This window comes from Trachypithecus francoisi, unplaced genomic scaffold, assembly GCF_009764315.1.
Source record: "Trachypithecus francoisi isolate TF-2019V2 unplaced genomic scaffold, Tfra_2.0 Lachesis_group3, whole genome shotgun sequence".
NCBI lineage: Eukaryota > Metazoa > Chordata > Mammalia > Primates > Cercopithecidae > Trachypithecus > Trachypithecus francoisi.
This window is the reverse complement of record NW_022681468.1, coordinates 149,599,062-149,708,554: the sequence shown is the minus strand read 5'-3', so window position 1 is coordinate 149,708,554 and position 109,493 is coordinate 149,599,062. Positions and strand designations below refer to the sequence as shown.

At 46.4% G+C, this 109,493-nt stretch overlaps 2 protein-coding genes and 1 long non-coding RNA gene across 9 annotated transcripts; 2 read left to right on the top strand and 1 right to left on the bottom strand.

The window, feature by feature from the left end:
- Positions 1-27,454: 27,454 nt before the first annotated feature.
- On the top strand, positions 27,455-72,770 carry RAD51 (RAD51 recombinase). Of its 4 annotated transcripts, none has more exons than XM_033190539.1 (10): positions 27,455-27,541; positions 31,992-32,080; positions 35,595-35,732; positions 41,201-41,318; positions 45,263-45,354; positions 59,100-59,194; positions 69,438-69,551; positions 69,914-70,043; positions 70,268-70,389; positions 71,467-71,987. In XM_033190539.1, the coding sequence occupies exons 2-10, from the start codon at positions 31,994-31,996 to the stop codon at positions 71,588-71,590; spliced, it is 1,020 nt and encodes a 339-aa protein (XP_033046430.1). In that variant the 5' UTR covers positions 27,455-27,541; positions 31,992-31,993; the 3' UTR covers positions 71,591-71,987. The 4 variants fall into 4 exon arrangements, with proteins under 4 accessions (XP_033046430.1, XP_033046432.1, XP_033046429.1 ...); XM_033190538.1 differs by lacking the exon at positions 27,455-27,541 and adding an exon at positions 27,603-28,092 and having other exon boundaries at positions 71,467-72,770; XM_033190540.1 differs by lacking the exon at positions 27,455-27,541 and adding an exon at positions 28,119-28,269.
- A 3,583-nt stretch (positions 72,771-76,353) lies between these two features.
- Positions 76,354-98,214, bottom strand: RMDN3 (regulator of microtubule dynamics 3). Of its 4 annotated transcripts, none has more exons than XM_033190535.1 (13): positions 97,467-98,214; positions 96,969-97,162; positions 94,393-94,585; positions 93,835-93,978; positions 86,806-87,091; positions 85,566-85,668; positions 80,549-80,609; positions 78,949-79,024; positions 78,391-78,468; positions 78,054-78,152; positions 77,718-77,771; positions 77,554-77,634; positions 76,354-77,049 (listed from the first exon to the last, which is right to left on the bottom strand). In XM_033190535.1, exons 2-13 carry the CDS (start codon positions 97,153-97,155, stop codon positions 76,996-76,998), a joined length of 1,416 nt encoding a protein of 471 aa, XP_033046426.1. In that variant the 5' UTR covers positions 97,156-97,162; positions 97,467-98,214; the 3' UTR covers positions 76,354-76,995. The 4 variants fall into 4 exon arrangements, with proteins under 4 accessions (XP_033046426.1, XP_033046427.1, XP_033046425.1 ...); XM_033190536.1 differs by having other exon boundaries at positions 97,497-98,214; XM_033190534.1 differs by having other exon boundaries at positions 97,583-98,214.
- A 555-nt stretch (positions 98,215-98,769) lies between these two features.
- Positions 98,770-103,165, top strand: LOC117070858. Its single transcript, XR_004432074.1, has 3 exons — positions 98,770-99,108; positions 100,801-100,981; positions 102,595-103,165. It is a non-coding gene; the product is annotated as an uncharacterized LOC117070858 (long non-coding RNA).
- The last annotated feature ends 6,328 nt before the right edge of the window (positions 103,166-109,493 follow it).

Genomic DNA, 109,493 nt, shown 5'->3' with positions numbered 1-109,493 from the left:
TGGTCTCAATCTCCTGACCTTGTGATCTGCCCGCCTCGGCCTCTCAAAGTGCTGGGATTACAGGTGTGAGCCACCACGCCCCGCAATGTTTTCTTAATAAGTATAGTTTTTCTAGGAAAGTTAATTCATTTTTGTCTAGTACATACATGTAAATATATTAATGTTGTTTTTGTGCTTGTGATGTAGTAAGGAGATGTATATAGAAATTCATTGAGATATATAGATACTCACTTGCCTAGGCAGTTTCCGTCTTTCTGAAGAATGTTTTACAGCAAAATTTTCTATTTTATTTTATTAAATAATGACACGTCAAACAATGTCACATCCAAAACACTAGTTTTATCAATTTCTAGCAGTAATAATAGACTTGCTATAAGTATTGTTTTCTGATGCCATACCCTTGTCATACACATTAAATGGACCAATATGATGTATGAAGTAGACAAAAATTTACTCAAACTTCAGTCACATCCTAATTGTGATAATTTTTGTTTAATATTTAATTCTAAACCAAAATACATTTGCATTTTTAAACTAATTTGTCTCAAAATTTTGCTTTATGTTTTCAGATCAGGTTAAAGTCCTGTGGGTCCCCTGAATGTTATTGTCCCTCTTGATTGGTTTTTACTTCTGAGCGATACGTCAAAAGACACATAAGCTTCAAAAGTCAACACAAATCTCATTTGCCATAAAAATCAAGATATAGGCCGGGCGCGGTGGCTCAAGCCTGTAATCCCAGCACTTTGGGAGGCCGAGACGGGCGGATCACGAGGTCAGGAGATCGAGACCATCCTGGCTAACACGGTGAAACCCCGTCTCTACTAAAAAATACAAAAAACTAGCCGGGCGAGGTAGCGGGCGCCTGTAGTCCCAGCTATTCGGGAGGCTGAGGCAGGAGAATGGCGTAAACCCCGGAGGCGGAGTTTGCAGTGAGCTGAGATCCGGCCACTGCACTCCAGCCCGGGTGACAGAGCGAGACTCCGTCTCAAAAAAAAAAAAAAAAAAAAAAATCAAGATATAGATATTCTGTTCTGTAAACTCCTTGAAAAACATTTTAAAGTCATCAATATGATCTGCTTCCCATGAAACTTAAAGTTAGCTTTCTTATTGGAGTTGTTTTTCTTTTCTGTAAGTCTGAAAAGGAGAGATTTTGTTTTATGCATTTTAGTAACCTGCAACAACCAACTCTAAAAAAGAGTTGGCTTGTAATGATGGTCTCTGTTTTTTGGGGTTTGGAGTACATAATTGTAATATTTACTTAGTTATTTGCGTTTTTCTTTGTTCAAGGTATTGACTGGTTTCATAAATTTTTTGAAAGTTTTTCTTTCATTGGTTGGAAAGCAGATTACATTTTGTACTATTAAAATAAGTGTATTACTTTAAATCTTTTGTGAGTAGTGTTTCTTTATAAAGAGTATTTTAGCATTTATCCAGTAGACCTTTGAAGATATACCAAAGAAACCTTCCTCTGGAGACACCTACCTATTCAAAACAGATTAGGCCAAGTGCAATGGCTCACACCTGTAATACCAGCAGTTTGGGAGGCCAAGTTCAAGCAGGTTGCTTGAGGCCAGGAATTCAAATCCAGCCTACACAACATAGCAAGACCCTGTCTCTGAAAAAATTTTTTTCTTGGCTGGGTACAGTGGCTCATGCCTGTAATGCCAACCCTTTGGGAGGCTGAGGTGGGCAGATCACCTGAGGTCGAAAGTTTGAGACTAACCTGACCGACATGGAGAAACCCTGTCTCTACTAAAATACAAAATTAGCCTGTCGTCGTGGCGCATGCCTGTAATGCCAGCTACTTGGGAGGCTGAGGCAGGAGAATCGCTTCGATATGGGAGACAGGTTGCAGGGAACAGATTGCACCATTGCACTCCAATCTGGGCAACAAGAGCGAAACTCCATCTAAAAAAAAAAAAATTACTGTTTTTGAGATGTCATCTCCCTATGTTTCCCAAGCTGGTCTCGGACTCCTGTGCTCAAGAGATCCTCCCATCTCAGCTTCCCAAATTGCTGGGATTACAGGTGGTGTCAGTCACTGCACCCAGTTTGCTATTCTTTTTCTAACTTCTTGTGATGGTAAGTACCTAGCTCATTTTCATTTTTTTTTTTTTTGAGACAAAGTCTTGCTGTGTCACCCAGGCTGGAGTGCAGTGGCTGATCTCGGCTCACCAAAACCTTCACCTCCCAGGTTCAAGCGATTCTCTTTCCTCAGCCTCCCAAGTAGCTAGGATTACAGGTGTGCACCACCACACCCAGCTAATTTGTGTATTTTTGGTAGAGATGGTTTCACCATTTTGGCCAGGCTGGTCTCGAACTCCTGACCTCAGTTGATCCATCCACCTCAGCCTCTCAGAGAACTGGGATTACAGACATGAGCCACTGTGCCCAGCCTATTTTCATTCTTTTAACAAGTACTTAAGATGATACTTTTCTTTTCTTTTTTTAGGTAATCCATCTGCCTCAGCATCCCAAAGTGCTGGGATTACAGGCGTGAGCCACTGTGCCCGGCCCAATATATTTGATTCTAAGTAATGTTTTTTATCACTCATTCTTCTCCTAATCTGTTTTTTTGTTTGTTTTTTAATATTTATGTTGTTTTTGTTTTTGTTTTTGTTTTGAGAGACCAAGTCTCACTATGTTGCCCAGGCTGGTCTCAAACTCCTGAGCTCAAATGATCCTCTCGCCTCAACCTCCAAAAGGGCTGGAATTACAGGCCTGAGTCATTGTGCCCAGTCTTAAATATGTATGTCTTTTTTGGTCAATAAGAAAATGAGATTATTACTGTTTCTTAGAACATGACTTCATAACAGAGCTCAGCCCCAAAGATCCAGATCAGACTTGAAGAACAAGAGTTTGAAGGTGATTGCTCCACAAATAAAAATACTTGTGGGGCAAGAGATTGATTCCTGGCACTAATATGTTTACTTCTAAAATTTTTTCTTTTTTTTTTTTTTCTAGACAGGGTCTCTGTCACTCAGGCTGAAGTGCAGTATCACGATCATGGCTTTCTGCAGCCTTGACCTCCGTGGGCTCAGGCGATCCTACCACATCAGCTTCTTGAATAGCTGGGACTACAGATGCACACTACCACCCCCAGCTAATTTTTGTGGAGATGTGATTTCCACATGTTGCCCAAGATGGTCTCAAACTCCTGGGCTCAAGTAACCCACCCACACTGGCTTCCTAAAGTGCTGGGATTACAGGTGTGAGCCACCACACCTGGCCTAAAATTTTCTTCAGTTCTAAAGTTTGTGAAAAGAAACAGTAAGGCTGGGCCGGTGTCTCACACCTGTAATCCCAGCACTTTGGGAGGCCAAAGCGGGCGGATCATGAGGTCAGGAGATCGAGATCATGCTGGCTAACATGGTGAAACCCCATCTCTACTAAAAATACAAAAATTCAGCTGGGTGTGGTGGTGCTTGCCTGTAGTCTCAGCTACTTGGGAGGCTGAGGCAGGAGAATTGCTTGAACCTGGGAGGCGGAGGTTGCAGTGAGCCGAGATGGCACCACTGCACTCCAGCTAGGGTGACAGAGTGAGACTCTGTCTCCAAAAAAAAGAAAAGAAAAGGAACATAAATAACAAATCAGACTGAGCCTTGTAGGACCTATAGCTGAGAATAATTACTTAGCTGAAGAAGGTCTTTAGACTGAATGACAGAATAAATCCTAAGTGGCAAAAATACACATTTCACTCCTTTAAAAATATTTCACCAGAAATATTTAGGGAAAAAAATAATGATGTAAGAGATTTTAATCCCCAGGATATGGCTGGGCGCAGTGGCTCACGCCTGTAATCCCAGCACTTTGGGAAGCCAAAGTGGGCGGATCATGAGGTCAGGTGTTCGAGACCAGCCTGACCAACATGGTAAAACCCCATCTCTACTAAAAATACAAAAATTAGCCAGGCGTGGTGGCACATGCCTCCGTCCCAGCTGCTCAGGAGGCTGAGGCAGGAGAATCTCTTGAACTCGGGAGGCAGAGGTTGCAGTGAGCTGAGATCCCTCAGGTTTGCCACCACAGTTGTCTATGGGTAAATACATAGATTTCACAATGCATAAGCAGATTCTGTCTAAAATCTTTTCCTAGGTCAGACTTTCACTGGAGCTCTGTAAGGTATTCAGACTTGCACTAACCAAACACAAGAGACTTCTACATGGCAGCTCTTATATAGTGTAACATAAACACATTTTATTAATTATTATTAATGAAACCTTAACACATTTATTCATATACTTTATTGTAAACACAACTGACAGTCACATTATCAGAACAGCATTATTGCAGGAATCAATGTTATGAGAAAGCAACTGCTATGATTTGAATGTTTTGTCCCCTCCAAAACGCTTAACACTTAATCTCCAATGTGCCAATATTGAAATGTGGGGCCGTTAAGAGGTGATTCAGTCACGAGGGCTGTGCCCTCATGAATGGATTCATGTGTTACTATAGGAGTCAGACTGGTGGCTATTTTAGAAGAGGAAGAGAGGCTGGCCAGGTGCAGTGCCTCACACCTGTAATCCCAGCACTTTGGGAGGCTGAGGTGGGCAGATCACGTGAGGTCAGGAGTTCAAGATCAGCTTGGACAACATGGTAAAACCCTGTCTCTACTAAAAATACAAAAATTAGCTGGATGTGGTGTCACCCGCCTGCAGTACCAGCTACTTGGGAGTCTGAGGGAGAAGATTCGCTTGATCCTGGGAGGTGGAGGTTGCAGTGAGCCGAGATCACATCACTGCACTCCAGCCTGAACAACAAGAGCAAGACTCCGTTTCAAAAAAAAAAAAGGGTGAGAGGGCCAGGTACGGTAGTTCACACCTGTAATCCCACCATTGTGAGAGGCCGAGGAACAAGTTGGGGGATCGCTTGAGCTCAGGAGTTTGAGACTAGCTTGGGCAACATGGCAAAACCCCATCTGCACAAAAAATACAAAAATTAGAAGGGTGTGGTGGTGCATGCCTGTGGTCCCAGCTTCTTGGGAGGCTGAAGTGGGAATATCACTTGAGCCCAGGAGGCAGAGGTTGCAGTGAGCCAAGATCATGCCACTGCACTCCAGCCTAGATGAGAGTGAAATCCTGTCCCCCACAAAAAGAAAAAAAGAAGAAGAGACTTGAGCTAACACTCTCAACCCCCTCAACCTGTGATGCCCTGTGCCAACAGGCATCCCCATCAGAGTAGAGTCCCTATCAGCAAGAAGGCCCTCATCAGATGTGTTTCATCAACCTTGGACTTCTCAGCCTCCAGAACTGTAAGAAATACATTTTTGTTTCTTTATAAATGACTGAGTTTTAGGTATTCTGTTACAAGCAACAGAAAATGGACTAAGATGGAAAATATTGTTGTCCATGGCTAAGTATAGAGATTTCATGATATATAAGCTGATTCTGTCTAAAACCTGTTTTTATGCTAAACTTAGTATCACATATAATTATTTTTAAAAATTTTTAATCACCTTATGTTATCATATACTAGATTTTATTCATTTTATCTAACTGTATTTTTGCGCTCATTCACCATCCACACTCGCCTCTATCCCCATTACCCTCCCAGTCACTGGTAACCAGCATTGTATTGTCTTTCTCCATGAGTTCAATTATTTAAATTTTATTTAATTAATTAATTTTTTAAAAAAATTTTTTGAGATGGAGGCTTGCTCTGTTGCCAGGCTGGAGTGCAGTGGCGTGATCTCGGCTCACTGCAACCTCCGCCTCCCAGGTTCAAGTGATTCTCCTGTCTCAGCCTCCCAAGTAGCTGAGACTACAGGTGCCTGTCACCACGCCCAGCTAACTTTTTGTACTTTTAGTGGAGATGGGGTTTCACCATGTTGGTCAGGTTGGTCTCGATTTCTTGACCTCGTGATCTGCCTGCCTCAGCCTCCCAAAGTACTAGGATTACAGGCATGAGCCACCACTCTGGGCCTCAATTATTTAAATTTTTAGCTCCCACAAATAAGTGAGAAATGTAAAGTTTGCCCTTCTGTGTCTGGCATATTTCATTTACTGTAATGACCTCCAGTTCCATCTATGTTATTGCAAATGACAGGATGTCATTCTTTCTTTTGGCCAAATAGTACTCCATTGTGTGTAGGTACCACATTTTCTTTATCCATTCGTCTGTTGATGGGCACTTAGGTTCCTTCCAAATCTTGTCTATTGTGAATAGTGCTGCAATAAACATGGAAGTGCCGATATTTCTTTGATATACTGATCTTTTTTCTCTTGGATATACCCCTAGCAGTGGAATTGCTCAATCATATGGTAGCTCTATTTTTCGTTTTTTTTTTTTTTTTGGAAACGGAGTCTCGCTCTGTCGCCCAGGCTGGAGTGCAGTGGCACGATCTCGGCTCACTGCAAACTCCGCCTCCTGGGTTCATGCCATTTTCCTGCCTCAGCCTCCGGAGTAGCTGGGACTACAAGCGCCCGCCACCACACTTGGCTAGTTTATTTTTTGTATTTTTAGTAGAGACGGGCTTTCACCGTTGTCTCCATCTCCTGACCTTGTAATCTGCCCGCCTCGGCCTCCTAAAGTGCTGGGATTATAGGCATGAGCCACTGCGCCCGGCCTATTTATTTTTTTTTGAGGTGGAGTCTTGGTCTGTCACCAGGCTGGAGTGCAGTAATGCGATCTGGGCTCACTGCAACCTCTGCCTCCCATGTTCAAGTGATTCTTCTGCTTCAGCCTCCCGAGTAGCTAGGACTAAGGGTGCGAACCACCACGCCCAGCTAATTTTTGTATTTTTAGTAGAGATAGGGTTTCACCATGTTGGCCAGGATGTTCTCGATCTCTTGACCTCGTGATCCGCCTGACTCGACCTCCCAAAGTGCTGGGATTACAGGTGTGAGCCACTGCGCCCGCCCTATTTTTAGTTTTTTTTTTTTTTTTTTGAGGCGGAGTCTCGCTCTGTCGCCCGGACTGGAGTGCAGTGGCCAGATCTCAGCTCACTGCAAGCTCCGCCTCCCGGGTTTACGCCATTCTCCTGCCTCAGCCTCCCGAGTAGCTGGGACTACAGGCGCCCGCCACCTCGCCCAGCTAGGTTTTTGTATTTTTAGTAGAGACGGGGTTTCACCGTGTTAGCCAGGATGGTCTTGATTTCCTGACCTCGTGATCCGCCCGTCTCGGCCTCCCAAAGTGCTGGGATTACAGGCTTGAGCCACCGCGCCCGGCCTATTTTTAGTTTTTTAAGGAACCTCTGAAGTGTTGTACATAGTAGTTATACAAACTTTCATTCCCACCAACATTGTACAAGGGTTCCCTTTTCTCCAGATCCTTGCCAGCATTCATTATTGCCTGTCTTTTAGATAAAAGCCATTTTAACTGAGGTGATACGATTCTCATTGCAGTTTTGATTTGCATTTCCCTGAGGATCAATGATGTTGAGTACTTTTTCATATACCTGTTTGCCATTTGTATGTCTTTTGAGAAATACCTGTTCAGATTTTTTGCCCATTTTTAATTGGATTATTAAATTTCTTATCTATTGAGTTGTTTCAGCTCCTTATATATATGGTGGTTATTATTATTATTTTTTTTGAGATGGAGTCTTGCTCTGTTGCCCAGGATTGAGTGCAGTGGCACAATCTCTGCTCACTGCAACCTCCACCTCCCAAGTTCAAGTGATTCTCCTGCCTCAGCCTCCCAGGTAGCTGGGACTACAGGCACGTGCCACCACACCCAGCTAATTGTTTGTATTTTTAGTAGAGACAGGGTTTCACGGTGTTAGCCAGGATAGTCTTTTTTTTTTTTTTTTTGAGATGGAGTCTCGCTCTGTCGCCCGGGCTGGAGTGCAGTGGCCGGATCTCAGCTCACTGCAAGCTCCGCCTCCCGGGTTTACGCCATTCTCCTGCCTCAGCCTCCCGAGTAGCTGGGACTACAGGCGCCCGCCACCTCGCCTGGCTAGTTTTTTGTATTTTTTAGTAGAGACGGGGTTTCACCGTGTTAGCCAGGATGGTCTCCATCTCCTGACCTCGTGATCCGTCGGTCTCGGCCTCCCAAAGTGCTGGGATTACAGGCTTGAGCCACCGCGCCCGGCCACCAGGATAGTCTTAATCTCCTGATCTTGTGATTGATCTGCCTTGGCTTCCCAAAGTACTGGGATTACAGGCGTAAGCCACCATGCTCAGCCTGGTTGTTGTTGTTATTGTTGTTGTTGTTGTTGTTATTATTGTTATTATTATTATTTGAGACAGATTCTTGCTCTGTTGCCCAGACTGGAGTGCAGTGGCATGATCTTGGCTAATTTTGTATTTGACCCAGCTAATTTTTGTATTTTTAGTAGAGATGGGGTTTCAACATGTTGGCCAGGATGGTCTTAATCTCCTGACCTCATGATCCACCCGCCTCAGCCTCTCAAATCGGCCTCCCTGGGATTACAGGCGTGAGCTACCGCGCCCGGCCATATCAGTGTTTTATAGTTTTCATTGCAGAGATTTTTCACTTCTTTGGTTAAGTTTATTCCTAGGTATTTTATTTTAATTGTAGCTGTGGTAAATGGGATTACTTTCTTGATTTCCTTTTCAGATGTTCACTGTTGGCATATAGAAATGCTGCTGCTTGGCTGGGCACAATGGCTTGTGCCTGTAATCCCAGCACTTTGGGAGACTGAGGTGGACGGATCACGAGGTCAGGAGTTCGAGACCAGCCTGACCAACATGGTGAAACCCTGTCTCTACTAAAAATGCAAAAACATTAGCCAGGCATGGTGGCACATGCCTGTAGTCCCAGCTACTCGGGAGGCTGAGGCGGCAGAATCACTTGAACCCAGGAGGCAGAGGTTGCAGTAAGCCAAGATTGCACAACTGCACTCCAGCCCAGGTGACAGAGCGAGACTCCGTCTCAAAAATAAATAAATAAATAAATAGATAAATAAATAAATAAATAAATTAGTTGGGTGTAGTGATGCATACCTGTAATCCCAGCTACTCGGGAGGCTGAGGCTGGAAAATCACTTGAACCCAGGAGGTGGAGGTTGCAGTGAGCCGAGATCACGCCACTGCACTCCAGCCTAGGCGACAGAGCAAGACTCTGCCTCAAAAAAAAGGAAAGAAATGCTGCTGCTTTTGTGTGTTGATTTTGTATCCTGCAACTTGACTGAATTTGTTTATCTTTACTGAATTTGAGTTTTTTGGTGGAGTCTTTAGGTTTTTCTAAATATAAAAGCCTATCATCTGCAAAAAGAATAATTTGACTTCTTCCTTTCAATTTTGGGTTCCCTTTATTTCTTTCTTTTGTCTAATTGCTATAGCTAGGACTTCTAGTACTATATTGAATGACAGTGCTGAAAGTGGGCATGCTTATCTTGTTCTAGATCTTAGAGAAAAGGTGTTATCAAAACACCAGGGGTTAGCCTGTAATCCCAGCACTTTGGGGAGCTGAGGTGGGTAGATGATTTGAGTAGCTGCGATTACAGGCATGTGCCACCACACCTGGATAATTTTTGTATTTTTAATAGAGATGGGGTTTCCGCATGTTGGCCAGGCTGGTCTCGAACTCCTGATCTCAGGTGATCCACCCACCTCAGCCTCCCAAAGTGCTGGGATTATAGGCATGAGTCACCATGTCCGGCAGTAGGATGAGTTTGGAAGTGTTCCCTACTGCTGTATTTTTTGGAATAGTTTGAGTAAGATTGGTATTAATTCTTCTTTAAATGTTTGGTAAAACTCAGCAGTGAAGCCATTGAGCCCCAGGCATTTCTTTGCTGGGAGAATTTTTATTATGGCTTTGATCTCATTACTTGTGATTGGTTTGTTCAGGTTTTAAGTTTCTTCATGATTCAATCTCGGTAAGTGGTATGTGCCTAGGAACGTATTGTTTCTTCCAGATTTTCCAATATATTGGCATATAGTTGTTCACAGAAGCCACTAACAATCCTTTGAATTTCTTCCATATCAGTTGTAATGTCTCCTTTTTCATCTCTGATTTTACTTACTTGGTTCGTCTCTCTTTTTTTCTTAGTCTGGCTAAAGGTTTGTCAGTTTTACCTTTTAAAAAAAACAACTTTTTGTTTTGTTGATTTTTGTATTGTTTTCTTCATTTCTTTTTTTTGAGACGGAGTCTTGCTCTGTGCCCCAGGCTGGAGTGCAGTGGTGCGATCTCGGCTCACTGCAAGCTCCGCACTTCCCTCCCCCCCCCCCCCCGTTCACGCCATTGTCCTGCCTCAGCCTCTCGAGAGCTGGGACTACAGGCGCCCGCCATCACGCCCGGCTAGTTTTTTGTATTTTTAGTAGAGATGGGGTTTCACCGTGTTAGCCAGGATGGTCTCGGTCTCCTGACCTCGTGATCCGCCCGCTTCGGCCTCCCAAAGTGCTGGGATTACAGGCTTGAGCCACCACGCCCGGCCTGTTTTCTTCATTTCAAATTAATTTATATCTGCTCTGATCCTTATTATTTATTTATTTATTTATTTATTTTTCCTAACTGTGGGTTCAGTTTGCTCTTACTTTTCCAGAGCTTTTTTTTTTTTTTTTTTTTTTTTGAGACAGAGTCTCACTCTTTTGCCCAGGTTGGAGTACAATGGCACAATCCCAGCTCACTGCAAACTCCACCTCCTGGGTTCAAGGGATTCTCCTGCCTCAGTCTCCCGAGTAGCTGGGATTACACACACACGCTACCATGCCCAGCTAATTTTTGTATTTTTAGTAGAGATGGGGTTTCACCATGTTAGCCAGGCTGGTCTTAATCCCCTGACCTCAGGTAATCCACCTGCCTTGGCCTCCCAAAATGCTGGGATTACAGGCCACCATGCCTGGGCATTACTTTTCCAGTTCTTTAAGATGTATCATCAGGTTATTTACTTGAAGTTTTTCTTATTTTTTGATGCAGGCACTTATAGCTTTAAATTTCCCTCTTAGTACTGCTTTCACTGTATCCCATAGGTTTTGGTATGTTGTGTTTCCATTATCATTCATTTCAATACATTTTTCAATTTCCTTCTTAATTTTTGCGTTGACCCACTGTCAGGAGCGTATTGTTTAATTTCAGTGTCTGTATATATTTTCCAAAATTCCTGTTGTTATTTATAGTTTTATTCCAATGTGGTCAGAGAAGATGCTTGATATTATTTCAATTTTTTGAATGTTTTAAGACTTGTTTTGTGTTCTAACATATGGTTTATCCTTCAGAATGATCTATGTGCTGAGGAGAAGAATGTATATTCTGCAGCCATTGGATGAAATGTTCTGTATCTGTTAGGTCCATTTTTTCTATAGTGCAGATTAAGTCCAGTGTTTCTTTGTTGATGTTCTGTCTGGGAGAAAAGGAGTCTAGGAGATCTGTCCAATGCTGAAAGTTGGGTGTTAAAGTGTCCAGCTATTATTGTATTCAAGTCTATCTCTCTCTTTTGCTCTAATAATATTTGCTTTTTTAAAATTTGGGTGCTTTAGTGTTCGGTGCATATATATTAATAATCATATCCTCTTGCTGAATTGGCAACTTTATCATTATATAATGACCTTCTTTATCTGTTCTTACAGTTTTTGTCTTGAAATCTATTTTGTCTGATATAAATGTAGTGACTCCTGTTCTCTTTTGGTTTCCATTAGCATGGAATATCTTTTTCCATCCTTTTATGTTAAGTCTATGTGCATCTTTATAAGTTAAATGTGTCTCTTGTGTGCAAGAGATCATTGGGTCTTGTTTTTTTATCCATTCAGCTACTCTGTGTCTTTTGATTGGAGTGTTTAGTCCATTTACATTCAATGTTATTGATAAGTAGGGACTTACTCTTACCTTTGTTTTCTGGTTGTTTTGCGATCTTCTCTTCCTTCTTTCCTACCTTCCTGTCTTCCTTTTAGTGAAGGTAATTTTCTCTGGTGGTATGCTTTAATTTCTTGCTTTTTATTTCTTGTGTATCAATTGTATGTTTTTCTATCTGAGGTTACTACGAGGCTTGCAAATACTGTCTTACAACCCATTATTTTAAATTAATGACAACACTGATTACATATATAAACACACACACAAAAAGAAAATGAAAAGTCTACACTCACTTTATTTCCCTGCTTTTTAACTTTTTGTTTCTCTTTGTCTTACTGTACTATCTATGTCTTGAAAAGTTGTAGTTAAGGCTGAGCGTGGTGGCTCACACCTGTAATCCCAGCATTTTGGGAGGCCAAGGTGGGTGGATCATGAGGTAATGAGTTCAAGACCAGCCTGGCCAAGATGGTGAAACCTCATCTCTATTAAAAATACAAAAATTAGTTGGGCATCATGGCGGGTGCCTGTAATCCCAGCTACTTGGGAGGCTGAGGCAGAGAATTGCTTGAACCTGGGAGGCAGAGGTTGCAGTGAGCAGAGATCCCACCACTACACTCCAGCCTGGGTGACAGAGACAGACTCTGTCTCAAAAGAAAGAAAAGTAAAGAAAAGAAAAGAGTTATTTTGTATTGGTTATTTAGTCTTTTTTTTTTTTCTTTTTGAGACAGAGTTTCACTCCTATTACCAAGGCTGGAGTGCAATGGTGCAATATCAGCTCACTACAACCTCTGCCTCCTGGGTTCAAGCGATTCTCTTGCCTCAGCTTCCTGAGTAGCTGGGATTACAGGAGCCCACCACCATGCCTAGTTGATTTGTTGTATTTTTAGTAGAGATGGGTTTTCCCATGTTGGCCTGGCTGGTCTCGAACTCCTGACCTCAGGTGATCCACCCGCCTCGGCCTCCCAAAGTGCTAGTATTACAGCCATGAGCCGCCCAGCCCGGGTCATTATTTAGTCTTTCTACTTAAGACAAGAGTAGTCTACATATCACCATTACAGTCTTGAAATCTATTTTGTCTGATATAAGTATAGTGACTCCTATTCTCTTTTGGTTTCCATTAGCATGGAATATCTTTTTCCATCCCTTTATGTTAAGTCTATGTGCATCTTTATAAGTTAAATGTGTCTCTTTGCTCTGTTAAATGTGTCTCTGTGCTTTTTGTGTGTGTGCTTACTATTACCAGTGAGTTCTGTACCTTCTGATGATTTCTTTTTCTTTTCTTTTTTTTTTTTTTTTTTGAGACAGAGTCTCACTCTGTTGCCCAGGCTGGAGTGCAGTGGTGCCATCTTGGCTCACTGCAACCTCCACTTCCTGGGTTCAGGAGATTCTCCTACCTCAACCTCCTGAGTATCTGGGATTACAGGCACCCACCACCACACCCAGCTAATTTTTGTATTTTTAGTAGAGATGTGGTTTCGCCACGTAGACCAGGCTGGTCTCAAACTCCTGATCTCAGGTAATCTGCCTGCCTTGGCCTCCCAAAGTGTTGGGATTACAGGTGTGAGCCACTGCACCTGGCCCAGATGATTTCTTTATACTTATCAACATTCTTTTCTTTCAGATTGAGGAGCTCCCTTTAGTATTTCTTGTAGGATAGGTCTGGTGTTGAGGAAATCCCTCAGCTTTTGTTTGTCTCAGAAGGTCCTTCTTTCTTTTCAATGGAAACTTTACAAGCAAGGAAAGAATGGGATGACAAGGAACACTTTAAATATGTCATGGCAGTCTCTCCTTGCCTGTAAGGTTTCCACAGAAAAGTCTGCCACCAGACATATTGGAGCTCCCTTGTATGGTATTTGTTTTTTTTTTTTTTCTCTTGCCACTTTTAGGGCCCTGTCTTTAACCTTGACCTTTGGGAGTTTGATTATTAGTAGTAGTCCTATTTGGGTTAAATTTGCTTGGTGTTCTATAACCTTCTTGTAGTTGAAGATTGATTTTTTTTTTTCTAGGTTTGGAAAGTTCTCTGATATTATCTCTTCCTTGGAGTAAGTTTTCTTTTTTATTCTTGTTTTCTTTCATATTTTTTTAGATGGCTAATTCTGAAAATTTTTCTATCTTTATCTCTTTCTCTACTTCCTCTTTCAGGCCAATAACTCTTAGATTTTCCTCCTTTTGAGGCTATTTTGTAGATCCTGTAGGTGTGCTTCATTTTTTATTCTTTTTTTGTCTTTTGTCTTGAATTTGAGTTTTCTCAAAAGAGCTATTTTGAATTTTCTGTCTAAAAGGTCAGAGATATCTCTGTTCCTCCAGGATTAGCCCTTGGTGCCTTATTTAGTTTGTTTGGTGAGGTCATGTTTTCCTGAATGGAAATGATGCTTGTAGATATTTGTCGGTATCTGGATATTGAAGAGTTAGGTATTTACTTGAATCTTCACAGTCTGGCTTTGAGACTTGGGCCCGAATCCCAATGATGCTGTGGTTTTTGCAGACTCAGAGGTACTGCCTTAGTAGTCTTGGCTAAGATCTGAAAAAATACTCTAGATTACCAGGGAGAGACTCTTGTTCTTCCCTTCTCCCAAACAAATGAAGTCTCTCTTTTTTTTTTTTTTTGAGACAGAGTCTTGCTCTGTCGCCCGGGCTGGAGTGCAGTGGCCAGATCTCAGCTCACTGCAAGCTCCACCTCCTGGGTTTACACCATTCTCCTGCCTCAGCCTCCAGAGTAGCTGGGACTACAGGCGCCCGCCACCTCGCCTGGCTAGTTTTTTGTATTTTTAGTAGAGATGGGGTTTCACCATGTTAGCCAGGATGGTCTCGATCTCCTGACCTCGTGATCTGCCCATCTCGGCCTCCCGAAGTGCTGGGTTTACAGGCTTGAGCCACCGCGCCCGGCCAAATGAAGTCTCTTTCGCTCTCTGTCCTGAGCCACCTGTAGGTGGCAGTGTGGTGATGCAAGCATCTGTGGCCTCACCACTGGGACTGCACTGGGTTAGACCTGAAGTCAGCACAGCGCTGATTTTTTTTTTTTTTGAGATGGAGTTTCACTCTGTCACCCAGGCTGGAGTGCAGTGGCACGATCTCAGTTCACTGCAACCTCTGTTTCATGGGTTCAGGCAATTCTCTGCCTCAGCCTCCTGAGTAGCTGAGATTACATGTATTTTTAGTAGAGATGAGATGTTGGCCAGGCTGATCTCGAACTCCTGACCTCAAATGATTCACCTGCTTTGGCTTCCCAAAGTGTTGGGATTACAGGCGTGAGCCACCACGCCCTGTCAACACTGGGTCTTGCCCAAGATTTTTGCCTTCAGGGCAGTGAGTTCCACCAGGTCCCAGGTGTGTCCAGAGATGTTGTCTGAGAGCCAGGAATGTTCTGTTCTACACAGTTCAGCTAGCCCACCTCTAAGCCCAGCCTAGCACTAGGAATTGCCTAGGAATTGTAGTCCTTATGTCCTAGACCGCCTCTCAGGTTTACTTGGGACCTCAGAGAAACTCAGTTCCAACCATTGGGATGAGCAATTCCCCTCTGGCTAGGGCTGGTCCAAATGTTTTTTTGCATGTGTGGGTGCTGGGCTCATGGCTTTATCTGCTGTGACAGGGCAGCACTGAGTTCAATGTAAAGTACCCCAGTCACTGTGCTTTCTCTCCCCAAAGTGCAGAGATTCTCTCTATGCCACATGGCTGCTGCCAGGGGATGGGGGAGGGGTGGCATTGCTGATTCAAGACTGCCCTCCTCAATGCCTTTTTAGTGATATGAAGTTAATACCATGTACTATGATCACTCCTCTGATTTTTTGGTTCTTGTTAGGGTGCTTTTCTGTGTGTCGATAATTATTAAAATGTGGTGTTCCAGTAGCAGGGACAAACTGTAGCCTTCTATTCTGCCATCTTGCTCTGCCTCTTCGCTAGTGAGTTTTGTACGTTCACATGATTTCTTGCTCATCAACATTCTTTTCTTTCAGAATAAATATCTTTTAGGATTTCTTTTTTTTTTTTTTTGAGACGGAGTCTCACTCTGCTGCCCAGGCTGGAGTGCAGTGGCCGGATCTCAGCTCACTGCAAGCTCCGCCTCCCGGGTTCACGCCATTCTCCTGCCTCAGCCTCCCGAGTAGCTGGGACTACAGGCGCCGGCACCTCGCCCGGCTAATTTTTTGTATTTTTTAGTAGAGACGGGGTTTCACCATGTTAGCCAGGATGGTCTCGATCTCCTGCCCTCGTGATCTGCCCGTCTCGGCCTCCCAAAGTGTTGGGATTACAGGCTTAAGCCACTGCGCCCGGCCTAGGATTTCTTATAAGATAGGTCTGGTATTGAAGAAATTCCTCAGCTTTTGCTTTTCTAGGAAAGTCTTTATTTCTCCTTCATGTTTGGATATACTATACTATCCTGGGATAAAAGTTTCTTTCTTCAACACTTTGAATATGTCATACCACTCTCCTTGCTTGTAAGGTTTCCACTGATAAGTCTGCTGCCAGAAGTATTAGAGCTCCTTGGTATGTTATTTGTTACTTTTCTCTTGCTGCTTTTAGGACTCTTTCTTTATCTCTGACCTTTGGGAGTTTCGTTATTAAATGACTTGAGGTAGTCTTATTTGGGTTAGATCTGCTTGATGTTCTATGACCTTCGTGTACTCAAACATCGATTATCTTTCTCTAAGTTTGAAAATTATCTGATATAATCCCTCTAAATAAACTTTCCACCCCTATTTATCTCTCTACCTCCCTTTTAAGGCTAATAACTCTTAGATTTCCCCTTTTGAGGCTATTTTCTAGACTCTGTAGGTGTGCTTCATTTTTACTTTTTTCTTTTGTCTCCTGTGACTGTTTGTTCATTCCTTCCTTTCTTCCTTCCTTCCCTCCCTCCTTCCTTTCTCTCTTTTTCCTTTCCTTTCTCTCTCTCTTTCTTCCCTTTCTTTCCTTTTCCTTTCTCTTTCTTTCCCTCTCTCTCTCTCTGCCTTTCTTTCTTTCATCTTTGTCTTTTTTTTTTTTTTTTTAAAGAGCCTCACTCTGTCACCCAAACTGGAGTGCAATGGAATAATTTCAGCTCACTGCAACCTCTGCCTCCTGGGTTCAAGGGATTCTTGTGCCTCATCCTCCTGAGTAGTTGGGAATACAGATATGCGCCACCATGCCTGGCTAATTTTTGTATTTGTAGTAGAAACGGGGTTTTGCCATGTTGGCCAGGTCGGTCTTGAACTCCCGACCTCGGGTGATCCGCCCACCTCAGCCTCCCAAAATGCTAGGATTATAGGCATGAACAACTGGCCTGACTATGTATTTTCTTTCTTTCTTTTTTTTTTTTTTGAGACGGAGTCTAGCTCTGTCGCCCGGGCTGGAGTGCAGTGGCCGGATCTCAGCTCACTGCAAGCTCCGCCTCCCGCGTTTACGCCATTCTCCTGCCTCAGCTTCCCAGGTAGCTGGAACTACAGGCGCCCGCCACCTCGCCCAGCTAGTTTTTTGTATTTTTTAGTAGAGCCGCGGTTTCACCGTGTTAGCCAGGATGGTCTTGATCTCCTGACCTCGTGATCCACCCGTCTCGGCCTCCCAAAGTGCTGGGATTACAGGCTTGAGCCACCGCGCCTGGCTGACTGTGTATTTTCAAATAGCCTGTCTTCAAACTCACTAATTCTTTCTTCTGTTTGATCAATTCTGCTGTTAACATACTCTGATGCATTCTTCAGTACATCAACTACATTTTTCAACTCCAGTATTTCTGCTTGCTTCTTTTAAATTATTTCAATGTATTTGTTAAATATATCTGATAGGATTCTGAATTCCTTCTCAGTGTTATCTTGAATTTTATTGAGCTTTCTCAAAAGAGCTATTTTGAATTCTCTTTCTAAAAAGTCATATACCTCTGTTTCTCCAGGATTAGTCCTTGGTGTGTTATTCAGTTTGTTCAGTGAGGTTATGTTTTCGTGGATGGAACTGATGTTTATGGATGTTTATCAGTGTTTGGGCATTGAAGGGTTAGATATTTATTGTAGTCTTCACAATCTGGGCTTGTTTGTATCTGTCCTTCTTGTATTTTAAAGGACTTGAGTGTTATGATCTAAGTCTTTGATCACTGTAGCTGTATCAAGGGGCACCCCAAGCTCAGTAATGCTGTGGCTCTTGCAGACTATTAGAGATACCAACTTGGTGGTCCTGGGTAAGATCTGGGAGAATTCCCTGGATTACCAGGCAGAGACTCTTGTTCTCTTCCCTCACTTTCCCCCAAACAAAGTCTCTGTCTCTCCGTGCTGAGTCACCTGGGTCAGGGAAAGGGGTGACACAATCAGTCCTGTGACCACCACCACTGAGACTGCACTGGGTCAGACCCGAAGCCAGTAGAGCATTGGGTTTCACCCAACGCCCATGGTGACCACTGCCTGGCTACTGCCTATATTCACTTAAGGCCCAAGGGTACTACAATCAGCAGGTGGTGAATCCAGCCAATCTTATGTCCTTCCCTTCAGGCCAGTGACTTCCCCTTGACCCTGGGTAGGTCCAAAGATGCCATCAAGGAGCCAGGGCCTCAAGTCAGAAATCTTAGGACTCTACCTGGTACTGCATTGTACTGCAGCTAAGCTGGCACCTACGTTGCAAGATGAGTTCTTCCCACTCTTCCCTCCTCTTTCCTCAAGCAGAAGAGTCTCTCCCCATGACCACTACTGCCTCAGTCCCGTGACAAGTACTGCCTGGCTACCATCAAAGTTCACTTAAGGCCCAAGGGCTCTTCAGTCAGGTTGTGGTGAATGCTGCCAGGCCTGGTTCTCTGCCTTTAGGGCAATGGATTCCCTTCTGGCCCAGAGTAGTTCCAGAAATGCTTTCCAGGGGCCGGGCACGGTGGCTCATGCCTGTAATCCCAGCACTTTGGGAGGCTGAGGCAGGCAGATCACGAGGTCAGGAGATCGAGATCATCTTGGCTAACACGGTGAAACCCCGTCTCCTACTAAAAATACAAAAAAATTAGCCAGGCGTGGTGCAGGGCGCCTGCAGTCCCAGCTACTTGGGAGGCTGAGGCAGGAGAATGGCGTGAACCCAGGAGGAGGAGCTTGCAGTGAGCCGAGATTGTGCCACTGCACTCTAGCCTGGGCAAGAGCGAGACTCTGTCTCAATAAAAAAAAAAAAAGAAAAAAAAAAAGAAATGCTTTCCAGGAGGCAAGGCCTGGAATTGGGGACCCTGGAAGCCTGCTTGTTGCTCTACCCAACTGTGACTGAGCTGGTACCCAAGCTGCGAGACAAAGTCCCCTTTATTCTTCCCTCTCCTTTCCTGAAGCAGAAGGAGTCTCTACCCATAGCCACCACAGTTGGGAATGTGCTGGGTTACACCTGAAGCCAGCATGGCTCTGAGTCTTACCCAAGGCCTGCCGTGAGTACTGCCTGACTATTCAGGTCCCAGTGACTCTTTCATAAGCAAGTGATGAATCCTGCCAGGACTGGGTCCTTCTCTGCAAGGCAGCAGGCTCCCTTCTAGCCCAGGATGTGTCTAGAAATGTCATCCAGGAGCAGGGGCCTGGAATGAGGCCCTAGGACTTTGCCTCGTGCCCGATTTCACGGTAGTTGAGCTGGTATCCAAGATGCAAGACAAAGTTTTCTTTACTCTTCCCTTTCATCTCCTCAATCAGGAGGAAGGAGTCTCTCCTAGAGCTGTGAGCTGCACTGCCGGGGGTTCTGGGATATAAGTACTCCCTTGGCCACCCCAGCTGGTATCTCACTAGGTTGTGTGCACCCCAAAGTCCACTGGCTCTGAGCCTAGCACAGCACCAGGACTTGCCCAGGAATTGCAGTCCCTGTGGCCTACACTGCCTTTCAAGTTTACCTAGGCCTCCAAAGCACTTTAGCTTGTGGGGCTTGCCAGAACTCAGGTTCCAACTGCTGGAATGGATAAGTCCCCTCTGGCTCGAGTTGGTCTAAATGCTCCCTCTGGGTTACTGGCTGATTTCTGCCCTGCGTTGCTTTCTGCTATGCCAGGGCAGCACTGAGTTCAAATGCAGAGTCTCACAATCATTGTATCTTCCTCCCCCAGAGCACAGATTCTCTCCTCACGCCAAGTGGCCACTACCAGGGGATGAAGAGGGATGATGTCGACAATTCAAGACTGTATTTCTTTACCTCTTCAGTGCCTGTTTCCTTAATATGATAATAAAACCAGGTACTGCAGTCACTCACCTGATTTTTGGTTCTTATGAAGGTGCTTTTTTAATGTAGCTGTTCAATTTTATATTTCTGTTGGAGGGATGATTGCTGGAGGCCTCTTATTTAGCCATCTTGCTCTGCCTCCTTGCAACACATAAAATTATTTAAACACTTTTGTGCAACTGTAAGTTCAAATGTTTGTAATTTTATTTATTTTATTTTGTTCTTTGAGATGAAGTCTCCCTCTGTTACCCAGGCTAGAGTGCAGTGGCGTGATCTCGGCTCACTGCAACCTTTACCTCCTGGGTTCAAGCAATTCTCCTGCCTCATCCTCTCAAGTAGCTGGGATTACAGGTGCCCGCCCCCATGCCTGGCTAGCTTTTGTACATTTATTAGAGATGGGGTTTTGCCATGTTGCCCAGGCTGGTCTCGAACTCCTTACCTCAAGTGATCCACCTGCCTTAGCCTCCCAAAGTGCTGGGATTACAGGCATGAGCCACTGTACCCAGCCCAAATGGTTGTAATTTTAAACATTACTTATAGAAATTCTAAAATCTGTCAAACAGATTTAAAAAGAAATTTGCAGCAGGGAGCAGTGACTCTCACCTGTAATCCCACCACTTTGGGAAGTTGAGGCAGGTGGATCACTTGAGCCCAGGAGTTCGAGATCAGTCTGGGAACACGGCAAAAACCCATCTCTACAAAAAATACAAGTTAGCTTGGCATGGTGGCATGTGCCTGTGGTCCCAGCTACTGGAGAGGCTGAGGCAGGAAGATCACCTGAGCCTGGGGAATTTGAAGCTGCAGTGAGCCGTGATGGCACCACTGCATTCCAGCCTGAGGAACAGAGTGAGGCTCTGTCTCAATAATAATAATAATAATAATATATATATATATTATATATATATAACTTGCAAGTATAAATTCTTAGAAGTAGTCACTTCTTGTCAACTGTAAGCATCATCAACTAGTGTGGTTTTCATGTCATCCCAAGATGCTTGTAGGGATCATGAGTGAACCAAATCCAGTTGCACTCCCAAGGAAACACTCATCAACATTTTATATAAATAGATTACTTGCTGGGACTCTGGTGTTAACATGTCTCATTCCCATCTTTTGCAGATGGGCAGGGTGAAAAAGAGCTCCCAGGGTACTAGGGTTAAAGCAGGACTTTCTATCCCAGGTTGGCTAGTTGGGCACAATCATTGTTTGGCACAATTGTTGTGTCCAAATTGGTCAGTGTGTCCAGTGATACGTCCAGAGTTGTTACCTTCTAGGTAATTAGTGAATCTGAGTTGATAATATGCCATGTTGTCTGGCTCATGTGGTTTGTTTATTGAGTCCCTTCAAGTTTTTCAGCTGCTCCTCTATATTTCTCCTGTATTTGGATAATAATTGGCTGTTTGGATTGGGAATGTGCCCAAGGCCAGCCCTTGCTGAGGCAGGGGTGAAGATTTCCACCATCTTCTGCTAGGATTGGATTCCCACTGCCCCAGCAATGTCTCTACTTTGAGGAAGGTGGTGAGTCAACAACTCTCTCTGCCTTTCCTTTTGGCCTTTTTTTTTTTTTTTTTTTTTTTTTTGAGACGGAGTCTCGCTCTGTTGCCCAGGCTAGAGTGCTGTGGCCGGATCTCAGCTCACTGCAAGCTCCGCCTCCCGGGTTCACGCCATTCTCCTGCCTCAGCCTCCCGAGTAGCTGGGACTACAGGCGCCCGCCACCTCGCCCGGCTAATTTTTTATATTTTTTAGTAGAGACGGGGTTTCACCGTGTTAGCCAGGATGGTCTCGATCTCCTGACCTCGTGATCCGCCCGTCTCGGCCTCCCAAAGTGCTGGGATTACAGGCTTGAGCCACCGCGCCCGGCCCCTTTTGGCCTTTTAAGGCCTTTGCAGAGTTGGGATTGTTACGAAGCAAGGCAGCTTCCCAGAGACAGCTAATCCTGTCACAAGTTTCTGGCATACTCTGTAGCAATGGACAGCCACTATTAACCTTTTTGAGCTTTATTTTCCTCATCTGTAAAACTAGAGTAGTACTACCTCATAAGTTGTGAGCATTAAATGAGCTCATGCATATAAAATGTCAGCACAAAGTAAGTACTCAATAAATAGTAGCTATTACCTTCCTAAAAACATATATATTTTATTTATTTATTTATTTTTTTGAGACGTAGTCCCGCTCTGTCGCCCAGGCTGGAGTGCAGTGACGTGATCTCAGCTCACTGCAAGCTCCGCCTCCCGGGTTCACGCCATTCTCCTGCCTCCGCCTCCCGAGTAGCTGGACTACAGGCGCATGCCATCATGCCCGGCTAATTTTTTTTGTACTTTTAGTAGCGAGCGACAGGGTTTCTCCGTGTTAGCCAGGATGGTCTCGATCTGCTGACCTTGTGATCCGCCCGCCTCGGCCTCCCAAAGTGCTGGGATTACAGGTGTGAGCCGCCGTGCCTGGCCTATATTTTATTTTTAATTGATAATAATTATATGTATTTATGCAATACAATGTAATTTTAATTGTTTACATTGTGAAATTGTTAAATCAAGCTAGTTAACAACTCTCACCTCACGTACTTACCATTTTTTGTGGTGAAAACATTTAAAATCTATCATGTATATATGTTTAACACAGGGGTATTTTTCCCAAGGTTCAGCTGGGCTTAGTTTTCCTGGGAAAACTGGATTACAATACTTATAAGTTTAATGGATGTGAAATTGATTGAATTTTAAGAAATCATAGCAAACTATATTCGGTTGAACCGTGGGGAAATATACTTGTAGAAAGATGATCATTTATTTACAATGCATGTCTGCTATTCAAGGACTCTCATTTTGTAAGCATACTAGGGGAGCTGGATTAGTAAGGAGCAGATTAGATCACTTGATACATCACTTTATATATACATACATATATACGTATGTGTGTGTATATCTATATATATACACTTTTTTTTTTTGAGACAAAATTTCACTATTTCACCCAGACTGGAGTGCAGTGGTGCAAGGTGCAATCATAGCTCACTGTAGCCTTGAACTCCTGGGCTCAAGCAATCCTCCCTCCTCAGCTTCCCAGATAGCTAGGACTACAAGCATGCATCACCACACCTGGCTAATTAAAAAAAAAAAATTTTTTTTTGGCCAGGTGTGGTGGCTCACGCCTGTAATTCCAGCACTTTGGGAGGCCGAGGTGGGCAGATCACGAGCTCTGGAGTTCGAGACCAGCCTGACCAACATGGTGAAAACCCGTCTCTACTAAAAATACAAAAAATGGGGCCGGGTGCGGTGGCTCAAGCCTCTAATCCCAGCACTTTGGGAGGCCGAGTCGGGTGGATCACGAGGTCAGGAGACTGAGACCATCCTGGCTAACCCGGTGAAACCCCGTCTCTACTAAAAAATATAAAAAACTAGCCGGGCGAGGTGGCGGGCACCTGTAGTCCCAGCTACTTGGGAGGCTGGGGCAGGAGAATGGCATAAACCTGGGAGGCAGAGCTTGCAGTGAGCTGAGATCCGGCCACTGCACTCCAGCCTGGGGGACAGAGCGAGACTCTGTCTCAAATAAATAAATAAATAAAATAAAAATAAAAATACAAAAAATGAGCCAGGTGTGGTGGCAGGCGCCTGTAGTCCCAGCTACTCGGGAGGCTGAGGCAAGAGTATCGCTTGAACCTGGGAGGTGGAGGTTGCAGTGAGCCCAGATCACACCACTGCACTTCAGCCTGGTGACAGAGCAAGACTCCGTCTCAAAAAAAAAAAAAAGCAATTTTTTTGTAGAGTTAGGGGTCTCACTATGTTGCCCAGACTAGTCTCTAACTCCTGGCCTCAAATAGTCCTCTCACCTCAGACTCTCAATGCAGTAGGATTGCAAGTGTGAGCCATCACACTCCAAAATTTTTCAATTAACGTTATTTATAAATATTCTCATAGATTGCCAATTTAGCTATTAGAGGGAAATCTAGTTTGCCTTATTTCCAAGTTCTCAGTGGGTTGTTTTGGAGGAAAGGAACAGAAACTACTCAAATCAGTTTTTTTTTTTTTTTTTTTTTTTTTTTGAGACGGAGTCTTGCTCTGCCACCCAGGCTGGAGTGCAGTGGCCGGATCTCAGCTCACTGCAAGCTCCGCCTCCGGGTTTACGCCATTCTCCTGCCTCAGCCTCCCGAGTAGCTGGGACTACAGGCGCCCGCCTCGTCGCCCGGCTAGTTTTTTGTATTTTTAAGTAGAGACGGGGTTTCACCGTATTAGCCAGGATGGTATCGATCTCCTGACCTCGTGATCTGCCCGTCTCGGCCTCCCAAAGTGCTGGGATTACAGGCTTGAGGCACCGCGCCCGGCCGGGTCAAATCAGTTTAATCAATAAAAATGGAAGGGAGATTTATTGGAATGTAGGGATATCTCATAACTCAAGAGCATTAATCCTTAAGAGTTCAATTTTTTTTTTTTTTTTTAAAGTCAAAAAGAACCCAAGGGCAGGAGGAGTAAGTACTGCTAGGCTTCTGAGAAACTGGAAAGGCAATCTGGAAAGGAGTCAGAATTCAAATGGTGCATTTATCTTTGACTCTCTCCTTAATATCTCAATTTCTTTCTTTCTTTTTTTCTTTTTGAGACAGTCTTGCTCTGTCGTCCAGGCTGGAGTGTAGTGGCATGATCTCAGCTCACTGCAACCCCTGCCTCCCGGGTTCAAGCGATTCTCCTGCCTCGGCCTCCTGAGTAGCTGGGATTACAGGCATGTGCCACCACACCCAGCTGATTTTTGTATTTTTAGTAGAGATAGGGTTTCACCATGTTGGCCAGGCTGGTCTGGAACTCCTCCTGACCTCAGGTGATCCACCCACCTTGGTCTCCCAGGGAGCTGGGATTACAGGCTTGAGCCATCGCGCCTGACATCAATTTCTTAATCTTTCTGCAGATGTGCATTCTCTGATTTGATATATCTATCTGTGTACTTTGCTCCATAAATTCCTGAGGTCAGATTTGAATATAAAACCCAAGTCCAATTTTCCAGGGGCAGGAAAATGATTGACTGATTTGGGGTCAGATGAACACTGCTGATACAACCAGTGGTCAGAAAGGTAAAAGTCATGTGACTACAGTAAGCTAGGACTAGGAGGGCTGTAGGTTTGCAGATGCTCTAAAGGTGTGGGAAGAACTGGAGGCAAAGGTGTGTAACTTTGATATGGAAGAAAGTTCACTATTATCACAGGTACTATCTATAATCACTAAGTTAGGTTGTTTCTACATCCAGAAAGCTGCCTGAGTCTGTTCTCTCTGTAATTCCTCTAATTCAGAGGACCCCAATGCCCCATCATAGACCTGTGGCCTGTTAGGAACTGGGCTGCACAGCAGGAGGTGAGCAGCTGGCAAGCAAGCATTACTGCCTGAGCTCTGCCTCCTGTCAGATCAGGGAGAGCATTAGATTCTCACAGGAACTCAAACCCTATTTTGAACTGCACCTGTGAGGAATCTAGATTGCACACTCCTTATGGGAATCTAACTGATGATCTTGAGGTACAACAGTTTCATTCCAAAACCATTCTCTGCCTCATGTCCACCCCCCGAGCCCTGTAGAAAACTGTCTTTGATAAAACAGGTCCCTGGTGCCAAAAAGGTAGAATTGGAATCTAATTTAAATCTTCATCTCTTGCCTGAAATATTGCAAGAACTTCCTTTTTGCTGTCTTCACTTTCACTCTCCTGAAATCTATTCTTCAATGCCACAAGATAATAGTGTGAGGATTGAATAAAACCTTTGTCAACTTTAAAGCACTCCACATATATAAAGTAGTAATAAGGCCGTTGCAATGGCTCACACCTGTAATTCCAACACTTTGGGAGGCCAAGGTGGGAGGATCACTTGAGGCCAGGAGTTCAAGGCCAACTTGAACAGAGCGAGATGCTGTCTCAAAAATAAAAAAAAGCCAGGCATGATGGTTCACACCTGTAATTCCAGCACTTTGGGAGGCCAAGGCAGGTGGATCGCCTGAGGTCAGGAGTTTGAGACCAGCCTGGCCAACATGGTGAAACCCCGTCTCTATTAGAAATACAAAAAATTAGCTGGGCATGGTGGCGAGTGCCTGTAATCCCAGTTACTTGCGAGGCTGAGGCATGGAGACTCGCTTGAATCTGGAGGTGGGGGTTGCAGTGAGCTGAGAATCGCATCCCTGCACTCCAGCCTGGGCAACAGAGTGAGACTCCATCTAAAAAAAAAAAAAAATAATAATAATAATAACAAATCAGTAATAGTGGAGGGGAATAGATCTAACCAAATGACTTGTCTTCTTAAAAACTTTCAGTGATTTATTCAGTACCTAGAGACCAAAGCTCCTTATATATGTATTTTTTGAGACGGAGTCTTGCTCTGTTGCCCAGGCTGGAGTGCAGTGGGGCTATCTCGGCTCACTGCAACCTCCACCTCCCAGGTTCAAGCAATTCTGTGCCTCAGCCTCCCAAGTAGCTGGGATTACTGGCATGCGTCACCACGCCCAGCTACTTTTTGTAGTTTTAGTAGAGATGGGGTTTTGCCATCTTGGCCAGGCTGGTCTTGAACTGACCACGTGATCCACCCACCGTGGCTTCCCAAAGTGCTGGGATTACAGGCTTGAGCCACCGCGCCTGGCCTCTCCTTACATGTTTTGTTGTTGTTGTTTGCTTTTTGGGACAAGGGCTCACTCTGTAGCCCAGGCTGGAGTGCAGTGTCCCATCATAGCTGACTGCAGCCTTGACGTCCTGAGCTCAAGCAATCCTCCCACCTCAGCTTCCGGGAGAGCTGAGACCACAGGCACAAGCCACCATGCCCAGTTTATTCTTTTTGGAGATACGGGGTCCCACTATGTTGCCCAGGCTGGCCTCCAACTCCTGAGCTCAAGCGATCCTCCCCCGCCTTGGCTTCCCAAAGTGCTGGGATTACAGGTGTAAGCCACTGTGCAGGCCTTATATGATCTTAAGCCTCTTCATATCCTGAACTAAATGTAACTTTCCAGTTTCGGCACTTGTTCTGGCACTTTTCCTCCCTCGCTAGATAATACTAATCTTTAATCATGTAGTTCGTTTCCATGCCAATACTACCCTATCTGCTTATAGTGTCTTCCACTTCGCCCAAGAAATCCTACTCGGCTAGCTTGTGTTGTTTTGAGACACCCTCGTTCTGTCGCCCACGCTGGAGTACAGTGGCGAGATCTCGGTTCCCTGCAACCTCCTCCTCCCGGGTTCAAGCGATTCTCCGCCCTACTCAGCCTTTAAAACTGGAATCACGGGTCAAAACTTTCTGGTAAACGACGAGATTTAGGTTTAGGTTATGAAATTCAATGCCCCCTTCCTCTGAAGTCCTGCAAATCTCCAGTAAAACACCACAGATTGACGAATATTCCAGCCATTTCCCTCTCCCCTCCGATAGCTCCATTTCCCACTTCTATCCATCTTCTCGAGCTTCCTCAGCAGCTCCACCTCCATGAGGCCTGGAAAGCACCTGATTCCAGGAATGTGAGTCGGAGGCTCAAAGCGACCAGCGCCAAAAGCTGACGTTCAGATACTGCTGAAACAAACCACAAGAGTGCTAAGGCTCCAGGTAATAGTCCAGCTGGGAAGACCGTGGGAACTCGCGGGCCCGCCGGCGGCGCATGCCGGAAGATGCAGTCCCGGGCCGACGCATTACCTCTTGGGAGTTGTAGTCTTCGATCTGGTAAACAGAAGACAGCAACTCGGATGTCTTCCCCCACCGTCCCCCGAAACCCCTCGCCCCACCCGCGAGGGACTAGGGTAAGAGTAGGGGCGTTGCCGTGGTTGGCCTCGAAAACTCCTAGGCTCAGACGATCCTCTCGCCTCGGTCTCCCGAGTTAGCTGGGACTACGCGCGTGAGCCACTGCGCTCGGCGTAAAGTCTAAATTAGTCCTTACGCAAAAAGGGAAGAGGGCAGTCCGTAACCTCGCGCAGGATCTAGCTCTCGAGCTCCAGTCCTGGGCTAGCGCGCAGGGCGGAAGCGGCAAGAAGGCAGATCCGGGAGGCGGAGATACGTTACGCCGACGCGGGCGTGACCCTGGGCGAGAGGGTTTGGCGCGAATTCTGAAAGCCGCCGGCGGAGCGCGCCCAGCGACCAGAGACCGAGCCTTGAGAGCGCGGCGCTTGCCGAGGCGTGCAGCTGGGAGCTGAAACTCGTCTGGGTTGTGCGCAGAAGGCTGGGGCAAGCGAGTAGACTTGAAGTAGGGCGTAAGCCAGGGGCGTTGGGGTCCGCGCGGGTCAGGCGCGTGTCACCCCCGCGGGGTGAAGTCCGAGCGCGCGGCCCGCTGGAAAGAGCAGCGCTGAGGGCCAAGGTGAGTGTGTGAGGCGCAGGCCGGGCCCTCTATAACCGCGGCTCGTTGTCGCCCACCTGAGTCCTGGCCTGTCCAATGCTCAGCGGCAGGTGGGGCCTCCGCGCGCAGTGTGAAACCCGGACGTGGCAGGGCGTGTCCGCGTCCGACCGACCCTCAGTTACTGGGGCGAAAACACAGGTGGACCCCAGTCTTTAGAACTAGGGGAGAAACATTAGAGCCTTCATAGCCAACACCCGTTTTATGAGTTTGAGCGAGGAGTCGGAGATCAGAGCGGTGTAGCCACAGCTGTTTAATATCACAGTCAGGGCTTCCGGATTCCTGGTCTGTCTTTCCGTTACACCGTGCTTAGAAAGTACCAACCTGCAATTGTCGAAACAGTATTTTCGTCATCTAATGCGGAAAACATTCGCATGATGCCTAGAGAATGATCTGAAGTGAGGCTTGGTTTTCTTAAACCTTTTTTTTTTTTGAGATGAAGTCTTGCTATCTTTAGCCCAGGCTGGAGTGTAGTGGCGCGATCTCGGCTCACTGCAACCTCCGCCTTCCGGGTTCAAGCGATTCTCCTACCTCAGCCTCCCGAGGAGCTGGGATTACAGGTTCCCGCCACCACGACCGGCTGATTTTTGTATTTTTAGTAGAGACAGGGTTTCACCATGCTGGTCAGGCTGGTTCGAACTCCTGACCTCAGGTTATCCACCTGCCTCTGCCTCCCAAAGTGTTGGGATTACAGGCGTGAGCCACCGCGCCTGGCCCCTGTTTTTTTTTTTTTTAAGCTTCTAAAGTGATATGTAATATACATGTAGAAAAATGCACATTCCCAACTGTATACAACTCCGTGAATTATTACAAAATATACTGGCTGGGTGTAGTGTCTCAAGTCTGTAGTCCCAGCACTTTAGGAGGTGGAGGCGGGAGGACGATTGAGCCCAAGAGTTCGAGAACAGCCTGGTCAAGATAGTGAGACCAGCATCTCTACAAATAGAAAAAGTTAGCCAGGCTTGATGGCGTGCACCTGTAGGCCCAGCTATTCAGGAGGCTGAGAAGGGAGGATCTAGCCTGGGAGGTATAAGCTACAGTGAGCCGTGATCAGGCCACTGCACTCCAACCTGGGCGGTAGAGCAAGACAAAATGAATGTACACCTACGTAATCACCACTTAATAGAATGGTCCCCAGAAGCCTTCTTTGTGTAGTATTTAATATTTTACCCTTTTTACAGTGGTAACTGGTATACTGGTTTCTAATGCGATTAACTAATGTTGCTTGTTTTTGAATTTTATATAAAAAAAGTCAGGAGTGTTGAGTGTTGTTTCACATGCTTGACAACACGATTTTCAGCCTTTTATATTAACTATTCTGGCCGGGCGCGGTGGCTTACGCCTGTAATCCCGGCACTTTGGGAGGCCGAGACGGGCGGATCACGAGGTCAGGAGATCGAGACCATCCTGGCTAACATGGTGAAACCCCGTCTCTACTAAAAATACAAAAAAAATTAGCCGGGTGTGGTGGTGGGCACCTGTAGTCCCAGCTACTGGGGAGGCTGAGGCAGGAGAATTGCAGTGAACCGAGATGCAGTGAGCCGGGAGGCGGAGTTTGCAGTGAGCCGAGATGGCGCCACTGCACTCCAGCCTGGGCGACAGAGCAAGACTCCGTCTCAAAAAAAAAAAAAAATTTTTTTTTTTTTTGCTATTCTGCTGGTTACACAGTAATGTCTCAATGTGATTTTAATTTTCCTAATTACTAATGAGGTTGAGCATTTGTTCATATGTTTTTCCCATTTGGATATCTTCTATGATGTACTTGTTCAAATCTCTTGTCTATTTTTCTACTTACTGATGTGAAGTTCTTTTTTTTTTTTTTGAGACGGAGTCTCACTCTGTTGCGCAGGGTGGAGTGCAGTGGCCGGATCTCAGCTCACTGCAAGCTCCGCCTCCCGGGTTTACACCATTCTCCTGCCTCACCTTCCCGAGTAGCTGGGACTGCTGGCGCCCGCCACCACGCCCAGCTAGTTTTTTGTATTTTTTAGTAGAGACAGGGTTTCACCGTGTTAGCCAGGATAGTCTCGATCTCCTGACCTCGTGATCCGCCCGTCTCGGCCTCCCAAAGTGCTGGGATTACAGGCTTGAGCCACCGCGCCCGGCCGAAGTTCTTTATATTCTGGTTATCAGCCCTCAGTTATGTTTGTGCTAAATATTTTCTTCTCTACTGTGGTTTGACTTGTCATTCTCTTAGTGGTGTCCTTTGATAAATAGAAGTGCTAAATTAGGCCGGGTGAAACCCCGTCTCTACTAAAAAAACACGGTGAAACCCCGTCTCCACTAAAAAAATACAAAAATCTAGCCGGGCGAGGTGGCGGGCGCCTGTAGTCCCAGCTACTCCGGAGGCTGAGGCAGGAAAATGGCGGGAACCCGGGAGGAGGAGCTTGCAGTGAGCTGAGATCCCGCCACTGCACTCCAGCCCCAGCGATAGAGGGAGACTCTGTCTCAAAAAAAAAAAAAAAAAAAAAAAAGAAGTGCTAAAATTATTTATTTTTTATTTATTTTATTTATTTATTTATTTTTCCTTTTGAGACAGAGAGTCACTCTTGTTGCCCAAGCTGGAGTGCAATGGCATGATCTTGGCTCACCGCAACCTGCACCTCCCGGGTTCAAGCATTTCTCCTGCCTCAGCCTCCTGAGTAGCTGGGATTACAGGCATGTGCCACCACGCCCGGCTAATTTTGTATTTTTCTTTAGTAGAGACAGGATTTCTCCATGCTGGTCAGGCTGGTCTCGAACTTCTGAACTCAGGTGATCTGCCCGTCTCAGCCTCCTAAAGTGCTGGGATTACAGGCCTGAGCCACAGTGCCTGGCCGAAGTGCTGAATTTAAATGTAGTTCAGTTTTCAGTCTTTTTCTTTTTGGCTAGTGCATTATGTATCCCGTTTCAAGAAATCTTTTTATATCCCAAGGTTGTGAAAATAATAAGTTTTACTTTGTTTTTGACAGATGATTGTACATATTTATGAGATACAAGTTGATATTTCAGTACATATATACATTGAATAATGAATGATCAAATCAGGGTATCAGCATATCTATCAATTCAGTTCAAACACTTGTCATTTCTCTTTCTGGTGAGAACATTCAAAATACTCTCTTCTGGCTGTTTTGAAGTACTCATTACATTAGTGTTTACTGTAGTCACCCTATTATGAAATAGAACCCTAGAACTTATTCCTCCTATCTAATTGAAACTTTGTGCCTGTTGATCAGCCTCTCTCCTTCCCGCCCCCTGCAACGGCTGCATTCTCCTCAGTCTCTGGTTACTACTCTTCTATTTGTTCCTTGTATGAGATGAACTTTTTTTTTTTTGAGACGCAGTCTCGCTCTGTCATGAAGCTGGAGTACAATGGCGTGATCTCAGCTCACTGCAATCTCTGCCTTCCAGGTTCAAGCCATTCTCCTGCCTCAGCCTCCTGAGTAGCTGGGATTACAGGCGTGTGCCACCACACCCTGCTAATATTTGTAGTTTTAGTAGAGACAGCGTTTCACATGTTGGCCGGGATGGTCTCGATCTCCTGACCTCGTGATCCACCCACCTAGGCCTCCTAAAGTGCTGGGATTATAGGCATGAGCCTCTGCACCCTGCCAATATCAACTTTTTTAGATTCTACATATGAGTGAGATCACGCAGTATTTGTTTGCAAACACATTTATAATGTATAATGCGGTATATAAAAATAAGTAAAACTTGGCCCCTACTCTGAAGGAATATAAAGCAGGAGAACAGAGAGACACAATAAGAGAATGGCCTTGGCTCTTCCTAAAGTCTTTTTGATATAACTAGCTAGATAGAAGATGGGGAGAGAGATGCACCTTATTTCTCTAGTGTTTATACTGATAGGCATTTGTATTTTTCAGTAATGGCAATGCAGATGCAGCTTGAAGCAAATGCAGATACTTCAGTGGAAGAAGAAAGCTTTGGCCCACAACCCATTTCACGGTTAGAGGTATGTGCTTAGTTGCTAATTTTGGAATTATATATACTAGATTCTTCTACCTAGTGGAAGGTATTATAACCTTTACATAAACTGTAGGTTTACTACCAAGGTCAAGACCCAAGATTTTTCAGAAGTGTTGTCAATAATCCTGTGGAAAGGCTGCAGATTGTTGCTAAATATGTCTGGCAGGGCCTCTTCCTTTGTCAACCATTCTCTTCCTACTTTATCATTTTTATTTCTGAGAGCTGGACTGTCAGAAACTGAGGCCTAGGATCCCATGGTGGAATGTCTGTGCTGTGCTTTTGTTTGTTTGTTTGTTTTGAGATGGGGGTTTCGCTCTTGTTGCCTAGGCTGGAGTACAGAGGCGCAATCTCAGCTCACCACAACCTCTGCCTCCCAGGTTCAAGCGATTCTCCTGCCTCAGCCTCCCAAGTAGCTGGAATTATAGGCATGCGCTACTATGCCCAGCTAATTTTATATATATATATATTTTTTGGAGACGGAGTCTTGCTCTGTCGCCCAGGCTGGAGTGCAGTGACTGGATCTCGGCTCACTGCAAGCTCCGCCTCCTGGGTTTACGCCATTCTCCTGCCTCAGCCTCCAGAGTAGCTGGGACTACAGGCGCCTGCCACCTCACCCGGCTAGTTTTTTTGTATTTTTTAGTAGAGACAGGGTTTCTCTATGTTGGTCAGGCTAGTCTCAAACTCCTGACCTCAGGTGATCCACCCGCCTTGGACTCTCAAAGTGCTGGGATTACAGGCATGAGCCACCGTGCCCAGCCTGTGCTGTTTTTTGTTTTGTTTTTAAGAAATGGGTCTTACTGTGTTGACCAGGTTGGTCTTGAACTCCTGGCCTCAAGCAATCCACCTGCCTCAGAGTCCCAAACTGCTAGGATTACAGTCATGAGCCACCACGCCCAGCCAAAGCATCCTGTGCTGTTTGCACTAAGTATGAAAGTGCCATTCTGGGAATTATAGTGGCCTGGACCAGTTATGCAAGGAAGACAGGGAAGCACCTTCTCTTTATTGCCCTAGCTTTGTGCTGTCAGCTGTCATTGGCAGAGAGAAGGCTGTGGTGGTATTATGGTATAAGAGATAAGCTCCAATTCAGGATTCTGCACAAGGACCTTAAGCACCAGAGCTGAGGCCTTACACTATTTCTGCCCATTGTGTAGAGACTGCCCTGTGAGTGCAGCTGATTGGGGCTGAGATAAGTAGGGGGAAAGCAGAGAAAGACTTGATTCTTCTGTCTCTTTTTTCAAATTTCCCATCTCCGACTAATCTTCAAGACTCTAGGAGCGCAAAAAGCTTATTTAAAAAAGACTCTAGAAGTTACTTAAATGGATTTGTGATAAACATTTTAAAGTTCAGAGTCATAACTTCTGGTGCCATGAGCATCCTTATACTCATACATGCATATTGCTTATTGCTTAAATATTAACAGCAGACATGGCTTATATGGCAAACTAATCTCTCCCCTCTTCTTCTTTTTTTTTTTTTTTTTTTTTTTTTTTTTTTTTTTGAGACGGAGTCTTGCTCTGTCGCCCGGGCTGGAGTGCAGTGGCCGGATCTCAGCTCACTGCAAGCTCCGCCTCCGGGTTTACGCCATTCTCTGCCTCAGCCTCCCGAGTAGCTGGACTACAGGCGCAGCCACCTCGCCCGGCTATCTCTCCCCTCTTCTAAATTCTCCCAACCCCTGAATACACTCACATTCACCTACTAACTCATGTTTTCCCAGAAGTCATGGTTTTGGTGGCTAATGAAACCAAAGCTGACTTGAATATAGGAAGAAAGGTGGATTTGGGTGGTTTAAGAAGAGATATAAAAGTCCCTGACAAAAAGTAGTTTTCCTCACTGTTAATGTCAGTTGTTAGAGCAGAGCTTTCTGGTCATTGTTCAACAAAAAAGGTATTGATAGGCCAAGATAGTGCTTTTTCATTCTGAGCAACCTTATCTGTTTACCCTATCAGAGTGTAAAAATATCATTTTTTATGTGCTTGATGTGGAAATTACTGAGCAACACTATCTTTTTTTTTTTTTTTTTTTTTTTGAGACGGAGTCTCGCTCTGTCGCCCAGGCTGGAGTGCAGTGGCCAGATCTCAGCTCACTGCAAGCTCCGCCTCCCGAGTTTACGCCATTCTCCTGCCTCAGCCTCCCGAGTAGCTGGGACTATAGGCGCCCACCACCTCGCCCGGCTAGGTTTTGTATTTTTTTAGTAGAGACGGGTTTCACCGTGTTAGCCAGGATGGTCTCGATCTCCTGACCTTGTGATCCGCCCTTCTCAGCCTCCCAAAGTGCTGGGATACAGGCTTGAGCCACCGCGCCCGGCTTTTTTTTTTTTTTTTTTTTTTTTTTGAGACGGAGTCTCGCTCTGTCGCCCAAGCTGGAGTGTAGTGGCCGGATCTCAGCTCACTGCAAGCTCCGCCTCCCGGGTTCACGCCATTCTCCTGCCTCAGCCTCCCGAGTAGCTGGGACTACAGGCGCCCGCCACGTCGCCCGGCTAGTTTTTTGTGCTTTTTAGTAGAGACGGGTTTCACCGTGTTAGCCAGGATGGTCTCGATCTCCTGACCTTGTGATCCGCCCGCCTCGGCCTCCCAAAGTGCTGGGATACAGGCTTGAGCCACCGCACCCGGCCACAACACTGTCTTTTTTTTTTTTTTTTTTTTTTTTTTTTTGAGACGGAGTCTTGCTGTGTCGCCCAGGCTGGAGTGCAGTGGCCGGATCTCAGCTCACTGCAAGCTCCGCCTCCCGGGTTCACGCTATTCTCCTGCCTCAGCCTCCGGAGTAGCTGGGACTACAGGCGCCCGCCACCTCGCCCGGCTAGTTTTTTGTATTTTTTAGTAGAGACGGGGTTTCACCGTGTTAGCCAGGATGGTCTCGATCTCCTGACCTCGTGATCCGCCCGTCTCGGCCTCCCAAAGTGCTAGGATTACAGGCTTGAGCCACCGCGCCCGGCCGACACTGTCTTAAAGTGATCTTGTAGGGCCCAAAGTCTCAGAGATCATTTAGGGTCACAAAAAAAAGGTTGGGAGTTACTTTTTAATTCCAATTGCTAATAAGAGTTCTTTTTAATATACATGGCATAGTGCTATTTTAAAATTATTGATTTTGATAATGAAAAGGTTGTTAATTTGTTATTAAGTACCTCATATATAGGGCTCATTTTTCAGCTTTTGCATATAATCCAGTAGGCTCTCTATATCCCTGGATTCTGCATCAGCAAATTCAACAAACTACATATCAAAAATTCAATCAACTACATATCAAAAAAAAAGTATACAGGAGGATGTACAGAGGTTATATGCAGGTAATATGCCATTTTATGTAAGAGACTTGAGCATTCTTGTATTTTGTTATCTGCTGGGGATCCTGGAACCAACTTCCCATCTCCCCACCCCAGGATTTCAAGGGACAGTTGTATTACAAGTCTTCAAGCACCTCTGTGAAGTATGTAGGACACATATCATCTGTGTTAGATTAGAGAACTAAAGCTTAAATTTATCCATGGTTTTCTTCATTTGCAGCAGTGTGGCATAAATGCCAACGATGTGAAGAAATTGGAAGAAGCTGGATTCCATACTGTGGAGGCTGTTGCCTATGCACCAAAGAAGGAGCTAATAAATATTAAGGGAATTAGTGAAGCCAAAGCTGATAAAATTCTGGTAAGTACTGCTTAGTTGACCTAGGGAGGCATTAGTGGGAATAGTACAAAAGATAATGTAGTGAAAGACTTCTTCCTTCCATCTCTCATTCTTCTGTCATCTCCTTCTCCTTTCCATGGGTGACTGTTACCTGTTTCTTTTTTTTTTTTTGGAGACAGGTTCTTGCTCTGTCACACAACCTGGAGTGCAGTGGTGCCATCTCAGCTCACTGCAGCCTTCGCCTCTTAAGCTCAAGCGATTCTTCCACCTCAGTCTCCCAAGTAGCTGGGACTACAGGCACATGCCACCATGCTGGGGTAGTCTCGAACTCCTGAGCTCAGGTGATTCACCTGCCTCAGCCTCCCAAAGTGCTGGGATTACAGGTGTGAGCTACTGTGCCTGGCCTATTTATTTTTCTAGCTTCATATAGTTCTTTAACATCCATACTTCCCCATGGTTACATTTTGTTTTATGAACGTATTCCTTCAGTATTTATATAGTTACACAGTTTTATTGCCTTTACCCTTGAAGTTTTATATAGTATAGAGCAGATTTTTTTTTTTTTTTTTGATACAGAGTCTTGCTCTATTGCCAGGCTGGAGTGCAATAGTGCAATCTCGGCTCACTGCAACCTCCGCCTCCCAGGTTCAAGTGATTCTCTTGCCTCAGCCTCCCCAGTAGCTGGGACTACAGATATGTGCCACCACGCCCAGCTTATTTTTGTATTTTTGGTAGAGACAGGGTTTCACCATGTTGGCCAGGATGTTCTTGATCTCCTGACCTTGTGATCCGCCCACCTAAGCCTCCTAAAGTTCTGAGATAACAGGTGTGAGCGACCTTCTCCTGCTGCAAATATTTATTTATAAAATTGTATTTTCACATATTGATTACTGTTAGCGTTAGATAAATTTATTGGATTACTCAAATAAATGAATATTTGTTGAAGTGGTTGCTTAATTGGAAATAAGAAAGAGTTCTGAGTCCTTAACAGTACTTTTGTTAAAAGATTGTCATATTGACTAAGCCAGTAGGGGTCCCTAAAGTCTTTCTTTTGTCGCTTTTTGGGCATCAGTTTTTGTGAATGAAGAAATGCTGACAGGATCTTTACTTTTTGCCTTGTGAGATCTTGATTTCAGAAATCAAGTCACTTCTCTGCTTCTATGAACACAAAAATGCAACCTAGAACACATGATTTGAGATGCAAAATGGTATAGACATATGTGTCTTAACTTTTCAATATTTTATGTTCTTAGTTTCTGGCCAGTAAAGATTATGATTGCATTGTTTTCCTTTTTTTTTTTTTTTTTGAGGCAGAGTCTCGCTGTGTCACCTAGGCTGGAGCACAGTGGTGCAATCTTGGCTTGGCTCACTGCAACCTCTGCCTCCCAGGTTCAAGTGATTCTCCTGCCTCAACCTCCCAAGTAGCTGGGATTACAGGCGCCCACCACCACACTTGGTTACTTTTTGTATTTTCAGTTGAGATGGGGTTTCACCATGTTGCCCAGGCTGGTCTCAAACTCCTGGCCTCAAGGAATCCACCTGCCTCAGCCTCCCAAAGTGCTGAAATTACAGGCACGAGCCACTGTGCCTACCTTTTTTTTTAAAAAAAAAAAGAGAGAGAGAGAGACAGACTCTCACTCTGTTGCCCAGGCTGGAGTGCAGTGGCATCATCATAGCTCACTGCAGCTTCAAACTCTTGGGCTCAAGGAATTCTGCTCAGCCTCTTGAGTAGCTGGGAGTACAGGCACGTGCCACTAACCTGGCCATTTCTACCAGTTTCGTCTTTGCTAATACCTTCTCTTTCTGTTTTTCACCAAAGGAAGTAGTCTATATTCCTTGAGCTCCCATGGTTCTTTTGTTAGTACTTCTTATTTTACCCATCACATCTACTTGTACTATAGTTATTTTGTATAGTGTATCTTCCTGGATAAATTATAAGCTCTGTGGAGGCAAGAATCTGCTCTTCTTTTTCTCCATATCCTTCAGAGTCCCTGGGACTGTGTTTCATACAGAGTAAGTGTCTAGTATATGTTTGTTGCACTGAATTGACAGTATATGAATTGGCCAGGCTGGTCTCAAAATCCTGGCGTTGGGTAATCCGCCCATCTCAGTCTCCCAAAGTGCTGGGATTACAGGCGTGAGCCAATGCACCTGGCCCTGCAATAAATTTTTAAATGAAATATTAAATATATAGAAAAGTTTAGAAAATAAACTTTCATTGATTTTTTTTCTTTTTTTTTTTTTTTTTTTGAGACGGAGTCTCGCTCTGTCGCCCAGGCTGGAGTGCAGTGGCCGGATCTCAGCTCACTGCAAGCTCCGCCTTTCCGGTTTACGCCATTCTCCTGCCTCAGCCTCCCGAGTAGCTGGGACTACAGGCGCCCGCCACCTCGCCCGGCTAGTTTTTTGTATATTTTAGTAGAGATGGGGTTTCACCATGTTAGCCAGGATGGTTTCGATCTCCTGACCTCGTGATCCGCCCGTCTCGGCTTCCCAAAGTGCTGGGATTACAGGCTTGAGCCACCGCACCCGGCCCATTGATTTTTTTCAACTATTTGTTGATTTTTTTTCCTTCATGAGAAATTTTAAAATTATAAAAATTTAATCTTTTTACTCTTCCTGGGTCTATTTAGATTTTCTTTCTTTTTTTTTCTTTTTTTTTTTTTGTTGAGACAGAGTCTCGCTTTGTCGCCCAGGCTGGAGTGCAGTGGCCGGATCTCAGCTCACTACAAGCTCCACCTCCCGGGTTTACGCCATTCTCCTGCCTCAGCCTCCTGAGTAGCTGGGACTACAGGTGCCCGCCACCTCGCCCAGCTAGGTTTTTGTATTTTTTAGTAGAGATGGGATTTCACCGTGTTAGCCAGGATGGTCTCGATCTCCTGACCTCATGATCTGCCCGTCTTGGCCTCCCAAAGTGCTGGGATTACAGGCTTGAGCCACCGCGCCCGGCCTCTTTTTTTTTTTTTTTTGAGGCAGAGTCTTGCTCTGTCGCCCAGGCTGGAGTGCAGTGGCGCGATCTCAGCTCACTACAAGCTCCGACTCCCAGGTTCACGCCATTCTCCTGCCTCAGCCTCCCAAGTAGCTGGGACTACATGTGCTTGCCACTATGCCTGGCTAATTTTTTGTATTTTTAGTAGAGACAGGGTTTCACTGTGTTAGCCAGTATGGTCTCCATCTCCTGACCTCGTGATCCGCCCGACTCGGCCTCCCAAAGTGCTGGGATTATTACAGGCGTGAGCCACCGCGCCTGGCCTAGATTTTCTTCTTGAGTGAGTTTTGGTAGTTTATCTTTCTAGGAATTTGCTTATTTCATCTAAGTTATCTAACTTGTTGACATAGAGTTGCTCAAAGGATTTCCTTATACTACTTTTTATTTCCATAAAGTCAGTAGTAATGTTCCCTCTTTCATTCTTGATTTTAGTAATTTGTGTCTTTTCTCTTTTTTTTTGGTCAGTGCAGCTAAAAGTTTGTCAATTTTATTGATGTTTTCAAAGAACCAGCTTTTGGTTTCATTGATTTTTCTCTATTATTCTGTCCTTTACCTAATAGTTTCTACCCAACCTATATTATTTCCATCCTTCTGCTTGCTTTGTTTTGTTTGCTGTTCTTTGGAAGGTTAGGTTATGATTTATCTGTTTTATTTTTTTGAGACAGAGTCTTGTTCTGTTACTTCGTTGGAGTGCAGTGGTGCGATTATAGCTCACTGCAGCCTCCAACTCCTGATTCAAACAAACCTCCTGCCTCAGCCTCCCAGGTAACTAGGACCACAGGCACCCTCCACAATGGTCTGCTAATTTGTTGTTTTTTTTTGTCTGTTTTGTTTTTTTTTTGAGACAGAGTCTCCCTCTGTGCCCAGGCTGGAGTGCAGTGGCACCATCTCTGCTCACTGCAACCTCCGCCTCTTGGGTTCAAGTGATTCTTCTGCCTCAGCTTCCCAAGTGGCTGGGATTACAGGCACGTGCTACCATGCTTGGCTAATTTTTTGTATTTTTAGTAGAGATGGGATTTCACCATGTTATCCAGGATAGTCTCGGTCTCCTGACCTCATGATCTGCCTGCCTCGGCCTGCTCGGATTATAGGCATAAGCCACCACGCCAGGCCATTTTTTTTTTTTTTTCTGACGGAGTCTCGCTCTGTTGCCCAGGCTGGGGTGCAGTGGTGTGATCTCAGCTCACTGCAGTCCGCCACCTGGGTTCAAGCAGTTCTCCTGTTTCAGCCTCCTGAGTAGTTGGGACTACAGGTGCACGCCACCATGCCCAGCTAATTTTTGTATTTTTAGTAGAGGTGGGTTTCACCATATTGGGCAGGCTGGTCTTGAACTCCTGACTTCGTGATCTGCCCACCTCACCCTCCCAAAGTGCTGGGATTACAGGCGTGAGCCACCGTGCCCAGCCATGCCCTGCTAATTTTAAAACATTTTTTAGAGCCAGGGTCCCACTTTGTTGCTCAGGCTGGTCTCAAACTCCTGGCTTCCAGCAGTCCTCCCACCTCAGCCTCCCAAAGTGCTGGGATTACAGGCATGAGCCACCGCACCCAGCCTTTTTTTCTTTTTTTTTTGAGACGGAGTCTCGCTCTGTCGCCCAGGCTGGAGTGCAGTGGCCGGATCTCAGCTCACTGCAAGCTCCGCCTCTCGGGTTCACGCCATTCTCCTGCCTCAGCCTCCTGAGCAGCTGGGACTACAGGCGCCCACCACCATGCCCGGCTAGTTTTTTGTATTTTTTAGTAGAGATGGGGTTTCACTGTTTCTTTTCTAATATAGGTATTTATAGCTATGAATTTCTCTCTGAGCACTACTTTTGTTGGAGCCCGTAAGTTTTGGTTTATCTTCATTTTCATTCATTGCAAAATATATTTTCTCATTTCCCTTGTCATTTCTTCTTTGACTTGTTGGTTATTTAGGAGTGTGTTGCTTTATTTTTGCATATTTGAATGCATTTACTTTTCAATTTTAGAATCAACCCATAGTGCTATTATAGAATACTTATCTGTAATTACAAAATAGAATGTGAATGTTCTCAGCCAGACAATATGAAAGAAAAGGTACGGCTGATAGAGGTGGGGAAGTAGCCATGGAGAGAGAAAAGATGGAAGGGCAAATGTCCTCATTTTTACAAAGTAGGAAGTTAAGGGATACAGTCTGCGGTTGATGGAGCAGGAAATGAAGGTGTACTGTATTGTCATTTTTGTCATAAATTGGGCAAAACACATATGTATGGATCTATAATAGTTTTTAAAACTGTATTAGCATATTAACTTGAATTGGTGATTAACAAATTGATCTTCATGGAGTCTCTGAATGAGATTATCTGTTTTATGACTTCCTAAAGAGAAATCATCCTGGTAATTTTATTAGATATTTTCTCGTTTCATTGCACACCTGATTCTTGTTTTACTAATATTTCTTTTTTCTTTATATATATATTTTTTGCCCTCAAGATCACTGTAGTAAGGAATATTATTTTGTTGATTTAACATTTCTTATTTTTCCCAGGCTGAGGCAGCTAAATTAGTTCCAATGGGTTTCACCACTGCAACTGAATTCCACCAAAGGCGGTCAGAGATCATACAGATTACTACTGGCTCCAAAGAGCTTGACAAACTACTTCAAGGTGTAGTAATCCCTTATTCTGTGTTGTGAACTCTAGTTAGGAAAGCTTCCAGGTTATGGAACAAAATTGAAATGTTTGGATAGCATTTACTTGTTAGATAATGATAAAGAGATAAAGGAAGGCCAGGTGCAGTGGCTCATGCCTGTAATCTCAGCACTTTGGGAGGTCAAGGTGGGGCAGATCACCTGAGGTTAGGAGTTCGAGACCAGCCCAGCCAAGATGGAGAAACCTATTAAAAGTACAAAATTATCTGGGCATGGTGGCACATGCCTGTGATCCCAGCTACTTGGGAGGCTGAGGCAGGAGAATCGCTTGAACCCGGAAGACGGAGGTTGCTGTGAGCCAAGATTGCGCCACTGTGCTCCAGCCTGGGTGACGAGCAAAACTCTGTCTCAAAAAAAAAAAGAGAGATAAAGGAAGTACCTACATTGAAGAGGTAAGACTGCTGCAAGGTAGGACCTTATTTATAAAATACTAAACTTACCTGCAAATTAAATAATTTAGTCTCCATTTAATATTGCATTGAGAGAGTAAGCTCCTTTTGCTTAAGGAAGTAACTATAATTATAACCTCCTCTACCACAGGGTTGAAGACCTGATGACTGGTTAAAACATCTGTGTTTCAATACTACTCATTGTCTACACACTAATCTTCAGGACTTCAGGGAAAACTATAAAGCTTTCGACCTTATTATTTATTTTTTGAGACAGGGTCTCACTCTGTCACCCAGGCTGGAGTGCAGTGGCATGGTCTCAGCTCACTGCAACCTCTGCTTCCTGGGCTCAAGTGATCTTCTAGCCTCAGTCTCCCCAGAGCTAGGACTACGGTCATTTACTTCCTGTCTAATTTTTTTTTTTTTTTTTGAGACAGGGCCTCACTATGTTGTCCGGCTGGTCTCGAAATCCTGAGCTCAAGCCATTCTTCTGCCTCAGCCTCCGAAACTGCTGGGATTATAGGCTTGAGCCACCTCTCCTGGCCCAATGTCAGTTTTCTTTCCTTTTTTTTTGAGAGAGAGTCTTGCTGTGTTACCCAGGCCAGAGTGCAGTGGCATAATCTCAGCTCACTGCAACGTCCGCCTCCTGGGTTCAAGTGATTCTCCTGCTTCAGCCTCCCAAGTAGCTGGGACTACAGGCGAGTGCCACCACGCCCAGCTAATTTTTGTATTTTTAGTAGAGATGAGGTTTCACCATGTTGGCTAGGTTGGTTTCGAACTCCTGACCTCAGATGATCTGCCTTGCCTCAGCATCCCAGAGTGCTGGGATTACAGGTGTGTGCCACTGTGCCCGGCCCCCAATGTCAGTTTTCTAATAGCAGTGCTGTACTATCACTCTGCAAGATGTTAACACTGCAGAAGGCTAGGTGCATAGAACCTCCCTATGGTTTTGCTTGTTTGTTTGAGACAGAGTCTCGCACTGTTGCCCAGGCTGGAGTGCAGTGGCATGATCTAGGCTCACTACAAGCTCTGCCTCCCAGGTTCACGCCATTCTGCTGCCTCAGCCTCCCGAGTAGCTGGGACTACAGGTGCCCGCCACCATGCCCGCTAATTTTTTGTATTTTTAGTAGAGACGGGGTTTCACCATGTTAACCAGGATGGTCTCGATCTCCTGACCTCATGATCCGCCCGCCTCAGCCTCCCAAAGTGCTGGGATTACAAGCGTGAGCCACTACGCCTGGCCTTGTTTGTTTTTTTTTTAAAGACAGAGTCTTGCTCTGTTGCCCAGGCTAAGAGTGCAGTGGCATGATCTCAGCTCACTGCAACCCCTGACTCCCGGGTTCAAGCGATTCTCTTGCCTCAGCCTCATGAGTAGCTGGGATGACAAGCCCCTGCCACCGTGCCTGGCTAAGTTTTGTATTTTTAGTAGAGACGGGGTTTCACCATCTTGGCCAGGCTGGTCGCAGACTCCTGACCTCCTGATCCACCCACCTCAGTCTCCCAAAGTGCTGGAATTACAAGCATGAGTCACTGCACCCAGCTTTTTTTTTTTGAGACAGAGTCTTGCTCTGTCGCCCACGCTGGAGTGCAGTAATGTGATCTCGGCTCACTGCCACTTCCACCCCCTGGGTTCAAGTGATTCTTCTGCCTCAGCCTCCGAGTAGCTGGGACTGCAGGCATGGGCCACCATGCCCGGCTAATTTTTGTATTTTTAGTAGAGATGAGGTTTCACCATGTTGGCTAGGTTGGTTTCGAACTCCTGACCTCAGATGATCTGCCTTGCCTCAGCATCCCAGAGTGCTGGGATTACAGGTGTGTGCCACTGTGCCCGGCCCCCAATGTCAGTTTTCTAATAGCAGTGCTGTACTATCACTCTGCAAGATGTTAACACTGCAGAAGGCTAGGTGCATAGAACCTCCCTATGGTTTTGCTTGTTTGTTTGAGACAGTCTCGCACTGTTGCCCAGGCTGGAGTGCAGTGGCATGATCTAGGCTCACTACAAGCTCTGCCTCCCAGGTTCACGCCATTCTGCTGCCTCAGCCTCCCGAGTAGCTGGGACTACAGGTGCCCGCCACCATGCCCCACTAATTTTTTGTATTTTTAGTAGAGACGGGGTTTCACCATGTTAACCAGGATGGTCTCGATCTCCTGACCTCATGATCCGCCCGCCTCAGCCTCCCAAAGTGCTGGGATTACAAGCGTGAGCCACTACGCCTGGCCTTGTTTGTTTTTTTTTTAAAGACAGAGTCTTGCTCTGTTGCCCAGGCTAAGAGTGCAGTGGCATGATCTCAGCTCACTGCAACCCCTGACTCCCGGGTTCAAGCGATTCTCTTGCCTCAGCCTCATGAGTAGCTGGGATGACAAGCCCCTGCCACCGTGCCTGGCTAAGTTTTGTATTTTTAGTAGAGACGGGGTTTCACCATCTTGGCCAGGCTGGTCGCAGACTCCTGACCTCCTGATCCACCCACCTCAGTCTCCCAAAGTGCTGGAATTACAAGCATGAGTCACTGCACCCAGCTTTTTTTTTTTGAGACAGAGTCTTGCTCTGTCGCCCACGCTGGAGTGCAGTAATGTGATCTCGGCTCACTGCCACTTCCACCCCCTGGGTTCAAGTGATTCTTCTGCCTCAGCCTCCCGAGTAGCTGGGACTGCAGGCATGGGCCACCATGCCCGGCTAATTTTTGTATTTTTAGTAGAGATGGTGTTTCACCATATTGTGCCCAGCCTTTTTTTTTTTTTTTTTTTTTTTTTTAAGAAGGTGTCTCACTCTGTCACCCAGGCTGGAGTGCAGTGATGTGATCTCGGCTCACTGCAACCTCCGCCTCCCAGGTTCAAGTGATTCTCCTGCTTCAGCCTGCTGAGTAGCTGGGATTACAGGTGCCCATCACCATGTCCAGCTGATTTTTGTATTTTTAGTAGAGACGAAGTTTCACAATGTTGGCCAGGCTGCTGGTGATTCGCCTGCCTTGGCCTCCCAAAGTGCTGGGATTACAGGCATGAGCCACTGCACCTGGCCTTATTTGCAACTATCTATAAATCTATAATTATTTCAAAATACTTTTAGTTTGTTTGTTTTGAAACAGGGTCTCACTGTGTCACCTAGGCTGGAGTGCAGTGGCATGATCTCGGCTCACTGCAGCTTCTGCCTCCCAGGCTCAAGTGATCCTCTCATCTTAGCTCCTGAGTAGCTGGCACTATAGGCATCCAGCTGGCACTACATGCCCGGCTAATTTTTGTATTTTTTGTAGAGACAGGCCTTCACCATGTTGCCCAGGCTGGTCTTGAACTCCTGAACTCAAGCAATCAGCCTACCTCAGCTTCCTAAAGTGCTGGGATTACAGGCCTGAGCCACCATGGCTAGCCTCAAAATACATTTTTGAAAAATCGATTGTTGGAAATCGAATTTTTAATTTATGTAAATATCTTTCTCTTAAGCTCCAAGAACATTTCTGTGACTACAGTTTCTAAATGTTTGTATTATGCTAAGAGGTATTTCTTACTGCTCTTTTAGGTGGAATTGAGACTGGATCTATCACAGAAATGTTTGGAGAATTCCGAACTGGGAAGACCCAGATCTGTCATACACTAGCTGTCACCTGCCAGGTGAGCTATTGGGGCTATGGCTAATCAAATAAGCAAACATTACTTCATTCCTGCTAGTTGCAAGCGTCTTGTTAGGATGGCCATAAAAGGCACTGTCTCTGTCCTCAAGAATCTTATAGCTGTTAATAGTTAGAAAATAGACTCCTACTGCAAAATTCTTCCATATCATGGAAACTTCCAAATCATTGATCTCCTTTCAGATACATTGATTTCACATACTTTCCTACCAGGCCTTTCCTGCCTTTACTTGCTTTTTTTTCCTGTTTTTGAGACAGATTCTTGCTCTTTCGCCCTGGCTTGAGTGCAGTGGTGTGATCTCAGCTCATTGCAACCTCCTCTCCGATTCAAGTGATTCTCCTTCATCAGCCTCCTGAGTACCTGGGATTACAGATGCCCACCAGCATGCCCGGCTAATTTTTGTGTTTGTAGTAGAGACGGGGTTTTACCATGTTGGCCGGGCTGCTCTTGAATTCCTGACCTCAAGTGATCCGCCCTCCTCGGCCTCCCAAAGTGCTGGGATTATAGCCGTGAACCACTGTGCCCAGCCCTCCATCTTCTTCATTAGTCTAGATTTTATGATTCATCATTAAAGTAATTCTCTTGCAAATAACCTCAGTTTACATACCCACTTGAAGAGATGCCAACATTAGATGAAACTCATCTGTCTTCTCAGTGTCTGTACCCAAATAGCAGATTACGCTGGAGAAAAATCGTATAATAAAGCTGACTGACTTCACTGTAAATTCAAGATGACCGGCCAGGCATGATGGCTCACGTCTGTAATCCCAGCACTTTGGGAGGCCGAGCCGGGCGGATCACTTGAGATCAGGAGTTCAAGACCAGCCTGACCAACATGGTGAAACCCCATCTCTACTAAAAGTACAAAAATTAGCTGAGCATGTTGGCACGTGCCTGTAATCCCAGCTACTTGGGAGGCTGAGACAGGAGAATTGCTTGAACCTGGGAGGCGGAGGTTGCAGTGAGCTGAGATCGCACCATTGCATTCCAGCCTGGACAAAGAAGCAAGACTGCCTCAAAAAAAAAAAAAAGGAAAAAAAAAAAAGAAAAAAATTCAAGATGACAAACTTTTACCAGTCAAAACTTATTGGCAAGTCTACTTTCTCCATTTAGGTGTACTTTCCCACTGAGTTAGATGGGCATCTCATATCTAATACTTCGTCTTCTGTTATCATAACTTTATGCTCCTCTTCAACTCTCATTCTCAGCCAATAACCTAACTGCTCTTTGCATCAAATCTACATTTGTGCCCATCTTTACTTATCTCAGATTACAATGGAGAAAGTGTCCCTTTTCTTCTCAAAGGCCCATTCTATCAATATGATTTGGTTACCATCTCCTGCCGCCTTCTCAAGGACTCCACTCCTTCCATTTTCTCTTATACCTCTCTATGAGATTATCCTCATCAGTATACAAATATGCCTAGTGTCTCCTCCATTAGGAAAGAACCTTCCCTGGACCCCTTCAATTTCTTTTTCCTTTGCTTATGCTCCCATTCGTGGGTAGATTTGGAAACAGACACAGTGGGTTAAATAATTTCCCAGTACATTGTATTTAAGTAGCAGATACTGGACTCAAACCAGACTTCAGAGATGATGTTCTTAAAACTTCATAAGAGGCCACTCATCGTGGTTCATGCCTGTAATCCCAGTACTTTGGGAAGCCAAAGTGGGAGGATCGCGTGAGGCCAGGAATTTGAGACCAGCCTGGGCAACATAGTGAGACCCTGTTTCTGAGACGCTGTTTCTAAAAGCAAGCAAAAAAAAACCAATTAAAAATATTAACCCAGCATGATGGTATGTACCTGTGATCCTAGCTACTTAGGAAGCTGAGGAAAGAGAATCTCTTGAGCCTAGGAGGTCAAGGCTCCAGTGACTGGGATCATGCCACTGCATGTTTTCTGCTGTATTGCCAGTGCCTAAGGCAGTGCTTAGCACTCAGTGAACAATAAATGCTTGAATGGGTAGAGATAATAGATGTCCAAAAACATGCCTGATATATAAAATGAATGTCATAGAGGAAATGGGTTAGCCGTTTAAGGAATAGAAAGTGGTAATTTCACCCTCAAGTTATCATGGAATACTTTATAGAGAAAAGATAATTGGACCAGACTTCTGAAGAATGCTAAATTTGGGAAGGAAGGAAATTAAAAGCATTTAACTGTACAGAATGGGATGGACAGAGGATGGGAAGGCATAAGTTAGAAGGAAAAGCCAGTAAATAAGCAAGGTCATTTACCTGGTTCAGAGTTTGTGTAGAAAAGTAGGAGATGATCCTTAAAAAGATACATCAGGCCGGGCGCGGTGGCTCAAGCCTGTAATCCCAGCACTTTGGGAGGCCGAGACGGGCGGATCACGAGGTCAGGAGATCAAGACCATCCTGGCGAACACGGTGAAACCCCGTCTCTACTAAAAAAAATACAAAATACTAGCCGGGCGAGGTGGTGGGCGCCTGTAATCCCAGCTACTCGGGAGGCTGAGGCAGGAGAATGGTGAGAACCCGGGAGGCGGAGCTTGCAGTGAGCTGAGATCCGGCCACTGCACTCCAGCCTGGGCGACAGAGCAAGACTCCGTCTCAAAAAAAAAAAAAAAAAAAAAAAGATACATCAAACGGCATGGTAGCTCACACCTGTAATCCTAGCACTTTGGGAGGCCAAGGTGGGTGGATCGCTTAAGCTCAGGAGTTTGAGACCAGCCTGAGCAACATGGCAAATCCTCATCTCTACAAATAATATAAAAATTAGCCAGACGTGGTGGCCTCTGCCTCTAGTGCCAGCTACTTGGGAGGTGGAGGCGGGAGGGTCTCTTGAGCTCAGGAGGCCAAGGTTGCCGTGAGTCAAGATTATACCACCACCACTCTTCAGGCTGGGCAACAGAGCAAGATTTTTGTCTCTGTCTCAAAAGAAAAAAAAACCCTATTTCAGAAGGTTGAGAAGTTTAAACTTGAGTTTGTGGAGAATAAGCATTAGCTGGTCAGGACTAAACTAAGATAGTGACACTAAAGAGACATAGGTAAAATATGTTGTAAAGGGCAGCACTTAATGACTGACAGTGAAAAATACACCTCAGCCCAGCTGGGCATGGTAGCTCACTCCTGTAATCCCTGCACTTTGGGAGGCAGAGGCAGGCAGATAACGAGGTCAGGAGATCCAGACCATCCTGGCTGACATGGTGAAACCCCGTCTCTACTAAAAATACAAAAAATTAGCTGGGCGTAGTGGCAGGCACCTGTAGTCCTAGCTACTCAGGAGGCTGAGGCAGGAGAATGGCGTGAACCCAGAAGGTGGAGCTTGCTGTGAGCTGAGATCACGCCACTGCACTCCAGCCTGGGTGAGAGAGCGAGACTCGTCCCCCACAAAAAAATAAAATACACCTCAGCCCAACGATGTATTACAGTAACTTAGTAAACCTAGAAAGTGTTTGGGAGGGGAAGACAGTTTTGTTGGAAACGTGAGTACAAGTTTAGAGATGACAGGTTTGAGGTGACAAACCCTAAGTGAAAACTTCTAGCTGTATTGAGAGATGTGGAACTCAGTCTCATTCTGGAAATGAAAGATCCATGAGAAATGGAGGGAGTAGGATATAGAAGAGAAAGCTAACAAACTTTCATCTTTTCTGCAACTTCAGGCAGTGTAATGGGGAACCGTTTTTCCTTGTCTAAGTGGGTCCTAATGTTCTCTGGCTTTGGGGATGTGCTGCATGCGTAGCCAGTCCACAGAGTATCCTCGAACCTGTCCTATGCCCATGGACCAACTCTTCTGCTATAATCTTTTGAAGCTTTATTACAATTTTAGTTATTTTGAAGAACATGGCATTATTTTAACCTAGATAGATTATACCCACTTCTGCCATGGACACAACTTACTGTTGGAGATCAAGAATAACTGAAACAAAATCTGCCTTATATCAGTGTTATGGAAGAGGCTTCCTAGTGTTTTTCTTTTTTTTTTTTTTTTTTTTTTTTTGAGGCGGAGTCTCGCTTTGTCGCCCGGACTGGAGTGCAGTGGCCGGATCTCAGCTCACTGCAAGCTCCGCCTCCCGGGTTTACGCCATTCTCCTGCCTCAGCCTCCCAAGTAGCTGGGACTACAGGCGCCTGCCACCTCGCCCGGCTAGTTTTTGTATTTTTAGTAGAGACGGGGTTTCACCGTGTTAGCCAGGATGGTCTCGATCTCCTGACCTCGTGATCCGCCCGTCTCGGCCTCCCAAAGTGCTGGGATTACAGGCTTGAGCCACCGCGCCCGGCCCAAGGCTTCCTAGTGTTTTTCTATCCTCAGGACTCAACTTGGTTGAGTTCTTTTTTTTTTTCTTTTTGAGAAGGAGTCTTGCTCTGTTGCCCAGGCTGGAGTGCAGTGGTGCGATCTTGGCTTGCTGCAACCTCCGCCTCCCAAGTTCAAGCCACTCTCCTGCCTCAGCTTCCCAAGTAGCTGGGATTACAGGTGTCTGCCACCACACCCAGCTAATTTTTGTATTTTTAGTAGAGATGGGGTTTCACCATGTTGGCCAGGCTGGTCTTGAACTCCTGACCTCAAGTGATCCGCTCCTCTCGGCCTCCCAAATTGCTGGGATTACAGGTATGAGCCACCACGCACGGCCTGAGTTTTTATCCTCTCAAAAAAATAGCAGTAGTTTTTGGAACTCAGTTATAGATTTAGACATCCTATGTAAATTATTTTCTTTTTTTTTTTTGAGGCGGAGTCTTGCTCTGTCGCCCAGGCTGGAGTGCAGTGGCCGGATCTCAGCTCACTGCAAGCTCCGTCTCCCGGGTTCCCGCCATTCTCCTGCCTCAGCCTCCCAAGTAGCTGGGACTACAGGTGCCCGCCACCTCGCCCGGCTAGTTTTTTGTATATTTAGTAGAGACGGGGTTTCACTGTGTTCGCCAGGATGGTCTCGATCTCCTGACCTTGTGATCCGCCCGTCTCGGCCTCCCAAAGTGCTGGGATTACAGGCTTGAGCCACCGCGCCCGGCCAATTATTTTCTTTTATATTTTTTCTTGTAAATCAAGTTAAGAACTGTCCTTAATAATTTACTCTGAATTTATTTATTTATATATTTATTTGGAGTCTCACTCTTTGGCCCAGGCTGGAGTGCAGCAGCACAATCTCAGCTCACTGTAACCTCTACCTCCTGGGTTCAAGCAATTCTGCCTCAGCCTCCCAAGTAGCTGGGATTACAGGTGCCTGCCACCACATCTGAGTAGTTTTTTTGTATTTTTAGTAGAGACGGTTTCACCATGTTGGCCAGGCTGGTTTCAAATTCCTGACCTCAAGTGATCCGCCCGCCTCGGCCTCCCAAAGTGCTAGGATTACAGACGTGAACTACCATGACTAAGCTGTGACGTGAACTACCATTTTATTAAAAATGTTTATTGGCTGGGCACCATGGCTCACACCTGTAATCCTAGCACTTTGGGAGGCCGAGGCGGGTGGATCACGAGGTCAGGAGATCCAGGTCATCCTGGCTAACACGGTGAAACCCCGTCTCCACTAAAAATACAAAAAATTAGCAGGGCATGGTGGTGGGCGCCTGTAGTCCCAGCTACTCGGGAGGCTGAGGCAGGAGAATGGCGTGAACCCGGGAGGCGGAGTTTACAGTAAGCTGAGATCACGTCACTGCACTCCAACCTGGGCGACAGAGCGAGACTCCATCTCAAAAAAAAAAAGTTTATTACGTTGATGTAATGCTGTTTTACAGTTAAAGATGGTATGTGTCATTAAAAATGTGGATCTAGGGCTGGGCGTGGTGGCTCACACCTGTAATTCCAGCACTTTGGGAGGCCGAGGTGGGCGGATCACGAGGTCAGATCGAGACCGCCCTGGCTAATGCAGTGAAACCCTGTCTCTACTGAAAATATAAAAAATTAGTCGTGTTGGCTGGTGCCTGTAGTCCCAGCTACTCGGGAGGCTGATGCAGGAAAATGGCATGAACCCAGGAGGTGGAGCTTGCAGTGAGCCGAGACTGTACCACTGCACTCCAGCCTAGGCGACAGAGTAAGACTCCATCAAAAAAAAAAAAAATGTGGATTTTGAAGGTCGGGTATAGTGGTTCAAGTCTGTAATACCAGTGTTTTGGGAGGCCAAGGTGGTCAAATCTCTTGAGCCCAGGAGTTTGAGAGCAGCCTGAGCAACACAGCAAACAGCAAAACCTCATCTCTATAAATAATAATTTTTAGCCAGGCGCGGTGGCTCACGCCTGTAATCCCAGCACTTTGGGAGGCCGAGGCGGGCGGATCACGAGGTCAGGAGATGGAGACCATCCTGGCTAACACAGTGAAACCCCGTCTCTACTAAAAAATACAAAAAATAAGCCGAGTGTGGTGGCGGGCACCTGTAGTCCCAGCTCCTCAGGAAGCTGAGGCAGGAGAATGGCGTGAACCCTGGAGGCAGAGCTTGCAGTGAGCCGAGATCGCGCCACTGCACTCCAGCCCGAGTGACAGAGCGAGACTCGGTCTCAAAAAAAAAAATAATAATAATAATTTTTTAAAAATTAGCAAGGTGTGGTGGCTTGAGCCTGGGAGGTTGAGGCTACAGTGAGCTGTGATTGCATCACTATACTCCAGCCTGGGTGACAGAGCAAGACCTTATCTTAAAAAAAAAAATACGTGTTTTATTAGGGCCCTGTGTTTTCCATAGTAAACCATATGCAAGAAATGAGAAAATCAGCCTTGTTATATTAGTCTCTGTAGAGACTAATATATCTCAATTTTTTTTCATATTACAGATATGTCCTTCATCAGTCACCATTGTGTTGAGGTGGTGAATGCCATTTCTTAGAAGATAGAAAATACTCTGGTTCTTCATGAATAAAAGTTTATTTAAAAAAAATTTTTTTTTTTTAAGACGCAGTCTCGCTCTGTCGCCCAGGCTGGAGTGTAGTGTAGTGGCGTGATCTCAGCTCACTGCAACCTCTGCCTCCTGGGTTCAAGCAGTTCTCCTGTCTCAGCCTCCCCAGTAACTGGGACCACAGGTGCACGCCACCACCCCCTGCTAATTTTTGTATTGTTAGTAGAGACAGGGTTTCACCATATTGGTCGGGCTGGTCTCGAACTTTTGACCTTAGGTGATCCGCCTGCCTCAGCCTCCCAAAGTTCTGGGATTACAGGTGTGAGCCACTGCACCTGGCCCAAGTTTATTTAAATATAACATCAAGTAACCTAGCTTGATAGTCTCCCATTTTTCTTATTTCCCTTTTTTTTTTTTTGAGACGGAGTCTCGCTCTAGCCCGGGCTGGAGTGCAGTGGCCGGATCTCAGCTCACTGCAAGCTCCGCCTCCCGGGTTTATGCCATTCTCCTGCCTTAGCCTCCGGAGTAGCTGGGACTACAGGCGCCCGCCACCTCGCCCGGCTAGTTTTTTGTATTTTTTAGTAGAGACGGGGTTTCACCGTGTTAGCCAGGATGGTCTCGATCTCCTGACCTCGTGATCCGCCTGCCTCGGCCTCCCAAAGTGCTGGGATTACAGGCTTGAGCCACCGCGCCCGGCCTTTTTTTAAAATTTGAGACAGAGTCTCATTCTGTCACCCAGGCAGGAGTGCAGTGGTACAATCTTGGCTGACTGCATCCTCCACCTCCCGGGTTCAAGCAGTTCTCCAGCCTCAGCCTCCCATACTGGGATTACAGGTGCCTGCCACCACACCCAGCTAGTTTTTTGTATTTTTAGTAGAGATGAGGTTGCACCATGTTGGTCAGGCTGGTCTTGAACTCCTGACCTCAGGTGATCTACCTGCCTCAGCCTCCCAAAGTGCTGGGGTTACAGGTGTGAGCCACCGTGCTGGCTTTTTGTTGTCATTTTAATTGCTTTTATTGCTCCACTAATGTTTTCTTTGCGTTACCATATCTCTTTTTTTTTTTTTTTTTTTTTTTGAGACAGAGTCTCGCCTCTGTCACCCAGGCAGTGGCGCCATCTAGGCTCACTGCAAGCTCTGCCTCCTGGGTTCACGCCATTCTTCTGCCTCAGCCTCCCGAGTAGCTGGGACTATAGGTGCCCGCTGCCACGCTTGGCTAATTTTTTGTATTTTTGGTAGAGACGGGGTTTCACCGTGTTAGCCGGGATGGTCTCGATCTCCTGACTTCGTGATCTGCCCGCCTCAGCCTCTCAAAGTGTTGGGATTACAGGCGTGAGCCACTGCACCCAGCTGGCTACCTTATGTCTTATGAGACAGCCAAGCTAGTGTTTCAGTATCAAGTAGACCTAATCCATTGTTAACTCTCCTCAGAAATAATTTTTTTTTTTTTTTTCTTTTGGAGATTGGGTCTCCCTGTGTTGCCCCAGCTGTTCTCAAACTCCTGAGCGCAAGCAGTCTTCCCACCTCAGCCTCCCACATAGCTGGGATTACAAGCGAATGCCTCTGCACCCAGATCCTTATAATCATTAGGAAGAAAGAGTTGTAGGGGGGAGGAGGATATGTAGGAGACCTTTTATGATTATAAGGGAGGAAACATTGAGAAGAGCAAGGGTAAGTTATAGAAGCTGTAGCTATTGCCTGAGCTCCATTAGAAATTTGATAGCTAAAGGGAACTAGGGCTGTTTAAAATGTCACTCTTACATCCGTCATTTGACATGATGTGTGACCTTTTTAAATAGAAATGTTTTCCCATGTTGTTTTGACAGGGACTTTTGTAGAATAAATACTTAGACTATAGTACACAATATCTGTAGTTGCCATAGCAACTCAGCATAGCGTGCTGATGCTCCAAAGTTGTACAAATAGAATCCTAGCCTGAGAATGGTTATTAAGTAGTCAAATGATGTCTGTCAACAATAAACTAAAGCAAAATTCTCAAGTAAACATAGCCTGTTAAAATAACATTTGCAGATGGCTGAACAACTATATAGATCGTTGATTTTTTTTTAAAGAAAAAGAATGCTAATTAATTAATAATAGAAAAGATTACATTTCATTAGCCTGAGAGTTGGAACCAGGGATATAGAGAGGATGTTAGACTACTACTTAAATCTAAACATGATCTACTCTCATTTGTTCAAATTTATCAGTTTAATAAAGTAAAACCCTGTTATGTGTTAGATCTCTCTGTCATAGAAAAGTCATAAAGTTGAGAACTACAGTTAGGTTACAAAGTGAATTAGCCCATGCTTGTTCAAAATACTACAGTAATTTTAAAATACTGGGCCGGGCATAGTGACTCATGCTTTTAATTCCAGCACTTTGGAGGCTGAGGCAGGAGGATTGCTTAAACCCAGGAGTTCCAGACGAGTCTGGGGAATATGGCCAGACCCATCTCAATTAAAAAATAAAAATAAAAACAATTCTGAGAAGCCAATTTAACACAAGTACCTATTTTATTTTATTTTATTTTATTTTATTTTATTTTTTTTGAGACGGAGTCTCGCTCTGTCACCCAGGCTGGAGTGCAGTGGCCGGATCTCAGCTCACTGCAAGCTCCGCCTCCCGGGTTCACGCCATTCTCCTGCCTCAGCCTCCCGAGTAGCTGGGACTACAGGCGCCCGCCAACGGGCCCAGCTAGTTTTTTTGTATTTTTTAGTGGAGATGAGGTTTCACCATGTTAGCCAGGATGGTCTCGGATCTCCTGACCTCGTGATCCGCCTGCCTCGGCCTCCCAAAGTGCTGGGATTACAGGCTTGAGCCACCGCGCCCGGCCTTCAAGTACCAATTTTAGAAACACATGTGCAGCTGGGCGTGGTGGCTCACGCCTGTAACCCCAGCACTTTGGGAGGCTGAGGCGGATGGATCACGATGTCAGGAGTTCAAGAACAGCCTGACTAAGATGGTGAAACCCCGTCTCTACTAAAAATACAAAAATTAGCCAGGTGGGGTGGTGGGTGCCTATAATCCCAGCTACTTGGGAGACTGAGGCAGAGAATTGCTTGAACGCGGGAGGCAGAGATTGCAGTGAGCTGAGGTCGCGCCACTGCACTCCAGCCTGGGTGACAGAGCGAGACTCCATCTCAAAAAAAAACACAAAACAAAAAAATCACATACCCTTTGACAGAAAATTTGTCTTACAGAACAGTTCACATATACGCAAAGATAAATGTACAAAGAATTTATACCAAAGCATCATTAAAATGGTAAAAGTTAGAAACAAAGTGAATCATTATAAAATGAGAAGAAGTGTTGAATTATGGTCCTAAGAAGAGCTAACCTGATGGTATCCCAATCCAATAATAGAAGATGGCTATGATGGCACTGGGAGGGCAAGGTGGAAAGGGCCAAATAAGCTGGAGAACAGAGCATGCAATCCATCCCCCTGAGCTTATCCTGGGAGCTTGTCCACTATCCTGTTGTCAGTCTGCCTACCTATGCCTGTGGCTTTCCTTTGCCAAAGAAGTCTATTCAATTGGAAAAAAAATCCCCTGTCATAGTAGCACTTAATATTACCTGGCGGTAGGAGTAAGGGAAACTTCATTTATCTTATTTCCTGGGGACTTAGCCCCTAGAGTGTTAATATTTCCTCCTTTCCAAGAAGCTGAGGCAGCTTCTGCTCTCTGTCTTCTTGGCCACTGGTTCCAAATCTTTCTTTAGGCACCACCCTCTTTTGTTGTATATGTGTCCTTTGCTCCTTCCATGGATTCCCATGATGTGAAAGATTTTATCTGCCCGCCGGGCGCGGTGGCTCAAGCCTGTAATCCCAGCACTTTGGGAGGCCGAGGCGGGCGGATCACAAGGTCAGGAGATCGAGACCATCCTGGCTAACACGGTGAAACCCCGTCTCTACTAAAAAATACAAAAAACTAGCTGGGTGAGGTGGCGGGCGCCTGTAGTCCCAGCTACTCGGGAGGCTGAGGCAGGAGAATGGCGTGAACCCGGGAGGCGGAGCTTGCAGTGATCTGAGATCTGGCCAGTGCACTCCAGCTTGGGTGACAGAGCGAGACTCCGTCTCAAAAAAAAAAAAAAGATTTTATCTGCCAAATAGTAGCATAATTTTTCCCTTACCAAATTAACAAAGCCTTCCATAACTGTATACACTAAAGTCAGTGCCCTTTAGTGGCACAAGGTTGGGGAAATCATGTCTTCAGAGTGTACTGTGCTAAACACTTTACATGAATTACTCTATTTAGTTTTTAAAACAATCCCATAAGGTCAGTTTTATTTACATGTTACAGAAAAGGAAGGAATATTCTGAGAATCACATAGTTAAGTGGAAGAACCACTTATATAAAAGAAGTGTATGAAAATGCATAGAAAATAACCTGGGAAATTATTTCTGGGAGATGGAGAGTGCTGAAAAGGTTTCAGTTTTTACTCTACTTTTTTTTCTTTTTTTTGTGAGACAGAGTCTTACTCTGTCACCCAAGCTGGAGTGCAACAGCACGATCTCACTCACTGTACCCTCTGCCTCCTGGTTTCAAGCAATTCTTGTGCCGCAGCCTCCCGAGTAGCTGGGATTACAGGTGCACACCACCACGCCCAACTAATTTTTGTATTTTTAGTAGAGACAGGGTTTCACCATGTTGGCCAGGCTGGTCTCAAACTCCTGACCTCAAGTGATCCACTCACCTTGTCCTCCCAAACTGCTGGGATTACAGGTGTGAGCCACCATGCCCGGCCCTCTACTTCCATATTGTTTGGATTTTTAATATAAGCACATACTTGTTTTGTAATTTCAAAAAAAATTCTCGAAGATAAGAAAAAATTTGGGCCAGGCGCAGTGGCTCATGCCTATAATCCCAGCACTGTGGGAGGAGGGCAAGGTGGGTGAATCACCTGACGTCAGGAGTTTGAGACCAGCCTGACCAATGTGGAGAAACCCCATCTCTACTAAAAAATAAAAAATTAGGCGTGGTGGTGCGTGCCTGAAATCCCAGCTACTTGGGAGGCTGAGGGAGGAGCATTGCTTGAACCTGGGAGGCAGAGGTTGTGGTGAGCCGAGATCGTGCCATTGCACTCCAGCCTGTGCAACAAGAGCAAAACTCCATCTCAAAAAAAAAAAGAAAAAATTTGGTTCTCCTAGAACTTTAACATAAAATGTTCTAAGGGATTTTTCTCAGAATTTAAAGGTGAATTATGACTCCAAAGTAGATTTCTAGAGTGGAAATTACCCTTTAGCATCATTCACTTAAACTTTGTAGAAAAATTCAAAGGTATCTGGTATGGGATGGGTAGCCTAAAGCAGAGATTTCCTTGAGTGGCTCATGAGACAGTTTTCATGGCATTTCATTTACTTCTCTTTTCTTTCCTTTCTGATTTCTTTTCAGAATTCTTTCTACTACTTATTTTTCTATTTTCTCCAGTTATTCATTTTAAATATCTTGTTTATACTATTGGAGCAAATATGTTTTTTTCTTTCTTGCTCACACTTGAAATTTGGTATGGACACTCCGAGGGCATTGACAAGCCCCTTTAGTACCCCGAAGAATGAACTGCTCAATAAAGTGAAGTGTAAGTTTGATTTAGACATGCTAAGATCAACTGGGCTTTGGATCATGGCCCGTTATTGATTAAAGCTAAGGTAAATGGTCTTCCAAGTTTTTGTGCTTTTGAATTGATCAGTCTTGTGTTGGCATGCAGTTACAGAATTTTATGACTGGCCAGGTGTGGTGGCTCATGCCTGTTATCCCAGCACTTTAAGAGGCTGAGTCAGGCAGATCACTTGAGTCCAGGAGTTTAAGACCAGCTTGGGCAATGTGGCAAACCCTGTCTACAAAAAAATTTAACGGGTGTGATGGTGGTGCACACCTATGGTCTCAGCTATTTGGGAGGCTAAGATGGGAGGATCACCTGAGCCCGGAATGCAGAGGTTGCACGGTGGCTCACGCCTGTAATCCCAGCACTTTGGGAGGCTAAGGTGGGTGGATCACCTGTGCTCAGGAGTTCAACATTGCATCACTGCACTCCAGCCTGGGCGGCAGAGTGAGATCTTACCTCCAAAACAAAAAAGGCCAGGCGCAGTGGCTCGTGCCTGTAATCCCAGCACTTTGGGAGGCCAAGGCAGGCAGATCACCTGAGGTCAGGAGTTCAAGACCAGCCTAGCCAACTTGGTGAAACCCTGTGTCTACTAATAATACAAAAATTAGCTGGGCATGGTGGCCTTTAATCTCAGCTACTTGGGAGGCTGAGGCAGGAGAATTGCTTGAACCCAGGAAGTGGAGGTTGCCGTGAACCAAGATAACGCCACTGCACTCCAGCCTGGGTGACAGAGTGAGACTCCATCGCAATAAAAAAAAGGGAAGAAAATAATTACCTCCTTTGTGCTGTATTTCTTTCTTTTTTTTTTTTTTTTTTTTGCGGGGACGGAGTCTCGCTCTGTCTTCCAGGCTAGAGTGCAGTGGCCGGATCTCGGCTCACTGCAAGCTCTGCCTCCCGGGTTTACGCCATTCTCCTGCCTCAGCCTCCCGAGTAGCTGGGACTACAGGCGCCTGCCACCTCGCCCGGCTAGTTTTTTGTATTTTTTTTTTTTTTTAGTAGAGACGGGGTTTCACTGGGTTAGCCAGGATGGTCTCGCCGCCCGTCTCGGCCTCCCAAAGTGCTGGGATTACAGGCTTGAGCCACCGCGCCCGGCCTTTGGGCTGTATTTCTAAGCAGTCCAGTTCTGACAAGACTAGCTGTATGTACTGAGACACAATCAGCTTTACATTTTTTTCTAGCTGTATTGCTATTAATATCAGAAGGGAATGCCACCTTCCTACCACTCTCATTCTTAAGTGTTTTTTCCCCTTTGCCTTGGAGGAATTATAAAGATGTCATGAGAAACTTGGTCAGCTATATCAGAAATACAATGTTCATTTCCACTGTTGTTTTTGTTCTCTATAGCTTCCCATTGACCGGGGTGGAGGTGAAGGAAAGGCCATGTACATTGACACCGAGGGTACCTTTAGGCCAGAACGACTGCTGGCAGTGGCTGAGAGGTAGGTTACTGGTTTAGATAAGAGAGAATATGGCTACACTTATCAAAGTAGTGACTGCCCGGGTTAGTTTGGCCGAAGAGTGTTTCTTCTATAACCCCACTTCCCAAAGTTATATGTGTGGTTGAAAAGAATGACTTCCTTAGTAGAAAAAGGCGTTCTTTTTTTTTTTTTTTTTTTTTTTCCCCAGATGGAGCCTTGCTCTTGTCACCCAGGCTAGAGTGCAATGGCGTGATCTCAGCTCACTGCAACCTTCACCTCCCGGGTTCAAGCAATTCTCCCACCTCAGTCTCCCTAGTAGCTGAGATTACAGGCACCTGCCACCACGCCCAGCTAATTTTTTGTATTTTTAGTAGAGATGGGGTTTCACCATGTTGGCCAGGCTGGTCTTGGACTCCTGACCTCAGGTGATCCACCTCCCTTGACCTCCCGTGACCTCCCAAAGTGCTGAGATTACAGGTGTGGGCCACCACACCTGGCCAGAAAAAGGCATTCTTTAGAGTTGCTCTCAGACTGGATTAAAAAAAAAAAAAAATCCAACTATATGTTTTCTTCCAGAGAAACCCTTTAGAAAGTAAAAGAATGGAAAAAGATACTGCATGCAAAGAGTAACCATAAGAGACCCTGAGTGGCTATACTATTATCAGACAAAGTACACTTTAAGACAAACACATTATATACAAAGAGGAACATTTTATAATTAAAAGGTCAGTTTGTCAGGAAGATATAACAGTTGTAAACATATACACACGCCTAACAACAAAGCCCCAAAATACACGAAACAAAAACTGAATTAAAGGGGAAAATAGACAGCAATAATAGTAGGGGACCAGTTTTTCATTTTCAGTAATGGATACAGACTTCAATATCTCACTCTCAATAATGAATATAATATGTATCAGAGGTCCTGCTGAAGGGCATCTGTGAAATACCTACAGGTAGCATCATACTAAATGGTGAAAGTCCTCTGTTGCCCAGACTGGAATGCAGTGGTAGTATCTTGTCTCACTGCAACTTCCACCTCTCGGGTTCAAGTGACTCTCCTGCCTCAGCCTCCCGAATAGCTGGTACTACAGGCGTGTGTCACCACACCCAGCTAATTTTTGTATTTTTAGAAGAGACAGGGTTTCTCCATGTTGGCCAGGCTGGTCTCAAACTCCTGACCTCAAGTGATCTGCCTGCCTTGGCCTCCCAAAAGTGCTGGGATTACAGGTGTGAGCTACTGCACCCGGCCTTAATGGTGAAATTCTGAATGCTTTTCCCCCTAAAGTCAGTAACAAGGCAAGGGTGCCCACTTTTACTATTTACATTCAGCAATGTACCAAAGATTGTGGACAGCGTAGTCAGACAAGCAAATGAAATAAGTGGCATCCGGATTGGAATGGAAGAAGGAAAACTATTTACTGATGACGTGGTGCTATATGTAGAAAATCCTAAGGAATCCACCCACAAGAAAAACTAGAACTAAATAAACTGGTTCAGGAAAGTTGCAGAATTCAGTATCAATATACAAAAATCCATTGTATTTCTATACACTAGACCATAAGAATTCAAAAGTCAAGCTTAAAAAAAAAAACTTCACAGTAACATGAAAAAGAATAAAATACTTAGGAATAAATTTAACAAAAGGAATGTAAGATTTGTACAGCAAAAACTCTTAAAATATTGCTGGGAAAAATGGCAGATTTACATAAAGAGAAACATTCCATATCATGGATGGGAAAACTCAATATTATTAAAATGGCATTCTTGGCCAGGTACAGGGGTGCACACCTTAATCCCAACACTTTGGGAGGCGAAGGTGGGCGGATTACCTGAGGTCAGGAGTTCAAGACCAGCCTGACCAGCATGGCGAAACCCTGTGTCTACTAAAAATACAAAAATTGGCCGGGTGCAGTGGCTCAAGCCTGTAATCCCAGCACTTTGGGAGGCCGAGACGGGCGGATCACGAGGTCAGGAGATCGAGACCATCCTGGCTAACATGGTGAAACCCCGTCTCTACTAAAAAGAAAATACAAAAAACTAGCCGGGCAAAGTGGCGGGCGCCTGTAGTGCCAGCTACTCGGGAGGCTGAGGCAGGAGAATGATGTGAACCTGGGAGGCGGAGCTTGCAGTGAGCTGAGATCCAGCCACTGCACTCCAGCCTGGGCGACAGAGCGAGATTCCGTCTCAAAAAAAAAAAAAAAATTAGCCAGACGTAGTGGCGTACTGCCTGTAGTCCGAGCTACTTGGGAGGATGAGGAAGGAGAATCACTTGAACCAGGGAGACAGAGGTTGCAGTAATCTGAGATTGTGCCACTGCACTCCAGCCTGGGTGGAGTCTGTCTCAAGAAAAGGCAGTTCTCCTCAGATTTATCTACAGATTCAACACAATCCTTATCAAAATACCAGCAAGCTTTTTTTTGCAGAAATTTACAAAATAATCACAACATTTATGGGATTTAACATATGAAAATGCAAAGGACCCAGAATAGCTGAAATGTCTGGAAAAAGAAAATTTGAGATTTTAGACTTTTTGGTTTAAAAACTTATTATAAAGCTACAATAACCAAGACAATATGGTGATGGCATAAGGATAAACATGGAGAGTTCAGAAATGAAACTTTTATGGTCACTTGATTTTTGACAAAGGTAACAGGCGATTTTTTTAAAATTTTAAATTTTTTACAAATATACATGGTCTCGCTGTGTTGCCCAGGCTGGTCTCGAACTCCTGACCTCAGGTGATCCTCCCAACTCAACCTTCCCAAAGTGTTAGGATTACAGACGTGAGCCACCAAACCTGGCTGACAAGGCAATTTAATGAGGGAAAGAATGGTCTTTTCAATAAATGGTGCTGATGTAGGTGAATTTCCAAATGCAAAACAATAACTTTAGACCCTTACTATACACCACACGTAAAAATGAAAATAGATAACAGTGTGGTCATTCCTCAAAAAATTAAACACAGAATGACCATGTGATCCAGCAGTTCCATTTCTAGCTATATATTCAAAAGAATTGAAAACAGGAACTCAGAGACTTGGACACCGATGTTCATAGCAGCATTACTCACAATAGCTTTGGAAATAACCCAGTGTCCATTGACAAATGAATATATAACATGTGGTATATACACACAATGAAATGTTAATTTAGCCTTAAAAGGAAGAAAAAAAATTTTTTCTTAGACCTAGTCCTGCAGATAAAAAGATGGGAAATTGGCCGGGCGCGGTGGCTCAAGCCTGTAATCCCAGCACTTTGGGAGGCCGAGGCGGGTGGATCACAAGGTCAGAAGATCGAGACCATCCTGGCTAACACGGTGAAACCCCGTCTCTACTAAAAATACAAAAAACTAGCCGGGCGAGGTGGCAGGCGCCTGTAGTCCCAGCTACTCGGGAGGCTGAGGCAGGAGAATGTGTGAACCAGGAGGCGGAGCTTGCAGTGAGCTGAGATCTGGCCAGTGCACTCCAGCTTGGGTGACAGAGCCAGACTCCGTCTCAAAAAAAAAAAAGATGGGAAATTCTGACACATGCTATTAACATCCACTCACCTTGAGGACATGCTAAGTGAAATAAGTCACAAAAAGACAAAAACTGAGGCCGGGCGCAGTGGCTTCATGCCTGTAATCCCAGCACTTTGAGAGGCCGAGGCAGGTGGATCACCTTAGGTCAGTTGAGACCAGCCTGGCCAACATAGTGAATCCCCATCACTACTAAAAATATGAAAAATTAGCCAGGCATGGTGGCACACACCTGTAATCCCAGCTACTCCGGAGGCTGAGGCAGGAGAATCGCTTGAACCTGGGAGTTGAAGGTTGCAGTGTGCTGAGATCATGCCATTGCACTATAGCCTGAGCAACAAGAGTGAAACTCTGGCTCGGAAAAGGAAAAAAAAAAGGACAAAAACTGTATGATTCCGCTAATATGTGGTACTTCAAAATCAGACAGAAAGTAGAATGGTGGTTTTCTGAGGGTAGGGAGACTGGGGTGTTATTGTTTAATGGTACAGTTTCAGTTTGGGATGATGAAAAAAGCTCTGGAGATGAATAGTGGGTGATGGTTGCATAGCAGCATGAATATCCTTAATGCACCTGAACTATATACTTTAAAATAGTTAAAATGCTCAATTTAATGTTATATGTTTTACTATACTGTTTTTAAAAGGGTGGTAATCCTAAATAAGAGCCTAAACTATAATTTTTCAGAGAGAACATGGGGGAAAATCTTAGTGACCTTGGGGTAGGCAAATATTTATTAGCTACAACACCAAACACACAGTCCATGAAAGAATAAATTGATAATAGAGTGAGTTTTCACTTCATCAAAATTAAAAACTTTTGTGCTTCAAAGGACACTATGAAGGAAATGAAAAGATAACCCAAAGAATGTGAGAAAATATTTGCAAATCATGTATCTGATAAAGGTCTAGTATCCAGAATATATGAAGAACTATTATAACCCAACAATAAAAAGATAATCCAGTTGTTTAAATGGGCAAAGGATTTGAATAGACATCTCTCCAAAGGATATACAATGGCTGATAAGCACATAAAAAGATGCTCAACATCATTAATCATCAGGAAAATGCAAATTGAAACCGTGGTGAGCTACCACTTCACACCCACTACGAAGGCTATAATAAAAAAGACAGTAACAAATACTGGGAGGACGTAGAGAAACTGGAACCCTCACATATTGCTGGTGACAATATGCATTGGTGGTCTCTTTGCAAAACAGGTGGCTGCTTAAAAAGTTAAAAATAAATTTGCCATATGATGCAGCAATTTTACTCTAGTTATATACCCAAGAGAAATAAAAACATGTCATATAAAGACTTGTATGATAATGTTTATGGTATCACTGTAATAGCCCAAAATGTCCGTCAACTGGTAAATGAATAAACAAAATTTGTTTTCTCCATACAATGGGATACTCTTCAGCAATAAAAAAAGAACTTAAGTACTGATACATGTTAACAACATTGATGAACTTTGAAATATGGTAAATGATAGAAGTTAAACACAAAAGACCACATATTGTATGATTCCGTTTATATGAAATTTCCAGAAGGGGATAATCTAAGAGAGAGAAGAATTGTGGTTACTATCGATAGGAATTAGGAGTAACTGTGAATGAAGCTGAGAGTTTTTTTAGGGGTGATGAAAATGTTCTAAAATTGGATTGTGCTCATGGTTATACAACTCTGCAAATTCACTAAAGCTCTCAATGAATTTTATACTTACAGCAGGCCATTTTTGAGGTATGTTCATTATACCTGAGTAAAGCTTGTGAAGAGGTTATAAGTTTTTGTATCCTCAAATAAAGTTTTGAAATACATCCTCAAAATTGTTTTACTTCTTTTCCTTTGTGTAGGGTCAAATGTGGTAATTTAGCCCTGCCACACATTTTATGGAAACCCAGTGATAAAACAGTTTAATTGTATGCTGAGATGTCAGACTCAAGTTGGAACCTGCCTAAATAAGTTGAGGAGAATATTCTCTCTTGTTTTATAATCAAATTATCTTTCCCAGCTTGTAATTTGAGGACTGCAACCTATTAAATGTATACCACTGAAGCACAAAATTAGGTTGAAATAGTAATTGCAGCTTTTTGCCTCTGCCTACAAAATTCCTATGAAGGAAAAGGAATTACTCTTTTGCAGCCTGATCTTAGTTTTCTGAAGATGTATATACTTGTGTCTTCCCTCCCAAAATTGTTTTGGCAATCTTGTACAGCATTCATATTTTTAAGTATACTATTTTAGTAGTTTAAGGATTCTCTTTTGGACAGAGTCACTAAAACATCGTCTCGTAACGTAAGTAAGTATTTAGATAGGATAGGTGAGCTAGTAGAATATAGGCTATGAGGACAAGAACTTTGATTTGGTCAACCACTGGATGTCCAAGCCATAGAGCAATGCATTCAGCATTTGTTAATGAATGTTTTGCTCACAAAAAATATTTTTTTTGTTTGTGTTTTTAGAGATGGGGTCTCACTCTGCCCCGCTAGAATGCAACAGTACAATCATAGCTCACTGCAGCCTCCAGGGCTCAGGCAGTCCTCCCTCCTCAGTGTAGCTGGGATTACAGGCACGCACCACCAAGCCCAGCAAATATTTTTCTATTTTTCTTTCTTTTTCTTTTTCTTGGTTTTTTTTTTTTTTTTTTTTTGAGACAGAGTTTTGCTCTTGTTGCCCAGGCTGGAGTGCAATGGCACGATCTCGGCTCACCGCAACCTCGCCTCCCATGTTCAAGCAATTCTTCTGCCTCAGCCTCCTGAATAGCTGGGATTACAGGCATACACTACCACGCCCGGCTAATTTTGTATTTTTAGTAGCGGGGGGGGTTTCTCCATGTTGAGGCTGGTCTCGAACTCCTGACCTCAGGTGATCCCCCTGCCTCAGCCTCCCAAAGTGCTGGGATAACAGGCATAAACAACAGCGCCCGGTCTATTTCTTTTTTTTTTTTTTTTGAGACAGAGTCTTGCTCTGTTGCCCAGGCTGGAGTGCAGTGGTGCGATCTTGGCTCACTGCAAGCTCCGCCTCCTGGGTTCATACCATTCTCCTGCCTCAGCCTCCCGAGTAGCTGGGACTACAGGCACCCGCCACCACACCTGGCTAATTTTTTTGTATTTTTTAGTAGAGACGGGGTTTCACCGTGTTAGTCAGGATGGTCTCGATCTCCTTACCGTGTGATTCACCCGCCTTGGCCTCCCAAAGTGCTGGGATTACAGGCGTGAGCCACCATGCCCCGCCTATTATTTTTGTAGAGATGAGGTCTCACTGTGTTGCCCAGGCTGGTCTCAAACTCTTGGCCTAGAGTGATTCTCCCTCCTAGCCTCCCAAAGTACTGAGATTACAGGCAGGCATAAGTGACTGTGCCTCACTGAAAAATATGTTTACATAGAAATTTCATTAATTTGTTTTAATCAGGTCTCTTTATCAGCCAGGCACGGTGGCTCACGCCTGTAATCCCAGCACTTTGGGAGGCCGAGGCGGTTGGATCACAAGATCGAGATGGAGACCATCCTGGCTAACACGGTGAAACCCCATCTCTACTGAAAATACAAAAAATTAGCTGGGCATTGTGGCGGGTACCTGTAGTCCCAGCTACTCGGGAGGCTAAGGCAGGAGAATGGCGTGAACCCGGGAGGCAGAGCTTGCAGTGAGCCGAGATCACACTACTGCACTCCAGCCTGGGCCACAGAGCGAGACTCCATCTGAAAAAAAAAAAAAAAATAGGTCTATCAAGAAAAAAATGTATATTTCTGAGAATGTCACAAGGCCTCCTTAAGCTAATAAAAAATAGCACTCTTTTGTTCACAACAGAAGAGCCCTTACTGATTAATTTTTGCCATGCCCTATTGAAGAATATTAACCCACATTCATGTTACTGTAGCTCTGGGGTTCCCAGAACGTGGTCCCCAGCATTATCATTACTTGAGATTAGAAATGCAAATTGTCTGATGGGACTTCAGATCTACTGAATCAGAAACAATCAGATACTCGGGCTAGCAACCTGTTTTAACAAGCTCTCCAGGGCCAGGCACTATGGCTCACGCCTGTAATCCCAACACTTTGGGAGGCCGAGGGGGTGTATCACCTGAGGCCAGGAGTTTGAGACCACCCTAGCCAACATGGTAAAACCCCATCTCGATTGAAAATACAAAAACTAGCTGGGCACGTTGGCAGGTGCCTGTAATCCCAGTTACTCAGGAGGCTGAGGCAGAAGAATCGCTTGAACCTGAGAGGCGGAGGTTGCAGTGAGCCAAGATCGTGCCACTGTACTCCAGACTGGTTGACAGAGCGAAGCTCCATCTCAAAAAAAAAAAAAATACAAAAAAAAAAAACAAAACACAAGCTCTCCAGGTAATCTTATGCTTGCTAAAGTTTGCAAACCATGACCACAATTGCTAGCCTTGCTTGAAAATCTTTGAAGTACTGTGAAAGAATGAGGCAGGAGAATCGCTCATTTGAGATAAGCTTAGATTTTCAAATGTACATGTTAAGAATAACCTGAGGTATTTGTTAAATATACAAATTACCAGGCTCTTCCCTGATAATTATAATTCATTGAGTCTAGGTTAGGCCCAGGATTTTTTTTTTTTTTCTTTTTTCTGTTTTTTTTTTTTTGAGATGGAGTTTCACTCGTCGCCCAGGCTGCCAGGCTGGAGTGCAGTGGCGTGATATCGGCTCACTGCAACCTCCTCCTCTCGGGTTCAAGCGATTCTCCTGCCTCAACCTCCCAAGTACCTGGGATTACAGGCATGCACCACCATGCCCATCTAATTTTTGTATTTTTAGTAGAGATTGGGTTTCACCATGTTGGCCAGGATAGTCTCGGACCCCTGACCTCAAGTGATCCGCTTGCCTTGGCCTCCCAAGGTGCTAGGATTACAGGCGTGACTCACCGTGCCCAGCCCAGGAATTTGTTTCCTAATGGGTGTTCCAGGTTATTCTTATCTTTAAGGAAGTTCAAGAAACACTATGAAAGAGGATGCTATTTCCAGCCAACTTTTCCCAAGCTGTGGGAATTCCATGTCCTGCTTCTGGAGCCTAAGCACAGAGGTTCCCGTAGTTTTTTTTGTGAGTGCTGCTGAGAGAAAAGCTAGGATAACTCTTTTGTCCGGTAAACCTTCTCTGTTTTTATAGCAAATAGATAATCTCCCTTTCTTTTTTATTTTTTAATTTTATAAATAGAGACGGGGTTTTGCCATGTTGCCCAGGCTGGTTTCACACTCCTGAGCTCAAGCAATCCTCCCTCCTCAGCCTCCCAAAGTGCTGGGATTACAAGCATGAGCCACTGCGCCCAGCCTCTTCTCCCTTTCTGATAGTAGATTTTATCAGTGTATTTTTTTGTTTGTTTGTTTTTGAGACAGTCTTGCTCTGTCACGCAGGGTGGAGTGCAGTGGTGCGATCTCGGCTCACTGCAACCTCTGCCTCCTGGGTTCAAGCGATTCTCCTGCCTCAGCCTCATGAGGAGCTGAGAAGCAGGGATTACAGGCACCTGCCACCACACCCGGCTACAGTTTGTATTTTTAGTAGAGACGGTGTTTCACCATGTAGGCCAGGCTGGTCTCAAACTCCTGATCTCAAGTGATCTGCGCACCTTGGCCTCGCAAATTGCTGGGATTACAGGTGCAAGCCACCGTGCCCAGCCATATCAGTGTTTCTTGAGGCACAACTAGAAGACTTGTGAAAGTACTTACGCCTGTTACAGCTTTTTGTTTGTTTGTTTGTTTAACCATACATTCACGATCTAAATAGAGAAAACATACATCTCTTCATTCTTTTATTTGGTCAGGATCATAAGGTGTAATTCTATCCTTATGCTATCTGTTTATCTTCATGATAGAATCATAAACCTAGAATATAATTATAGCACACTGGGTTTTATGTAAACATTCTTTTGAACTTTTTTTTTTTTTTTGAGATGGAGTCTTACTCTGTCACCCAGTCTGGAGTGCAATGGTGCGATCTCCACTCACAGCAACCTCCGTCTCCCAGGTTCAAGTGATTCTCCTGCCTCAGCCTCCCAAGTAGCTGGGATTATAATAGGTGACTGCCACCACGCCCAGCTAATTTTTGTATTTTCAGTAGAGACAGGGATTTGCCATGTTGGCCAGGCTGGTCTCCAACTCCTGACATCAGGTGATCCACCTGCCTTGGCATCCTGAAGTGCTAGGATTACAGGCATGAGCCACGGCTCCTGGCCCTCAAAGAATAGATTTGATTTAGGCTGGGTGTGGTGGCTCACGCCTGTAGTCCCAGTATTTTGGGAGGCTGAGGTGGGCAGATTATGAGGTCAGGAGTTCAAGACCAGCCTGATCGGTATGGCGAAACCCTGTCTCTACTGAAAATAAATTAGCCATGCATGGTAGTGCACGCCTGTAATCCCAGCTACTCGGGAGGCTGAGGCAACAGAATCGCATGAACCTGGGAGGCGGAGGTTGCAGTGAGATCACACCACTGCACTCCAGCCTGGGTGACAGAGCAAGACTCTGTCTCAAAGAAAATAAAAAGAATAGATTTGATTTGTCCTGAAGACTTGCTCTACTTGCCTGTAGAGCTCAGAGTAGTTGAGTGCTATCATCTTTCTGCTTGTAGTTTGCCTGAACTTCTTAATAGAAAGGGAATTACATTCTTTGGCCCTGAAACTACTCTCAGTACCACTTCTTCCCTCCCTGTTCAGGTAATTGTCAGAGATGAATTGCTCATCTGCCTGAGTTCTGTGTGCAGCCTAAAAATGTTCTCTCCTCTCCCATAGGTATGGTCTGTCTGGCAGTGATGTCCTGGATAATGTAGCATATGCTCGAGCGTTCAACACAGACCATCAGACCCAGCTCCTTTATCAAGCATCAGCCATGATGGTAGAATCTAGGTGTGTGCTCAGTGTAAGACACCAAATATGTTCTTAGAGTCCTTCCCTGAGTCTTGTAATGGCTATATGGCCAGATTGATAGTAGCTTGAATTAGAAATGAGGAGGTTTAAGTTTAATTCCTGTTTTGACACTCTTGCTTTATAGTTTAGGTCAAGTACCTATTAAAAATGAAATCATAATCTACTTGAACTTGCTGGAAATCTTGTTAAATGGTGCCTCAGATGTTAGTACTGTGCAAATATTTTAATAAAACATCTATATACAAGAAAAACTATGAATATGAGATTTTAGGGTGGTAAGGAAGGGAGCAGAATCTGACACAGGCTAGAAATAGGCTTCAGAGAATCCTTGTTTCCTGTAGGTATGCACTGCTTATTGTAGACAGTGCCACCGCCCTTTACAGAACGGACTACTCAGGTCGAGGTGAGCTTTCAGCCAGGCAGATGCACTTGGCCAGGTTTCTGCGGATGCTTCTGCGACTTGCTGATGAGGTAAGTTGTGGGATAGGGACAGAGAATGCCTACTTTCAGTGGCTGTGAATTCTAGGAACCTTGCTAGGAGGCCAAGACATCAGTAACTGAGATCATCAAGGTCTATTAGAAAAGGAAGAAGAGAGACATTAGTCCTTCGTTGCTTTGTGGGCAAAGTGGTGGCAGCATTAAGGTTCTTGGAGTGTCTACGGCCACAAAATTGACATTTATCCTTTCCCCATCAGTTTGGTGTAGCAGTGGTAATCACTAATCAGGTGGTAGCCCAAGTGGATGGAGCAGCCATGTTTGCTGCTGATCCCAAAAAACCTATTGGAGGAAATATCATCGCCCATGCATCAACAACCAGGTAAGGTGTTGATGGGATCGATTCTTCTTTTTGGAATGTCATGTTAACTGTGAAGTAGACATGAATATATAATATTTTCATTTAAGCCCTGTTAAAGCTACTGTTGTATAGACACTTAGGAACTCTTGCTAACCTAATTAACATGCTCTGGTTGGTATAGATGTTTTAGTTCATAAAAGAATTAAAAACCCACAAGTGTGGAAGAATGAATATGAATAATAGAGATGCCTCTTCCTCGTTATTTAAAAAATGTTTGGGCTGGGCACTGTGGCTCACACTGGTAATACCAACACTTTGGGAGGCCAAGGTGAGAGGATGACTTGAGGCCAGGAATTCAAGACTAGTCAGGGCAACAAAGTGAGGCCCCTGTCTCTACAAAAAAGGTAGCCAGTGTGGTGGCATGTGCCTGTAGTCTTAGCTACCAAGGAGACTGAGGCAGGAGAATCAGTTGAGTGTAGGAATTCGAGGCTGTGTTGAGCTATGATCACATACCACTGCACTCCAGCCTGGCAAAAGATCAAGACAGTGCCTTGAAAGAAAATTTTTCTTTTTTTTTTTTTTTTTGAGACGGAGTCTCGCTCTGTCGCCCAGGCTGGAGTGCAGTGGCCGGATCTCAGCTCACTGCAAGCTGCATCTCCCAGGTTCACGCCATTCTCCTGCCTCAGCCTCCCGAGTAGGTGGGACTACAGGCACCCGCCACCTCACCTGGCTAGTTTTTTTGTATTTTTTAGTAGAGACAGGGTTTCACCGTGTTGGCCAGGATGGTCTCGATCTCCTGACCTCGTGATCCACCCGTCTCGGCCTCCCAAAGTGCTGGGATTACAGGCTTGAGCCACCGCGCCCGGCCAATTTTTCTTTTTTTAATGTTTGTTTCAGTATGGACAATCCACTGAGAGGGGCCAGGGCAAAAATGGATTCTGCCAGGTTGGAAATGCACTAAGGAAAACAGTACAGAAATATTCCCAGGGTCCTTCTAGGAAGAATATATGTCTAGAAAATGTTCAGCTCTGTTATAAAGTCAGGATGGAATTGTTTAATTATAATAAATTGGTGCTTTGGTCTGTGTCTTTGGGTCAGATTGTATCTGAGGAAAGGAAGAGGGGAAACCAGAATCTGCAAAATCTACGACTCTCCCTGTCTTCCTGAAGCTGAAGCTATGTTTGCCATCAATGCAGATGGAGTGGGAGATGCCAAAGACTGAATCATTGGGTTTTTCTCTGTTAAAAACCTTAAGTGCTGCAGCCTAATGAGAGTGTACTGCTCCCTGGGGTTCTCTACAGGCCTCTTCCTGTTGTGACTACCAGGAAAAGGCTTCCGGGAAAACAGCTATTGTATCAGCTTTTCTGATGGTGTAAACAGGAGACAGGTCAGTAATCACAAACTAGGTCAGTAATCACAAACTAATCTAAAATGTTTATTCCTTCTGTAGTGTATTAATCTCTGTGTGTTTTCTTTGGTTTTGGAGGAGGGGTATGAAGTATCTTTGACATGGTGCCTTGGGAATGACTTGGGTTTAACAAGCTGGACAATCTTAGTTTCCAAGAGAACTAAAGCTGGAGAGACGTGACCCTTCTCTCACTTCTGAATTAATGGTAAAATAAAATGTCTGAGCTATGTAGCAAAGGGAATGGGTCTCTGCACAGATTCTTTTTTTCTGTCAGTAAAACTCTCAAGCAGGTTTTTAACTTGTCTGTCTGAATTATCTTGTGTAAGGTTTTGGTTATGGAGTCTTGTGCCAAGCCTACTGGGCCATTAGCCCTTCACCATCTACCTGCTTGGTCTTTTATTGCTAAGACTAACTCAAGATAATTCTACAGTCTTAAGCATTTCAGGCCAGGTGTGGTGTCTTGTGCCTGTAATCCCAACATTTTGGGAGGCCGAGGTGGTGGATCGCTTGAGCCCAGGAGTTTTAAGTCCAGCCTGGCCAACATGGTGAAACTCCATCACTACAAAAAATGCAAAACTTATCTGGACATGCTGTGGCACGTGCCTGTAGTCCCAGCTAGTCGATAGCCTGAGGTAGGAGGATCACTTAAGCCTGGAAGGTGGAGGTTACAGTGAGTTGAGATTGTACCACTGCACTCCAGCCTGGGTGACAGAGTGAGACCATGTTTCAAACAAAAAAGAAAGCAAGCATTTCAGAGGCTAAGTAAACATATTTGATTGTGAGGCTTCTAATAAAATAGTTATTAATAGTGAATATGCTGTTTATAGCAGTTATTCTAGTGCAAGCTATTTCAAGACAGGGTTTCCGTAATCTTTTTGGTTCTGTATAGGGGTGATCAGTTTCTATTACTTTAAGATTTGAAACCAGAAAGGAAAGTCCCACTTGCAGATGATTGTGCTTGTCTTTCAACCTAATACAAAATAAAAGACAGACATACCATGGCTTGCCTTGTGGCTGTTTTTTTTGAGACGGAGTTTCACTTTTGTTGCCTAGGCTGGAGTGCAGTGGCGTGATCTCGGTTCACCACAACCTCCGCCTCCTGGGTTCTAGCAATTCTCCAGCCTCAGCCTCCCGAGTAGCTGGGACAATAGATGCCTGCCACCACGCCCTGCTGATTTTTATATTTTTAGTAGAGATGGGGTTTCACCATGTTGGCCAAACTGGTCTCAAACCGCTGATCTCAGTGATCTGCCCACCTTGACCTCCCAAAGTGTTGGGATTACAGGCACGAACCACCTCGCATAGCCCTGTGATGCTTTGTTTTAAAAGCAGTTCTAGTCTTTTTTTTTTTTTGAGAGGGAGTCTGGCTCTGTTGCCCAGGCTGGAGTGCTGTGGTGCAATCTGGACTCACTGCAAACTCTGCCTCCCAGGTTCACACCATTCTCCTGCCTCAGCTTCCCGAGTAGCTGGGACTACAGGTGTCCGCCATCACGCCTGGCTAATTTTTCTATTTTTAGTAGAGACAGGGTTTCACCGTGTTAGCCAGGATGGTCTCGATCTGACTTTGTGGTCCGCCCACCTCGGCCCTCCAAAGTGCTGGGGTTACAGGCGTGAACCACCGCGCCTGGCCTTTTTTTTTTTTTTTTTGAGACAAGAGTCTTGCTCTGTTGCCCAGGCTGGGGTGCAGTGGCACAACTCACTGCAACCTCCGCCTACCAGGTTCAAGTGATTCTCCTGCCTCAGCCTCCCGAGTAGCTGGGATTACAGGCACGTGCCACCATGCCTGACAAATTTTTGTATTTTTAGTAGAGATGCTTTTCACTATTTTGACAAGGCTGATCTTGAACTCCTGACCTCAGATAATCTGGCCACCTCGGCCTCCCAAAGTTCTGGGATCACAGATGTGAGCCACCATGCCTGGCCTGTCTTTAAAGATTAAGAATCAGGGACTGGGCCAGGCGTGGTGGCTCACATCTGTAATCCCAATGCTTAGGGAGGCCAAAGTGGGTAGATCACTTGAGCCAGGAGTTTGAGGTCAGCCTGGGCAACATGGTGAAACCCTGTCTGTACAAAAAATTTAGCAGTTAAAAAATTATTCATGCATGTTGGATACACTTGTAGTCCCCAGCTACTCTGGTGGCTTAGGTGGGAGGATCCCTTGAGCCCAGGAGGTAGCGGCTGCAGTGAGCCCTGATCACACCACTGCACTGCAGCACGGGTGACAAAGCAAGGCCCTGTCTCAAAAAAAAATCAAAGATTGAAAAGTAGCATTGTCAATATCCCTGGAAGCCAGATGCCAAATGGAGTTTATGGGACTCTTTTTTTCCCTTTACTTCATTTCAGTAGTTAGCACTTCCAATCCATATCTTACCCAAAGTGCTCAGTGACCATCCAAAATGTTTTCCTGTTTTTAAAATAAATTTATTGTACAGTTAAGGTGATGTTATAAGATACTAACACATATAAGGAGGCCAGGCACAGTGGCTCACACCTGTAATGCCAGCACTTTGGGAGGCCGAGGCGGGCGGATCACCTGAGGTCAGGAGTTCGAGAACAGCCTGGCCAACATGGCAAAACCCCATTTCTACTAAAAATAAAAAACTGGCCAGGCACGGTGGCTCACACCTGTAATCCCAGCACTATTGGGAGGCTGAGGTGGGCAGATCACCTGAGGTCGGGAATTTGAGACCAGCCTGACCAACATGGAGAAACCCCATCTCTACTAAAATTACAAAATTAGCCGGGTGTGGTTACACATGCCTGTAATCTCAGCTACTTGGGAGGTTGAGGCAGGAGAATTGCTTGAACCCGGGAGGCGGAGGTTGCAGTGAGTCAAGATCGTGCCATTGTAGTCCAGCCTGGGCAACAAGAGTGAAAAAACTCCATCTCAAAAAATATATATGCAAAACTTACCTGTGCGTGGTGGCACACACCTGTAATCCCAGCTACGCGGGAGGCTAAGGCAGGAGAATCACTTGAACCCGGGAGACAGAGGTTGCAGTGAGCCCAGATCACACCACTGCACTTCAGCCTGGGTACAGAGTGAGACTCCATCTCAAAAAAAAAAGAAAAATAAGTGTCCAATGACACTGATATCCCTGCCAGGAAGAATAAGGTTTTCAGCCTGATCTGGCTCAGGTACCTTTTCCTCTGAATGCTCGTGTTATTGGTGGCTGGGCCAAGCCGCTTTTTCTCCATACAGAATAGTCAGCGTTCCTAATTAAAAAAAAAAAACCTTTAAAACCTCTCATTCACACCTTAATCTTTTGGTGACAGGTCTCACCTGAGCTGGCTAGGAAAAACAAAAAAAGCTGCTACAGCCTTGCTTGAAAGCCCTCTCAGTGCCACTGTGCAGGATGCCATCCAGAGCTTCCTAAAGGTATTGAGGGGGTGAGGGGGAGAAGAGGGATGCGGGTGACAGAAATACCAGGTAACCTTGTTTTTCCCCCGAGGACGTTATTGAGACCCTTAGTGGGAGGGTTTCTGGTAAGGGGCAATTTTGTGTTTCCCTGTTCTTTGGGAAAATCACCTGGAGACAGATGGATTCCCAGACCCACCGAATCTAGGTTTTAGACCAAAAAGGAATGTTTTATTATTAGAATTGAGTGTATCTCAGGTCCTCTTTCATTACTACACCACAAAATAAATCTGAGGGCCAGGCACAGTGGCTAACACCTGTAATCCCAGCACTTTGGGAGGTCAAGGCAGGTGGATTGCCTGAGGTCAGGAGTTCAAAACCAGTCTGGCCAACATGATGAAACCCTGTCTCTACTAAAAATGCAAAAAAATTTAGCTGGGTGTCGTGGTGTGCGCCTGTAATCCCAGCTACTCAGGAGGCTGATGCAGTGGAATCGCTTGAACCCGGGAGGCGGAGGTTGCAGTGAGCTGAGATCGTGCCACTGTACTCCAGCCTGGGCAACAGAGCGAGACTCCATCTCAGAAAAAAAAAAAAAAAATCTGGGTTGGTATAATAAAGACACAGTGACATTCTGGATTAAGAGGTTGGTTCTTATATGAAAGCATCTCAATCTTTCTTTTTTTTTTGAGACAGAGTTTCGCTCTTGTTGCCCTGGCTGGAGTGCAATGGCATGATCTCAGCTCGCTACAACCTCTGCCTCCCAGGCTCAGGTGATTCTCTTGCCATAGCCTCCCTACTAGCGGAGATTACAGGCATGCGCCACCATACCAAGCTAATTTTTTTTTTTTCTGTATTTTTAGTAGAGATGGGGGTTTTATCATGTTGGCCAGGCTGGTCTCAAACTCCTGGCCTCATGTGATCCACCCATCTCGGCCTCCCAGAGTGCTAGGATTGCAAGCATGAGCTACCACGCCTGGCCTAAGCATCTCAGTCTTAAATTTTCTTCTAGGTGGATTTAGGGGTTTGTGCTCATGGCCCTAAGAATGAACATGAGAGGGGCAGGGAGTACCTGCTTAGTTGTAATAGGCCTTGTTTAGGCTAAAAATAAGCTTGATACCTGTATTTTATATACTCTAAAGAGCATTAATCATAACCTGCCTGCAATAGCCTCTGTAGGTGGAAACAATTATGGAGGTGTCAAGTAAGAAGAAAGAGCTGATAACATCAAATTTGGTTTATTTCAAGTCTGTAACAAAATATATTCTAGGCAGCTTTTCAGACATTGTTTTATAGCATCATAAACCCTATACCACTGCTGTCATTCCAAAAGCTGACAGGACTCTGGAAGTCATCAAGTGGTCCAGCCCAGGAATACAGGTAGAATTCACATGATAGGTGATAAGAAAGCAATGCCTATGGGCTACTCTGATCCCTTTTACCTTGGTAGGTAAGGTATGATCTTAGGACTATGTATTGAGGCCTATTAGTCAGTGAAAAAGATTAAAGTGACAAGTTCTGTGCTTTGTTCCTATAGCTTTGAAGTTTATCCACGTCACCAGCAATTGGAAGGTCTAGCAGGCTCCACCCATGTGTAATCCTGGGGCAGGTGTGAATCTTGATTTTTTTCAAGAGATTACTCAAGGGAGAGAATAACAGAAACCCAAGCCAGGAGTACTGCCCCAGTTCTAGATTAGGTTAGAGGTTAGAATAAATTAACTAATGGGGAATGGTACTAGGTAGCAGTCAGACCCAGGAGTCAGATTTGTGTGGTTTTCTGATCTCAGCAAGGTCTAAGGAAAAAAGTGTTTTTTTCCCCCCTCTTAAATAGTAGCATCAAGTCATGAAGGCCGGTGAAATGTGGTTAGTCTCCTAAAGTGACTTCCAATTCTTCCAGTTCCTTCTGGAGAGCCAAATCCTAGGGAGACAAAGAACAAATCTAGGACTCAATATTTAAACCAGCATTTTCCCAAACCAGTGGAACCTGAGAAGAGGGGCCCTTTGCTTCCTTTCTGAGCTCTGCTACAGTCTTTTTTCCTACTTTCCCAGGATAGCCTGGAGCCTATTAAATCTGTCTCTTCCCCCTAGAGGTAGACTGTTTTTCCTAGGGAAATAAGACCTCTAGGAAATACTTTTTTCTAAAAAATGTCACATGATTCAGTGATGACAGGAGTTTTGTTTTTTTGAGATGGACTTTCGCTCTTGTTGCCCAGGCTGGAGTGCAGTGGCATGATCTCAGCTCACTGCAACCTCCACCTCCTGGATTCAAGCGATTCTCCTGCCTCAGCCTCCTGAGTAGCTGGGATTACAGGCATGCGTCACCTTGCCCAACTAATTTTGTAATTTTAGTAGAGACGGGTTTCTCTATGGCTGACCTTGAACTCCCGACCTCAGGTGATCTGCCCGACTTAAAAAGCATTACCTCCTTCGTGACATCTGGCAGCTCCAGGGCTAACTTCATCCACCACCTAGCTTCAGAGTTTTTCCCTAGTTCTCTATAGCACTGAAAAAAGACAACAGTGAAAACTGATACTGTGTGCTTTCAGGAGTTCCCAGAACTATGTTGAAGTAGAAAAGTGAGTTTACCTTGGAAATATATACCCTTCCTGCTTTGGAAAATCCTGGCTGTAGTTCTTCAGCCTGGGAAAAGGGACAAAGATATTTCAGTAAGAGGTTCCTATATTCTAATCAGGCTGAAGTTTGTTAGAGATTTCTAGTCCCCAACCATGTGGCTGATTCAGTGGGTCTGAAGAAATCTATATTTTTGATAAGCTGTGCAAGTGATTCTGATTTTCCCATAGAACAGGCAAACACAAAATTGCCCCCTACCAGGAAAACCCCTCCCATTAAGGGTCTCAGTAATGTCCTTAGGAAAAAAGATTACCCTGGTGTTTTTGCCTGCCACCTGCCCCTCTCTGATACCTTTAGGAAGCTCTGGAGGGCATCTTCCACAGTGGCACTGAGAGGGCTTTCAAGCAAGGCTGTAGCAGTTTTTTTTTCTAGCCAGCTCAGATGAGAGACCTGCCACCAAAAGATCAAGGTGTGTATAAGAGGTTTTAAAAATTTTTTTTTTTTTTAATCTTTGGGGATATACTGAAAATAGGGTCAAACGAGGCTGCGTCCAACCACCAATAATATGAGCATTCAGAGGAAAGGGCACCTGAGCCAGACCAGGCTGAGGATCTTGTTCTTCCTGGCAAGGAAATCAGTATCAGAAGGCATTTAGGACCAATAAGTCAAGTGCTGAAATGCAGCTTACCTGATAGCACCACCTGCCAAGAAGAAAGTGAGCCATGGGGTTTTCTGGCTGGAGAGCAATGGCTTTGTCCACATGCTCCTAAGGGGAAAATGTAAATATAAACTAACATCAGACACCAGAGTTGCTAAAAGAGAGGCAAGGGCTGGATGCGGTGGCTCATGCCTGTAATCCCTGCACTTTGGGAGGCTGAGGCAGGTGGATCACCTGAGGTCAGGAGTTTGAGACTAGTCCTAGCCAACATGGTGAAACCCCATCTCTACTAAAAATACAAAAATTAGCCGGGCATGGTGGTACATGCCTGTAATCCCAGCTACTTGGGAGGCTGAGGCAGGAAAATCGCTTGAACCTAAGAGGTAGCAGTGAGCCAAGATCACATCACTGCACTCCAGCTTGGGTGACAGAGTGAGACTCTGTCTCAAAAAAAAAAAAAAAAAAAGAAGAAGAAGAAGAAGAGAGGCAAGTCACTGAGGCTGTAGAAAAGCTTTTGGCAGGGAGTCGGAAAGGAGCAGGGAATCTGGGATAGGCCAGCACATGGAAGGAGGAAAAGCCTGTCCTCACCTTAAAGCTAAAGCCACTCTGGATGCGCCTCTGGATGCTCTCATGCTCAGCCAGCTGACCACAAAGCACCGCATACCTAGGGAGGAAGCAGCAAGCTCAGGGACAAGGGCTGAGCACCATCACTGTAAGGAATGGATGCCCCACCCACAGCCTAGTTGCATTGTCCCCTATCGCTCTACCCTCAACTAGAGCTAAAAATACCTAATTTTCATCTCTGCGTAATCCCCTCTCTTCACAGACCTCTGGCCCCAATTAGTATTCTTTAGTAGATAATGGTAGGCTTACAAGTCTCCAAAGTATTCTAGGTATTAAAAAAAGCTGGATTCACCACAGTAAATCTCTCTTACACTTAAGAATATTTATGCAAGTTCTCAGTCCATATCTCCAGATTTCCCCTCTCTCATAAAGAGTACAGCCACAGGCATTAATAAAAACTTAAAGCATCAAAATAATCAGCATGAAAGTATAAGAGACCTAAGTATACTACTTATCTTCTGGGCAGACAAAAAAGTGGGTCTCATTAGCTTTTAAGCATACAGGTGTATCACTGGGACTTGGGAAGCAATTTCTTATGATAGTCACATTGGGAGGGGATATTCTAGGAATTTCTAATGTTAACTTGGAAACCAACAGAACCAGAGAAAGAAAGACCTCCTATATTTGCCCTCTTCCCCACATCGCCCCTCCCAAAGGGAACCAACCAGCCAGCTTCCCATCGTCTGTCTTCAGAAACAAAGTCTTACTCCCCCATCCCCCCAGCATTGTTCCTAGCAGCACAGCTGACATTAGATGAGTAACCAGCCCAAGTTGCTTTTTCATATATATGCTAAGTATCTGGAGGGTATCAGACACTTCTAGAGGCTCATTTCCATGTTTAATCCAAACAGCTATTCCTCAGGAATAGCTATTCATCCTTGGAAGCCCCGAGAAGCAGTGACACCCAAGAAACAGTTACCTGGCCTCTGAGAAGAACCCTTGCAGAGACAAAAGTTTCAGCAACAGATGGAGAAACACAGCCTCTCACTTAGCTCACAGTCTGAGGGTGGAGACATGAAAAGCAAGGGTGGCAGTGGGAAAGGAACATTTCACTAAAACTCAGGTGCTGAAACCAGACCCCAGGATTTGAGTTCACCCTGGCCCAGGTAAGTTGACAGAACTTTGCCTCTGATGTTTCTGAAGGGGTGAGCTCACATCTACTTTTCCTCACGCAAACCAAGCAAAGAAGCCGAAGTACCAGCAGCCAGGGATCACACAGTGGAAAGAAGAGCTTGTGCAGGATAGGGGAGCTGCAGATTGTCCCAGCCTCCTGAGCCAAGAACTCCAGTTTTGTAGCTAGGATGACTCTTACAAAGCTACTCATTTCTCCAAGCCCCATCAGAAAAAAGCTTGTACTCTCCCCTTGCCTCATCCCCAAGCCACCTCCCCTACCAGAAACTTCCCTTGTCTCTGGCTAGGGGTAGACTGAGGCATGTGGATATACAAGCCAGAGCTCCCTCTCCTGGATCCTTTGGAAAATGTCTCTGTGGCCCAGGCAGAGAAAAGAAAGAGCTGTCCTCTGGCCCTTGCTGGCTCTTCCCAGAACACTGCAGGGTGTTATTACCACAGGTGACAGTCAGCACTCTCATCCCCCTTCTCCAGAGCAGCCTCTGCTTCTTCTTTTCCTGTAGGACAAAGGTAGATCCAGAGTTGACACAGCTCTTACGCACACTTTCATAGGAAGGCTTGTGGGAAGAACGACTGCTTTAGCTCTCATCAATCCCTACCCAGCTTGTACTTGTTTGGAAATAGTTGTGAACTTCAGCAGAATAAAAGGCCTCAAACAAGCCGGGCACAGTGGCTCACGCCTGTAATCCCAGCACTTTGGGAGGCTGAGGCGGGTAGATCACCTGAGGTCAGGAGTTGGAGACCAGCCTGGCCAACATGGTGAAACCCCATCTCTACCAAAAATGCAAAAATTAGCTGGGCATGGTGGCAGGCACCTGTAGTCCCAGCTACTCAGGAGGCTGAGGCAGGAGAATCACTTGAACCCAGGAGGCAGAGGTTGCAGTGAGCCGAGATTGCACCACTGCACTGCAGACTAGGTTACAGAGTGAGACTGTCTCAGAAAAGGCTGCAAACGGCTTCTAAGGGAAGACTTCAGGGATGACTTCTGCTTCACCTTGGCTTCCCCATATGTCATTAGAAACCCAAGTTACCTTTTTATAACGCCCACCTGATGTGCTTGAAGCAGATTTTAGCATTTGAAATATAAAAGGATCCAGCCAGGCACGATGGCTTATGCCTGTAATCCTAGCACTTTGGAAGGCCGAGATGGGTGGGTCACTTGAGACCAAGTGTTCGAGACAAGCTTGAGCAACATGGTGAAACCCTGTCTCTAGTAAAAATACAAAAATTAGCCGGGTGTGTTGGCACATGCCTGTAGTCCCAGCTCCTCGAGACGCTGAAGCAGAAGAATCACTTGAACCTGGGAGGCAGAAGTTTCAACGAGCCAAGATTGCACCACTGCACTCAGCCTGGGTGACAGAGATTCTGCCTCAAAAAAAAGAAAGGATCCAACACAATCAGAAATTGTTGTCCCCAACAGACCTTATTCTGGAGGGGTGGTGTCCATGGATCTCAAATTGTATAAAATTTTAGGTAACTGGGGAGAGGGATCACAGCTTTGATAAAATTCTCTAAAGGGGATGGGTACATTGGCTCACACCTGTAATCCTAGAACTTTGAGAGGCCAAGGAGAGGATAGCTTGGGACCAAGAGTTCAAGACCAATCTGGGCAATACAGCCAGACCCTATCTCTTAAAAAATATATATGTCTTAAAAGGATCCACAATCCAAGAATATTAATTAGCTCTAGACCAAAACTCTTTCACAAGAGCCACATGGACTGAGGTCTGACCAGAGATGACTTTCACTTAGTCTTAACCCAAGCTTTCTAGGTTAGTGTTCTAACAAAGAAATTAAAGCCCATACACATGAAAGTTCTGACAAACGTCACTTAAGAGTATCGAGGCTGGGCCGGGCGCAGTGGCTCACGCCTGTAATCCCAGCACTTTGGGAGGCTGAGACGGGCAGATCACGAGGTGAGGAGATCAAGACCATCCTGGCTAACACAGTGAAACTCCGTCTCTACTAAAAATACAAAAATTAGCTGGGCACAGTGGCAGGCGCCTGTAGTCCCAGCTACATGGGAAGCTGAGGCAGGAAAATGGCGTGAACCTGGGAGGCGGAGCGTGCAGTGAGTGGAGATCGCGCCACTGCACTCCAGCCTCAAAAAAGAAAGAAAAAGAAAAAACAGTATCGAGGCTGGAGCCTATGGACTGCCAGATAAGGATCATCATATGCCTATGCACTGGAGAAGACACTGCAACATAGGATTTTTTTTTAAGACAGGAGTCTCTGTTGCCAAGGTTGGAGTGCAGTAGCGTGATCTCGGCTGACTGCAACCTCCGCCTCCCGGGTTTAAGCGATTCTCCTGCCTCAGCCTCCCCAGTAGCTGGGATTATAGGCGTATGCCACCATACTCGGCTAATTTTTGTATTTTTAGTAGAGATGGGTTTCGCCATGTTGGCCAGGCTGGTCTCGAACTCCTGACCTCAGGTGATGCACCTGCCTCAGCCTCCCAAAGTGCTGGAATCCTTCCCAAACAGGACCATATGGCCCCACCAATGAGGGACACTGCCTCTTTGGGGATTTCTCTCTGCCCACTTCAAAGTACTGTCTCACTAGGAAAATAATAACAGAATGAGACAACCAGTTGCTGACAAGCTAGACAGACAGCGTTGTAGACAAGACATTGCCTGAGACCCCACAGAATGAGTACCTCCTGGTGGTCCAGCTCCTAGAGATACAATGAAATAAACTTTATACCCAGTAAGGATAATTCTTTTTATTTTTTATTTTTTTTTATTTTTATTTTTTTGTTGAGACGGAGTCTCGCTCTGTCGCCCAGGCTGGAGTGCAGTGGCCGGATCTCAGCTCACTGCAAGCTCCGCCTCCCGGGTTTACGCCATTCTCCTGCCTCAGCCTCCGGAGTAGCTGGGACTACAGGCGCCCGCCACATCGCCCGGCTAGTTTTTTTTTTGTATTTTTAGTAGAGACGGGGTTTCACCATGTTAGCCAGGATGGTCTCGATCTCCTGACCTCGTGATCCGCCCGTCTCGGCCTCCCAAAGTGCTGGGATTACAGGCTTGAGCCACCGCGCCCGGCCAGGATAATTCTTAAAGGCTGTGATCTCAGAGCAGAACCTTCAGAGACATTCCATAGTCATCTGACCTCCAGCAGGTAAAGATTTGTCCATGAGGCCGGGCGCGGTGGCTCAAGCCTGTAATCCCAGCACTTTGGGAGGCCGAGACGGGCGGATCACAAGGTCAGGAGATCGAGACCATCCTGGCGAACACAGTGAAACCCCGTCTCTACTAAAAATACAAAAAACTAGCCGGGCGAGGTGGCGGGCGCCTGTAGTCCCAGCTACTTGGGAGGCTGAGGCAGGAGAATGGCCTGAACCCAGGAGGCGGAGCTTGCAGTGAGCTGAGATCGGCCACTGTACTCAGCCTGGGCGACAGAGCGAGACTCCGTCTCAAAAAAAAAAAAAAAAAAAAAGATTTGTCCATGGGTGCTAAGCTCAGGAGGCCCGACCAACCAAGTGCTGTCCCTCTAACCACTGCCTCCACTTCCAGTTCATGCTGGCTACTAGCACTAATAAGAGATGATCAGTGATCAAGAGGGAAAGGAAAGGTTGACATGACAAGTCCAAAAATCAGCCCAAAAGCTGATTGGGAATCCTTACCTGAAATTCAGGAGGGAAAATAGAAACTTTTGAAGAGAAAGTAATCATGATTAAGCATCTTTTGTTAAAACTTCCAGGAATTTTTCTGAGGGTCTGCAGAGACATCCTACTCAACTGGTCTGTTCTTTCTCCATCGACAGAATTCTACAGATGTTTAGAATATTAACCTTGAGGTATTGTTAGAGTATACATTATCAAGGATTCAATAATATTTATAAGGCTGTACTTATAATAGAAAGGTAAACAAATCTGTTTTAGACAGTTAACTGGCCAGGCGCAGTGGCTTATGCCTGTTATCCCAGCACTTTGGGAGGCCTAGGTGGGTGGATTACTTGAGGCCAGGAGTTCGAGACCAGCCTGGCCAACATGGCGAAAACCCATCTCTACTAAAAATATAAGAATTAGTCGGGTATGGTGGCATGTGTTTGTAATCCCAGCTACTGGGGAGGCTGAGGCAGGAGAATTGCTTGAGCCCAGGAGGTGGAGGTTGCAGTCAGCTGAGATCAGGCCACTGAACTCCAGCCTGGGCAATAGAGAAAGACTGTTTGAAAAAAAAAAAAAAAAAAAAGAGATATTAACTGAACCACAGACCTAGAAACCCACTGATGGTACCTGACTCAGTGTGTGGAGTTCAGTAGGACACATCAGTCTCTAAAGTCCCAGGATCCTCTTACCTCATGACAGACAAGGCCAAGCCCTGAGCCTGGCACAGGTCAGATGCACCCTATCCTCCAGGGTGGAGCCTTTGCCAATAGACTTGCCAAGTGGATTCCAGAGTCTTCTAAACTAGCGCTATATATATATATATATATATATATATATTTTTTTTTTTTTTTTTTTTTTGAGATGGAGTCTCACTCTGTTGCTCAGGCTGGAGTGCAGTGGCGCGATCTCGGCTCACTGCAAGCTCCGCCTCCCGGGTTCACACCATTCTGCCTCAGCCTCCCAAGTAGCTGGGACTACAGGTGCCCGCCACCATGCCTGGCTAATTTTTTTGTATTTTTAGTAGAGACGGGGTTTCACTGTGTTCTCCAAGATGGTCTTGATCTCCTGACCTCGTGATCCGCCCACCTCGGCCTCCCAAAGTGCTGGATTATAGGCGTGAGCCACCGCACCCGGTGTAAGCTACCCATATTCTTAGAACACCTGCCCCACAGGCTTCATAACTGAAACCAGATTTCTTTTTTTTTTTTTTTTTTTTTTTGAGACGGAGTCTCGCTCTGTTGCCCAGGCTGGAGTGCAGTGGCCGGATCTCAGCTCACTGCAAGCTCCGCCTCCCGGGTTCCCGCCATTCTCCTGCCTCAGCCTCCTGAGTAGCTGGGACTACAGGCGCCCGCCACCTCGCCCGGCTAGTTTTTTGTATTTTTTAGTAGAGACGGGGTTTCACCATGTTAGCCAGGATGGTCTCGATCTCCTGACCTCGTGATCCGCCCGTCTCGGCCTCCCAAAGTGCTGGGATTACAGGCTTGAGCCACCGCGCCCGGCCTGAAACCAGATTTCTAAGCAGCAGCAAAAAAACCTCAGGTTAAGAAAAAAGGTTTTGCCCTCTGTGGCTAGAGAGTGAGAAAACAAATAATGCTGATAGGATACAAGTACTCCTAAAAACATATGCACGTGTGTTACTAATCCTCATGATATACAGATAAACAAAGACTGCTCTCTTCCTCCAGAGGAGAAAGCAAGAGTCTCTGGGAGCTAGAGTTTGTCCCTAGTGGGTAACTGAGCCACAACTGCTCTGACAGCATCTTGGTGGTTCCCCAGGTCCCCAGGCAGATGGGCCAGCCCCACCCCTGAACCAGTCACCTTCCCACAGGAAGCTGTCAGCACTTACCATCTAGGGCATATGACTTCTTCTCGCTCACCTCCTCAGTGAGCTCACACATGTCACTGTAGGCTCGGGCCAGGCGCCAGAGAAAGTCCTGCCGGCTTCCATACTGAAGACCAGACAGAAACAGGTAAGGCCCCTTTTTCCTCAGCTGTGGAGAATGGGGCCCTGGCCTTCCCCCACACCCTAGGTTTGAATTTCCAAGCTAGTATGTTACAATCATCAGTATCAGGCCAGCTCCTACAGGCAGTCTTCCCCCCAGTCATCCCTTCCCACATGCAGTTAATGTATGACACATTCTCTGTCTAGCCAGTAGCTTGCACAATCACAGAGGGCATTCTGGCCTCCTAGAACTGGCGGGAGGAAAGGTCAACTCCAAGATGTCATAAGGCACGAGGTCTTTTGCTGACACATGAAGAAAGTGTGAAAGGAAAAGGGAAACTTCTAACTTCTGGAGGGGGGCATTTATACCTGGGTGGGCATAAATTTTGTCAGTGAACCTGAGAAGAGAATTGTGGGTGAACAACCTACACAGTTGTCACTTGTAATGGGGCTGGCAGCTTGGACTCTGCCTCAAGGGAAACAAGAGGAGAAAAAAAATACAGTTCTTTCCACATTTCCCCCTAGAGGTGAGAGGTACAGTTCTTTCTGCAGTAGCTCTACAGAAGGCAGAGGACTACACTCCCCATCCCCAGAGAGGAGGCTGCTCTGGGGCAAGCGGTACCCTGGCCCTAGGGTCCATGCTGGGCCTCCTTAGAAGAGGATATGCGGCCGGGCGCGGTGGCTCAAGCCTGTAATCCCAGCACTTTGGGAGGCCGAGACAGGTGGATCATGAGGTCAGGAGATCGAGACCATCCTGGTCTACACGGTGAAACCCCGTCTCTACTAAAAAATACAAAAAACTAGCCGGGCGAGATGGCGGGCGCCTGTAGTCCCAGCTACTCGGGAGGCTGAGGCAGGAGAATGGCGTAAACCCGGGAGGCGGAGCTTGCAGTGAGCCGAGATCGCGCCACTGCACTCCAGCCTGGGCGACAGAGCAAGACTCCGTCTCAAAAAAAAAAAAAAAAAAAAAAAAGAAGAGGATATGCAACCTGGGAGACAGATGCAGAACCAGCTGTCTCACCATTTCTCGTCCCATATCACCTTACAGGGGCAGTAACCACAGGGCCTTCATTCCCCAGGGCTCAGGAGCAGGTAGATGGAGGGAGGGAGGGAAGGAGAAGCAGGCAGGCAGCTGGAGCCTCACCGCCAGCTTGTTGTTGAGCAGCAGCTGGAAGCCCTCCCGCTTGCCTTGCTCATCACCCCTATGCAGCTCGTCGGCCTGCTGCAGGAGAGGCAGCACATCCTCCAAGCCTGAGGAATCTCCAGCCTCCAGGACACTGGGCACAACACCCGAAGCTGCCTCCTCCTCCAGGTCCAGAGAATCCTTTCTTCCCATCTTCACAGTCTCACAGCTCACTTCATCTTCCCCGTCCTCACTTTCTTTGTCAGAGTCCCGCTCATTGTCAGACTCCGCATTGGCTGTTGTATAACTGGCAGAGAAATGTAAGGGACAAAAGGATTATTCAGCTCAGAGCCCCTAGGGTCTGTATCCCTCACCACCAAAGCAGCACTCTTCATGGCATTGTCCAAAGCACCAAATCACAATCAATCCTACCTCTTGAGGGCAGATTTTTTTTTTTTCCTTTTCTTTTTTTTTTTTTGAGACGGAGTCTCGCTCTGCCGCCCAGGCTGGAGTGCAGTGGCCGGGTCTCAGCTCACTGCAAGCTCCGCCTCCTGGGTTCACGCCATTCTCCTGCCTCAGCCTCCCAAGCAGCTGGGACTACAGGCGCCCGCCATGTCGCCCGGCTAGTTTTTTTTGTATTTTTTAGTAGAGACGGGGTTTCACCATGTTAGCCAGGATGGTCTCGATCTCCTGACCTCGTGATCCGCCCGTCTCGGCCTCCCAAAGTGCTGGGATTACAGGCTTGAGCCACCGCGCCCGGCCTTTTTCCTTTTCTTGAGACAGGGTGGAGTGCAGTGGCTAGATCTTGGCTCACTGTGTCACCCAGGCTGGAGTGCAGTGGCTCGATCTTGGCTCACTCGAACTTCCACCTCCTGAGTTCAAGCAACTCTCCCACCTAATTTTTTTGTATTTTTAGTAGAGATGGGGTTTTGCCATGTTGCCCAGACTGGTCTCAAACCCCTGGCCTCAAGTGATCTGCCCACCTTGGCCTCCCAGAGTGCTGGTATTACAGGCATGAACCACCATGCCCAGCAGAAATCATTATTTGAGAGAAAGCTTCCTATGGGAACTAAGGGCTGGGAAAATGATCCAGGAAGGAAAGAGTAGCTGACCAGCTGGGGCCCTGTGACAGTCAAGGCAAATGTGAGAAGCCCCTGCTCATTTCTGCCTTATGAGTCAGAGACACTTATCAGAACCAACGTGGGTGGGTGCAGCCTCAGACCATGGGCAGCCACACATATCCACAAACATAACCTCTGGCCCAAGTCAACCAAACCTAAACCACAACAGGAGTAGCCCTTGGTAACCTTGAGAACTTAAGGGTGTGAGAAGAGGTGATAGGAACCACTTTGCAGCCAGAAGCAAGAAGGGGAAGACGATGCAAACCACCCCCTGAAAAGGTGTTTGGGGGGGACTGCCACATGCCAGGTGGCTCCTAAGAAGCCCCAACCCTGATGCACCCACTAAAGAGGAAGCTGAGGCCGGGCGCGGTGGCTCAAGCCTGTAATCCCAGCACTTTGGGAGGCCGAGACGGGCGGATCACGAGGTCAGGAGATCGAGACCATCCTGGCTAACACAGTGAAACCCCGTCTCTACTAAAAAATACACAAAACTAGCCGGGCGTGGTGGTGGGCGCCTGTAGTCCCAGCTGCTCGGGAGGCTGAGGCAGGAGAATGGCGTGAACCCGGGAGGCGGAGCTTGCAGTGAGCTGAGATCCGGCCACTGCACTCCAGCCTGGGCGACAGAGCGAGACTCCGTCTCAAAAAAAAAAAAAAAAAGAGGAAGCTGAGTTTCTCTTGGATCTCAGCCACCAGCAGTTGATTAGGGTGTTTTCCCTAATTGCCTAAAATAGATAAGGACTGAGCAAGGGAAAAGGTAGGACTTCTGGGGGTCAGAAGCAAACACAAGGTCAGGCACGGTGGCTCACGCCTGTAATCCCAGCACTCTGGGAGGCCGAGGAGGACGGATCACAAGGTCAGGAGACTGAGACCATCCTGGCTAACAGGGTGAAACCCCATCTCTACTAAAAACAAAAACTTAGCCAGGCGTGGTGGCGGGCGCCTGTAGTCCCAGCTACTCGGGAGGCTGAGGCAGGAGAATAGTGTGAACCCGGGAGGCGGAGCTTGCAATGAGCCGAGATCATGCCACTGCACTCCAGCCTGGGTGACAGAGACTCCGTCCAAAAAAAAAGAAAAAGAAAAAAAGAGTAGGCTCCCTGTGGCTGGAGCAAAACAGGATTGAAGGAGAGATGACACACACACCTACAAATAAAGTCAACACATGATAGCCTAATGTCAGGGCAGAAGTGCTGTCCTCCTGTCCAGAAACCACAAGGCGGCAGGCTCTGAAGGCTCTGGAAGTGAGCAATCAGACCAGATGCCCAGTCCATGCTGACAGCATCCTTACAGAGGAGCTTCAGCCTCATCTAAAAAAGAGGCCCCAGACACATCTACTACAAGAACTTGTAAGGTATTTAAAACCTTTCTTAACCGCACTTTTGTTTTTTAAGAGGTTATCCAAGTATCTTTCCCCTTTAGTTATTAGGGGAAAAAAAAAAAAAAAAAACCTTTAGAAATTAAAGGCAGAAGGGTAAGTGTCATTAGATTTTGTAACCAACCTGGGTACTGATGAGCGAGACCACCCACAGGCAACCTAGAGAAACCGAAACTCCCAACTGCACCTGCCACAGACTGAGAAAAATCAAACCAGAGTCTTCTCTGCCCAGCCAGGCCCAAAGGCAAAATGGATAGATGGTTTATCTGGAATGGAAAGCTGGAATCACATCATCTCCCTTTGCTAGAAAGAGGGGGAGACCCTATTTCTTGCTGGGTTGAGGGCTGCCTCAGCCAATCAGGAGTCCAAACAAGAATCTCTCTGCCTCCAGTACCCCCAGGGAGGGACCTAGCCCTGCTGGAGCCCAGGCATCAGCACAGAATCCCCTGGGACCTGACCTGTGATACTGCCATCCCTCTGGATCCTAAAGGCCTAGCTCATAAAGCCAAGAAGAGAGGTCAGGGGGCCTTGCTGCCACAAATAGAGTGAAAGCTGGTAGAGCCCTGTGAGGCAGGGAGGCTCCGGGGAAGCTGGCACTTTAAAAAGTGGACTTCAATTGCATCTCAGCCCCACTTTAAGGTACTCTCCTCATCAATCTGAAACCCTACTGCCTGGGGCAGCTTCTAGGGCCTCAGAAGAGATTAATCACATGCCAAGGGCTACCACATTTACACCATTCTCTTTCACCTTCCACCTCCCGGACTAACCCAACCAGTCCTTGGAGAAATCTACCAGAGAGGAGTGACCCTTTTAACATAGCCTGAGGCTTTTGAGATCTGCCAGGGACTAGCAGGGACCTTTGAAAAGGTCCTTTGGTCTTGTGCACTCCGGAGGACTGGAGTTCCCACAGTGGACCAGAGACCCAAGGCTCCCTCTGAGCAAGGAGACCGCCACTCTACTCTTAAGCAGTAATGAAGGACTCAGTTATGCACATCTCCCCTCCTGGCAATTAAGTTTCTCTTAACTCTACCTAAACCATGTTACAGACTGAGTATGAGGTCTTCAAAGATGACCAGGCACATAGGCCCTGACCTTGAGATAAGACCCAACTTAATGAGGCCATAAATGCCCAAGAAGGAGTCTTCACGATGAGGCTGCAGGCAATCTCTCTTGGCTGAGATGCCTGGGAAGGCTTGCTGGAGGAGCTGGTGTTTTAGGGCAAGTTGGGTTCTGACAGGGAACTCAAGCTGTGTTTGGTACAATGCCCAGGGAACAAGCTCACAGAGCTGCACAGTGATTCTGCCTCTGCCACCCTCAATCTCCTGAGACCTCAAAGTTGTTATTTGGAAGAGGGAACACAGCTTTCAGTGAAATCAAGCAGCCCATCAAATCTCAGGCCTTCATCCCTCAAAGTAGCTCTCCTTGCCCCAAGACACATGTTCAAAGCCATTTCAGAGTTTGTAGACTCCTGGAGCTCCCCCTTGACCTACATGGCAATGACGATGGCACAGAGAATCATTCACCACGGCCACTGCCCTAGAGAGCAGCCAGCTCAACCACAGAGTGTTGCACCACCACCTCTCATGCCACGGGACTGGGCATGGGACATAGCCTGATGGAGCTATAATTAAGAAAGCCACCCCTCCCCTTGCCCCATCACAGGTGTCTGGCAGCCCTGGCCTGCTCCTTGTGGCCTTGGGAGTCCCAGTGAGCACCCCTAGCAGTGAAGGTCCCACAGATGTCCCTGGTTAACTGCTCTGGCTCCCACTGACCCCAGACGTTTGTACTTTTCTTTTTGAGGTGGAGTCTTTCTCTGTTGCCCAGGCTGGAGTGCAGTGGTGCAATCTTGGCTCACAGCAACCTCCACCTCCTGGGTTCAAGTGATTCTCCTGTCTCTGCCTCCGGAATAGCTGGAATTACAGGCGCCCACCACCACGCCCAGCTAATTTTTGTATTTTTAGTAGAGACAGGGTTTCGCCATGTTGGCCAGGATGGTCTCGAACTCCTGACCTCAGGTGAGGTCTCCCAAAATGCTGGGATTATAGGCGTGAACCTCCACACCTGGCCTCAGTACCTTTTTTTTTTTTTAGAGACAGAGTCCTGCTCTATCACCTAGGCTGGAGTGCAGTGGCACCATCTTGGCACACTACAGCCTCCACTTCCTGGGTTCAAGTGATTCTTCTGCCTCCACCTCCTGAGTAGCTGGGATTACAGGTGCCTGCCAACATGCCTGGCTAATTTTTGTATTTTTAGTAGAGACAGGGTTTCGCCATGTTGGTCGTCTGGTCTTGAACTCTTGACCTCAAGTGATCCACCTGCCTCGGCCTCCCAAAGTGCTGGAATTACAGGCCTGAGCTACCGCGCTGGCCTAGGACAACTTCTTTAAATCATCACAAAGACGACCAGGTGCGATGGTTCATGCCTGTAATCTCAGCACTTGGAGGCCAATATGGGAGAACTGCTTGAGGCCAGGAGTTCAAGACCAGCCTGTGCAACATAGTGAGACCCCATCTCTACAAAAGAATAAATTTGGCTGGCATGGTGGCACATCCCTGTAGTCCCCACTACTCAGAAGGCTGAGGCAGGAGGACCACTTGAGCCCAAGGAGTTGAGGCTGCTGTGCTGTGATGGTGCCACTGAACTCCAGCCTGGGCAACAGAGTAAGACCCTGTCTCAAAACAAAAAACAGTCATGAAGGACCTCAAGTTTTGTTTGATCTGGGGCAGAGCTGTGATCTCTTCTTCTGTTCCACCTCCTTACAGAGTTCAAATATCAATTCCCCAACCAAGTGGCCTGCTTCCTTGGGTTGCAGAGATGTTCTTTTACATCTCAGTGCCCACTGTCAACTACTTTCTCCGTCTCTCTCTTCACTTCAGATGTATCAAATGTTAATTTCATTTTTGCCCCCTCTTTAACACAACCTCTGGAAGCATCTCTTGGCCCAGAGCCATTTAGGTAAATTGAATAGAAAAAGGCCACCTCTGCTTGCCCTTGAGAATACAGATAATAGGGATCTGACAACACAGGCAACAGCAGTCCCCCATGGACGAGCAGAGCTCTTCGCCACTACTCCACAGGTTTCTGGAGGCTCCTGAGCAGTCATCAAATCCAGCGTTAGTGATAATGACGTGTCAGTCAACAATGGACTGCGCATATAACAGTGGGTGCATATGATTATAATGGAGCTGAAAAATTCCTATCACCTAGTATTTACATTTTTTTTTTTTTTTTTTTTTTTGAGGCAGGGTCTTGCTCTGTCACCCAGGCTGGAGTGCAGTGGCACAATTATGGCTCACTCCAGCCTCAAACTCCCAGCCTCCCAAGTAGCTGGGACTACTGGCCCATGCCACCATGCCCAGCTCTTTTTTTTTGAGATGGAGTCTCACTCTTGTCTCCCAGGCTGTTGTGCAGTGGCATGATCTCGGCTCACTGAAACCTCCGCCTCCTGGGTTCCAGCAATTCTGCTGCCTTAGCCTCCCGATTAGCTGGGATTACAGGCATGCACCACCACGCCTGGCTAATTTTTGTATTTTTAGTAGAGACAGGATTTCGGCATGTTGGCCAGACTGGTCTCAAACTCCTGACCTCAGGTGATCCGCCCGCCTCGGCCTCCCCCAGGTAGTTATTTTATGTAGAGACATGGTCTTGCTGCCTTGCCCAGGCTGGTCTCAAGCTCCTGAACTCAAGCAATCCTCCTGTCTCGGCCTACCAAAGTGCTGGGATTACCATGAGCCACCACCGTGCCTGGTTTTAACTGACTGATTTTAACTTCTAGTTTCCATTTGCCTGCTTATAGCTAATTCCTCTGATCCAGCATAAAACTTGGCTGTTCTCTGCACCAGTCTTTCCCTTGAGAAAAAGGCTGGACAAGGAGAAATCGGCCTCTAGGCCTCACACAGGCTACCTGAATGATCAGAGCTAGCAGCAGACAAGGGCAGATGCTGCTAGTGACAACATCAGACTCTATCCTTGGGACCAAAGTTTCAAAGTGGTGCCAGTGTGTAAACTCAAAACGCCCTTAGCATGACCAGACTTGGAGGAGGCTGTCCACCAGACTCCTGCCACCTGCCCCGCCCCACAGAAAAGCCTATTGTCAGCCCTCCTGGGCCACTAAGAACTCAGGATATCCACCTCCCACCTGTAAAAATGCAAAAGATCACAGGCAAGGCTCCCCTGTGGGAAGAGGGTGACTCCCAGGGAGGAACATGCTTCGTGCTTAGACATCTCGGTACAACAGCTCAGCCACCCAAGGAAAGGAACAAAGTCAAACAATGCTTATCAAGTCCTTGTGATAACACAGAAAAACGCCCAAATAATATATCATAACTATGTAATAAACTAAGATAACAGATGTAAGCAATAACTGCTATTAACATCTACATTTGTCTGAATGACATAAATTGGATGGGTTTTTCGTTTCAACTCTTCTGTATTTATTATACTCTTACCTGTTCCAAAAATTATTTGCAGCAGCTTGGTTTGGATTTTCCATTGATAATACTTTTACAAAACACCACCTGGCTGTAGCCATAACTGCCTCCAGGAGAGACAACTCACCCCCCTTCACTCTCAGCATCTGTGAATGTGGCTCCCGAGGAGGCTGTGAAGTAGACAGAGCTGGAGCCAGTGGAGTCACTCCTCTCCCGGACAAACGGAAACCTTCGCCGCCGAGTCACTCTCTGGTTCTCTTCCATGTGGGATCTGGAAAAGCAGGCCCCATCCCGAAGAGTACCATTAGGTCCCATCCAGCCTGTCTTTCTGCTCACCATGGGGTGCCTCTTACTACTGCTCCTCCTTAAAGGGCCAAAAGCAGAGAAAATCCTAGGTCTCTAACCCTCAGGAGGTTAAGAAGGGCAGCTCCCTGGGCCCAGACCACACAGACAGACTAGATTAGGCAGAGTGTTTCAGCTGCTACAACAGATCAACCATGAGAGTCCAGAAGCGGCAAGGCGCGTGTGCAAGGCGAGGTACCAAATGTACAGCTTCCACCCAGATTAGGCTAGAAGCTATAAAACTGGTTTCTTCTTTAGAGACAGAGAGCAAAGGCCAGAACACACTTCAGCTGAAAAAGCTGCAGGGGAGGGATAAAGCGGGAGAGGAAGCTGCATTACTCACCGGACCTCCCCAACAATCTCCCCGGCAAGTCCTCGCAGGCTGCTCCTCAGCTCCTCCACCTCTCGCCGCAGTGCCACAAGGCTGGTCAGCACAAAGTCGAGGCGGTCCAACACCTTCTCCTGTCCTTCCCGTGGAAGGCTGGGTAGCACTGCGGCATCTCCAGCCCCACCTGGGACAGCCCGCAAGAGCATCACTGAAGGAGGGAGAATGGGAGCCAGTGACACCCAGGAATATAGTGGGGAAGAGATCTCACACCTAGAACTCAGGAACACCTGCTTTCCATTGGAAGAGAAAGCCCAGTGACGCTCAGGTAGCACACGTTCACAGCCAGGTCATGGTAACAAGTCCCAAGAAACTACCCAGGGATCGCTAAACAAGAGTCCTCTGCTCCAAGAACCTTCCATACCAGGGCTCTTCAGGAGTGCTGCACACCACGACAGATAATGTAAAATGCTTGCCCAAGTGTGGAATCTGAAGGAGGACAGCTGTCCTGCTAGAGTAAAAAAAAAAAACTTTTACCTCACCGTATAGTGCCCAATACCAGGGAGTCAATATCAACCACACAGCAAAACTAAAACTAAAACTGAGCTCCCTCACATTCTGATCTCTCACTTCACAAAGAATAGTAGGGAAAACTTGGGAGTTTCTCCCAGAACTTCATTTAGTGTATCAGAGAAGGACTAGGAGAAACGGGGCAGTTGCTAAGAGAAGAGGTACACCAGAAAAAGCCCATCCAAACCGCCTCAGAAACACACCATTACTAAGCTCTGCTGACCCAACCCTAGGCCTCACTCTTTAGAGTAAATTCCAGCAGTGAAATGGTAGCAAAGTGACAGCCACCTATGGTAACTGGACTGAAAAATGCAAAAACAAAAAGGAAACCAGAGAGGCAGGACCCCACAATATGGCAAGCATAAATCCCTTCTTAAAGGAAATCTGGTAAAAAAAAAAAAAACTAGGCCAGGCCACAACACACATCCAATAATGCTCAAGAATGTAGAGCAAGAAAGATCTCTGGGAATGTGGCCACTTCTAATCTCAGAAGAAAGACTACTGCAAAGCAATTACAAACAAACAAAATACAAGGGAAGGAAGCACACTGCAATACTAGATTACCACCAGATTATAAAGTGCTGACAATCAGTTGCAATCTAAGGTGATAGCTCTTTGAAGACTCCTCCAGAACTAACTTTTCCAAACCATCTAACACTGGCAATCAGAGAAAACACTCATTTCCAATTAGCGTGGGAGTGAGATAATGTAAACGCTCCTCTTGGCCAGGTGTGGTGGCTCACGCCTGTAATCCCAGCACTTAAGGAGGCCGAGGCCAGGAGTTCGAGACCAGCCTGGCCAACATGGGGCAACCTCATCTTTACTAAAAATACAAAAATTAGCTGGGCATGGTGGCGCACACCTGTGATCCCGGCTACTGGGGAGGCTGAGGCATAAGAATCACTTGAACCCAGGGAGGTGGAAGTTGCAGTGAGCCAAGATCATGTCACTATACTCCAGCCTGGGCAACAGAGCGAGACTCCATCTCAAAAAAAAAAAAAAGAAAGAAAAGAAAAGAAAAAAACACTCCTTCCTCTTGCACAAATATGGTAGTAGTTTGAAACAGCCCTAGATCCTTTGCTCAAACGAATTAACAAATCTGCACTACTCATTTCAGCTGTGTGGGCTGCCAGCCACATTCAGCTTTAATTGCATTAAGCGTGCTCCTAGCCCTATGCCGTAGAAACTCCACTGGACCAGGTGACCAGGCCCAACAGGCCCAACCTTGCCACTTAATCTGTGACAGCCTCAGGAAAGTTACACAATCTTTTTGAATCTTGGTTTCCTCATAGGAGGGATTAAAAAAAAAAAAACTTGAATGAGATAGTTTCCAAGTTGTCTTCAAATTCAAATACATAAGCCTGAAGACTTTTAATCCCTACAAGATTATTCTTTTTGCCCTCCTTTGGATTCTCTCTACTTATTACACACCTCACCCAACACTAAGCAAGTGCCTTTAACATCCACATAGCACTAGTGTGGCCAGAACTAAAAGTGAAAGCTAAGCAGTCTTTTTGAAATATACTTGCTTGGGAATACAGGGTAAAGAGTAGAGAAAACCACGACTGCCTTTTTTTTTTTGAGACGGAGTCCCACTCTGTCGCCCAGGCTGGAGTGCAGTGGCGAAACCTCAGCTCACTGCAACCTCTGCCTACTGGGTTCAAGCGATTCTCGTGCCCTCCCCAGTAGCTGGGACTACAGGCCGCGCCGCCACGCCCGGCTAATTTTTGTATTTTTGGTAGAGATGGGGTTTCACCATGTTGACATCTGGTTGAATGTTGGTCAGGCCGGTGTTGAACTCCTGACCTCAGGTGCTCCGCCCGCTTAGGCCTCCCAAAGTGCTGGGATGACAGGCGTGAGCCACCGCGCCCAGCCCGACGACTGCTTTTTCAACAAGCTTCCAAAAAAGTGAAACCCTAAGGCGCTTCTCTACGTTGCCCTGTCCCACAATCTCCACCAAAAGTAGCCCAGACCCCAGGCCCATTAGTCTGCAGTGACCGCGGTCTCAGGAGACGGGCTCCTACCCTGGCGTCCGGTCTCTGAAGTCTGCGTATAGTCCAGGGAGTTGGGAAGGCTCTGGCTGCGGCCATGGCGCTGGGTTCGTTTCCATCGCTGGCTGTAAAGGAGGCACAGGAATCCAAGGCCGGCGGCGGTACCCAGCAACAGTCCCAGCCCGGCACGGGCACCACCCAGGGGTCCCAGTCTAGACATGCTGCACCTGCGGCCAGCAGAAGCCACGGGGAGCAGGCAGGAAGGCAGGCAGGCGGGCGGGCGGGCAGGGGTAGGGAGAGAGAGAGATTCGTGAGTCTGGTAAACCCACCACCAAGGCAGAACCCCGGCAGGTATCCCCTTGCCCTAACCTTGAGCTCCTGACTACCTGCATCCCAATCTGAACCCTAAGGCTTCCTCCAGCCCCCTGGGCCCCACTGCCGCTGCTCTCACCCAGCCTGGACATAGCCACCCCTCCAGCACACCCTCCGATCCGGGTCACAGAGTCCGGCTTCTGGGCCTTCAACCCCCACCCCAACCTCACAACACTGCAGACCACAAACCCGCCGCCCTGGCTGCAAACTCCCGGTCTTCCCCTGCGGCCCAGGAAGGCGCTCTGGCCTGGCAGGAGATCCACTCAGAACCTTACCCGGCCGCCAGCCACCATGGCAGCAGCCGCCGCGGGCTCACGCTGTCAGTGACCGTGACGTCAGACAGACGGCGCCAGCAGCTCGGCGCCCTGAGGGAAGGCGCACAGAGATGACCACGCCGGCCCCACCCCCGGCCTGTTTCCCTCAGGAGCGAGGCCACGGGCGCCGGCGGAGGGGCGGAGTCAGCACAGAGCACGAAAAGAAAGCAAGAAGGGGCCGAAGGCTGAGGAAAGGCGGGAAAGCGAGGAGACTTCTTGGGCGGACGCTCGCGCAGTCACCCTCACCGTCCGGCATCCAGGCCTCCATTTCCCTCCGGTCACACCGGCTTACTTGCTGCTCCCGGAATACGCTCAGCATATTCACACTTTCTCCCTGCGCTTCTGCCCGGACCTCCCCTCTGTACCTGGAAAACGTCACCCTCTCCCCACATTTTATTTTTATGTTGTAGAGACTGGGTCCTGCTGTCCTGGTCTCCAGCGATCCGCCTGCCTGGGCCTCCCAAAGTGCGTGAGCCGCCGCACCCGGCCATAAACCTTAAACCTAACGTACCGTTTTATAATTCTATTTTACTCTGGTAATTGTATGCAACTTGTAATTTTGGCAACTAAAAAGACCGATTTTATGGACTACAATAACAATTGTATTGTGAATATTTCTTAAGAGTTAAAATTTTCTTTAGTGAAAGAAGAAATTTCTAGGCCAGTCCTCCCAATACCCTTGACTAGATCTCATCTTTATTTACCCTTTAATTGTGAGTTACTGTATACATATAAGAATACAGGAGGCCGGCCGTGGTGGCACGTGACTGTAGTCCCACATACTCTGGGGGCTGAGATGGGAGGATCACTTGAGCCCAGGGTATGGATGAGCCATGAGCACTCTGGGCAACAGAAGTCAGGATTTCGAGGCCACCCTGGCCAACCTGGCGAAACCCCCGGTTGTTAGGCAGGAATCTAGACCCAACATGGGGGCGTTACCCCGCGTAGCAGGCCTTTTCTTAAAGACTCCCTTCACCCTTGTACACATCTGCAGACTTACATGCGTCAGAGTTCCGGCTGGGCAGTCACACTCCTGCATGACCTGCATGCCACAAGTTCGTCAACAGCAGTTTCGGTGGACAGTTTCCAAAGACCCCTTCCTCATGACCCTTACTCAACTCTTGCCCTAGTAGTTTCAAGACCCCCCGCCCAGGCCCTGTTTGCACAACCAGCTTCCCTACCTCTCAGGCTATAAGAAGCCCCTACCCTCCTCCCTCAGCACGACTTCCTCGGCCCACACCTTTGGACGGAGGAACCTCGCCCCGCAAGCCCTAATAAAAGCTATTCTCACTGCCATTTGCCTTGTGTCTTCGTTCCTGGTTCGGCTCCAGCCTCGTTTACCTTTACATTTGGTGCTGAAACCTGGGAGGAGACTCCTCCCCGGACCGCTGCCGGGTCGGGCAGGCTCTCCTCTCACCGAGCCAGGATCCCCTCCTCAAGCCTGGAGCCGTCTCACCAAATTTAAGACTCAATTCGATCACTGCTGGGTAAGTTTCCCCCCGTCCTGAAGGCTCCCTCCGGGAGTCCCTGTCCGAAATGCACGGCTGCGTCAGGGCCTCTCCCGGGTCAGCTGTGACCTCGGCACCTGGGACTAGGAGACGTCCAACCTCCCCGGAAGCCACCGTACCCCACACTCCGCGTGGCAGTGAGAGGACACTCCCATTGCCTCCGGACCGCCCGCCTTAAGACCATGGGAACTACCCAGTCCAAACCAGACCAAAAATCCCCTCTGAGGTGCCTCTTGGCTAATTTCCAGACTTTAAGTCTCAGCCAAGACCTAAAACAAAAGCAGCTCATTTTCTTCTGCACAGTAGCATGACCGCAGTATAAATTGGATAATCAGTCTCAGTGGCCTGCAGAAGGCACTCTAGACTTTAACATTCTCACAGATCTGACCAACTGCTCCAAGAGACTAGGCAAATGGTCCAGGATACCCTCTGTTCAGGCCTTTTGGGACTTGCGTTCTCGCCCAGATCTCTGCGCCCAATGCTCGTTAGCTCAAGTTCTGCTCGCAAAGTCTCTTCCCTCGGGCAAGGAGAGGGATGATTCCTCCTCTTTTTCTGAGCCTCCTGACACCCTATCCCGGCCACCCCTCCGGTCTCCTGCCCAACCTCCTTACCCTGACCCACCGTTATCCCCGTCCTCGTCAACGCCTCCCCACCCTTCCCCCCGTCCTGTGCCCTTACCAAACCCAACAGATTCTGTCTCACCTACCTCCACCTCCTCCCCTTCCTCGCCTGTCTCAGCCCATACTCGGTCCAGGACCGACCTCCTGTGTCCCTTATGAGAGGTGGCAGGCGCCGAAGGAGTAGTCCAGGTCCATGTGCCGTTTTCATTGGCAGACTTGTCTAAGGTTGAGGAGTGTGCAGGCTCCTTTTCGGCCAATCCTACTGGTTATATCAAAGAGTTTAGGTATCTATGCCAGGCATATGATCTCACCTGGCACGACCTTCATGTCGTTATGACCTCAACCCTGTCTCCTGAGGAGCAAGAACGCATCCTAGCGGTAGCCAGGCAGCATGCTAACCAGGTTCATTTAACTGACCCTGCCATGCCAGTCGGCACCAAAGCAGTGCCCTCGGCTGAGCCCTACTGGGACTACCAGGTAGGGCAGGCAGGCCGCTGCTGCCAAGACATGACGGTTCAGTGCCTTCTTGCCGGCATGCAGGCAGCCTCTAACAAATCAGTCAACTTTAACAAACTAAAGGAGGTAGTCCAAGGCACAGATGAAAATCTGGCTGTTTTTCTTAACTGGCTGACTGAGGCACTTATTCAGTACACCCGCCTTGACCCTGCCTCCCCTGCAGGAGCAACTGTCTTGGCCTCATATTTCATTTCTCAGTCGGCCCCTGATATCCAAAAAAAAAATTTTTTTAAGGCGGAGGAAGGCCCTCAAACTCCCATCCAGGACTTAGTCAAACTGGACTTCAAGGTCTAGAACTCCAGGGAGGAAGCAGCTGAGGCCCAATGACAGGCCAGGCTAAAACAGAAGGTACAACTCCAAACCCAGGCTTTGGTAGCAGCCCTGAGGCCGGCCGGCCGGCTCCAGGAGCTCCCAGAAAGGAGGTACTCCCCGAGCGCCACCTGGTGCCTGCTTCAAGTGAGGCAATGACAGCCACCAGGCCAGGCACTGCCCTAACCCAAAGGAGCCAACTCGCCCCTGTCCGAACTGTCGGCAGATGGGCCACTGGAGGTCAGACTGCCCCGACCTAAGGATGGTCGCTGCACCTCCACGTGATGACCCTCCTCCAGGTATTGGAGGCTCCTTCCAGCTCCCCGACACCGACGAAGATTGAAGAGGCCCAGACTCTGGGTCCCCTCTCACTCTTGCCGAGCCCAGGGTTATGCTCCAGGTAGCAGGTAAGTCCATATCCTTCCTTATGGACACGGAGGCTACCTACTCTGTTTTGCCTTCCTTTAATGGCCCCAGCCACCCCTCCACTGTCACGGTCATGGGAATTGATGGCACTCCCTCCACCTACCGCCAGACTCCTCCTCTGTCTTGCCGCTTGGATGGCTCCGTCTTCTCGCACTCATTTCTTATCATTCCTTCGTGCCCAGTCCCCTTGTTAGGACGAGATCTCCTCTCCAAGGTAGGGGACTCAGTTCACTTCCGACCCAACCCCTGCCCACACCTCGCATTCCTCTTCCCCCTCCTCTCACCTGACAGACCCCGCCAGGCTGACCCCCACTCCCGTTTCCAGTCCCCATTAACCCTAAGGTGTGGGACATCTCCACCCTGATCATTGCCCAGCACCACACTCCGGTCTGCATCGGGCTAAAAGACCCTTCCAAGTTCCCCTCTAGACCCCAGTTCCCTATCTCCCTTGAACATCGACAGGGATTAAAACCTATCATTACACGCCTGCTCCGACAGCACATTCTAGTTCCCACCAACTCACCATGTAATACTCCTATCCTGCCTGTACGGAAAAGCTCTGGGGCCTATCGCCTCGTGCAGGACCTACGCCTCATCCATGAGGCAGTCATCCCTACCTTGCCAGTTGTTCCTAATCCATATACACTCCTCTCGCGAGTTCCCCCTGACACCACTCATTTCACTGTCCTTGACCTGAAAGATGGTAAAGAACCATCCCTCTACACCCAGACTGCCACTTTCTGTTTGCCTTCACATGGGAGGACCCAGACACTCCTATTTCTTCCCAGTTGACCTGGACTGTCTTGCCTCAGGGGTTCCGAGATAGCCCCCATTTTTTCGGACAGGCACTGGCACAGGACATCCTCCTCTACCCCCTAACCCATAGCACCCTTCTACAATACGTAGATCTATTACTATGTAGTCCTTCCTGGGAGTGCTCCCTTGCAGACACTGCTACACTTCTAAATTTTCTAGGCGACCAAGGTTATTGGGTTACCCCGGCCACAGTTCAACTTTGCACCCCTTCTGTCACCTACCTAGGCATACTAGTCACACCCACTACAAAAAGCCTTATGGCAGATAGAATACGCCTCATTAAAACTCTCCAGCCTCCTCAGGATGCGGAAGAGATCTTGTCCTTCCTGGGACTGGTAGGGTATTCCAGGCATTGGATTCCCAACTTCGGGGTCCTAGCCAAGCCCCTCTACCAGGCTGCCAGGGAGACACCCACCAGACCTCTGTCCGACCCCTCCTTGGTTGCCAACTCTTTCAAGAAGCTTCAGGACTGTCTCCTTTCTGCCCCTGCTCTCTCTCCCCAACCCGCTTGGGCCTTTCATCTGTTCACCGAGGAGCGCCAGAAGGTAGCCACTGGCCTCCTAGCCCAGCCGGGTGGATCCACATACCAGGCTGTGGCCTATCTCTCCAAGCAGTTAGATCCCACAGTCCAGCGCTGGCACCCTTGTCTGCAAGCCCTGGCGGCTGCCACAGAACTTACCCAAGAGGCCCTCACTTAGGTGGTGGCAGTCATCTGTGGCCGGTTAAGTCCTACCCTTTCTAAGCCCCTTACTAATCACTGGCTTCTTGCTACTCATAGCTCCCTGTGTCCTCCGCTTCATCCAGGACCACATGAAAGAAGTCTCCCAGGTCACTTTCAGTCAGATGCTGCTCCACCCCTATACCCAAGTTCCGACCTCCGAAAAACCCCACGACGACCCATACCAGCGGGAAGCAGCCGGATGAACACGTCGCCCCATTTTCTTATTAGAAAGAGGTCGGAATGTTAGGCAGGAATCTAGACCCAACATGGCAGCGTTACCCGGCGTAGCAGGCCTTTTCTTAAAGACTCCCTTCACCCTTGTACACACCCTCAGACTTACATGCGTCAGAGTTCCGGCTGGGCAGTCACACTCCCCCATGACCTGCAGCTCACCTGCATTCCACAAGTTCGTCAACAGCAGTTTCAGTTGACAGTTTCCAAAGACCCCTTCCTCATGACCCTTACTCAACTCTTGCCCTAGTAGTTTCAAGACCCCCCAGGCCCTGTTTGCACAACCAGCTTCCCTACCTCTCAGGCTATAAGAAGCCTCCCTCCCCGCTCAGTGCAACTTCCTCGGCCCATACATTTGGACCGAGGAACCTCGCCTGCAAGCCCTAATAAAAGCTATTCTCACTGCCATTTGCCTTGTGTCTTCGTTCCCGGTTCAGCTCCAGCCTCAGTTTACCTTTACACCCGTCTCTACTAAAAGTACAAAAATTATCCGGGCATGGTGGTGCGTGCCTGTAATCCCAGCTACTCGGGAGGCTGAGGCAGGAGAATCACTTGAACCCGGGAGGCGGAGGTTGCAGTGAGCCGAGATGTTGCCACTGTACTCCAGCTTGGGCGACAGAGTGAAGCCTCCTCTCAAAATAAAAACAACAACAAAAACATATATATGCTTTATTTTGGAGGAAATAAAAATTCATTTTCTCTGGAAACCTTCCCAGACCGCCACCTTGGTGAAATTAAGCTTTTCACTCTGCTTTGCTCCTGTGGCTCCATGGCTCCACCGCCTCCATTATACCTTTTTTTTTTTTTTTTAAACAGACTTTTGCTCTTTCGCCCAAGCTGGAGTACAGTGGAGTGACCTCGGCTCACTGCAACCTCCGCCCCCACTCCTGGGTTCAAGCGATTCTCCTGCCTCAGCCTCCTGAGTAGCTGGAATTACAGGCGTGCGCATGCCTGGCTACTTTTTGTATTTTCAGTAGAGACCGGATTTCTACATGTTGGTCAGGCTGGTCTCGAACTCCTGACCTCAAGTAATCTGCTCGCCTCAGTCTCCCAAAGTGCTGGGATTACAGGCGTGAGCCACTGCACCAGGCCCATTATACTCTGTTCTGTGATAATTCGCTTTCTAGTCTGTCTATGCCACTGCACTACCCACTCTTCCAGGACGGGGTTCATTCCTGATTCATCCCAGGTCCCCTGTGCCTGGCACAGCTCTAATGCAAAAGCATCCATAAAAGCTGAATGGAGGAAGGAAGAAAAGGCATGACCGACAGCACACCCTGCCATTTTGACAGTGTGTTCTCAGCTGTGGCAGAAAGCTCAGTGGCAGAAGAACAATTTCTCCTCTGTGTACCAGGGGAGGAAGCTCTGCGAGATAAACAGATTGTGATGAGAGGCTAGGCCAAATGGGCAGACCAAGCAGGGGAATTCATTTCCCCCTGGATATTAAAGATGTTATCTGGCAGGCGCATGTCTGCCAGGGCAATCAGCAGTGTGGCGGGTGGTTCTGGACAGAGCTCTTTATCTTGTGCTGCATCTGCAGACCAGCTTCGCAAATGTAATAAAGGCCTGACTGCCTGAGATATGCATTGCCCACCTTCCCACCCCCTCCACAGCCCAGCCTGAGAAGAGAGCAGACCAGACCCCAAACTCTCGTCCTGCCCTCTGCCCAGAACATCTGCCTCATCTACCTGGCTCTTCCAAGAGAGGTGACAAGTCAAATGCCTTGAGATGGTGGCCTTACCCTTGTGTATAAAGTTTAAGGTTCTTGAGGCCTTAAAAAATAATTCTTTTTTTAGGCCGGGCATGGTGGCTCACACCTGTAATCCTAGCACTTTGGGACATCGAGTTAGGTGGATCATGAGGTCAGGAGTTCAAGACCAGCCTGGCCAATATGGTGAAACCCCATCTCTACTAAAAAATACAAAAATTGACTGGATGTGGTGGTTCACACCTGCAATCCCAGCACTTTGGGAGGCCAAGGTGGGTGGATCACAAGGTCAGGAACTCGAGACCAGCCTGGCCAACATGGTGAAACCCCGTCTAGTAAAAATACAAAAAAAAAATTAGCCAGGTATGCCATGATCTCAGCTCACTGCAACCTCCGCCTTCCAGGCTCAAACTATCCTCCCACCTCAGCCTCCTGAGCAGCTGGGACTACAGGCACATGCCGCCATGCACAGCTAATTTTTAAATTTTTTTTGTAGAGACAGGGTCTCCCTGTATTTCCCAGACTGGTCTTAAACTCCTGGGCTCGGGCACTCCGCCTGCCTCGGCCTCCCAAAATGCTGGGATTATAGGCATGAGCCACCATGCCCAGCCCTTTTAGAAATATATGTGTGTGTGTGTGTGTGTGTGTGTGTGTGTGTGTATGTATATATACACACACACACACATATATATATATATTTTTTTTTTTGAGACAGGGTCTTGCTCTGCCATCCAGGTTGGAGTGCAGTGCCACAGTCACCACTCACTGTAGCTTCGAACTCCTGAGCTCAAGCTATCCTCCTACCTCAGCCTCCTGAGGAGCTGAGACTACTGGTGTGGCCGCCATGCACGGCTAATTTTTCAGTAGAGACAGAGTCTCACTATGTTGTCCAAACTGGTCTCAAACTCCTGAGCTCAGGTGATCCTTCTCCCTTGGTGTTCCAAAGCACTGGGATTACGGGCATGAGCCACCATGCCTAGCCAGAAACTTTTTCTTTTTTGTAGAAATGGGGGCCTTGCTGTGTTCCCCAGACTGGTCTCAAAACCCTGGGCTCAAGCAGTCCTCCTGCCTTGGCCTCCCCAAGTGTTGGAACTTACAGGTGTGAACCACCCAACCTAGCTCAAAACCTTTTAGTCTAATTTTGATAGATATAAGGGCTGTTTCCAGTTTTTTACTGCTTACAGTGCTGCTGTACATGTATCCTGATGGCTGTGAGTTTTCCTGAGGTTTATTTAGGAGAGGTTTGGCTGCATCATAGGGTAAGTATCATTCACACCAACTTGCAAGCCCAACAGTAGTGGGATTGTTGACATCTTCACCAACACTTGATATTTACAGATTTTAACATTTTTATTTTATTTATTTATTTATTTTATTTTTTGCTAACCTGTAAAGCACTAACTCACTGTAGATTTAAAATGTAGCTTAGGCTGGGCATAGTGGCTCATGCCTGTAATCCCAGTACTTTGGGAGGTGGAGGCAGGAGGATTGTTTGAGGCCAAGAGTTGGAGACCAGCCTGGACAACACAGTTAGAATGTCTCTACAAAAAATTAAAAAAAAAAAAATAACTGAGGATGGTGGCATGTGGGAGGTGAGGTGGGAGGATGCCTCAAGTCCAGAAGCTCAAGGTTACAGTGAGCTTTGATCACATCACTGCACTCCAGCCTGGGTGACAGAGCAAGACCCTGTCTCTAAAAAAAAAAAAAAAAAATAGTGGCCGGGCGTGGAGTCTCACACCTGTAATCCCAGCACTTTGGGAGGCCAAGGCGGGCGGATCACGAGGTCAGGAGATTGAAACCATCCTGGCTAACACGGTGAAACCCCGTCTTTACTAAAAAAAATACAAAAAAGATTAGCCGGGCGTGGTGCAGGCGCCTGTAGTCCCAGCTACTCGGGAGGCTGAGGCAGGAGAATGGCGTGAACCCGGGAGGCGGAGCTTGCAGTGAGCCGAGATTGGACCACTGCACTCCAGCCTGGGTGAGAGTGAGACTCCTCAAAAAAAAAAAAAAAAAGTAAAGAAAAAAACAAAACTAATTTAGTCTTCTGCACTCCTGGTGTTGCTTCTGTGCTTGTTTGGTTGGATCTGGTACTGTTACCGCAACATGACCGCAATTCTTTTTTTTTTTTTTTTCAGATGGAGTCTCGCTCTGTTGTCCAGGCTAGAGTGCAGTGGTGTGATCTGGGCTCACTGCAACCTCCACCTCCAGGGTTCAAGCGATTCTTATGCCTTAGCCTCCCAAATAGCTGGCACTACGGGTACATGCCACCATGCCCAGCAAATTTTTCTAATTTTATTTTTTTCAGACAGAGTCTTGCTCTGTTGCCTAGACTGGAGTATAGCAGCTCGATCTTGGCTCATTGAAATCTCCGCCTCCCAGGTTCAAGCGATTCTCCTGCCTCAGCCTCCAGAGTAGCTGGGACTATAGGCGCCTGCCACCATGCCCAGCTAATTTTTTGTATTTTTAATAAAGAGAGGGTTTCGCTGGGCAGAGACCAGCTGCCCAGGCTGGTCTGAACTCCTGACCTCAAGTGATCCACCCACTTCAGCCTCCCAAAGTGCTGGGATTACAGGCATGTGTCACCATGCCTAGCCAACTTTTTGTATTTTTAGTAGAGTCAGGGCTTCATCACGTTTGCCAAGGTGGTCTCTAACTCCCAGCCTCAGGTGATCTGCATGCCTTACACTCCCAAAGCGCTGAGATTACAGGCGGGGGCCACTGCGCTGGCCCTCAATTCTTTCAGGAAGCCCCAAAACCTGTGAAATGAACCATCCTCCCAGCTGTGCTTGCTTACAGAAACGAAGGCCAGGTGCCAATAATCAGGAACCAGCCACAAGATGAACAGAACTCAGCAGTGCTGCCTTGACCTGAATTACTGCTTCACTGCTATACTAAAATCTCCACCCAGTGCGGAGAAGTGTACCCAGGTAAGCACAAACAGTACCAGGTGCAAAAAGTATCTACACTCCAGCTGCTCCTGGAAGAACCCATCCAGGAATCCCTACCCTAGTCTTTACCTATCTGCCCAAAAAGCCCTTAAGATCCCCCTTTACCCAATGTCCAGGGAGCAGGTGCTTTGAGCAGAAGCTCCCCTTTTCCATTCCTTGACCAGTGAACGTTTCTGCTCTGCTTTACTGAACCCGGTTTCATTCTATTGGCGAGAACTGCACTGGGTGGGTCAAGCAACCCTCCCTTGAGTGCGGTAACAGTACCTGCTTTGTGAAGCAGCAGCTGCAGAGATTCTGGTGCTTGCCATGGCCATGGAAGCTCAAGGAAGAAGACTGAGAACAACGATCATATTTATTTGAAGGTGGTGTGGCAGGATAGTTCTGTGGTGCAGTTTAAGAGGTGTATACCACCTGGTAAACGGATGCGAGCCTATTGTGAATAACAGGGTTTGTCAATGAGGCAGATCAGATTCAGATATGACGGGCAGCCAATCAATGAGACAGACATAGCTGCACAGCTGGTAATGGAGGATGAATACACAATTGACGTGTTTCTGCAGGAGACAGGTGTCTACTAAAAAAGGAACCTACTACTTTACTCCAAACCTCTGTTCTTACAGATCAAGATTATATGCTCAATTAGAAAACTGCAATTTGGTTTCACTACATCCTGACCAATACAGTATAGTTCTATTTCATTTTCACCTTCTCCTTTCCTTTGTTGTACATACGGTAACGGGTGTGTGTGTACCAGCATATTGCATTTGTGTTTTTGTTTGTTTTTTGTAAAATGGCCCATGGTGTGTTCTGATTACTGCTTCAGAACAAGTGGAGATGAGATTTCTGTGCGACAGGGCGAGACTCCTCAAAAAAAAAAAAAAAAAAAAAGAATAAAAAAAGGACATCAAGTGGAGACGGGACTGGGAAAATACTGGTTCTGTGAAAATACCCCCTTTCTCCATTCGTAGCATGCTCATTCAGCTCTTATCTTTTTTTCATATATTTTAGATGGAGTCTTGCTCTGTTGCCCAGGCTGGAGTGCAGTGGTGTAATCTTGGCCCACTGCACCACTGCAGCCTCTGCAGGACTACAGGCATGTGCTACCACATTCAGCATTTTTTTTTTTTTTTTTTTTTAGACAGAGTCTCACTTGGTCACCTAGGCTGAAGTGCAGTGGTGTGATCTCAGCTCACTGCAACCTCTGCCTCCTGGGTTCAAGTGATTCTCCTGCCTCAGCCTCCCAAGTAGCTACGACTACAGGTGTGTGCCACCACGCCCAGCTAATTTTTGTATTTTTAGTAGAGACGGGGGTTTCACCATGTTGGCCAAGCTGGTCTCGAAATCCTGACTTCAAGTGACCCATCCACCTCGGCCTCCCAAAGTACTGGGATTACAGACATGAGCCACTGCACCCCGCTCAGTTCTTATCTCTATATTCCAGTAAGTTATATTTTGCTCTGTTTTAACTAAAAAATGACAACATAAAAATCCTTCCATACTTCATTCAACTGAAGAATTTTAATGTTTTTCATTTATCATTGTAAAAACCAAGGACAATTGTATAACTTAAAAAAAAAATCCTTCTAATCAATGGATGATTTTTGTGCATAGCTTTCACATGTAGGGTAATCTGTCTTTAAGTAGGGATAGATTACTTAAAAAAAAACAAATCATGGCTCACTGCAACCTTGACTTTCTGGGTTCAAGCAGTCCTCCCAGCTTGGCCTCCCAAAGTGCTGACATTACAGGCGTGAGCCACTGTGTCTACAAAGTTTTGTGGTTTAAATAAATTTGCTTAAAATGAAAAAAAGTAAAATTTAATTTGTATTTCCTGGATTTCTAATAATGATATACTGGGCATCATGTTATATGTTTATTGGTCATTTCTTTTTTTTTTTTTTTTTTTGAGACGGAGTCTTGCTCTGCCGCCCAGGCTGGAGTGCAGTGGCCGGCTCTCAGCTCACTGCAAGCTCCGCCTCCCGGGTTCACGCCATTCTCCTGTCTCAGCCTCCCGAGTAGCTGGGACTACAGGCGCCCGCCTCGTCGCCCGACTAGTTTTTTGTATTTTT

Bases quoted from the DNA above. Each gene is read 5' to 3' on its own strand.
- RMDN3 (XM_033190535.1), bottom strand. From the start codon at position 97,155: ATGTCTAGACTGGGACCCCTGGGTGGTGCCCGTGCCGGGCTGGGACTG. The intron at 78,153-78,390 runs GTAAGCTGCATT...TTTTGGTGGCAG, and splicing joins TTGGCAGGTGGTGCTATCAG to GTCTCTCATCTGAGCTGGCT. The intron at 77,772-78,053 runs GTATCAGAGAGG...CCCTTTTCCCAG, and splicing joins CCCTCCAGAGCTTCCTAAAG to GCTGAAGAACTACAGCCAGG.
- RAD51 (XM_033190538.1), top strand. From the start codon at position 31,994: ATGGCAATGCAGATGCAGCTTGAAGCAAATGCAGATACTTCAGTGGAA. The intron at 59,195-69,437 runs GTAGGTTACTGG...CCTCTCCCATAG, and splicing joins CTGCTGGCAGTGGCTGAGAG to GTATGGTCTGTCTGGCAGTG. The intron at 69,552-69,913 runs GTGTGTGCTCAG...TGTTTCCTGTAG, and splicing joins GCCATGATGGTAGAATCTAG to GTATGCACTGCTTATTGTAG.